The sequence below is a fragment of the Bos indicus genome, chromosome 10, assembly GCF_029378745.1.
Source record: "Bos indicus isolate NIAB-ARS_2022 breed Sahiwal x Tharparkar chromosome 10, NIAB-ARS_B.indTharparkar_mat_pri_1.0, whole genome shotgun sequence".
Taxonomy (NCBI): domain Eukaryota; kingdom Metazoa; phylum Chordata; class Mammalia; order Artiodactyla; family Bovidae; genus Bos; species Bos indicus.
Genome location: NC_091769.1, coordinates 22131407 through 22275585, shown reverse-complemented (window position 1 = coordinate 22275585; position 144179 = coordinate 22131407). Strand labels below are relative to the sequence as shown.

General features: G+C 43.9%; 2 long non-coding RNA genes and 2 gene segments (V, D, J or C); 2 read left to right on the top strand and 2 right to left on the bottom strand.

Annotated features, from left to right (window-relative positions):
- LOC109564835 (T cell receptor delta constant-like) overlaps positions 1–47553 on the top strand; it is a gene marked incomplete in the record, with an annotated part of 620053 nt that extends 572500 nt beyond the window's left edge. The window contains 5 exon segments of the C gene segment in view: positions 37361–37409; positions 43762–44040; positions 44630–44704; positions 45112–45225; positions 46619–47553. Of these exon segments, the coding sequence occupies positions 37361–37409; positions 43762–44040; positions 44630–44704; positions 45112–45224 (516 nt within the window).
- On the bottom strand, positions 37472–50568 carry LOC139185217 (uncharacterized). The gene is made up of 3 exons (XR_011568769.1): positions 50453–50568; positions 44813–50215; positions 37472–38952 (listed from the first exon to the last, which is right to left on the bottom strand). It is a non-coding gene; the product is annotated as an uncharacterized lncRNA (long non-coding RNA).
- An 8414-nt stretch (positions 50569–58982) lies between these two features.
- Positions 58983–135342, top strand: LOC109564828 (T cell receptor alpha chain constant-like). The segment is given in 5 exon segments: positions 58983–59274; positions 130359–130631; positions 132651–132695; positions 134012–134119; positions 134777–135342. Coding segments are annotated over 4 exon segments (702 nt in total).
- LOC139185218 (uncharacterized) lies at positions 82086–105085 on the bottom strand. Its single transcript, XR_011568770.1, has 2 exons — positions 97434–105085; positions 82086–95368 (listed from the first exon to the last, which is right to left on the bottom strand). It is a non-coding gene; the product is annotated as an uncharacterized lncRNA (long non-coding RNA).
- Positions 135343–144179: the final 8837 nt, after the last annotated feature.

Here is a 144179-nt window from a genome sequence, read left to right as displayed (position 1 = left end):
CCATCCAGCCATCTCATCCTCTGTCATCCCCTTCTCCTCCTGCCCCCAATCCCTCCCAGCATCAGAGTCTTTTCCAATGAGTCAACTCTTCGCATGAGGTGGCCAAAGTACTGGACTTTCAGCTTTAGCATCATTCCTTCCAAAGAACATCCAGGGCTGATCTCCTTCAAAATGGACTGGTTGGATCTCCTTGCAGTCCAAGTGACTTTCAAGAGTCTTCTCCAACACCACAGTTCAAAAGCATCAATTCTTTGGCGCTCAGCCTTCTTCACAGTCCAACTCTCACATTCATGCATGACCACAGGAAAAACCATAGCCTTGATTAGACAAACCTTTGTTGGCAAAGTAATGTCTCTGCTTTTGAATATGCTCTCTATTTAGCATCTGTGTTAAATAGCTATTTATACTATAAATATTCATTTGAAGGACTCATGCTAAGGCGGAAGTTCCAATACTTTGGCCACCTGATGGGAAGAGCTGACTTACTAGAAAAGACTCTGATGCTGGAAAAGATTGAAGGCAGGAGGAGAAGGGGATGACAGAGAATGAGATGGTTGGATGGTATCACTGACTCACTGGACATGATTTGAGTAAACTCCAGAAGATAGTGAAGGACAGGGGAGCCTGGTGTGCTGCAGTCCATGGGGTCACAAAGAGTCAGACACGAATTAGCAAAATGACAACAACTGTCTATTATCAGTTCAGTTCAGTTCAGTCACTGAGTCATCTCTGACTCTGCAACATCATGGACTGCAGCACACCAGGCCTCCCTGTTCATCACCAACACCAGGAGTTTACTCAAACTCATGTCCATTGAGTCAGTGATGCCATCCAACCATCTCATCCTCCGTCATTCCCTTCTCCTCCCACCTTCAGTCTTTCCCAGCATGAGGGTCTTTTCTAATGAGTCAGCTCTTCACATCAGATGGCCAAAGTATTAGAGTTTCAGCTTCAACATCAGTCCTTCCAATGAACACCCAGGACTGATCTCCTTTAGGATGGACTGGTTGAATCTCCTTGCAGTCCAAGGGACTCTCAAGAGTCTTCTCCAACACCACAGTTCAAAAGCATCAATTCTTCGGCACTCAGCTTCCTTTATAGTCCAACTCTCACATCCATACATGATTCTTGGAAAAACCATAACCTTAACTAGACGGACCTTTGTTGGCAAAGTAATGTCTCTGCTTTTGAATATGCTGTCCAGGTTGGTCATGACTTTTCTTCCAAGGAGTGAGCATCTTTTAATTTCATGACTGCAGTCACCATCTGCAGTGATTTTGGAGCCCAAAAAAATAAAGTCTGCCACTGTTTCCACTGTTTCCCCATCTATTTGCCATGAAGTGATGGGACCGGATGTCATGCTCTTAGTTTTCTGAATGTTGAGCTTTAAACCAACTTTTTCACTCTCCTCTTTCACTTTCATCAAGAGGCTTTTTAGTTTCTCTTCACTTTCTGCCATAAGGGTAGTGTCATCTGCATATCTGAGGTTATTGATATTTCTCCCGGCAATCTTGATTCCAGCTTGTGCTTCTTCCAGCCCAGCGTTTCTCATGATGTACTCTGCATAGAAGTTAAATAAGCAGGGTAACAGTAGACAGCCTTGACAGCACTGGAGTGGCCATGAGGAGATACACCACATCCAGGGTGCTGGAGCGGTGAGTTGCTGAGAGGGTATACCCCATGTCCAATGTCAGAGAAACCCCAGTAAGACTGTAGGCACTGGAGCAACTGTGAGGAGATACCCAACATCCAAGGACAAAGGAGAAGCCCCAGCAAGATGGTAGGAGGAGTGAATTCGCATTTAGAATTAAACCCCACTCCCGCCAGAGACGCATTTGCTCATTGGTCTGCAGACCATCTGGACTTGCCCTCAGATTGTGGGCTGCATTCAGGGCTGTGTCTTTGTTCTGGGACCCAGGCTAAAGCAACACCCCTGAGCACACCCTTCTCATTTTAGAGGACAAAGGCTCAGGAATGCTGGCTCAAATCCATGATATCATGCCACATGGAACCTCAGCCTGGAATAGGCACTGTCACCTCCACCCACAACTGTGGCCATGTCCCAAAGTCAATGGAGTGGGATGCACACCCATCTGGAGAGGGGATCCTGCAAATACCCACAGCAAAGACCCTGGAAGACCCTTCTGGTACAATGAAGAGTGAAGCACTGGGTCACAACAGCTGCATTCCCCTCAGGATTCAAATCCCAGACCTTTCTGCCATGGCCACAGGATTGCAAGATTCACAGCCCCATAACCACAGAGTTGCAGAATTTTAGTATACCTGAGATTGTAATTGCTTTACATCTCCTACTTTTTGTTTCTTAAAGCTAATTCCATGCAAACCAGTTTCTGATGGCTGCTTGGGAAAGCCTATGCACCAGCACTCGGAGAGACTCAGTGAGCCTCACAGGGGTTTGTGAGAAGCCAAATTTACTGTTCAGCATACCAACAATATACCTCTTGCCACTTCAAAGACTAGCAACTAAACCAGGTATACTTAACAGTCCAAATTCAATGCTTTCTTCCCTACTGGCCTCCCTCTATGAGGTTCACAATCTCCATTCTCTGCCCAAGCCAACCCCTGCTACATTATCTGTTACTAAGAAAATAACATTTGTTCTCTTTTCTTGTTTTTTGAGTTAAAAAACAAGTTGCCATCACTTCATAGCAAATAGATGGGGAAGCATTGGAAACAGTGTCAGACTTTATTTTTTGGGGCTCCAAAATCACTGCAGATGGTGATTGCAGCCATGAAATTAAAAGACATTTACTCCTTGGAAGGAAAGTTATGTCCAACCTAGACAGCATATTAAAAAGCATAGATATTACTTTGCCAACAAAGGTCCGTTTAGTCAAGGCTATGGTTTTCCCAAGAATCATGTATGAATGTGATAGTCGGACTATAAAGAAAGCTGAGGGGCGAAGAACTGATGCTTTTGAACTGAGGTGTTGGACAAGACTCTCAAGAGTCCCTTGGACTGCAAGGAGATTCAACCAGTCCATCCTAAAGGAGATCAGTTCTGGGTGTTCATGGACAGACTGATGTTGAAGCTGATACTCCAATACTTTGGCCACCTGATGTGAAGAGCTGACTCACTAGAAAAGACCCTGATGCTGGGTAAGATTGAGGGCAGGAGGAGAAGGGGACGACAGAAGATGAGATGGCTGGATGGCATCACTGGCTCAAGGGACATGGGTTTGGGTGGACTCCGGGAGTTGGTGATGGACAGGGAGGCCTGGCGTGCTGCACTTCATGGGGTCGCAAAGAGTCGGACACGACTGAGCGACTGAACTGAACTGAATCAGCAAAAGGGTGTCAGGTTTTGCTTGGAGGTGCTTGGAGTTCATGGGGCAGGGATGCAGTTATATGAAGGGTGGGAAGAAGTCACAAGTTTATACCTAAATTGAAATTCAAATTAATTATTTAACTTGAATTTGGGTAAGATCTTCCAGTGAAAGTGAGAAGGTCAACCTTTTTCAATCCTGTTCCCTCTTGATAGCAACAGCAATAAAATTCAGTCTTCTTTGATGGCTAATATTTAATGAGGTCTCTTTTGATGACCCAGTATATCCCTTTATTTTCACAGTGATGGACACAAATATCAAAGTAAACCAAAACCAGGGTCTTGAGAGCACCAGAAAAAAGATTTCAAAAGGAGTATGATGATGAAGTTCAACAAGAATATAAATAAAAAGCACGGGCTGAATTTGGTTAGAGCCAAGGCATCCAGGTACACAGGTTGTGTCTGGCACAAGCACTCTCAGCCAAGGGGCTAAGTGGGGCTAAAATTCAACTTGAGGTATGCTGGCTGAGCCAAGGCCTTGGTGTGGAGTTTCATCAGCTGGAGAAAGGGACGCCTTTCAGAAAAGCTCACAAAGTTGCCCTCTGTTTGCATAAACATAAACCCTAGGAGCTGCCTCTGCATTTACCGGCAGGTCCCTTTTTTCAAGTCACACACAGTAGCATTCCTGGTCCTGAATTTAGCCAGAATATAATCAATGAAGAGGATAACATTCTAAGTTTATATGGAAGCCCTTTCTACTGTATAATACCCTTCAAGTATAAAATGGGGCAGACAGAGGTGATTGGGAAGCTTAGTGAGTTAAAGGAGAAAATATATTGATGACAAATATTTTCTGCCTACCTACAGCTTGTAAAACCCAGTTGAGACATTCAGGTCTGACAGACTCTTCTATGGAAAACCATCTGAGAGTAGACTGGCCAGAAAACACAGATGGGAGAAGATGTCATGATTTCTGAAGTCCATTCTAGTCGCAGACTCCTGGGCAGATCTCGGCAGCAGGGCAGAAAGGTCTGAGAAAGAAGCACCCGGGAGAGGCTGCCCCGGACCTATACCAAGACCCTTTGATCTTACTATAGCTCAATTAGAAAAAAAATGCTGGGATGCAGGTTCTCAGAGGCCAGATAGGTCAAAACCAAGGGAGGTTTTTGTAAAGCTCTGTGGTACTGTGGGTGGGGTACTACCACCGCAATACAAACATCACACAGACCTGTACAGGAACTGTAGGGCTAAAAGAGGAATTTCCGTGTGAATTCTTCAACCTGGCTACCTTGATATCAGAGTAATTTTCCCATGACTCCCTGAATGAATTCCCACAAAATATCAGCTGTCATTTTTTTTTTTTACTTTCTTTCTTTTTTTCTTTTTTTTTTAAATTTTATTTTATTTTTAAACTTTACATAATTGTATTAGTTTTGCCAAATATCAAAATGAATCCACCACAGGTATACATGTGTTCCCCATCCTGAACCCTCCTTCCTCCTCCCTCCCCATACCATCCCTCTGGGTCATCCCAGTATCCAGTATCGTGCATCGAACCTGGACTGGCATCTCGTTTCATACATGATATTTTACATGTTTCAATGCCATTCTCCCAAATCTTCCCACCCTCTCCCTCTCCCACAGAGTCCCTAAGACTGTTCTATACATCAGTGTCTCTTTTGCTATCTCGTACAAAGGGTTATTGTTACCATCTTTCTAAATTCCATATATATGCGTTAGTATACTGTAATGTGTTTTTCCTTCTGGCTTACTTCACTCTGTATAATAGGCTCCAGTTTCATCCACCTCATTAGAACTGATTCAAATGTATTCTTTTTAATGGCTGAGTAATACTCCATTGTGTATATGTACCACAGCTTTCTTATCCATTCATCTGCTGATGGACATCTAGGTTGCTTCCATGTCCTGGCTACTATAAACAGTGCTGTGATGAACATTGGGGTACACGTGTCTCTTTCCCTTCTGGTTTCCTCAGTCTGTATGCCCAGCAGTGGGATTGCTGGATCATAAGGCAGTTCTATTTCCAGTTTTTTAAGGAATCTCCACACTGTTCTCCATAGTGGCTGTACTAGTTTGCATTCCCACCAACAGTGTAAGAGGGTTCCCTTTTCTCCACACCCTCTCCAGCATTTATTATTTGTAGACTTTTGGATCACAGCCATTCTGACTGGTGTGAAATGGTACCTCATAGTGGTTTTGATTTGCATTTCTCTGATAATGAGTGATGTTTAGCATCTTTTCATGTGTTTGTTAGCCATCTATATGTCTTCTTTGGAGAAATGTCTGTTTAGTTCTTTGGCCCATTTTTTGATTGGGTCATTTATTTTTCTGGAGTTGAGCTGTAGGAGTTGCTTGTATATTTTTGAGATTAGTTGTTAACAAGTGGTGCTGGAAAATCTGGTCAACCACTTGTAAAAGAATGAAACTAGAACACTTTCTAACACCATACACAAAAATAAACTCAAAGTGGATTAAAGATCTCAACATAAGACCAGAAACTATAAAACTCCTAGAGGAGAACATAGGCAAAACACTCTCTGACATACATCACAGCTGTCATTTTTAATTTATACAAGGCACTCAGATCCAAATTCATTAAAAAGTTGTTCAAGGTTCTGATGGAAAATTACATGTTACAAACTGTGTTAAATCTGCCCATTCACTAAGCATGGAATTTTCTCATTTCCTGTAAATGCTCTATCCTGTTTGTGTTTTCCAGTATTTCCTTCCTAAAGCTAACTCCCATAGGGCTTTGCTACACTTGCTCATTTTATTACAAAATCAATGTGCGAGTTAAATTTTTTAATTTCTTCAGACATCTCTATGGAGAGATTTCCTCCTCCACTTCTCTGTTATCCCAGGCATCTATTGGGAGCAAAAAGCTCAAGCTTGGGACATACAGCAACCATTAACACGCCCTCTGTGTCAACTGGCCGTGTTCACTTAGTGTTTCCTGCTGAATTTATTCCTCAATATCTTTATCTAACCCTGCATCTCTACTTTATAAATTCTTACTTTCTTCTTTGACATCTACTCACAGAGTAGATGGATTTCCCTGGTGGCTCAATGGTAGCAAATCAGCCTGCTAATGCAGGAGACATGGGTTCAACCCCTGGATAGTCAAGTCCCCTGGAGAAGGAAATGGCAACCCACTCCAGTATTCTCACCTAGGAAATCCCATGGACAGAGGAGCTTAGTGGGCTGTAATTCATGGGATCCCAAAAGAGTCAGACACAGCTGAGGAACTAAACAATAAAAACACAGGGTTGATAATCCAGAAACGTTCCACCTCTCAGTTCTTATTCCCTGCCTCCCTCACCCTGAGCTTGACATTTTCCAACAATGAACTTTTCCAGAACATTTGTATCTCAACTTAAAAATGGTACAAAACAGATCCCTTACTATTCCTGCTTTTGCTTCTCAATCCTACCTCTGCCCATGTAGGACTGGAAAATAAGGACCACCTTGCAGCATTTGAGGACTTTTTTTTTAATTTTTTATTTTTTAATTGAAGGATAATTGCTTTAAGGAATTTTTCTGTCAATTGAGGACATTTTTCTCAGAGATCTGTCCCCAGAGCAGCATTTTTTGGCTGAGTCTGAACTCCGTGATATTCCCTGAACATGCCTGACTCAGAAACACAGGACACAAGTTTCTACCTAAATCCAGGTTCAGCTACTACATAACTGGAATTTGCCACTGGATAAAGGTGGGCTATCTACATATTATTTCTCTAAAGTCTCAAAAAAGAATCTCAGGTTCTACAGGATAATGAATATATGAAGCTCCAAGACAAAGGCTGGGATACATGAGTTCTGTGGACTGTGATGGGAACTGTCCAGGTCATAGGTCTTCAGTGGTGGAAGGAAGCATTGTCTCCTGAGAAACTTCAACTCTCTTATCTACTTGTGTTCTCTGATACCACAACTCATTCTACCATCTGTTTATGATCGAATCTACCCAAAAATAGCCTGCACCAAGTCGACAGTCTTCATTACTCTTCAGACTCAAAGTGAAGTAAATGAATCTGACTGCAGAGTAAAATCTTTCCCTCTCTGCAATGCAGACTCAAGAGCTAAGTATAAGGCAGGTCTCTAATCATCCCATTTTTACATTTGGATATATTTCTCCTGCTTCCTGTACATAGTTTCTGCATACAGATAATTCTGTGATGAAAATTGAGACTCCATCCTACATACACTAATTAACTCAATTATCAGTGCAGATCGAGTGTATGGAGGGAGGACAATATTCTACTGAAATTATTTAACCTGTATTTACAGAATAAAAATCATACACACCTTCTTCTTACAATGACTTTCTCTCTGATAGAGGTTTTGCCATACGGGGTTAAGATGGTTCTCCCATTGTTTTTTGGCTCCACACCCCAAACCATCTGGTCTCCACCACATCTGGAGGAAGATCTCCTTGTTCAGCATTTTTGATGCCATCACAATGATCCCAGAAGTCAGACTATACACACTGGCTAATAATCCTGGAAAAACCTATATTCTAAGAGAGATGTGGAAAGTGATGGGATGCATGGGACCTGGATGCTGAGAAATTCCTCGAGTCCCCTGATGACTCAGGCTTCTAACCACCCACCTAACCCAACAGATGTCTTCCTTATGAGGCACCAGAGACCCAGACTGTCCGCATTCTGCGGTTCTTGTACCCCTTAACACTCCACATTTGACTTCCTTTCCTATTCAAAGAAGAAAAGCTGCTGGATTTCAGCCAGTTCACAGCAGATGTGGGGCACAACTGCCAACTACCCAGGAAGCATCCCCTAGGGCAGGGCATGAGAATCTACTTCTCAGAAATTCCCATACTTCTGATCCCATCCGTCATCTGACACCTGCCCAAAGAGAGAGCATGGGAAACTTGCTGCTGAGCATCTTCAGGGATTTAATGCTTCTTGTTGGGAACTGAGACATCTGAGTTATGGCTAAGTTTTTAAGAGAATGGGAGTTAAAGGAATTATTAAAAAGCAAGTGTTACAACTTCACATGTACTTCAGGCATGCCTGCAAATCTATCCAAAACTTGGACAGAATGCCTTCCTAAATCACTGACCTTGCCCATCTCACTCTCTAAATCTAAGTAGTCATCACACACTGGACAGGCTTTCAAAGCCATGAGCAGCAGGACCTTTTCTTTCTCCACATGGAGGACAGTGGGGCTGGGGATTCTGCTCATCAGAATGTTACTACTAGTTTGTGTCAGATCTTGCAAGGCTGTCCTTGAACCCCAACTGTCTGTGATAGATTGTTCACTGGATCTCCCTAAGTCTACAGATTCCTTTTGCTACCTTTGTGACCTAAGAAAGTGGTCCCTTCTGTGCACTGCCTACTTGGTAGAGCTAAGGAAAATAGGAAGCACAGGGACAAATTACAAGGCAGGACACAAAGACATTAGTACCAAGGAAAATTTTGATGTGAACTCAGAGTGCTCATCACTTGAATTGATATTAACCTGAGCTTCCTAGAAAATATTGTCAATATTACAATGCATATTTTCTTAGTGTCTCTGAAAGAAAGTATGAGAATTCAAGGAATCCTTGAATCCTCAAATCCTGCAGATATTACAAAAGAAGTGCTTAGCTATGGCTGGAATAATTCAAAGTCTTGGCAGTAGCTAAGGGAGGTTGCCAGTTGCTGTCCCTGCGGACTGTAAAGTAGGTCATCCATGGCTCTTCATTCTCATCTTTCTGGGCCCTTTGGACCCTCCCTACCACATCCTTCATATGATTTTATTCTGTTCCCATCAAAACCTGGTATCGTGAAATTACCAGTTCACACTAATTTAATGAACAATGGAAACAGCTGGAGGCTTTAGGTTTTCTGGGGTTGGGATGAGAGAGAGGGAGCATTGTATTTAATAGAGATAAGAGCCATGAAAGTGAAAGTCGCATCCAACTCTTTGCAACCCCATGAACTATACAGTCCATAGAATTCTCCAGGCCAGAATACTGGAGTGGGTAGCCTTTCCCTTCTCCTGGGCATCTTCCCAATCCAGGGATCGAACCCTGGTCTCCCACATTGCAGGCAGATTCTCTACTGGCTGAGCCACTGGCAAAGCCCAGGAATACTGGAGTGGGTAGCCTATCCCTTCTCCAGTGGATCTTCTCTATTCTCTATCTCAGGAGTCGAATTGGGGTCTCTGCACTGCAGATGGATTCTTTACCAGCTGAGCCCTAAGAGCCATGAGCTAAAGACTAAAGCAACCATGGCAGAATTTTCAAAGCTTTGATGCCCAAAATGAAAGATTGAAGTTTGTTCCCTCTTATTTGGAGACAGCATGGATCAGACAAAGAGGGTCTAAAGTCTTCAAGCAGGCACTTCTCTTCTTACGTTCAGGATGAAGCCCGGAATTGAGACCAGTTAAAAAAAATAAAATTTAAATGTGTGTTATTTAGTTTAATAACAGGAATATGTTTGCATAGTTGCCATTTTTCAGCTGTGAAAGAAACATCCATTTCAGAAAGCGAGTTCAGGTGGGCAGATTGTCTGTGTGGTTGGGAGCTAGAACTCAATGACCTGAGTTCTTCCTTTCCTAAAATTCATTACAGTGTCCCTATTGAAAAAAAGCTCAACTGACACCAAAAAACAACTACAGTTACTGTTTGGGTATATTCCTTCCCAGTTTTCTTTTTTGATGTATAGATTATTACGTACTGTGTATATGAAATCATACTTCATATACACATTTCATCATTTTTTACATTATAAAACCAACTCCATGTTATTAGATACTTATACTGATCATTATCTTTAATGATCTACATTAATACTATACTTAGAAACTTGCTATGTATCAATCAGTTCCTGTTTGATGGAAAATTTGGGCAACTCCTACATTTCTCCTATAGTAAAAATTGTTTTAAGGAATATATCCATATGTAACATTTCCATTACTTAAAATTGTGATATGTAATATGAGGTAAAATTTATATATATGTAACTACATACACATAACTATATTATTTACATAAGCATACATATACTGCACAATTGCACTCATCTCACACGCTAGTAAAGTAGTGCTCAAAATTCTCCAAGCCAGGCTTCAGCAATACCTGAACCGTGAATTTCCTGATGTTCAAGCTGGTTTTAGAAAAGACAGAGGAACCAGAGATCAAATTGCCAACATCCGTTGGATCATGGAAAAAGCAAGAGAATTCCAAAAAAACATTTATTTCTGCTTTATTGACTATGCCAAAGCCTTTGACTGTGTGGATCACAATAAACTGTGGAAAATTCTTCAAGAGATGGGAATACCAGACCACCTGACCTGCCTCTTGAGAAACCTGTATGCAGGTCAGGAAGCAACAGTTAGAACTGGACATGGAACAACAGACTAGTTCCAAATAGGAAAAGGAGTATGTCAAGGCTGTATATTTTCACCCTGCTTATTTTACTTATATGCAGAGTACATCATGAGAAACACTGGACTGGAAGAAGCACCAGCTGGAATCAAGATTGCCGGGAGAAATATCAATAACCTCAAATATGCAGATGACACCACCCTTATGGCAGAAAGTGAAGAGGAACTCAAAAGCCTCTTGATGAAAGTGAAAGTGGAGAGTGAAAAAGTTGGCTTAAAGCTCAACATTCAGAAAACGAAGATCATGGCATCTGGTCCCATCACTTCATGGGAAATAGATGGGGAAACAGTGGAAACAGTGTCAGACTTTATTTTTTGGGGCTCCAAAATCACTGCAGATGGTGACTGCAGCCATGAAATAAAAGACACTTACTCCTTGGAAGGAAAGTTATGACCAACCTAGATAGCATATTCAAAAGCAGAGACATTACTTTGCCAACAAAGGTCCGTCTAGTCAAGGCTATGGTTTTTCCTGTGGTCATGTATGGATGTCAGAGTTGGACTGTGAAGAAGGCTGAGCACCGAAGAATTGATGTTTCTGAACTGTGGTGTTGGAGAAGACTCTTGAGAGTCCCTTGGACTGCAAGGAGATCCAACCAGTACATTCTGAAGGAGATCAGCCCTGGGATTTCTTTGGAAGGACTGATGCTAAAGCTGAAAGTCCAGTACTTTGGCCACCTCATGCGAAGAGTTGACTCATTGGAAAAGACTCTGATGCTGGGAGGGATTGGGGGCAGGAGGAGAAGGGGATGACAGAGGATGAGATGGCTGGATGGCATCACTGACTCGATGGACATGAGTCTGAGTGAACTCCGGGAGTTTGTGATAGACAGGGAGGCTTGGCGTGCTGCCATTCATGGGGTCACAAAGAGTCGGACACGACTGAGCGACTGAACTGACTGAACTGAACTGACATATATAGTATATATATATCTATATCTATATAGATATAGATATGAAGTAAGTTCCCACTTTTCCTCCATTAAAAGATTTAAATAAAATTTAAAATAAACCTGAATATATAAATATATTAAGGTTGTAAATAAAATTGTGAAATTTTACTTTAAATGTTTAATATGTCAATTCAGTTACACATACTTAATTTAAATCACATATTACATAGTTTATTGATTTTGAAATAAACTTTTTTCCATTCTTAGTTCATAAAATTTATTTTAATTTCTTTAGTAGCAACTTAAGCTGATGTATTTATCATCACTAGAACTGTTTTTTATCTTCAAACATTTTCCAAGCATATCATGTGTCTACATGTGTCTACAATGTGCCTACATTATTTAAATTAAGTACATTGGGAATCCATGTATGAAGTCATCACTAAAACATTTCTAAACCACCGAGCTAATTCACAAAATATTACAACTATTGCTTTTCCACTTAGCCTGTAATTGAGTATTCATGATCTCAGCAACAAAACATTCATTTTAAAAGATTTGTTTAAACAATATTGAACACATAATTTTAAAAGCATAATCCCAAGAAAAGCAGTTAAGTTTTGCTAAATTATACCTATCTTTTTCACTAATCTCTTCAGCTGACTTCCAGAGTATTGTAGAACCTGACTTGATGAAGATCGTTCCTGGTAAAAGGATCTTCACTAAATTATACTTAACTGTGCAAAATCAAACAATTGTGTGAAAGCATTATAATATTGCTTTTTGTAATTTATGCAAAGAATCAAATATAAGGGGACTCTCCCTTCTCTGAGAATAATGAGTTTGACTTTTCATTTAAACATATATGGTATTTTCTCACAAGGAATTTCCCAAAGTGAAGATATTTGTTCAAACTAGTATTAGTATCTTCACCCTTTTAATATTAACTAATTGGCTTCCAATAAATATATAGCAATTTCTAGTGTTACCAACATCTTACCAGCATTGGGAACATAACTTTTTCCAACAAAAAATTGCTTAAATTAAAATTTTAATTGTTTTTAAAAATTGTTCAATTGATACTTTATTTACCCAATGAGTAATTTTCTTCATTTGTTCTTTGCCAATTTATCTTTTAGGTCCATACTGTACTACTTATGAATTTGTATGATTATAATAGTTTTTACATAAGTTTCATAGCATTCAACACAATAACAGCACTGAAGAAAGGATATTTCTGAGATATTCTAGATGGCAGAGGGTGGTGATGGCAAGATGCCAAGGAAAAGATAAAAGGAAGAGGAGGGTTATTGTAAAGCTGTGCTTCACTGTGACAACGTACCACGGAGGTTGAAGTGAATTAAATCCTTGTTCAAAAACCACAGTTATGCTCCGCTACATATGTCTCAGCATCAGGAACCAATATCCAAGTGTCAGGGGAAAATAATATAGGAGCTTAATACCCACTTGCCCCCTGACTCCTTTCTTTAGAGATTTACCCCACATGTCTACTTGCAATAGCTCAGAATGTGAACGAGTATCACCAAAGTCATCAAAATAAACAATTTCCCCACATTTTAGCAAAATGTATTAAACACATACTCATGGCCATGTAAAAGAGAACATCATGGAGGAAGTAGAGAAAGTGGAATTAATAAAGACTGTGAGTCTGTGTGGGCTCCCCAGGTGGCACGAGTGGTAAGGAGCCAGCCTCCCAGTGCAGGAGACATAAGAGCCGCAGGTTCGATCCCTGGGTCAGGAAGATCTCCTGGAGGATATGACAACCAACTGCAATATTCTTGCCTGGAGAATCCCATGGACAGAAGAGCCTGGAGGGCTACCGTCCATAGGGTCTCAAAAAGTCAGACATGACTGAAGCGACTGAGTAGCATGCATGCACACACATTAGCCTGAGTACTGGGTCATTCAGGAGTATATGATGAGGCAGGAAGTTGAACTCATGTCTGTCTGATTTACATAATTCCTCTTTTCATAAGCTCAGTATGAAACAAAACGAGTTTTTGGAAAGTGGTTGTTGTGAACTGAATTCTACTGATTGAAGTAGACAGCTTTTGTAACACATTTCTAAAGTCCATAACTAAAAGCATATTTGCAAGGTGAAAATATAACACTAAATCCTCAAACCCTGACAGTTCATGTGTCTTGTTCTATGAGAAAACTGTCAAATGAGGGAGTAGAGATAGCAAGAAGGTAGTTATTATATAACATTAGACAAATAAAGAGTACAGACCCTTCAAAGGAAAACCTGAGTTACCACAAGGTAAGTAAAGAGATGTGGCAGGTACATTCTTATTTTGGGTAGAGTTAGCTGGGAAGAGATCTTGGAGATGAGACTTAAGTGGGTCCTTGAAGATTCCACAAGACCTACCCCGACTGGGAATGTTATTTCAGAGTGAAGGAATCTTCTTTCTTCTCATCCCAGAACAAATGCATTACTTATCCCCACCCACTTACGCTATGTGTTTTTGAAAGATATTTCTTGGGAACTCAGAAAAATTTCTGATCAATCAATGTGAATACCACAGGTCTAAGAGCTGACTAGTCCTGGCCTGTCCATCACTCTTCTGACCCTGCTAGTGTTTGATCCTAGAGCACAGGGATTAACCCCTTCATCCTGGGATTATAATACCTGTTACCATACCACATTGCTCTTTGTGAGTTTATAACAGAAAAATATATTCATGGAGGAAGAAAATTATACCTAGGCTTCCTCCTAGGTTGTTCAAAATGACTGAGCTCATGGCTTGCAGGGGTCCCCATCTTCCAGGATCTAATGCCTGATGATCTGAGGTAGAGCTGATATAATAATAACAGAAATTAAGCATGCAATAAATATAATGTGCTTTAATCATCCCTTAAACCATCTGCTCTTGTCCATAGAATGAAACCAATCTCAGGTGCCAAAAAGGCTGGGGACCCCTGCCTCAAAAAATATAATACATCAGCTCAATAAAATTTTTTAAAAAGAACTCATTTGCAGTTCACAGATATCACACTTTTAATTAAATTCTCATTTATAAAGCAGATATGGAACATTTCATCCTTGGGTTACAATTTCTGAAAGAGCGAACTCTTTTAGATATTAATGTTTCAGCATTTAGTGATGAGTGTATAACATCTCTTTCTGGTGTTATAGGGATTCACAGTTGTAGGAAGAAAAAATGTGAACTAACACCCTGCTTCAGGCAAACAATCATGCAGGAAATTTTATTTCAAGCCCAATAAAGAAAAAGCTTTAAAACCTTGAGATGTCTCAAATTATTTGCTGGTTGCAATAGGAATATAAAATTTTACAAAAGAGATTTTTCTGCCACCATCTTATCCTAGTGATGGCTCTTAGCCTCGTCAAGTCATTATGTCTATCCTGACATGATATCATACTCAGGACATGACCTCCCTAACACAGTATTCCTGCCAAAATAAGAAAATAAACAAAGCCTAATCCAGCCTTTAGTTCTATCAGGAGGCAAGGGAGCCAGGAGAACAACAAGTCAGATTCCAAAAAACAACTAGACAAGTCCAGGAAGTGAGATATTCTTCAGGACAAAAGGCCCAGTTCCTTCAAAAATCAATATGATGGAACAAAACACAAGTACATTGGAGGGAAAGCAATGGAAGGAGAATTATTACATATTGAAGAAGCTTACTTTGGCCACCTCATGCAAAGAGTTGACTCATTGGAAAAGACCCTGATGCTGGGAGGGATTGGGGGCAGGAGGAGAAGGGGACAACAGAGGATGAGATGGCTGGATGGCATCACTGACTCGATGGACATGAGTCTGAGTGAACTCTGGGAGTTGGTGATGGACAGGGAGGCCTGGCGTGCTGCAATTCATGGGGTCGCAAAGAGTCAGACACGACTGAGTGACTGAACTGAACTGAACTGAAGAAACTTAAGTTAGTAACCTAATTACATGCATAGTATTTGACTGAACTCTTGTTTCTAAAAACCATCTATAAAAGACAGAATCTGCCTTCCAATGCAGGGGTTGCAGTTTTGATCCTTGGTCTGGCTAAGATACCACATAGCTGTTTTCGCAACTCCATGGTCTGTATAGCCCGCCAGGTTCCTCTGTCCATAGGATTTCTCAGGCAAGAATACAAGAATTCCACCTTGCAAATAAGTTCATTTGTACCCTTTTTTTTTAGCATCCACAAATGAAGTTTTATTGAAACACATGTGTATGTATTTATTATTCATTGCTAATTTTATTTTACACATACTTCACCAAGGCAGAGCTGAACAGTTGTGAAAGAGAACATAAGGAACACAAAACCTAAAATATTTCCATTTTTTAAAAAGAAAACTCATGCCTTCAGTTAATATCTTAGCCTCTTTGGTCAAATTACTAATAAATTACAAAACTCCTATGAGGAAAATAATTAACTTGTAATGCAAATAATTCGGAGAAGGCAACGACAACCCACTCCAGTAAAGCATGCTTTCTTAAAGAATACTGCTTGGCTCAATGAAACCCTGAATCCAATGATGTTTCAAGAAACTGAAACTGTATGTTCATGTGACAACAAGGACTCTGTCAGTGAATACACGGGTAAAATTAATGAGAAAACTGCCAGGGATGATGTTGCAGATCTTGAATTATTCTAATTCAAGAAATAGGCATAAATGGTATGTCTTAAAATCACTGTCTTTCAAGATCTGAGATAATGACTATAGCTCAAATCCAGTCTTCCACTTGCGTGCGGGTGGGGCAGTGCCAGGCCTCTACAGATGCCCCAAGAACGCCAAGCAGTGGACTCTCAAGCCTACTTCTCTGCACAAGGTGGGCGTCACAGAGAAGGTAGGCGAAGGTTTTAACAAAAGATAAAGTGTGTTGGGGGCTCCCTGACTGAGGAGAACTTGACCAGGTTTATCCATTCTTCAGACTTCCTATGGGTCTCAGTTCAAAACCCTGGTCCTTTTTATTTCCTGTCCAGCTGCTAAGTGTATTGCTTGATCCATTAACCATGAAAGCCAATTCAGTCTATTCCTCCCCTTTAAGGTTTTGCCAAAAATTCAAGTTGCCATCCCAACTACCTGTCATTTAAAGATATAAATAACATTTTTAATTGAAAGCTTGAAATATTGCTGCAGAAATATAGTGTGGGTACTAAAAACATATATTACAGTTGATAGGCTAATTGCCAGTAAACAAGTTAGAGAGCGGTGAAGTAGTAGAGAAAGCCTGGGTTGACTGCAGCCATTGCAGCTTTGGCAGCACAAACCACATTGACTAGGACAGTGGTTCTCAAAGGATATTCCGTGAACCACAAAGAACCCAAAGACCTTTTCAGGGATTCCATGAGATCAGACCAAGTTTCATAGTAATATCAAAACAATATTTGCCTTTTTTCTCTGTGTTGACATTTGCCCTAATGGTGCAAAAGCAGTAGTGGATAAAACTCCTGGTCCCTCAACATGAACAAGACAGAAGTCTTAATTCTATATTAGAGGTCATTGTATCCTTCATTTCTATATTTGCAAGAGGGTAAAAAGCCAGTTTCACTTTAAAATGTTATTGACTGTATTAATTGACTAGGCTGCCATAACAAAATTCCACAGACTTGGTGGTTTAAACAATAGAAACTCATTTTCTTACAGTTCTGAGGCTAGAAATCCAGAATCAAGGTGCCCACATAGTTGGTTTCTCCTGAATCTTCCTTTCTTAACTTGGAGATGGCCACCTTCTCCCTGTGTCCCCATATGGACTTTCCTCTGTGCATGCAAATCCCTCGTGTCTCTTTGTTTGCTCAAATTTCCTCATTGTACACCAGTCAGACTGGTTTAGGGTCCACTCTAATCCAGTGTAAATGGCCCATTTTTCCTTATCTTTAAAGGCCTTATCTCCAAAGAAGGATACATTCTGAGGTACGAGGGATAAGGACTTCAATATGTGAATTTGGGAAGGATACAGTTCAGGCTGTAACATTGAAAAAGCAGTAAAACTATTTTATTAAATCTCCACTATTGAGTATATGTCTTTTTATTTTTTTAATATAAATTTATTTATTTTAATTGGAGGCTAATTACTTTACAATATTGTAGTGATTTTGCCATACATTGACATGAATCTGCCACAGGTGTACATGTGTTCCCCATCCTGAACCCCCCTCCCACCACCCTCCCCCTCCCATCCCTCTGGGTCATCCCAGTGCACCAGCCCCAAGCACCCTATCTCAAGCATTGAACCTGGACTGGTGATTCATTTCACATATGATAATATACATGTTTCAATGCCATTCTCCCAAATCATCCCACCCTCGCCCTCTCCCAGAGTCCAAAAGACTGTTCTATACATCTGTGTCTCTTTTGCTGTCTCGCATACAGGGTTATCGTTACCATCTTTCTAAATTCCATATATATGTGTTCGTACACAGTAGTGGTGTTTTTCTTTCTGACTTACTTCACTCTGTATAATAGGCTCCAGTTTCATCCACCTCATTAGAACTGATTCAAATGTATTCTTTTTAATGGCTGAGTAATATTCTATTGTGTTTATGTACCACAGCTTTCTTCTCCATTCGTCTGCTGGTGGACATCTAGGTTGCTTCCATGTCCTGGCTATTATAAACAGTGCTGTGATGAACACTGGGGTACATGTGTCTTTCAATTCTGGTTTCCTCGGTGTGTATGCCCAACAGTGGGATTGCTGGGTCATATGGCAGTTCTATTTCCAGTTTTTTAAGGAATCTCCACACTGTTCTCCATAGTGGCTGTACTAGTTTGCATTCCCACCAACAGTGTAAGAGGATTCCCTTTTCTCCACACCCTCTCCAGCATTTATTGCTTGTAGATTTTTGGATAGCAGCCATTCTGACTGGCGTGAAATGGTACCTCACTGTGGTTTTGATTTGCATTTCTCTGATAATGAGTGATGTTGAGCATCTTTTCATGTGTTTGTTAGCCATCTGTATGTCTTCTTTGGAGAAATGTCTGTTTAGTTCTTTGGCCCATTTTTTGATTGGGTCATTTATTTTTCTGGAATTGAGCTGTAGGAGTTGCTTGCATATTTTGAGATTAATTCTTTGTTTCTTTGTAATTCTTAGTTGCTTCATTTGCTATTATTTTCTCCCATTCTGAAGGCTGTCTTTTCACCTTGTTTATAGTTTCCTTTGTTGTGCAAAAGCTTTTAAGTTTAATTAGGTCCCATTTGTTTATTTTTGCTTTTATTTCCGTTACTCTGGAAGGTGGGTCATAGAGGATCCAGCTGTAATTTATGTCGGAGAGAGTTTTGTCTATGTTTTCCTCTAGGAGTTTTATAGTTTCGGGTCTTACGTTGAGATCTTTAATCCATTTTGAGTTTATTTTTGTGTATGGTGTTAGAAAGTGTTCTAGTTTCATTCTTTTACAAGTCGTTGACCAGTTTTCCCAGCACCACTTGTTAAACAGATTGTCTTTTCTCCACTGTATATTCTTGCCTCCTTTGTCAAAGATAAGGTGCCCATAGGTGTGTGGATTTATCTCTGGGCTTTCTATTTTGTTCCATTGATCTATATTTCTGTGTTTGTGCCAGTACCATACAGTCTTGATGACTGTGGCTTTGTAGTAGAGCCTGAAGTCAGGCAGATTGATTCCTCCAGTTCCATTCTTCTTTCTCAAGATTGCTTTGGCTATTCAAGGTTTTTTGTATTTCCATACAAACTGTGAAATTATTTGTTTTAGTTCTGTGAAAAATACCATTGGTAGCTTGATAGGGATTGCATTGAATCTATAGATTGCTTTGGGTAGTATACTCATTTTCACTATATTGATTCTTCCAATCCATGAACATGGTATGTTTCTCCATCTTTTAGTGTCCTCTTTGATTTCTTTCACCAGTGTTTTATAGTTTTCTATATGAAATTAAAAGACACTTACTCCTTGGAAGGAAAGCTATGACCAATCTAGATAGCATATTGAAAAGCAGAGACATTACTTTGCCAACAAAAGTCCATCCAGTCAAGGCTATGGTTTTTCCAGTGGTCATGTATGGATGTGAGAGTTGGAAGGTGAAGAAAGCTGAGCACTGAAGAATTGATGCTTTTGAAGTATGGTGTGGGAGAAGACTCTTGAGAGTCCCTTAGACTGCAAGAAGATCCAACCAGTCCATTCTAAAGGAGATCAGTCCTGGGTGTTCATTGGAAGGACTGATGTTGAAGCTGAAACTCCAACACTTTGGCCACCTCATGCAAAGAGTTGGCTCATTGGAAAAGACCCTAATGCTGGGAAGGATTAGGGGCAGGAGGAGAAGGGGATGACAGAAGATGAGATGGATGGATGGCATCACCGACTCGATGGACATGGGTTTGGGTAGACTCCGGGAATTGGTGATGGACAGGGGGGCCTGGTGTGCTGTAATTCATGGGGTCACAGAGTCAGACACGACTGAGCGACTGAAATGAACTGAACTGAACTGATATATAGGCCTTTTGTTTCTTTAGGTAGATATATTCCTAAGTATTTTATTCTTTTCATTGCAATGGTGAATGGAATTGTTTCCTTAATTTCTCCTGTTTTCTCATTATTAGTGTATAGGAATGCAAGGGATTTCTGCACATTAATTTTATATCCTGCAACTTTACTATATTCATTGATTAGCTTTAGTAATTTTTTGGTGGAAATTTAGTAAATTTCTATGTAGAGGATCACATCATCTGCAAACAGTGACAGTTCTAATTCTTCTTTTCCAATTTGGATTCCTTTTATTTCTTTTTCTGCTCTGATTGCTGTGGCCAAAACTATGTTGAATGGTAGTGGTGAGAGTGGCACCCTTGTCTTGTTCCTGACTTTAGGGGAAATGTTTTCAATTTTTCACCATTGAGGATGATGTTTGCTGTGGGTTTGTCATATATAGTTTTTTTTTCCTGCTTTCTGGAGGGTTTTTATCATAAATGGATGTTGAATTTTGTCAAAGGCTTTCTCTGCATCTATTGAGATAATCATATGGTTTTTATCTTGCAATTTGTTAATGTAGTGTAGTACGTTGATTGATTTGCGGATATTGAAGAATCCTTGCATCCCTGGGATAAAGCCCACTTGGTCATGATGTAGGATCTTTTTAATATGTTGTTGGATTCTGTTTGCTAGAATTTTGTTAAGGATTTTTGCATCTATGTTCATCAGTGATATTGGCCTGTAGTTTTCTTTTTTTGTGGCATCTTTGTCTGATTTTGGTATTAGGGTGATGGTGGCCTCATAGAATGAGTTTGGAAATTTACCTTCCTCTGCCATATTCTGGAAGAGTTTAAGTAGGATAGGTGTTAGCTCTTCTCTAAATTTTTGGTAGAATTCAACTGTGAAGCCATCTAGTCCTGGACCTTTGTTTGCTGGAAGATTTCTGATTATAGTTTCAATTTCCGTGCTTGTGATGGCTCTGTTAAGATTTTCTATTTCTTCCTGGTTCAGTTTTGGAAAGTTTTACTTTTCTAAGAATTTGTCCATTTCTTCCAAGTTGTCCATTTTATTGGCATATAGTTGCTGATAGTAGTAGTCTCTTACGATCCTTTGTATTTCTGTGTTGTCTGTTGTGATTTCTCCATTTTCATTTCTAATTTTGTTGATTTGATTCCTCTCCCTTTGTTTCTTGATGAGTCTAGCTAATATTTTGTCAATTTTATTTATCCTTTCAAAGAACCATCTTTTGGCTTTGTTAATTTTTGCTATGGTCTCTTTTGTTTCTTTTGCATTTATTTCTGCCCTAATTTTAAAGATTTATTTTCTTCTACTAACCCTAGAGTTCTTCATCTCTTCCTTTTCTAGTTGCTTTAGGTGTAGAGTTAGGTTATTTATTTGATTTTTTTCTTGTTTCGTGAGGTAAGCCTGGATTGCTATGAACCTTCCCCTTAGCACTGCTTTTACAGTGTCCCACAGGTTTTGGGTTGTTGTGTTTTCATTTTCATTCATTTCTATGCATATTTTGATTTCTTTTTTGACTTCTCCTGTGATTTGTTGGTTATTCAGCAGAGTGTTGTTCAGCCTCCATATGTTGAAATTTTTAATAGTTTTTCTCCTGTAATTGACATCTGATCATACTGCATTGTGGTCAGAAAAGATGCTTGGAATGATTTCAATTTTTTTGAATTTACCAAGGCTAGATTTATGGCCCAGGATGTGATCTATCCTGGAGAGGATTCCTTGTACACTTGAGAAAAAGGTGAAATTCATTGTTTTGGGGTGAAATGTCCTATAGATATCAATTAGGTCTAACTAGTCTATTGTATCATTTAAAGTTTGTGTTTCCTTGTTAATTTTCTGTAGTTGATCTACATCGGTGTGAGTGGAATATTAAAGTCTCCCACTATTATTGTGTTATTGTTAATTTCCCCTTTCATACTTGTTAGCGTTTGTCTTACATATTGTGGTGCTCCTATGTTGGGTGCACATATATTTATAATTGTTATATCTTCTTCTTGGATTGATCTTTTGATCATTATATAGTGTCCTTCTTTGTCTCTTTTCACAGCCTTTGTTTTAAAGTCTATTTTATCTGATATGAGTATTGCTACTCCTGCTTTCTTTTGGTCTCTATATGTGTGGAATATCTATTTCCAGCCTTTCACTTTCAGTCTGTATGTGTCCCTTGTTTTGAGGTGGGTCTCTTGTAGACAATATATATAGGGGTCTTGTTTTTGTATCCATTGAGCCAGTCTTTGTCTTTTGGTTGGGGCATTCAACCCATTTACATTTAAGGTAATTATTGATAAGTATGATCCCGTTACCATTTACTTTATTATTTGGGGTTTGAGTTTATACACCCTTTCTGTGTTTCCTGTCTAGAGAAGATCCTTTAGCATTTGTTGGAGAGCTGGTTTGGTGGTGCTGAATTCTCTCAGCTTTTGCTTGTCTGTAAAACTTTTGATTTCTCCTTCATATTTGTTTTATTTTATTTTATTTTATTTTTAAACTTTACAATATTGTATTGGTTTTGCCAAATATCGAAATGAATCCACCACAGGTATACCTGTGTTCCCCATCCTGAACCCTCCTCCCTCCTCCCTCCCTATACCCTCCCTCTGGGTCGTCCCAGTGCACCAGCTCCAAGCATCCAGTATCGTGCATCGAACCTAGACTGGCAACTCATTTCATACATGATATTATACATGTTTCAATGCCATTCTCCCAAATCTCCCCACCCTCTCCCTCTCCCACAGAGTCCATAAGACTGATCTATACATCAGTGTCTCTTTTGCTGTCTCGTACACAGGGTTATCGTTACCATCCTTCTAAATTCCATATATATGCATTAGTATACTGTATTGGTGTTTTTCTTTCTGGCTTACTTCACTCTGTATAATAGGCTCCAATTTCATCCATCTCATTAGAACTGATTCAAATGTATTCTTTTTAATGGCTGAGTAATACTCCATTGTGTATATGTACCACTGCTTTCTTATCCATTCATCTGCTGATGGGCATCTAGGTTGCTTCCATGTCCTGGCTATTATAAACAGTGCTGTGATGAACACTGGGGTACATGTGTCTCTTTCCCTTCTGGTTTCCTCAGTGTGTATGCCCAGCAGTGGGATTGCTGGATCATAAGGCAGTTCTATTTCCAGTTTTTTAAGGAATCTCCACACTGTTCTCCATAGTGGCTGTACTAGTTTGCATTCCTACCAACAGTGTAAGAGGATTCCCTTTTCTCCACACCCTCTCCAGCATTTATTGCTTGTAGACTTTTGGATCACAGCCATTCTGACTGGCATGAAATGGTACCTCATAGTGGTTTTGATTTGCATTTCTCTGATAATGAGTGATGTTGAGCATCTTTTCATGTGTTTGTTAGCCCTCTGTATGTCTTCTTTGGAGAAACGTCTATTTAGTCTTTTGGCCCATTTTTTGATTGGGTCATTTATTTTTCTGGAGTTGAGCTGTAGGAGTTGCTTGTATATTTTTGAGATTAGTTGTTTGTCCATTGCTTCATTTGCTATTATTTTCTCCCATTCTGAAGGCTGCCTTTTCACCTTGCTAATAGTTTCCTTTGTTGTGCAGAAGCTTTTAAGTTTAATTAGGCCCCATTTGTTTATTTTTGCTTTTATTTCCAATATTCTGGGAGGTGGGTCATAGAGCATCCTGCTGTGATGTATGTCGGAGAGTGTTTTGCCTATGTTCTCCTCTAGGAGTTTTATAGTTTCTGGTCTTACGTTTAGATCTTTAATCCATTTTGAGTTTATTTTTATGTATGGTGTTAGAAAGTGTTCTAGTTTCATTCTTTTACAAGTGGTTGACCAGTTTTCCCAGCACCACTTGTTAAAGAGATGGTCTTTAATCCATTGTATATTCTTGCCTCCTTTGTCAAAGATAAGGTGTCCATATGTGTGTGGGTTTATCTCTGGGCTTTCTATTTTGTTCCATTGATCAATATTTCTGTCTTTGTGCCAGTACCATACTGTCTTGATAACTGTGGCTTTGTAATAGAGCCTGAAGTCAGGTAGGTTGATTCCTCCAGTTCCATTCTTCTTTCTCCAGATAGCTTTGGCTATTCGAGGTTTTTTGTATTTCCATACAAATGATTTCTCCTTCATATGTGAATGAGATCCTCGCTGGGTACAGTAATCTGGGCTGTAGGTTTTTCTGTTTCATCACTTTAAGTATGTCCTGACATTCCCTCCTAGCCTGAAGAGTTTCTATTGAAGATCAGCTGCTATCCTTATGGAAATCCCCTCGTGTGTTTTTTGTTGTTTTTCCCTTGCTGCCTTTAATATTTGTTCTTTGTGTTTGATCTTTGTTTTGATTAATATGTGTCTTGGGATGTTTTGCCTTGGGTTTATCCTGTTTGGGACTTTCTGGGTTTCTTGGACTTGGGTGACTATTTCCTTCCCCATTTTAGGGAAGTTTTCAACTATTATCTCCTCAAGTATTTTCTCATGGTCTTTATTTTTGTCTTATTCTTCTGGGACTCCTATGATTTGAATGTTGGGGCATTTAACATTGTCCCAGAGGTCTCAGGTTGTCCTCATTTAATTCTTTTTTTCTTTTTTCCTCTCTGCTTCATTTATTTCTACAATTCTATCTTCTACCTCACTTATCCTATCTTCTGCCTCCATTATTCTACTGTTGGTTCCCTCCAGAGTGTTTTTGATCTCATTTATTGCATTATTCATTATATATTGACTTTTTTTTTGGCTTTATCTACTTTTTTTATTTTATTTTTAACTTTACAATATTGTATTGGTTTTGCTATATATCAACATGAATCCGCCACAGGTATACATGTGTTCCCCATCCTGAACCCTCCTCCCATGTCCCTCCCCATACCATCCCTCTGGGTCGTCCCAGTACACCAGCCCCAAGCATCCAATATCGTGCATCAAACCTGGACTGGCGACTCGTTTCATATATGATATTATACATGTTTCAATGCCATTCTCCCAAATCATCCCACCCTCGCCCTCTCCCACAGAGTCCAAAAGACTGTTCTATACATCAGTGTCTCTTTTGCTGTCTTGTATACAGGGTTATTGTTACCATCTTTCTAAATTCCATATATATGTGTTAGTATACTGTATTGGTGTTTTTTCTTTCTGGCTTACTTCACTCTGTATAATAGGCTCCAGTTTCATCCACCTCATTAGAACTGATTCAAATGTATTCTTTTTAATGCCTGAGTAATACTCCATTGTGTATATGTACCACAGCTTTCTTCTCCATTCATCTGCTGATGGACATCTAGGTTGCTTCCATGTCCTGGCTATTATAAACAGTAACTAGGTCCTTGTTAAACCTTTCTTGCATCTTCTCGATCCTTGCCTCCAGGCTATTTATCTGTAACTCCATTTTGTTTTCAAGATTTTGGATCATTTTCACTATCATTATTTGGGATTTTTTTATCAGGTAGATTCCCTATCTCTTCCTCTTTTGTTTGGTTTGATGGGCATATATTTTGTTCCTTTACCTGCTGGGTATTTCTCTGCCTTTTCATCTTGTTTATATTGTTGTGTTTGGGGTGGCCTTTCTGTATTCTGGCAGTTTGTGGTTCCTCTTTATTGTGGAGGTTCCTCACTGTGGGTGGGGTTGGATGGGTGACTTGTCGAGGTTTCCTGGTTAGGGAAGCTTGTGTCGGTGTTCTGGTGGGTGGAGCTGGATTTCTTCTCTCTGGAGTGCAATGAAGTGTCTGGTAGTGAGTTTTGAGATGTCAGCGGGTTTGTGTGACTTTGGGCAGCCTGTATATTGAAGCTCAGGGTTATATTCCTGTGTTGCTGGAGAATTTGTGTGGTATGTCTTGCTCTGGAGCTTGTTTGCCCTTGGGTGGTGCTTGGTTTCAGTGTAGGTATGGAGGCTTTTAATGAGCTCCTATCTATTAATGTTCCCTGGAGTCAGGAGTTCTCTGGTGTTCTCAGGATTTGCACTGAAGCCTCCTGCCTCTGTTATTCAGTCTTATTCTTACAGTAGCCTCAAGACTTCTCCATTTCCTTTTGAAGACCATGGGCTGTCTTTCTGGGTGCCTGATGTCCTCTGTTAGCATTCAGAAGTTGTTTTGTGGAATTTGCTCAGCGTTCAAATGTTCTTTAAATGAATTTGTGGGGGAGAAAGTGGTCTCCCCATCCTATTCCTCTGCCATCTTAGGATCGCCCCCCGAGTATATGTCTTTTTAGTGTTACGTGGGACAAAAGTGGAAGTACACACAGAGCACTTACGCTGCATTCCAAATTATTAGATTATCTCAAGGGAAAACATGTGAGCAATTGTTTTAGTCAGAAGCCGAACTAGCCACTTTTTCATGGCTGAACAAGCTATTTTGTTTGACAGAATAACTGGCAGAGAAACCATGGTTAATCAGATCTTGGTAGTTGTCAGGTATTTTCTTGGAAATGAATTGAGCCTGCACATCAAGAAAAACAATGGACCATTGTTTCTGATGATAAAAATCTAAGTGTTCAGGCAAAACTTAGAATTTGGGGGCTTCCCTGGTGGCTCAGTGGTAAAGAATCTGCTTGCCAATGCAGGAGACACAGGTTCTATCCCTGATCTGGGAGCTCCCACATGCTGCAGAGCAACTAAGCCCAGAGTGCTACAACTATTGAGCCTGTGCTCAAGAGCAGGAGCCGCAACTACTGTAGCTGGAGCACCTAGAACCCATGCTTTGCAACAAAAGAAGCCACTGAAATGAGAAGTCCATGCACCACAACTAGACGCTAACCCCCACTCTCCACAACTAACAGAAAGTTGGTGCAATAACAAAGATCCAGCACAGCCAAAACAAATAAATAAATAAAAATTTTTAAATATATATATGAAAAACAGAATTTGGGAAACTTGTATCTGCCATATGAGCTGTATGGTTCCCTAGTGCTAAACACTGTTCTGATTTTAAAATATTGGTGGTCATATTAACTACTGTGATACATTTGATATTGTATAATGAAATATGCCAACATACAGAAATCGCCTAACTCAGTGAACCAATTATTTTGCAAAAAGACAAATGGATAATATTACAAAACCATGCATGGGTGAAAGTTCCAACCAAAATGCAGGCTAGACCAGAGGATTTCAATGGAAAAGAATAAGAAAAGTTCATTAGCACATTTTCAGATTTCAAATTGCAACTAACCTACTTTTTTGGACTATAGGTTTGTCTGTATAAGGTCAAATTTTGCTCATATATTTCAACCATACTGAAATATTGCAATAGATAGAAGGCATACATTTATGAGTAAACCCAGCTGTCTTCTAATAAGCCAGCTCTACCCTGATGGTTATCTGAAGACTATGATCAAACAAACACCTCCAGTATCTCCCAAGCTGTTCCTGCCTGTATGTGGTTGAAAGTCTTTTCAATAGCCTAGTATTCAGCTTTGAATACACTGCAGTTTGTCTATAACCTTCAAAGAGTACATGTCAATATCAGGAGCAGGGGGTGGAGACAAATAAAGCAAGTTCAGAGTCCACAATTACAAAATTAAAAGCTCTAGGATGCCCCAGTTTAATCCCCATTTCTTTTCTTGACCTGGCACCTCATAAATTTTTTCCAAGTGCTCTGAGTCTCCAGTAGGAAACCTGATCCCACCCAGGACTGAAGAAACCATGATAAACTCAGTACCCTCAGTCCATCCCTGATCTTTGATCCCCTCTGAGAATGCACTTCTCTGACAGTGAAAATGACCCAGCCTCCTATCAGGAAGAGATGAACTTCAGGATGAACCCACCCTGGGCCTCCCCCTCCCCTTTCCCACAAAAGAGCATCTCCTACAACAGTGAAAAGCTGCATAAAGAAAGAAAATGCCAGGCTGCCCAGGCCATTCTAAGGGCACTCCTGGGGAAAAGATCAGCTGGAAGACTGAGCAGATCTAAGACACTTTCAAATAACAAATGTCAGAATAAAAGACCAAAGTTTAAGTGTACCAAAAACTATCACTGGACTAGGAATTGGGATACTTCATTTCTTGTATGTTCTTTTCAAGTTGAGTGCCTTGGCCAGTTGTGAAACCTCTCTGGATCTTTCTAGATTCTTTCCTCTGAACACATAGGGAAGTGAACATATGATCCTTGAAGACTGTCTTATCTATGACATTCTAGGATGCTTCTCCAGGGGCACAGTTCATCCTTGATTACTCATGTTAGTGGAAAGAAAGCAATTTGAACACTCTAAATATGTAGACAACACAGAACTCGTTTCTCTTTGGCTTTGGAATATATTTCATGACATGGAACGCACAACAAATTTATCTTCTCAGTGATGCCTGTGCTGTGCTGTGCTGTGCTTAGTCACTCAGTTGTGTCTGACTTATTGCAACCCCATGGACTGTAGCCTGCCAGGCTCTTCTGTCCATGGAATTCTCCAGGCAACAAAACTGGAGTGGGTTGCCGTGCCCTCCTCTAGAGCATCTTCCCAGCCCAGGGATTGAATCCAGGTCTCCTGCATTGCAAGTGGATTCTTTACTGTCTGAGCCACCAGAGAAGCCAATGATGCTTAACTCAGGCTAATGTTAAAAACCCAGTTATTTACAACTAATGGTCAAATAACTGGGCACAGTTATTTTCAGATAACTGTGCTCAGATAGACAAATGTACGATAGTATTTCATTGGGCACCAAGGGTCAGAGAGAGCAGGGGACCAGGAATGGGTGCTGGACCAGGATAAACCTAAAGTTTATCCTTTCTCAATACGAGATACCACATCTCTAAAATAGTTTCTGAAGGCAGTGTCAGAGCACTCAATCAGTGAGGCACTGTGCTGGAACAGAGGACACAGAGATGAGCAAGAGAAATCTCTTCTCTCAAGGGTCTTTGCCTAATGAAGACTAAAGGAATGGGGTTTTGAGAGCAATGATAAGGATCAGCACTGGATGCAAGAAGATTCAGGGAAAGGGGTACATCTAACACAGTCCAGTCTTAAGCAGTCATTTAGGACTTCCCAGGCACATCCACAGCTAAGCTCAGACCAGCAACTCAATAGAATCTAAGGAAGTGAGTAAGGGGCCAAACTGAAGAACTAAAAAAAGAAAGTGCATTTCAGACAAAAGCAATCACAGGGCAAAACAAGGAAGAATGAAAGAACATGGCCCTTTCAGGAAGCAAGTAGTCTGAGGCAGTTGAGTTTAAGGGAGCATGTGGTGAGGTATAAGATATAGGACTAGAAAGGCAAGCAAAAGCCTGTGTTCCAAACTATCTTATTCTGAACTAAGTGGGGAGCTACCATAAATTCTGGAAGGTAATTTCAGAGTTGGGGTCCCTCCAAGGCTTAGCATCTATATTAATCAGCTCTTGGCCTAAGGGACAAGTAGGGTTAAAATTCAGCTTGAGTTCTTCTGGCTGAGCCAAGATCCTGATGTGGAGCTGCATCAGCTGGAGAAAAGGAAGCCTTTAAGAAAGCTCATAAAGCAGCCCCTCTGTTCACCACATTGAACCCAAGGGGCTACCTCTGCATTCGCCCAGCAGGTCACCTTTTCCAAGTCACACTAAGTAGTATATGGGCTACTGGCCCTGAATTTAGAACCAGAGAGTCAATGGAGAAAATGAAATTCTAAGTTTATGTGAAAGTCCTTTGTCGGTTGTATGATCCTCCCCATGTGCAAAGTGGAGTAAAGAGAATTAATTTGAGAGCTGAGCAAGATAAATAAGAAATTCTATTAGCCACAGACATTTTTTGCCTACTTACATCTTGTAATATCAAGTTGAGACATTCAGGTCTGGCAAACTCTTCTGGGGAAACCATCTAGAGTAGACTAGCCAGAAGGCATAGTATGAGTAGACATCATGATTTGGTCTGTTCTAGTCACAAACTCCAAGACAGATCTAGCCAGGGGTTCAGAAGAGCTTCAGACAGAAACAACTGGGGAGCCGGCCCTGACCTAAGCCAAATCCTTTTGATCTTGCTGGAGCATGACTTGGAGAAAACACCTGGCCCTGTAGTTCTAAGAGGCCACGTTGGGCAAAACCATAGGGGAGGTTTTTGTAAAGGACTGTAGCATTGTGGGTGGGATACGCACGGTGATACAAAACCCACAGAGACCTGTACAAAAACTTCAGGAGCCCAAAAGACATTTCCCTGGGAAATCCATAGCCTGGCTACCCTGCCCTAGGGAACTAACACAGCAAATAGCTATCCTTCCTTCCTCTGTGACCCAGAAGGGATGCCAGAAAACTGTCCAAACCAGGAGAGGTGACACCCTAACTCTCACCCCCACCCCCCAACTGCCCCTGCCAGCTGCTACTGCTAGCCTCTCTCTCACTGCTGTTTTCTCTTGGATTTTCTCTTGGTATTTCACCCATATTTGAGGAATACAAAAAAGGTGATCCTTGAAAACTATCCTTGTCTTGGTTTCTACTGCAAAAGAGTCATATGGAATTTCTGAACCCAAATTCCTAGAGACATTTGCCTATGTGCTTTGCTATGCAGTTTGGGAAGATGAATTTAAAGACAGGGATTTGGTTTTAGGTCATCACCAGTAGTAGCTGCTCATTCTAACACTGAATATACTATAAATCCCCAGTACAGGACTGGTGTTTCATGCTGTCACTGTGGATATGCCACATGTTATCGGACTTAAAGCAGCTCTGGTGTCTGTGAAGCCCTTGACTCTGGAATAGCTGTGGATCCAAGACCCATCCCCTGGGCAACACTCATCTTCTAAGACTGAGAGTTAAGTGTGTATCTAGGAAATGAGAAAAAATTTAAATAACAGAAAGCAACCATTCCAAGAACTTCACAAAATGTCCAGTACAGGAAATGTCCACCATAAGGAGTGTGTGCTCTTACCTTTTCTTCAGACAGCAACTTTCCAAAAGCAAACCCAAAAGCAATTGCGATTCTGCAATTGACTAAATGAGCATGAACCAGTTGAATGAGCATCAAGTGCCATCTTTCAAAGAGCCAAACCCTTAAGATCCTCCCATCCTCAAGTTGATAGGAAGAAGAAAGGTGGGAGCACTGCTGAGGTTTTTGGAAAGCCCTCAAGCTCTGTGATGAGACTGACAAGCTCATCTTTGGAAAAGGGACCCGCCTCATCGTGGAACCAAGTAAGTAATTCATTTATCTGTTCTTTGAAAAGTAATCCTCCATCTCAGGGGGTGGAAATATCAGGGAATGTGAAACGGGTAGTAATAGCACCAATATTGTGTCAAGGAGAGGTTTGGGGAAGATATGAACTACCGTTAAGCTCCTCCATAGGAACTGGGAGAGGGTTGTTTTTTTAAAAAGTAGATTTGGGGGTTGTAAAAGACCCCCACACAGCTCAGGGAGACTGAAAAAGCTTCTGTCCAATGCCTGAGCTTTGGGTCAGGCTGTAGAAACCACACAATCACTGGCTCAACTCCTCCAGGAGAGTCGTAACTGACCAGATGCAAGGTTAGGCTGAGTCTGGGTGACTCTATCAAGCTGGCTCCAGATAACTCGCTCTTAGGAGAGCCCAGAACTGTATCAGCTTCCTGGGCACAGAGGCTTAGGCCAGGGTAAGTGGGCTGGTGCAGCTCCATTTTTCTTCAGAAAAAGGGAACCAGTTCCAGAAATCTGTTTCTAATTGTTTGCAAATGGAAGTTAGGTGACTAGTGAGGAAGAAAATGGATGTGCTATGCTTTCTTTAAAGCCTATAGGACATAGCCAGGTGTAGCTACCTAAGGGCTTATGGCGTCCATCTTCCCCACTAAGGGTACGCAGTGCCACTCACTAATTAACTGTTATAAAGGAATCGATGCTAATGTTGTCAAAGGTCTGTGCTCAACTCAGAAGGCATCTTCTCGTGTCATTTAAGTGACATTTTAATTCAATTGTGTCTTGTTTAGAAAAAAAAAAGACTGTAATCTCCAGTGGGCAGCAGCTTCCAATTAGAACGTGAAGATTAATATTAATCTAGAAAATGTAATAAACAACACAAACCCCCATTTCAGAGATCCTAGGGGAGTCTGGCAAGGGGATCTTAAATTTGTTGGGGCCCCCTTGTCTGCTGGAGCTGTCTGCTGGGAAAGTAACAGCACAACCTGGCCTGACGCCCTGGTGTTCAGATTGTGTTTTCTAAGGTAAAAGAAAACTATAGAGAAGTGGGGTGAAAGTGTGATGGAGTGGGCTCCTCTCATAGAATGGCTGGGGACAGGACTGTCCTGGATGTATGAATTGAAGGAGGCATAGAATTGAGATCAGATGAAGGGAAGGGGAGAAGTGCAGGCTGGGCACCCGCACCCTCACACACAAAAGGGAGAAGTGGGGCAGGGGCTTTGTATCCAGAAAAAGATGGAGAGCCAAAGTCGGCTAGCAGAATCAGAGCAAAGAAAATCATATATCTATTTTTTTTAATCATAGTAAGATTTGAAAATTCAACTAATTAAGGTTCTTCCCTTTAGAGCTTGTTGGCTCTAAATTTTCTCACTAAAATAAGTTTATCCACCTTCCTGACAAACCTAGTGACTGAGTTCCTTTATCTCCCTTTGTTCACTGAGTTCTTCCTAATGAATTAAGTTCTTCTGTTTACTGACGTACTTGAGCCAATGTTGCCCTAAGTGTAGAATGCATAAAATGTGGTTTTCGGTGGTACATAGACAGACGTTCTTTTCATTTGAATTGCACTATCTTTTAATGGTATCAGCATAGTACAACTAGGTTGTCAAACCTATGTGATTTAGTTTCCTCTTAATTGTATTTTAAGTTCAAATGTGAGTAAATTTCAAGAAAATTATTAAGCAAATCTTATGACTAATGGAAATGACCCAAAATAAAAGCCCCAAAAGAGATGTGATTAATTGAAGTTTAGGAAACACTGAGCTGGTGCCTTCCATTGTCCTTTGAGATGAAAAGATAGCAGGCATCCAGAGAAGGCATATCTTTCAGTGTAGCCCAGATCCAGAATATCTTTGCACAGTGACTTCTTTTTAGCCAACACATATTGGATAAAAAAGGATCACTGCAAATCCAGATCCTTTATCTTCTCAGAAGCCTACTTGCTTTTCATGCTCTCTTTCCTCAGGAGCTTCTATCAAGTTCTTACTTGCAGGGCTCCCCAACTGCACCAAACTAACAGGTCTACACAGACCCACCATCACAGGCCCACCATAGCTTTTAACCCTCCAGATGGAAAAAACCTAGGGTTGCCACTTAACTTCATAAAACAGAACCAGAGTAAGGACCAAATGGCAAGGAATGAAGTACCACAATGTAAATAGGTGCTACTGACCATGACAATGACAGGAGCTTAGAAAGGGTAGTCAGGAGCATTTCATGCCAGTGGGCCACTGGATGGACTTAGAATTATATATACTGTTATGTGATATTCATATATCCTCCTCATATCAACTTGTGCTTTTTGAGAGCCTACTATGTATTGGGCCTCTGGACCAGGCACTTTATTCATGAATGTCATTCTACTTGGTTCTCACATGAATATGTAAAAATTAAGTACTACTACTTGCATTTTTATAGATCAGGAGAGGTTCCGCAAGATCACACAGATTAGCAAAGTTAAAATTGGTATCAACTGTCAATTCCAAACCCTGCGCACTTAAAACACTCTGCTCTTCTAGGGACTTCAGTTGGACTGGGGCATCTGTGGAGGTTTTTCCTGCCTGGCTTTCCCACTCAGGCTCCTAGTGAGCTTCTTTCCAAGCTGCCTACCAAGTTGGAAGCAACAGTTAAGCTATTTCCCTTCCAGCTGCCACCCCCACCACAGTCCTTCACCAAGGCAGAACTCCTGCCCCCAACCAAAACCAATTACCCAAAGAGGCATTCTCCAGGCAAGGCCCATCCCCCACATTACACCCCTCAGGCTCGAGGGTCCCTAAACTCAGAAAGGTTCAGACAATGATCAGAGCATCACCCTTTCCTTCAAGAAAGAGAAGTCCACAAAATCCTGGGCTCATCAGCAGGTTTCTAAAATGCCAAGAGACAGCTTTCCCACTCCCGTCTTTGGCATTCGTCCCCTCTCACTCAGGAGGAGCATCTCCCAGAACAGAGCCTTGACCTGCTGTACTTTCTGCCGGGACCCATTTTCTCTCATGAACTCACCCTAGCTTTCTCGCTCACCTTCTCCAGGTCTTACTCAAACGTCACATCTAGTGAGGCCTTCCTCAACCACCCCCTGTCTGCTGCAGTCCTTGCTTTATTTTTTTTTATTATTATTATTTAATTTTTGGTTGCACTGGGTCTCCATTGCTGTTTGCAGGCTTTCTTGAGTTGTGGCAATCAGGGATGCTCTCTAGTTGTGGTGTGTGGGCTCCTCATTGCAATTGCTTCTCATTTCAGAGCATGGGCTCTACACACCTGGGCTCAGTACTTGCCGTGCACAGGCTTAGTTGCCCTGTGGCAGTTGGAATCTTCCTGGACCAGGGATTGTACCCATGCCCCCTGCATTTTCAGGCTGAGTCTTAACCACTGGACCACCAGGGAAGTCCACTTTGCTTTTTTTTTTTTAAGTGGCATTATTCATGTTTTACGGGAGACCTTAACTGTCTATGTTAGAGACTCTAGGATAACCATTATTTAAGGTAAATGTTCCATGGGGTCACAAAGTCAGACACAACTGAGCGACTGAACACATACATGCATAGCTTCACAGGGCTGTCCAAACAAAGGCCCACAGCCTGGGCGGCTTAAGCCAGAAGCTCATCCTCTTGCAGTCTGGAGTCCAGCTTGCTTTATTTCGTATAGCCTTCATCTTCACCCAAAACTTTGAATGCTTATTTATCAGCTATCTCCCTTGTTCCATGAGGACAAGGGCTACATTGAAAGCAGTAAATAAATATTTGTTGAATGAATGAATAGACAAATGAAGGAATGGATGAGAGGACAAGTCAGCAGTGGTATAAGGCAAAAGGAAACAGAAATGTAAGCAAGCTAGTCACTTTCAGAACCAAGCCCGATCCCAGCTCACAACCTGTGACAAGTCACTGGTACTATACACAGGGCACTCTTCTAGGTGCCAGGGAATCAGCATGAACAAAAAGACAGAAATCCATGCCTTGTTGGAGCTTACAATGTACTGTAAAAGACAGATGATAAACTCACCAAATAAAATATATAATGTTTTAGGTGGTGATAAGCCCTGTGAAGGAAAATAAACCACAGAAGAGAAATAAAGTGTATCAATAGAAGGGGGCAATGTGCAGTTTTAAACAAAGAAGTTATAGAAGGCCTCATTGGAAAATTGACATTTGGGCAGAGATGCGAGGGGGTGACGGAGTGAGTTGTGCAGATTTCTGAAGGATGAACACTTCTGGGCAGAGGGAACACAAGCCCTGCCCAGGGTACGTTAAGGACAGCAAGGAAGCCTGGGTGGCTGGAGGAGAATGAGTGACCGGGAGAGAGTTTACAAATGAAGTCAGGTTGATAATGTAGAAAAGATGGCTTGTAAGTCACTGTAAGGACCTGTACTTTTGTTTTTTTGTTTTTTGTTTTTTTGTTTTGTTTTGTTTTTCATGAATTTTTATTTTTTTATTTTTTTAATTTATTTTATTTTCTAACTTTACAATATTGTATTGGTTTTGACATATATCAACATGAATCCACCATAGGTATACACATGTTCCCCATCCTGAACCCTCCTCCCTCCCCCCTCCCCATACCATCCCTCTGGGTCGTCCCAGTGCACCAGCCTAGAGCATCCAGTATCGTGCATCAAACCTGGACTGGCGACTCGTTTCATATATGATATTATACATGTTTCAATGCCGTTCTCCCAAATCATCCCACCCTCTCTCTCTCCCACAGAGTCTAAAAGACTGTTCTACACATCTGTGTCTCGTTTGCTGTCTCGTGTACAGGATTATTGTTACCATCTTTCTAAATTCTATATATATGCGTTAGTATACTGTATTGGTGTTTTTCTTTCTGGCTTTCTTCACTCTGTATAATAGGCTCCAGTTTCATCCACCTCATTAGAACTGATTCAAATGTATTCTTTTTAATGGCTGAGTAATACTCCATTGTGTATATGTACCACAGCTTTCTGGACCTGTGCTTTTGGATTTAAGAGGGAAGGTTAGAGAAGGAAATGGTGGTCACACCTGACCCTGGTAAGAGACCAGAGGAGACAGAAACCTGGATTCCAGTCCTCACTTTTATCCCAAACACCAAAGAAACAGGATCCTCTCCTGTCTCAGCAACCTCTCCCTACACCTTGCCCTGGGGAGCTCTGAGCTTAGTGTAATTACCTTCTCCTGCTTCAAGTAAAATTTTTACTCTGAGTCTGACCCTAATAAACATTCTAATACTTACACTGAACATTTACAGAATGCTTTATATATACACTCTTTCGCTTAATCTTATAACCTCTCAATACAGAAGACAGTATCCTCATTTTATAAAAGAGGCAAATGAAGCTCAGTGACCTTAAGGAACTTGGCCAAGATTACACACTTAGTAAGAAACTGAGTGGAATTTGATTTCAGGTTCTCTGATTCCTTTCTACTTCACACAACTGAGAACCACTCTCCATTTTAGTGATTCTCAGAGTATGATATGCAATCCTGTATGGGCTGTAAACTGATCTGAAAAATCTGCATATTTTCTCCCTGGATTTTTTGTAACATACAGCAATTTTATAGACTCTGGTTTTTACATATGACAGAAGCTATTTTAACTGTCATATCTAAGTGTAAGTACGCCATTAAAGTTTGCTCAAATTTGAAACTCATGAATATATTATTAAAATGTTATTAAAATAAACTTTAGTTCTATTTTATACCAAGTCTGGCTGATGCACAATGCTTGTCAATGATACAAAGCTCTGATTGGATAGGAAATGGAATTCTCCTGAAAGGTTCTGAGTGGGGCTCATAACTTACTAGATCTTGCCCCATGTAAGTATACCCCAAGGGTTGAGAATTACCATTCTATGACCAACAGGATTCCCCGGTGGCTCAGTGGTAAAGAATCCACCTGCAATGCAGGAGCCACTGAGATGCTGGTTCATTCTCAGGGTCAGGAAGATCCCCTGGAGGAGGGCATAGCAACCCACTCCAGTATTCTTGCCGGGAGAATCCCATGGACAGAGGAACTTAGCGGGCTACAGTTCATGGGGTCGCAAAGAGTTGGACACGACTGAAGCAACTTAGCATACCCTCATGCACTCTAAGGCCAATAGCCCACCTTTTTTGCTTCAGACTGGAAATTGCTTTTCAATATCTCTTATTCAGACTGCAAATCAGACTATAACATGGCAAAAGTGTAGATTTCTATTTGACACAGGAATCACTTCCTGCTTTGTCCTGAAGGGTAGCTCCCAAGACAGAAGAAGAAAGAGGTTAAGCAGATGAGACAGAAAATCTCATCCAATGACTGTCACATGACTTGGGGCCAGGGTTGCGGTAAGGAAAAGGCAAGGCAGTTTTTAGACTGGGTTTATCAGCTGTGCATTATCCACTAATATTTGGCAAAGGAACCTATCTGAACGTGGAACCAGGTAAGTGACTCGGTTTTATTCTTCTTCTTCTTCTTCTTCTTCTTCTTTTGACCACTGTATCTGTCAATTATCTTTGTTAAATATTTTCCCAATTCATCAGTTTAGGAAACACTTCTCAGGTTGTTGAAAGTCCCTCCAGCAAGTGATTTAGCAAGGGATGGTGGAGGAGCAGGGACTGAGTTTCTGACAAAATCCAGGGTGGGAATGCATTGTAGTAGTCTTCTTGGTCCACTCTCCATCCCGGAGTGTCTGTAAATGGCATTTGCCATTTACAGATCTGGGCCATGACCAGACTTGTGTTACAGCACATCTAATAAATGTGAGGAGCACTGGCAAGCATGTTAGGCCAAGAATTGAAAGACTGAGTTCTAATCCTCCTTTTTGACCAGCTCTGTGACTTAACTTCACAGTACTTGAGTTTCCCTCTAGCTGATTCAAATGATTTCCAAAGTGTCTTCCAGCTTAGCACACTATGATCCTGAGTGTCAGCCAGACCAATTCTAAGGGACAATGTATTAGGAAAAAAAAGAAAGCCCAGTGATGTGAATGTCTTATGATCCAGTGGGAATTCTGAGATTTAATGAAAAATGATGCTGAAAATGGAGTCCAAACTCTGTCTATATGCCCATTACTTAGGCTTTGTGTGGCCAAGGAATTTTGACAAGTGGCAGCTGAAGCTCCTCTCAGTCCTGTCATCTATTACTCTGGTTCAATGGATGGGAACTGGGGTCTGGAGACCTAAGAGTCAGACACAGCTCAGTCACTATCTTAACTGCTCTTTAGCTCCAGTGACTTCATCTGTAAGACGGATCTAATAATATCAGCTCGTGGAGCTTGTTATGATGGTGTCTGTTGAGGTAGTGTAAGCACAAGCCATCTGGAAGTAGTAAAATACTTATAGAAATGGCAGACTTCTGAGAGTATTGGGATCTTTTTAAAAGACTCCCAGTCTTTTGCAGAAATGACTTTTGGTCCAGCCATCATGTCCTTCCAACTCTAACTGAGGCATAGTCCTTTCTGATTGACTTGAACCGTACAGCTGTGTTTCTGCTGAAAATAGCCATTTGACATTCTCAGCAAAACCAAATTAATTCCTTTCTCTCTGTGAAAATATGACTGTGAAGCAAGATCTTGGGGTAAGAGATGACAGGTTGAGGAGATAATAGCAGTAAACCCTGGGACTTCCCTAAATGCCAACACTCAGAAGATAACACACATCAAAGAAGCTGCCAAAATGAAAGGCTTAGATCTCAGAAACCCTTGTAGAGCTCTGTGTATCCAGGTAGCCCATCCACTTCCAAACAGATGGACTAGGCAGGGAGAAGACAGGTAGTGAGGTTTTGGGTCATGATGTCTGAAATGGTGTGCTGATAACAAAACTTGTCTTTGGAAATGAGACTCAACTCATCATGGAACCGAGTGAGTTATGCATTTTATTTAGTGTGTATATTCCCTTGGACTCATGGTACAGTCCTGAATAAGCAGAGCTTCTTGAGAAGTTAGAAGGTTCTAAACGGGAAATCCGTTGTCATTGCTGTTGTTGCTGTAGAGTCAACATAAAATTAGAGAATAAAATCATTAGATCTCTCTTAAGAAAATATTCTATGCATACTTAGAAACTCTCTTCTGAGGATTAGTATTGATAAGTCTTCTGCAACTGCTTAAATAAAGCCCTGGTCAGGGACTGGGACTAGGGAAAAGGCAAGCTCTGGATCTTTAGAGTCTTTCCACTGTTTATGAGGGAAAAGAGTCATGGTCACAGCATGGGGAGAGGGAAGGTTAGAAAAAGAAAAATATTATTAAAGAAGGAGTTACTGCAAAAGCACCTTCTCTGCCTCAGATGTCAATAACCAATCTGCCCTTGTCTCTTTTCTTGCTGAGAACTTGCATTAAATCATCATGCCTGGCTCACACTAAATTATTTCCAAGGTCCCATCCTTGTTTGGGTCTGCTGAGAACTGTTTTATGCTCACCTCCCTTGTTGGCCCTGAATCTGAGGATTCTGTAAAAGGTCAGGAGTCTACACCAAAAGTACAAACACAGCCCCCAACTTCAGGACAATAGGGAAGTAGTGGGCTCTCCCAGGGATACTATCCACGGGCAGCCTGTTCCAATGTTTGGAAATCCAGGGGCCTTATTCAGGTAGTTTGGCTAGCTGCCAACCATCAGTCACTGGAACCAGTCCAGAAAACAACAGTCTCTCAGAAGCTTTCCAAAATGCCAAGGCCAATGGGGCATTGGTTAGATTCTGCTTTTACTTATTTCAGAGGCAATAAAAAAGTGGAGAAATGTACATGAATGTGAGGAGGCAATCTGACAGTCCTGAAAGGGACTGGTAGTGTCAACGTGGTCTCTGCCTCTCAGAGGGTAATATAAACTTACAGGTGTTCTTGATTGCCTCGGGCTTCCAGGGAAATAGTGGAATTTGGTGAGTTTTCTTATCTTTGAGGAGAGGGAGACTAGAGCAATGAAAAGGAGGGAAAACAGAATCACATTGTAACTGATTGCAGTCTGATTGATGCTGGGCAAATTGCATCTGAGCAAAAAGTATTGTGTTTCATTTTCCCTTTAAATCATTTCCACTTGAAATTCAGAGTTATCTGCAGTGTTAGAATCAAATCTCTGAGGCTATGCCTTTGGGACTCCTAAGGAAGAAGGAAAGAGATGAAACCAAGGCTTAGACCCTCTGTCGAGATGCTGACCTGCGCTCTTCAATGATATCCCAATTGCTTCTCCAGTTTTCTCTTCCTGCAGCGATTGAGTATAATATGATGATATGAGGCTCAGGTAGGGGGTTTAAGAATTTCAAATCAAGCCCCCAATCCTTAAAGTTTTGACAGCAAAGAATGGTCCTTCCCTTTCGCCTTGCTCTAACCCTGGACTCTTGATTTTTTTGGTGATAAGACAAAGTAATCTATAGGGTTTTAAGTTCTATTTCACATGATTACTCCGTCCTCTTGAGGCTTGTATCTGGATCCAGAGTCAAGAGAAATTATAAAATAAAAATAAGCAATCCAAAGCAAGCTCTGCTTTCCCTGACCTGTGTCCATGACACGCAGCACCACTGGGTTCCTTTGTCAGCTACCAATTTCTTGTTCAACCCTCGGGTCCTTAGAAAGTCTTTCCACGGGCTCAGGGAATTAGAAAGTAGATTTGTTGTTACTGTGAGACTCGTCTGAGTGATGGGGGAGAAATTAGTTTCTAATCAAAAAGCAGGATTGTGACCCAAGAGAAGGGAAATAGAATATGAGAAAAAGAGCTGGGCCTAAAACTCTCCTCAGCCTAACATTCATTACAAGAAATATCAATGTCCAGTCCCCCATTCCTACTCCCAAGCTGGTGTGTGCTTAGCGAGTCCTTCCAATGGATGGGTGTTAAAGCTTCCATCTTGGAGGCAGCTACTGGCCTGCTGACACCCTCTTCTGTGCTCTGTCTCAGCCCTGTCCCCTGTCCCAGTGCTCCTGGGCTGGGGATTTCATGCTCACCTCCTTACCCAGCAGTTACACTATTCTTAGCTTCAAAGGGAACTGGGACTCTGTGTGCTCAGCCCCCTGATACCATCAAGTACAGCTTTGTAGCTCTCTGAGCCATGGGCTCTCTGGGCTGGAACCCGAGCTGCAGAGGCAGGACACAGATGCTCCAGCCCAGGCCCCAGAGCCAGCCCCAGGCTGGTTACTTGTCAGGTAGTGTCGCAATGTGCTCCTGGGACACCCGACAGATATTTTTTGGAGCTGGCACCAAACTCTTCGTGGAGCCCCGTAAGTTGATTTTTTTTCCATACATTTCTAGGGATAAGTTGACTCCTGGGACTAGGCTTGCCATCCAGTTTGTGGTACATGAGAAAGTATAACTAGGAGATGGAGTGGTACAGATGTGGACCGGGCACAGTAAAGACACTAGGCTGAGTAGAGAAGTAGCTCTGTAACTATTATTACTAAAAAAAAAAAAAATTATTTCTGAAAAAAGAGCAGCCCAGAAAACCCAGAGAAATCTAGCAGAAGAATTATACAGATATGTTGGAATATCAGATGCAGGAGGGGCAGAGGCCCAAATTCTCCAGGTGGTTGCTTCATCCTTGCACATCGCTTTGGCTAAGCTGACTACTGTGTATGTCTTTGTGCCACCCAAAAAATGTCCTGCTGGAAGACTTAGGAGAGAGATGGTTAACCTGGTGAGAATAATCAAGTAAAGCAAACTTATTTTCAGTGTTCAAGTTAAAGGCCATCTTGGCAGAGATCTTTGAAATTGTGACTGACATCTGTTGTCAATGCTTCAATGCTTAGGGAACCTGTAAGGTGCTCTATAAGAATCTAGAACATAGATGATTCTAAGTTTATAAATTAAGGAAGACTGTCAGGGAAGGTATACACTTCTTTTTGTATGTTTACCAGCACATAGCCTTAGCATTAAATAGTACTCATAAAAAAAGAAAGTGCCAAAATGTAGTTAGTTATATTTGTGGACCAAGAAGAAAGATTGGAAATTCTCAAAAGACAAGCAATTACATCTTTAAATTTTAGACTACAATTTAGTGCAAATTTTACACAACTTCAAATTTTGGTTTAGGTCTAATATAAAATAGACTGGGTTACATGTAAGAACTATATTGAATGCATTCTATTTTTTAAAATGGTTCGGTTCAGTCATATAGCCTTTTATTTTAGTTACCATGATACTAAAGAATAAGTTAAACCCTTTACCTTCAAACAACTGTTTTGAACAGATAGACATTAATTTAGAAAGAGGATCTGAGAAAAATGTTTTTTCAAACCAATGCATCATGCTCTATCTGAAATACTAACAGCTTCAGAGCTCAATATCCTGAGTGTATGACCTTCTTCAGACATCTGTCTTGTTGGTTATATCAAATTGTTCAAATTATTCAAGCCAGGTCTCTCCATCCCAGAGTGATTATTAACAACTGCCTTTGAATTTAAATTTTTAAATCCCAAGAAAGGCTTAATTTTCCAACTAAATCAGACTAGGATTGGATCATATTTTTAAGTAATGAAGAAAATAGGAATGTTTGGGCTTTGGTTTTTAATGGACTAGTTTCCTTTCTCTATAACTCATAGCTCCCTTGAAAATCAACCGGATTCATCTCACCAAATCAGTATTGTGAGCGAGAAATGCCACAGTTCTGAAGGGAGATGACTGAGCACAATGTGCGGTTTCCAAGCCGTTACTGCTGGGCTTATCAGTGTCGGTTATCAGCGGCTTCAGCTATGCCGGGAAACAAAACAATGAAGCTTTTCTCCTTTTAGTTTCCAGAAGAGCTCTTTGAAAAATCCCGAACACCCCCCGCCCACACACACACACACACACACACACCTCTGATTTTAAGGAAAGAAAAAGATGCAAACAGAGAGTAGCAGATAAATGATTGTCCAAGGTGAGGCATGAAAGGAAAGAAGGCCAGGAGGAGACCCAACTATTGTAACCCATTTTCCACAGCTCCGCTTAGAACAAAACAAGAAGAAATGGGCTTAAACTGGTTTCATGTTCGTAAGGACTTCTGAGAATGATAGTTATTATTCTCTGATTAAAGACTCAAAAGAAACTATAGGGTAGTCCTTTACAAGAGAACAAGAGTTCACCTGAAGACAGAGAGATGGACCACTTAACTTTAGCAGATCCCTTCCAGTCCGAAAAACAGGAATGACACCCTGAAGTGATGTCAACACTGATATCTGCAGAGTGTTGAACCACTATGGAGCCCTTTTCAGACTCTGCTTTGATCTCACTCCAAGGGTTCATGCATTTAAAATAAACCAACTACAGCACAACTTAAGCTTGGTGCTCTGTGATGACCTGGAGGGGTGGGATGGTGGGCGGGTGGGGGTAGGGGGGTTGAGAGGGAAGCTAAGAGGGAAGGGGATATATGTATACTTATAGCTAGTTCAAATTGTTGTACAGTAGAGACTAACACAAATTTGCAAAGCGATTATACTCCAATTTTTTAAAATAAATGAAAATGGTGGATATTCAGAAATTAAATAAATGTACTGATTCAGATAGATATTCAGCCTAACTCAACTGTCCAGAGGATCGACTAATAAAACATAGATAATTGAAACTCAGTTGACCAAGACACTTCTTTGTATTTGTCATTGTCTATCTCTACTCCCAGTCATATCTCTTCGCATCTCCTAACTAGGAGTCAAACTGCCTGCCTTTCATTTCTGCTTCCCTTGGTCATCCTTTCATGGAGATGCTAACAGGTCAGGTCACTAACAGGATGCAGGAAAGTCTGGATTGCGGTGTTTGGCCCCAGGGAAACTGAGGAAATCAGCATTGTTCAACTCCTACACGTGGATAATCATCTCACAAAATAAACTGATTATATTTGCAGAAAGTCAACCTGCTGCCAGCCCATCTGTTTTTGTCATGAAAAATGGGACAAACGTCGCTTGTTTGGTGAAGGAGTTCTACCCCAAAGATGTAACTATAAGTCTGCAATCATCCAAGAAAATAATAGAATATGACCCGGCTATTGCCATCTCACCTGGGGGGAAGTACAGTGCTGTCAAGCTTGGTCAATATGGAGACCCCGATTCAGTGACATGTTCGGTTGAACACAACAAGCAAACCTGGCACTCTACTGACTTTGAACCAAAGAAAACTATTCCAGGTAGGTCCTATCTGGCCTCAAGGGGCTAGTGTTGTGGGGAAGAAAAACTGAGGGCAAGAGAAGTTGGAGATGTAAACTCTTGACAGGTCACATTCAATATGGCATCATGCTGGAAATAAGACTTAGGTTCAGATTTAAGGATTAGGCTTAATTCCTATCCCTAAACAGGAATTAAACTTGTTGCATCTCTGAGCTGGAATCTAGGGTAAAATCCATCTTATTTCATCCCCATCTCTCCTCTTCACCAAACTCTGTTTCCTTCATACTAAAGACTCTAGGATTGAACATTCATGTGGGATCTGATCTAGTGTGAGTGCCCCAACCAAAGGCAGCCCAGCTTATCTTGGTGTTCATTATCTCAATTCTTCCTACAAATTAGAGGCATACCTGGATGTTGGTTTCATGGCCTAATGGGAAAAAAACCTCAAGACAGGAAGCATGTTGACTGTGTCAATAGCTGTAGGACCTTAACCAAGTCATTCCTCTGGTCCTTAGTTTACTTACTTAAAGTCACCTCCAGTTCTAAAACCTGAAAGCCCTTGAGCCTCTCAGTTGTCATTGTAACCCTGACCATTGCTGTTTGTTCCAGAAACAACTCCAAAACCGATGGCATATGAAAACAGCACAAAAGCTGAAGCTCCAGTGACCTGCCAAGAGCCCCAAGGTTAGTTGAAGCCAAAGGGCCAGCTTCAGAATTGAGGTTAAAGCAAACTCTGTCATTGTCAGATGGGGCCCCAAATCATTCTATTTCAAAAGAAAACAAAAACCATACTTGAGTCCAGTTGGCTCCCTCTAACTCTTCAAGCAGAGTCTTCCTGACTATCAGATCAGATCAGATCAGTCGCTCAGTCGTGTCCAACTATAGGAATGGGTTTTTCCAAAGCTTGCTTTGCTGACTGTGAACAGCAGCTTCAGGTCTGTGAAGGCTGTCTGGCACCACGCAGGGCTTCAGGCCAGGAAGAATGATGATGATGCGGGGCAGGCTGGTGTCGGTGCTGTAAGCCAATATCTGGCAGGAAATTTAGTCTCTTGCTAAGTGAATGAACCATCTTCACTCTCATTCATCCACAGTGGAACCCGGGAAGGTGAACATGATGTCCCTCTCGGTGCTGGGGCTCCGAATGCTGTTTGCCAAGAGTGTCGCCGTCAATTTTCTCTTGACTGCCAAGTTATTTTTCTTTTAAGGTAAGAACTAGCTGCTTCTTATTCCTAACTCCACCCAAACTATGCTACACGTGAAAGAAAGGCGTTTAGGACTGATAAGAAGCATTGGGAAAGGAAAAAACACATAGAAACCTATTACGATTCAATAAGGTGGGCCTTTCTAGATACTTAGCATTACACTCTGCCTCCTGTTGGCCTTTTATTTCAAGCCAGATTCAAAATTCAGGTAATATAATGTAATACCAGTCAATAATCCTCACTTCCAACTGAGGAGCTAGAAAAACTGGACCTAAACAGGAAAAATCTTTTTCTTTATTGTTAGTTTTGTGTATATGGCCAAAGGACCATGGGCTTTTTGAGAGACCATCAGTAAAGGCTCACTTGAAGAATATTCAGGGAAGCAGAACTTGTCTTTGCCAGACAAAGGTGATGCCAGTTCTTGATCCTTAGTCATAGGATTCGATGTGTCGACCAGCCTATCTCTGGGATGAACCTACACTCCTATTCTTAGTGAACAGCTCACTAGTAACCTCTCAGGATGCATACAAATTGAGGATGAGATGTGAATTATTTGCCTGTCACTTGCATTCCCTCTTCTGGTTATCTTGTTATTGTTCAGTCGCTAAGTCATGTCCGATTCTTTGAGACTCCAAGGACTGCAGCACCCCCCGCTTCCCTGTCCTTCACTATCTCCCAGAGTTTGCTCAAACTTATGTCCATTGAGTCAATAATGTTATCTAACCATCTCATCCTCTGCCGCCACTTTCTTCTCTTGCCCTCAATCTTTCCCAACATCAGGGTCTTTTCCAGTGAATTGGCTCTTCGCATCAGGTGGCCTAAGTATCTTAGACATGAAATTTGAACCAGAACTTAGGTTTGCCTATAAAGCTCCTTCTCCAGTGCCCCCAGACACCCCTCAGTCCCAGCTCCTGATCTAAGGACAATCCTAGACTTAGTGTGTTGGACTTACCCAACCTGGCCTGCAAGCATCCTCAGTCATTCCCCAACAGGTGAGTGTTTTACCAGCCGTCCCCAGGACACAGGCCAAATGGCTACATGAAAAGGACCTTCTGACCTCAGTTGGAATCAGAAGCACTAGATTTTCGTTCCAACTTTGTCACTAACTCACTGCAATACCTGAGCCAGTTTTCTTCACCCTGTTGGACCTGGGTTATCACATCTGTAACGCAAAGGAGTGAAAAATAACTAAAGGAGAGCAGATAGGTTTTGTGACTGGTGTCAACACTGATAAACTGATAGTGACTAGCTGAACTATCACCATGTGTAGAAGGGAAATGTGCCAGGATAGGTTAGCGATGTCTGCAATGGTACAACCATAGCAAGTACTGACCATCCCCATGACTACTACGATTCCTTCCAGCACCGAAGGTCTATGATTCTATAGCTCTGACAGTTTTCCTTCATTTGCAGGCTGACTGGCATGAGAAGGCTGCATTCCCTGACAGAAACCAAAAGCCTACAGAGAAGCTATCGCCTAGGCTTTCAACTTTTTCGTGATTCAAGTTGACCCGTCCCAGCCTTGCTTAAATGGCTGCTCCCCAAACAGTTTTCCTTTAAAGGCAACAAACCCAGCTTATCCTTCAGCCTGATGAAAGACAGAAGTCCTGGGGAGTGGGGGCCCAACTGTTTTATATGCTGCTTTATAAAGGGATAAGAGATATGAAGATATATAGGACTCATTTTTTTCCCTATGACTGACATACTTTGAAAGTGGTGTTTTGTTCCTTTGACTTTCTTTGCCTCCAGAACTAGAAAGTGGGATCCATCCGGTTCCCAGCTCCATCCTTCAAGAGGAAAAATAGATCCTGGTGAAAGGACAGGGGGTGTCCTTCTACCTAAATGTAAAAGCCTCTGCTCAACCCAGCACTAGATTTGCCCAAACTAGCGTTCTCATCCACAAAAGCACTTTCTGCTTTCCCTAGTACTTGAGAAACAAAGCAACACTTGACTCCCTAATACTCTCTGTGTAGGCAATGGGGTCTCATCTAAATACTCTCAGAGCTATTAGCAGAGATCAGAGTAAAATGCAGAGGAGATGTGCTTTCCTCAACTTAACAAACGTGAATTATTGCAAGTTCCAGGCACTGTGCTGAGAGTGCAAAAATAAGTAAGACATGGGTCTTGCTTTCAAGCAACTCACTGTGCAAGTATTTTTAGAGGGAGGGATAGGAATGAGTTCCCAATATTTCCCTATAAAACCAGAGTCTTTCTGAACCCTTGCCTGCCCATCTGTATATGGGGAATTTGAGGGCATTGGATCTTTGGTGTTGATGGTTTTCTGCCATTTTTCTTTGTCTCTGTTGCATTTATTAAAGTGCATTTTATGTACCTTGCTTCTGGCTTTATTTATTGCAGACTACTGCAGGGGGAAAGATGGGGGGCTGTGAATTCACTAGTAGTCAGACAAAAACCAAACTGAGCTCATAGGTCACACCACAGCTTCCGGGGCCCCTAGCCCAGCCCCTGGGTTTCCTGCTGTTGTTGCCGCGGCTGCTACAACAGCAACGCCCCTCCCCTGACCTCTGCTCCTCTCACCTCAGCAAGGCCAGCTTTATCCCTTTGCAGGAACACGGGTAGCAGAGGCCTAGAAACCCAGCACTGTGGGTGCCTCAGCACCTATGTGGGGTGTCAGCTGGGGACTCATGAGGTGACAAGTGAAAGAACAAGGCTCACCCACAACTCCCCCGCCTTTGCCATCTGCAGACTGCCGCATCAGGTCCTCACACCCCAAACCAAAGAAAACAGGCAGCTGCATTCTGAGTCAGTGAGTTTAGGACAATCCAGATGGATAAGCCAGGTCTATCCTGGGAAAAACCACTAGAAGATTCCACACATCTTCACCTCATGGGCATCTAGAATGCCAATTTCCAAAACATGTACATCTGTTACCTTGGGCCATTCTTAGAACATTTCTCTGAAGTTGCTAAAAACTAAAAGATCATAGACTCATTTTGCAGATGAAAAAAAATGCCCCCCAAAAAGTTGTGTACCTTGTCCAAAGTCATTCAGTGAGGCAGGGATATTTCTGGAAGCAGAACCAAGTTGTCAGGGGTGCCAACTCCAAGTTCAAACAGTCCTGCACTTAGCATATGAATGAGCCACCCACTGGCCCACTTTGATCATCAGCAAAATGCAACCAGCATTTTATAGGACTATGAATTTCTTCCACAAAAGGGACCCTCCAGAAAAGATTTAAGGCTGGGGCCAGAGGGACTGTGGCTGCCTTCAGGTGTGGAGATCTTGCTACCATGGATTATAGGTTTCCAGAGCTTTCACATGAAGAATCTCAAGTCCTACAAGGACCCAAAAAAAGTTTACAGAAGAGTATTACACACACTCAGTAGGTGGCAGAACAGAAGCCCCAGAAGCTGAGTCATTTGCCTGAAACTTTGGCTCCCTTACCCATATTCTTTCCTTCCCTCTCTATAGTGACTACTCTCCACTTGCCTGTGCTCAAGCCCAGACAAATTGCTGCCCAAGCTACTTACTGCTACAGCCTCCTAGGGCACAGCTGCATGGGAGCACCCAGATATGCTCCCTTGGCTCAGTCATTAACCAGCTCAGTGATCTTCTGATTGTTCCTCACTTCTCTGGGCTTTTCCTATAAAATAACGTCTAACGCTTCTACTAGGGCTTCCCTAGTGGCTCAGCCATAAACAATCCGCCTGCAATGCAGGAGACTGTTTCAATCCCTGGGTCAGGAAGATCCCCTGGAGAAGAAATGGCAACCCACTCCAGTATTCTTGCCTAGAGAATTCCAAGGATGAAGGAGTCTGGTAGGCCACAGTCCATGGGGTCACAAAAGAGTCCAACATGACTTAGCAACACAACCACCACCATCAAGACTTCTATTTCTAAGATTACACATAATAACTCCAATAGTTGTATTAAGGCAGAAACATCAGTAGTAGAGGAAGGAGGGGTGCAATCCCAGGGCTGAGGGTGTATCTATTTTTGACATCACATCTTGGTTTTGCCTGGAGGTAATTCTCTCCCCTGGGGATACCACTGGGCTCCAAACTCAGGAACTTTGAAGCTGGGATTCTGGTTTTCACAGACAGCTTTCTGGGAATAGCTCAATGCTCTTTGGTGAAAGGAAAATATTCTCCAGACAAAGTAAAAAGGAGGTACCAAAGAACATCCCAGAGAAATAAGATGACTGCTCAAGAAGATGTGCATGAAAGGTAAACTGCAGAAATTTTTTAAAGTAAATAACTTTGTGTCCAATTTGAATCTTAAAAGGGAAACAGGCCAATTCCAACAATGGGTAAATGATGGAGATAAAATAAACACACTTCCAATGGGCTCTCTTTAGATTGGTCCCCCACCCACCCCATCTGGCTGTCTGCCCAGGGCACACAGCACATCCCTGTCAAGCCCTTCTCTGTATCAGGCACAACCCAGGAACCAGGGTCCCTCAGACAGGCACCAGGGCATCAAGGGCCCTCTATGAAGTGGAGCAACATCTCCTCCATTGGAAGTTGGGGTGCTCCCTTGCAAGTGACCAGGCTTTTTCGTATTTGGCAGGCATGTTAGGGCACCTCCCAAGGCCAGACTGGACCACAGAATGATGGGGAAGAAGGATGCCATGTTCAAGGACATGAGCTGCCCAGAGAAGCAGCTCTGCCAGGCTGTGCCCAGGGGGTTGTGTGCAGACTTCCTGGGTGCCTGCATCACCGTGGGAGCCTCAAAGCACAGTAGTAAGTGGCAGTGTCTTCAGGCCTCACGGAGGAGATCACCAAGTGGAAGGTTTTTTGGCTCATGCTATGCAGCACGGTAAATCTACCCCGAGCAAAATCTGCATCATAGGATCTAGTGTTGTCCCTGTACAGGACAAACTGGAAGACACCATCTGGCCTTTTTCGGTACCAGTATAAGTCTGGATCTGAATATGTGGTTTGGAAGGTGCAGAGCAGTGTCACCTCACTGCCACTCGCCACTCTCTGCTCCGGGGAACTCTGGGTCACTTGGTTACACAGCACGCCCTTGTCTGTGAAGAGAAAAATAAGGAAACAGTGAAGTGCTACGTTCTGCAGGTCCTGGGTCCAGCACAGCCCCACCCAGGGGAACTCAATGGGCAGAGGCAGGGGAAGGACACAGAGAGGAAAATTAAAGGCAGAAAATAACTAGAAAAGCTAGTGTGGATGGGAAAGAGCCCAAGCCTTGGAAAATCAGAAACAGCGAAACGGACGATAGAATAAGTGGGACAAACAGTGAGTACACTTACAGAAAAGCAAAAGGCTGAAGCCCACAGGGAGAAACATCTTCTTTTTATATCAGGGAGGAGGATACATAGAAACCCAGGCTCCTTAAACCTCTGAGACCGTCTCTGGGGCTTCTGAAGAGAAGGAGATGGGAGGGACGTGAAGGGAGTGGAACAGCCCTGACGGTCACGTGCCTGAATTAGCTGTAACTCTCTGAGGCACGTGCTTCCAACCCAGGAAACGTCGTTGTTGTTGTTTTTGTAGTCCTCAACCCTCTTGAACTAATCCTTTTGTAAAACACAATGAAAATGAATTAGTTTTTGAAAAAGGAAAAAAATAGAAATTACAAGCCCAATGATCACATACTTCCATACCAAATAGCCCTGCATGCTGCATGCTCAGTTGCTTCAGTCATGTCCAACTCTCTGCGACCCTATGGACTGTAGTCCCCCAGGCTCCCCTGTCGGTGGGATTCTCCAGGAAAGAATACTGGAGTGGGTTGCTATGCCTTCCTCCAAGGGATCTTCCTGACCCAGGATTCGAACCCGCATCTCCTATCTGCCTACATTGCAGGCAGATTCTTTACCCACTGAGCCATCGAGGAAGCCCTAAAACTGGCTTATGGTCCATTTCCACATCCTCTGGTCACAGACTGGGTACCAGTCACACAGCACGAGCACAGCTGACCATACCTGTGGCACTCGGTCCACAGAATAAATGAACGGGGACCTAGTATTACATCTTTGTGTAATGAGAAAAGGAAGAGGGTTGGATAAGGTCATTTCTAAAATCTGCTCTAGGGACTTCCCCGGTGGTCCAGTGCCTAAGACTCCATGCTCCCAAAAGAGGAGGGGCTTGGGTTTGACCGCTGGTTCAGGGAACTAGACCCCACATGCCACAACTAGAGAACCTGCATGCTGCAATGAAGACAGAAGATTCCGCATGCTGCAACTAAGACCCAATGCAGCCAAAGAAATAAATATTTTTTAATAAATAGAATCTGCTCTAGCCCTGAATTCTAGAACTCTTATTTCTTTTGTTGTTGTTATTTATTTTTATACAAGTTTTTAATGTTACACTCTGTTCACGATTATTACAAAATATTTGAACTCCTCTATTTCTTTTTTCCCCCAGCTTTATTTATTTTTTCTTTCTTTTTAACTTTTTAAATTCTGAAAGTATAATAAAGTTACCAGAGACTTGGAAAATACAGAACAAAATAGCATATAGTTCCACTCTACATTACAATTATTTTCTTAAGTAGCTAAATTAAGATTTTTAGTTTGAGTTTCAGTATCAAACTCTCAAAAAATGAATAGAATGAATATACAGAAAAGCAGAAGGGTCGATTTCTGATGGATCAGGAGGGCTGCGATTCTGAGATCATTCTTTCATTTCCCACAGTCTAATTTCCATCTCTCCTGCAGCGCACACTTGGCCCCAGCTGGAAAATTCTCCCCTGAAGCAACGCTTCCCAGAGGGTGAGCTGCAGTGAGTAGGTTACAAGGCTGCTGAGACAGTGCTCACAGTGGACAATGGGACCTGGGGTAGCTGGAGCCTCCTGGGTCAGCCCTTCCTGGCCACACTCAAGTACAAATATTATCTTCTGTATAAGCCAAGACATGACAACAGCTGGGAGGCACTGCCCTAAAAGAACAGATGACCAACTTGCTCCCCAAACCTGGGAGTGTTTCTAGGAGTACTCTGGAGTCCCTCTGTTTCCCTGTGCCCCACCTTCAATTCATCAGGAAGGCCCATCAGCTCCACCCAGAAGTGTGTCTCCAACTGCCTCCACTTCTCTCCACCCCCACCCCCTCCTGCCAATACCACCCTCACTTGTCAGGCCCAAGGCAGTAACCCCCCAACTGGTCCCCTTGCCTCTGCTCTTCCCCTGGGCAATCACTCTCCAGGTCTTCATAAACTGTAAATCTAATGATGTCAGGGAGGCCTCCTATCCTGGCCTGTGACCCACTGCACATGGTGGGACCACTGCTGTCTGCCAGCCTCCTCACGTGCCCTCTCCTACACCCATCACTGCCCTTCAGCTGCTGTGGCTTTCCTTCTGCTCCCTCCCTGCCTCCCTCTTCTAGCTGCCTGAAACTCTGCTTCCAGTTTTTTACCAGTCTCAGCTCTGAGAGTCTCTCCCTGGCAAATAAATTAGTCACTCACTTGGGTACCCAGTTCAATTCAGTTCAGTTCAGTCACTCAGTCATATCCGACTCTTTGCAATCCCATGAACCGCAGCACGCCAGACCTCCCTGTCCATCACCAACTCCCAGAGTCCACCCAAACCCATGTCCATTGAGCTGGTGATGCCATCCAACCATCTCATCCTCTGTCATCCCCTTCTCCTCCTGCCCTCAATCTTTTCCAGCATCAGGGTCTTTTCAAATGAGTCAGCTCTTTGCATCAGCTGGCCAAAGTATTGGAGTTTCAGCTTCAACATTAGTCCTTCCAATGAACACCTAGGACTGATCTCCTTTAGAATGGACTAGTTGGATCTCCTTGCAGTCCAAGAGACTCTCAAGAGTCTTTTCCAACATCACACTTCAAAAGCATCAATTCTTAGGCACTCAGCCTTCTTTATAGTCCAACTCTCACATCCATACATGATGACTGGAAAAACCATAGCCTTGACTAGACGGACCTTTGTTGGCAAAGTAATGTCTCTGCTTTTTAATATGCTGTCCAGGTTGGTCATAACTTTCCTTCCAAGGAGTAAGCGTCTTTTAATTTCATGGCTGCAGTCACCATCTACAGTGATTTTGGAGCCCGGGAAAATAAAGTCAGCGACTATTTCCACTGTTTCCCCATCTATTTGCCATGTGATGGGACCGGATGCCATGATCTTAGTTTTCAGAATGTTGAGCTTTAAGCCAACTTTTTCACTCTCCTCTTTCCCAGAGTCACCCTCCTCTTTCCCAGAGTCACCCTCTATTTCATCTCTGTCTTATTTTCACATCTCATCAATCATTGACATCACTGGGCTTATACATGCTTATTATTTGTTTTTCCCTTCTCACCCTGTATGGGCTTCCCTGATAGCTCAGTTGGTAAAGAATCCACCTGCAAAGCAGGAGACCCCAGTTTTATTCCTGGGTCAGGAAGATCCTCTGGAGAAGGGATAGGCTACCCACTCCAGGATTCTTGGGCTTTCCTGGTGACTCAGCTGGTGACGAATCTGCCTACAATGCAGGAGACCAGGCTTTGATCCCTGGATTGGGAAGATCCCCTAGAGAAGGGAAATGCTACCCACTCCATTACTCAGGCCTGAAAAATTCCATGGATTGTATAGATGGGGTCACAAAGAGTCAGACACGACTGAGCGACTTTCACTTTCACTTTGTCCCGCTGTGTATATAGGACATGGTGAGTCCTAGCCCCTGGGACTGTGTCTGCCGTGTATCTGGCAATCAACAAATATTTGCGAACAACAGAATATAACTTTCTCCACTTAAAAACTCACCATTGGGATGGATAAGTTTGCCAGATTCTTTTTATTGAAGTATAGTTGATTTACAGTGTTGTATTCATTTCTGGTATACAATATAGTGATTGTTATTTATATGTATATAAATATATTCTTACCATATTTTTTCCATCATGGATTATTACAGGATATTGAACATAGTTCCCTGTGGTATACAGTAAGACCTTGTTGTTTATCTATTTTATATGTAGTACTTTACATAGTATTTGTCTTTCTCTTTCTAACTTACTTCACTCAGTATGATAATCCATAGATCCATCTATGTTGCTGAAAATGGTACTATTTCATTCTTTTTTCTGGCTGAGTAGTATTCTATTGTGTATATATACCACATTTTCACTATCCATTTATCTGTTGATGAACATTTAGGTTACCTCCATATCTTGACTATTTTACATAGTAAAGGTGCCAGGTTTAACAAATAAAAATACAGGACACTCAGTTAAGTTTACATTTCAAATGAACAACAACAAAAAATGTTTAGTAACAATTGGGGCTTCTGTGGTAGCTCAGCTGGTAAAGAATCCACCTGCAATGCAGGAGATCCCAGTTCAATTCCTGGGTCGGGAAGATCCACTGGAGAAGGGATAAGCTACCCATTCCAGTATTCTTAGGCTTCCCTGGTGGCTCAGCTGGTAAAGAATCCACCTGCAATGTGGGAGACCTGGGTTTGATCCCTGAGTTGGGATGATCTCCTGGAGAAGGAAAAGGCTACCCACTCCAGTATTCTGGCCTGGGGAATTCCATGGACTGGGGTTGCAAAGAGTAGGACACGACTGAGCAACTTTCACTAGTAATAACTGGGACATTCCATATTTGGGATGTATTTATTCTAAAAAGATAGTCATTGTTTTTCTGAAATTCAAATTTCACTGGACATTTTGCATTTTATCTGGCAATCCTAGTCATGAAGACCACCAAAAGCATATCCCAGAAAGTCTGAAACCCCAGTGTGAGCATCCCCAGGCCTCTGGATGTGGAAGAGGGAGGTTCAGCGACCGGGTTGCTTTGTTTGATCAGCTGACACCAGGCCTGCACTGCCCCCTGCAGGTAGGGGTCCCCTCTCAAAGGCACCAGCCCCTCTGAGAGGGAAGGTCACTTCCAGCTTCTGGCTCTGAGATATTCACAGGCTCTGGCGGCCCCCACTCAATTTTTGGGAGTCTGTCCCAGTTCTAAAGGTGGTGCCAAGCATGATATTTGTGAGAACTGAGTGTTCCCTTCCTGACCTAGGCCTGTTTACAAATTAAACTGCTGCTCCTCTTCTGACAGCCCAACCTCAGTTACATCTGCCCACACACGAGAACAGAGGAGAGGGCTTCAGAGACCCTCAGTCAAAGGCACCTGCCCTCTCTCTAAGCCTTCACATTGAGACCTTCTCAGGGTGGCACAATCATAAAACAACCCCTTCCCCACCATGGTGTCCTTCCATCACTCCTTAAAAGGCATCGCTTCAACCAGGGCACTTCTCAGAACAGCAGTGCAGTATCATGGTTAAGGAGTGGGGCTCTGGATCCATACTACTTGGGTTCCTATCAACTCCAGCATCTACTTGCTGTGAGACCTTAAACACAACCTAACTCCTCCTCAAGCCTCAGTTTCTCCATCTATAAAATGGAGATGAAAATAATAATAGCTTTTTCACAGGACTGATAGTAAATTAAATGAAATAACACAGCAATACACCCAGCAAGTGATTTAAGAATGCTAGTCATTGCTGTTGCTATTGTCGTTTTTGTGAAATAGACTGATGAATAAACTCCTGAGAGCTTGAGTCTCATCAAAGACGTTCAGAGATAAGATGCTGAGTAAATCTAAAAAATAAAGTTGTGAAATCATGCCAAAAAAAATTTAAAAACCATGTTGTACCAATCGATGGCAAATAAAAAAGAGACTCTCATCTTTCATTTCTGTCACTGCTGTAAGTATGTCATAGAGCTCTGTGCTCCCCTGAGACCTGAGCCAGCTATGCTTATCCCAAACCCCTAAGAGCACTGGAAGTATGAAATGAATCTCCTAGCTCACTGTCCTATGTCTTCCGAAGGTTTCAAGAGGCTTGTTCATAGGAGATCACAATGTACACAAGAGAGTGACCCCCAAAGTTTAGAGCTAAGAGAGACTCAAGATTTAATGACCTACTATGGACACATTGCCCTTGAACTTTCCTGCCCCATTTCCCTTAAACCTGCGGGTGTCTGCATCTGAGTCCAGGGAGGGAGCGCCCTGGACTGCCTTTCTTTAACCCAAAAGCACCACTCAACAGAGGCCTTCGGACCTGACGGGGCCCCAGGGATTTGATAAACAAGCCACTCTTGTCCCAAGCTTGGATTTGATCACAGCTGCTGCTACTGCTGCTAAGTCACTTCAGTCGTGTCCGACTCTGTGCAACCCCATAGATGGCAGCCCACCAGGCTCCCCCGTCCCTGGGATTCTCTAGGCAAGAACACTGGAGTGGGTTGCCATTTCCTTCTCCAATGCATGAAAGTGACAAGTGAAAGTGAAGTCGCTCAGTCGTGTCTGACTCTTAGCAACCCCACGGACTGCAGCCCACCAGGCTCCTCCGTCCATGGGATTTTCCAGGCAAGAGTACTGGAGTGGGGTACCATCGCCACACTAGCTCAAAAAAAGGGGGAGATTTTCCTCCCAGCTTCCTCCGAGGAGGGCAGCTTTGTTTTTGACCTTATAGCGCCCTCTGCTGTTCTAATTAGCCCATCTCCATAAGTAGGTCACACTGGAGGTTGGCAGAAAAGAGGTCAGGGGAGGAAAATATTCTTTGTTCAGAACTTAGTCAAAGTTGCAACTTCTGTTCCCCTTGATCCCCTTTCAACCCTGACACTGGCAGCTGCTTCTCTGTTGGGCCAAAGGGCCCATCCTCCCCCAGTCACTCAGAGCACTGTCTTCAAGGACATGAGACAGCACCCCACAAGGGTACATGGGACATTTCCCTACCAAACAAAAGCCTAGTGCAACAGCAAGGACACAGGGAAATGTCTTTGGATGGACATGGACAAACACATCGCTTTCTTAATGAAAGAACAGAAATGTGATTGAAAGGAAAAGCTTAGAAACATCTGACTCTGTGATGATGGGAGTGAGTGGTCTAGCGGAAGGGTTTCTGCATCACTTTCTTCCTGTGGCCCATTCCATTCCAGGACCCCCAGGACAGACCTGGGTGGATGGATAAGAGGAAGCATGCCAGGAAGGGATTGAAGTCCAGCAGACGTCCTCTACCCCCAGGACCTCTGTTTGGGGGGAAGATCTTGCTGAAAGCTCTTTGGGCCAGAGCAAGCACGAAGAATGCTACCATGGTTTGCTGCCCAAGGCCTGTGTTTGAAGGAAAGCTGTGAGGGGTAAGCGATACTCCATGGTATTACTGTCGTCCCCTCTGCCGCAGCCTATGGAAGGAACAGTCTTGGTCCAACCAGGTCAGTGATATCTTTTGTGATGGGGCTGTGTGGGACCTGGCCTGACCCTGACCCAAGCACATCTCCCAAGCCATTTGTAGGATCTTCTCTCCAATTATCCCCCAGGCATGGAGGGCAAGTGGGTGATATCTCAATTACCAAGGGTTAGCAATTGGTAATAGTTATCTGGAGCACAGTTTTAAGAAGGATTGTGAACTATACGTAAAATAGATAAGCAACAAGGATTTATTGTATAGCAGAGGGGAATATATTCAATATCTTAGAATAACCTATGATGAAAAATCACAAATACCTCATATATATATTTGTATATTAATATGTATATATATAACTGAATCACTTTGTCATACACCTGAAACTAACATAAAATTTTGAATCAACTACACTTGAATTTTTTTTAAAAAAGGACTGAGGCTACATCTAGACCCCGAGGAGCAGAGTGATGTGTCTATTAGCAATACCTGCCACGGGAGCAAGAACAGGAGGTAACACCACGTGGCTTTGTGTTTGCCACCATCTCTGCTTAGATGTCAGTCCTGGTAATGAGTCCCGCAGAGAAAGACTAATCAGAGGCAACTCTCTGTTGGATTATCCTTTTGGTAAAGGGCAAATTTCTAAATCTCTGTCTTTCCCTTGGCTTCCCTGAGACCTCACGGGCCATTTCCCCCACTATCAACTGCTGTTGCCTGCAGCCTAAGAAATAAAATTTTAAAAATGAATTAAGATGCTGTATATCTCTCTTTAAAATTTTAAACCCTGTGCCAAAGCCAACATCTCCCTTGAATCACTTATCCACTGTTTAGCAGAGATAATCATACCCAGGCTAGCCAGGAAAGCCCCAGGGATGGGGACTGCCAAGGGAAGGTCCCTGTTCTCTTGAGTCACAGGAAGGAAGAAGGCAAGAATGGGACTTAGGTGTTCTGATTTCTAGCCCCATCTCTGTCTCTATCTACTGATGTGGCCTTAAGCAACTTTATCCCTCAGGGCTTGGGCTTCTTCATCCTCTGCTTGGCTCCAGCAGCTGCTAAGTTCCCTTCCAGGTCTGGCATTTTGGGATGCTAATGTATGAAGCTGAGAGCTGAACTAAGAGAATTATCGGTTTATATTCTCCTGTGTGTGTGCTTAAACTCTGCCATGCCCAGCAAGGGAGGAAAGCAAAGCATGCTTCTTCACTGAGGGGTAGCATCATTTCTTGATCAGTATGTGTGTGACTCATCAGAACCTGGAGGTTTGTGCCCTTATGCCAACTTGAAATCCAGTTATTATTGCATCTGGGAGAAAGAAAGTGCTGAAAACAGCCTTTGCCGGAGGGGGGAAGGGGGAAGCATTAATTTGGCAAGAAAAAAGAAGTCTCTGCATCGTGTGATAACATTTTGATATCTTATTTATCATCTTCATCCCTGAAATCTACTCAGCCACCTACTATCTCTGTCCTAACAGAGGGAAGAGGGCAGACCTTTCCCAGGAAAGAGGGGGCCCCTGGGGAGGACAGACAGCTCTCTCTGTCTAGTGAGGAAGGGGAACAGAGGCGATGCCACATCCCTTTCAACCACGCTGACGCTTCTAGTTTTTGTAAAGGTGTTCACTCCTGTGGGAATGGGGTTAATAGGAAACTGACATTTTGGAACCAAGACTAGAGGAATCTTGAAACTCAGTATGTACTATCTGTCTGGCAGGATTAATTTTTTTTCATCTGAAAATTGTCAGAGAGATATTCAAGTGTTCTTTGAGGAAGAGGAACAAAAGATGAATGATTACTACAATTCAATTTACCAAATATTTATTAAGTGCCCACAGTTTTCCCCAGGGATCACCTGGGCCAGTTTTGGAGGAAGCAGTTTCATTGCTCTAAGGGAGGAAGGGTTTTGTCAGAGGATGAACAATGACAACGGATTTGCCTTTGAGACCCAGATACGGTTAACTGTGGCCCTGGGTAAGTAGCTTATCTTCAGTGGGGATAAAATATGTACACAAGAGCATGGGTAATCTAAAACACAAGATATCAAAAATGGCATTTTATAATTGGCTTTTAGCACACATTTCATCATTTTGTAGGGCCAGTTTCTCCCCAACTGTAGGTTTTCTTGATCTATTAAATATATGGGGGGAAAGCTTTCCAAGAATAATAGGTTTCTGAAATTAGGCTCACAGTCAACATAGGAAGAAGTGGTACCTTTTGTCTTTCCAACAATGAAAAAGGGGACCTGACATCCCGCATATACTTGATGCCCACAGGGGTCTCCTTTCCTGTTGTAGGTCAGAACCAATGGTGAACCACCAGGCAGTTATGATTTTTATAGATCTGTACAAGATGGGAATAAGAAATAGCCTACAAGACGTTCAGGATACAGGAGTCTCAGCTGCCCAGGAGGCCAGAGAATTCTGGACCCCAACATGACTGGTCCTGGTGTCCTCCTGGCCTGAGTCCTGGGCTGCAGGACAACCCTAAGTGACCTTGCTCACCAAGGGGGCCCCCTAATCACCCCAGAGACAGGCTACATCTGAGAAGAGGAAGTCACAGCCCGGCACTAAGAGGAACTTTTGGTAAAGGGCCCAGGCACTGTGTAAAGAGCACTGAGAAATTCACCTTTGGGAAAGGGACTCAGTTAATTGTAAGCCTGGGTGAGTACCTTTAGTGTTAGCAAAACCCCCCTCAGCATCTAACACCTAGCAACCAGAGAGCTGGCACTGGTGGCTAGATGATGAACTTCCTTATCCATTGGGAAAAGACTATAAATATCGAATCACCTTTCCTGTGGATAAGCAAGAGCCTGTAGTTTATGTAAAGGTGTCTGCTCCTGTGGGAAGCAAGGCAATTTACATTCGGAACCGGGACTCAAGTGAGAGTGAAACTTAGTAAGTAGTAGCTTTAAACCAAAGGTGTCAGTTTATTTGGTTTGGTTTTTGAATTATCTGAAAGCTCCAAAGAAAGAACAGTTTTCCCTGAGGATTTGGTTCCAAAATTCTGACTTCAAACTTCTAAAGAGATCTAATGTTAAGGCAGATGGTAGGCTCGAAAAACTCTATTTCCCTGTGTGATAAGTAGAGACCTACTTTTCTTTTCTCTGCTTATTTGTTTTATTTTGTTTAGGAAATGGGGAGGAGGACTAGACACTCTGGGAGGTTGGGGGGAATAGATTTGCACAGTATTTTGGGATAGATTAGGTCCAGAGAATCAAATCAAAGAGTAACAGCTCAGAAAGTCCTGAAAGACTACCTAACTCACTTCTTTAATTTTGCAAATGAGGACAGTGAAACTCAGAGAGGTTTGTGAACTTGCTCAAGGTCACACAGCTGAGCCTGGCCTGGGACTAAGCCAAGATACCTCACAGCTGTGACCAGGCCAGACCCAAGAAAAAGAAAACATCATGGTTCTTGACTAAGCAAGTTTATTTGCACCCCAAACATTCTTTTTCCAAGATTTAGTGAGCTCAGAACAGAACCCCAGGGTTCTAAGAAGAGATAAAATCATCACATGCCTGTTTTGTGGGGGAAAGTTGACTAAAGTTGAAACAGCTAAACTTGATCTTAGGGGAAATGTTCAGCCATCTGCAAATGGAGGCAGGGATGCAAAAAAGTGCAAATGAAAACGCTGGTCTTGTCTTCAGACAATTGACTGTGACCATCAAACACTATCTATAAATTCTGCAGCACTAATTTCTCTCCCAGTGGGATTTTATATTCTATGATAAATTGCATCAGCTATGCAATTACTCTGGACCACAGATGTGTATAGAGAATCGGCTTGCTGAGCCTTCCTGTGTCTTAAAGTAGCAATCATATCTCTGGACATATCTCTCAGCCCTGAAGCTCTGGCCTACCACCAAGAAAGATACCATCACTTATCCTGTCTGAAAAGCTTGGAGGTTGAAGGAAAATTTTAATTCTTGGGAAGCTCAGCAAAGTTGGGCTCCCTGAGTTGACCCCTCTGGTTTTTGCAAAGCCTCGAAGCATTGTGTTCAACAAACCAGTGGCTCTAAGATGATATTTGGGAAAGGGACTCAGCTCACAGTGCAACTTGGTAAGTGGAGAAAGCACTGAACCCTCTTCTTGAAAATGGTATGAGACCCTTTTACAGCAATTCATGGGTATGTGACTTCTTGGCCAATCTCTGCTCATATGCAAGTTCTGCCTGGCTAAATGATAGCCTCGCCATATCCTCCAAGATGGTCCAGTTATGAAGGTGCACCCATGCAGCTAAATACAGCTTTTGCTAAATTCTCACAAAATCCCTTACCCTCCTCATCAAACTGCTGAGTAGTTCTTCTGTTACCCTTATAGCCCTGCTGGTTTACAAATTAGAAGAAGAGAAGTACTCAAGGACTTGGAGATTTTTAGGGCATTGTGAAAAGAGCATCACTGCCGGTGTGTTTGGCTTCTGGGGAGGAAAATAATGATGATTTTTAATTGCTTACTATGTGCTAGGCAATGGGCTGCATGTTTTCTATCCATTATCATAGCCAATCTTTATACCGGCTATGTGGGTTAAGTGTTATTATTATCATCATTTCATAGAAGAGAACTTCTTTCATTTTTATATTTTATATTCTTTTTTTTTTTTTTTTTTTTCTATTTTTATTTTTTTTTTTTTCCTTCCGTTACACTTCGTTTTGCCTTTTTTTTTTTTTTTGGTTTTAATTTTATTTTATTTTTAAACTTTACATAATTGTATTAGTTTTGCCAAACATCAAAATGAATCCACCACAGGTATACATGTGTTCCCCATCCTGAACCCTCCTCCCTCCTCCCTCCCCATACCATCCCTCTGGGTCGTCCCAGTGCACCAGCCCCAAGCATCCAATATCGTGCATCGAACCTGGACTGGCAACTCGTTTCTTACATGATATTTTACATGTTACAATGTCATTCTCCCAAATCTTCCCACCCTCTCCCTCTCCCACAGAGTCCATAAGACTGTTCTATACATCAGTGTCTCTTTTGCTGTCTCATACACAGGGTTATTGTTACCATCTTTCTAAATTCCATATATATGCGTTAGAATACTGTATTTACAATGGAGTATTACTCAGCCATTAAAAAGAATACATTTGAATCAGTTCTAATGAGGTGGATGAAACTGGAGCCTATTATACAGAGTGAAGTATATTTTATATTCTTTTGGAAGCTCAGAGAGAGGTTGAATAACGTGTTCAAATTGATTGAGTGAGAAAGAGGGCCTAGAGTTTAATTCTTGGAACTCAGATTTCAGAATTTAGTGTTTACTAGTGGGGGAGTGGATTATGTTTTGGGGGAAAATCACTGATGCTTTGGTCTCTAAAGTTGCTAAAACAATCCCTAGAGAATTGTGCTCTCAGCTAAGCAAGCCAGAGATTGAGCAGCAGGGCCAGTGCAACCCACATACAGATCCTAGTCCTTATAACAACATCACCATGCTGCACCATTCTCCCCACTTTTCTCCCCACTTTACAGACAGGGAAAGTGGGGTGCAGCAGGTTAAGGAACTTGCCCTTGATTCCAAACCCAAGTCTCTCTGACCCCAAAACTGAGCTATTTCAAAATCATTACAACTGCTAACCAGCTAGGTTAATTAATTCATTAATGGCAACAATCTAATGTTAGGTAAAGATGGATTAAAGTGTTTCCTTAGCTCCTCCCCCTTCTCAGGAACAACTATACAGTTTCGTGGTCACACAACATTGTATTTCCACCTTTGTGCTTCCTTTGGGAGAGACGGAGGAGCCCCGGCCCCCAGCACCTGGTGGAAGGGTCTTGGCGGTATTTGTAAAGCAGTCTATGGGGGTGTAACTCAGGGCGGATCTGAAAGACTCCTCTTTGGAAAGGGAACGAAACTGACAGTAAACCCACGTAAGTTTGAGTAACTAATGCTTCCAGATTTCTCTCTGGAACCCTGATTCTTAAATTTCCCACTCTGTTTTATACTCAAGTCCAAATCATGGCAGCCCCATTGATGGATTCCAATTGAAACAACCAATGATATATACCTACCTTATGCGATACTCTGCTGTTTACCCTCACTTGCTATTTTATCTAATAGACCAGAGTGAGACTGCTAGTGGAGCATTTAAACTAAGGATTCAGACTGTTAGAAAGTTTAATTTCGTATTATAACTGGTGGAATTTTCCATGAGACTAAGAGAAAATCAGTTAACTCGCAGGGCCTCTATTCTCTCCCTCTGTAAAATGTGGGAGGCAGTTCCTACTCCTGTTTTACCAGAGCAGGCAGGCTGTGGGGGGATGTTGGCACATTTCCAACTAAGTGACAATAACGCAAGGAAAAAGAAGGGCCCAGACAGTCCATAAACTCTACCACCAGGCCCTCATCATAAAGCTGGTTTTATCAAGAGAATTCTTGGGTGATAAGTGAACATTTAAATAGGTAGTAAAGGGAGTTTTTGTAGAGTCTCGTGTCATTGTGTGATACTCCAGTAATAAGCTGACATTTGGAAAAGGAACAATCCTGAATGTTAGACCAGGTATGTTTAAAAGATGATTTGTTTCTAAACATAAGCCTTCACTCTTAGAAATTCTGTGAAAGATCACGGAGTTACTCACTGAGCTATTAGCATCTTTGGGGACCTGGTGTCACCAGTCTTTCTGGCGAGATGCTAATGAGGGCAGCCTCATATGGAGACTCTTTAGGGCTGTTTCTTCTATACCTTTAAGCCCTTGGACATGTTATGCTGGTTTTGGTTGTTATTGGAGATGTGTCTCTGACAAATGAAATCTGAACTAAAGTTGTAGTGTGTAGGGCAGAAAGCAGTTAGGAAGAAAGGATCTATTAGACGAAAGCAGTGTAGGGTGTGCAATGCAACCTGACTCAAAAGAAGACAGTGAGATGCGCCTGTTGATATAAATGGCTGAATGACCACTCTCATTCTCATATCTCAGGTGCGATACTTGCCTTCCTAAGGCCTCCATGTTGGAGAAATTAGGAAAGAAATTGCTTAATCCCGATTATTCTCAAATTCTTGGAGCCACACCAGTTGGGTAAAACCATGTAGGATTTTCTGGTGCTGACATTAATCTCAAGCTGATATTTAGGGAAGTGCTAAGATTGAAAGCAAATACTCAAAACAGATCACGAACTTCTGAAAACATGCCCCAGGATGCTGTTAACCACGATGCTTCTAACTGGAACTTTTTCATTCTCGCCTTGGCTGAGCTCAGCAGAGAAGCCCCTTTGAATACCCACTCATTTCTGTGCCCTTCGAAGTGTGAGGGAAGGAGTTCCTAACCCAACATAACAACTCCCTTGCAATATTCAGAGGGAGATTTTTGAGTGCTACTTACCACTCTCAAAACAAATCTAATTAATTAACTTGACTGTAGCTGAAATTTTGCTCCATGAGGGAATTTCTATCTACTGCAATAGAAGCTCATTCCAGACAATTGTTTGGGTTTTAACTTTTGCTTACAATTCATAAGAGATGCCAACTACCCAATGGATATCTCAAAGTAAAACTTCCACTTTCATGACCAAATTAGTGTCCACATTAGAAAGGCTAGAATCAGGAGGTCCTAGTGAGCATTATGTTAGTTCCAGATGACCTTCCTGAAGTCCCTTATGCCTAAAACAGCATAAGAATAAAAAATATTTCCATGCTGACCTGTGTGTCCAACTGCTAACTAGAGCTCAAAACGTGGACCAGTTGGCTGCCATGTTTCCAAATTGGGTTGGATATTTAGAGTCCCCCAGACACTGGAAATGATAATCAGAAAAAGCACATGCTAGTCCATTTTTATTTATAATTCTCATCTCTCCCAGAGAACTGTCATAAATTTTCTCCCAGAGGTGTTATATTCATCCTTCTTTTGGTTCTTTATTTGTAATATGTACAGAGATGAAATATTGGTTGAGATTCAGAAAACATCTATGAGATTTACCTTAAGCTTTGCCTGTCAGAGAGATTCTAAGAGCTAAAAAGATGGGAAGCTGACATTTGGGAACTAGATTAAGAAGAAAACTCAAATTAATCCCAAGGAGCAACGTTCAGTAGATGGTTATTTAGACATCAGCCCCACAAGCTGAGTTGCTCAGATGGCTGCACTGCCCCTATCTTGGGCTTGCCTAGAAGAGTAATAATAACGTGTTCACCCCCAGACCTGTTTTCAGAAGAGAGAAATGTCAGCCTCCGGCCCTAAAAACTCCTGAATTGGTTCATTTCAATAGAGTTTATCATTGCACATGGTGTTCTGGAAGTAATAGAAAAAGTGCATTAGAAGATTCAGCAAATGGAAATGAAATGCAAATTTAGATTGTAAATATAGGACTGCAGTAAATAGATAGCAAGAAGAAAAGATGATGAGACTAGAAACTTACCACATTTCTCTAACCCTAAAGGGGTTGTATCTATGAATAGTTTAAAACTGCTGAAGAGGAGGGGGGTGGAGAAAGAAAACAGAAGCAAACAGATTTTCTCCTAATCCTTTTCACTTTGCAAAATCAGAAATTGTTTTTCAATCAAATTTCCCCAAGCAGAAGAAAGAAATGATGTCTGTTTTCAGAGTTCAGGGTGTGTGGGTGGGAGCCTTCTAGAACTGATGCTGAGCAGGGCTCCCTGTTGGTGACAAAAGATAGCAATGTCCCAGTTGGAGAGGAGAAGAGAATAAGTCCAAAAATAAGTGCAAATAAGGGTGTGAAGACAAGAAGGGCTCACAGGCCAGGATTTCCCTTGGATTTTTCTACCTTGACTTCTAACCTTTCCTGTCTTAGCCTATGGATCAGGTCCCAGACGAGCAGACCCTAGGATTCAAACTACCAGTTTCAATGGAGAAGCCAGCTTAACTTCACTCAGGAGACCTTGTTTATTCTGACTTGAAAGATTCTTTTAATCCAGCTGATTTTAGGGAGAGCTCTGTAAAGCCTGAAGGATTTTTTTTTTTTTTTAAGTTAAAATTCTATGAAGTGGAAATAAAGATGTTAAATATTTGACTGACAGGGAGAACAAAACTCTGGTACATGCCTATAACCGCTAAAGGGGACATTGACAAGGAGGCAAAGGACAGCAAAGAGACACTGTCCTAAAGCTCTCTGGTTTGTGAGACTCAGGGCCCAGCAGGCTGAGGCACTGAGGGCCCAGCAGGCTCCTCTTCAGGGGAGAGAGAGGGCTCTTGTGGGGAGACAGGGGCCTTGCATACAGTTTGTGTAAAGCTCTTTGCTGGGGTGTGACTCAGAGGTGCAGGCCAGAAGCTGGTATTCGGGCGAGGAACCAGGCTGACCATCAACCCCAGTGAGTATGGAAGGATGAAGCCACATGGGGCCCCTGACAGTTTTGTCCTCTCTAGACCACATTCCGCAGGCTCTCCTGGACAGGCACTGGTCCATTATAAGGAAGCAGATCAGGAAAGACCAAAAAGCCCTCAAACTCGTACCTTTGAACACGTCCCTGTAAAATTCCTTCACTCTCTTCCCCTTCTGCCATGTGTTTCCAGTAAACCAGAATCTGGGGCTCTGATGTGAACAATTTCCAAAAAACAGAGAAACAGTTAGCCTTGAAGTATAATAAAATAGAGACTGTGTGAGTGCCAACCGGGGTAGACAATGGGGGAAGAAGAAAAAAAGATTGGTTTATCCAAACTAAGGTGGCAGCTCAGACAAAAAATGAAAAAAAATTTTAATTTTTAATAAATAACATATATATTTATCAAGCCTCCATTGCCTTCTGGAAGCCCAGCTCCCACCTGCAGCAACCAATTTGGGGGCATGTTGTTAAATAACCCACAAGTCATGTTGTAGGATCGAGACTACATTGACCCCCAGGGCCCTGCTGCAAAGAGCTGGTCCTGTTAGTGTTTTTGTAAAGCCTCCCCTGACTGTGAGACTAGTGGAACTAGCAACTATAAACAGACATTTGGAAAAGGCACTCTCTTAATTGTGAATCCAAGTAAGTCTGAAGGGCCCGGTGGGGAGTGGGAGAGTTTCAAAACATGTCTTTCTTCTGATTTAAATTACTTGTCCCCCCCCCCGCCCCGCCCAAAACATTCCAGGTTAATTTCTAAATCTGATGCTTGTGTTGGGAAGATATGGGCCCCATCAGAGAGATTAAAACTCCGTTGTACAAAGACTAAATTACCTTCGGCCAAAAACATTCCTATCATCCATCTTCAATGAGATTGCTGGTACAGGGAGAAAAATTGAATACAGGATCCTGAGGGATTCAGCTAAAGCCAGGAAATGTTTGCCAAAAAGATAGAGAGGAAATTGGCATATTGTGACTATGCAAATTCAGTAGACCAAATATAAATCTTCCTGATGTAGATACTAAAACTCCCCTAAATTTATCTCCTGAAATAATGAGACCCAGAGATTTCATTAATGAATACTGGAAATTCTACAGACAGATTTCTTTTCTTCTTTTATCTTCATTTTCTCTCTCTTAAAGAACTATACTCCATCTCCAGTCCAGTAACTGAGGTCTCTGTGAGTGGAACTGTCAGATTAACTCAGCTTTTAACCCATCTTTTCCCTCTGTTACCAAAATTATTGATTAAATCACCATTTGACTTAGCTCAACCCACGAGGGGGGCAAAAATTCATTTGTCCTCTGAATCATGAGAATACAGCAGTACATTCTCTCCTTCATATATGCACCCACATGTTCATAAGGGTAATAACATGTGTTAAATACTTGGGAAAGTTTTAAATGCTATATATATAAAATACTAAGCAACTGCGGTAGCTCTTGGTATTCCTTGAGAATCTATGTTTCTGGTGGCTTCAGCGAGTGGTGCTTATAAACTAATGCCGGGAAGACTAACTTGTTATAAAATTTGGGTAAATAGGAAAAACATGTTGAAAGCACTCCCAGTCTCCTTTTGACATAAGCTAAGCTCCCTGATTGCTGAGTTTTGTTTATTCAATTCTGCTTTCTATGATTAGGAGAGGATACAGCACTGGGAGAGGCATACTACAAAATACAGCCCAGGTGAAGCTCTTGCAAAACTGGCTGGGGAGGGTGGGGGGGGGTAAATGCCTAAGTGATGCAGTGCATGCAGTGCTAAAGGAGTTATTGCGGCCCTGATAACAGCCAGCTTGGAATGTTCTGGGCTAGGTCCTGCCTGAAAAACAGTCAGTGTGGTTAGCTCAGTGGTGAAGCTGTCACAGGCAGAAGTGCCTTGCTCAGCAGGGGCAAAACCAGCACACGTCTGCAACAACAGAAACAGTGAATAAGGTAGAATCCCATGCACTCAGTAGTCTCTGAGATCCTAGCTAATTAAAGCTTCAAGGGGATTCACTGGGAGATTCAAGGACATCACTTTTCAGAGGGTGGGCAGCCAAAACTGGGGACCAGACTGGTTTCATCTTTGGGGTCTCACTGGAAACACTAGGGAGAGCTCTATGGTGGGTGTTCTAGAATGCACAGAGAAGCTGAGAGTTCCTCTCAGTACTTGGTGGGCCACTTCAGGAAAATGAGAGCCGTAACCCCTACACAGTAAAATGTAGAAGCAGACAGCCTCACCTTGCAAAGAAAATACCTGTGCAGGGCGAGCATTTTTCCAGAGCTCCAGACAGTAATTGTAGGCCAAATTTTCCATACAATGGACTCGTCTTCTACAAGGGCTACCAAGGCAAGGCTGGAGTCCAAGGGACCTTAAATACTATTTTCCTTCAATCAGCAGAGGACAGAGATTATTGCTATAGCGACACTTTGGCACCGTCTGCTGGAGAACTTTCACTGAGAGTAGGCATCTAGTTTTGCTTAGGTTCTGAAATTTCAGCGGCTGAAGTATTGGTGTGGGGAGCTCTGTAAACTGTGATGCTAGGAAGCAGGAAGAGATGAGAGGGTCATTTGAATCCCTGACTGCTGTCCTTAAAGCAGATGTCACTTCTTCTTTGCTAAATAATAGCCTTTTTTTCCTCTCTCCCACTTCATGCTTCATGTTGACACTTTGTTAATAAGTGGTTGCTTGAAGAGATGACTAGAGAGAGTAGCACAAATTCAGTCAAACAGTTGAAGAGTTTAAAAGTTGAATGCAGATAAGGAGCTAAAATATTTGTGTTTCATCTTCGTTGGGGACAGGGCTTGATCACAATGTGCCAAATAATGAGGTTGCCTGAATTTGGCTCCTCACATGGTCTGTGGCATCCACCAGACACAGCCAAGGAGACCCCAGGGCTTCCTATGGTTGTGACTGTCAGCAGTGGAAGCTGTGTTTGATCAAAGGATGCAATTTACAGCAACTCCAAGTAAACACAGAGTAACTCCAAGTAAACTCCGAGCAACCCTAAGAGAGGCCTCAACTAATTCTCCCATTATGGCTACTGGGCTGCTCAGAGGTCAGGACACCGCAGATGAGCCTACAGGGTGACCAGTTGTCCCGGTTTGTCTCTGATTGTGGATTTCCCAAGACAAAGGTCTTTCTTTTCTAAATTCAAAAGAGCCCCCGGGATGCTTGATCACATAACAAAGCTCAGATGTAAACTTCCTGTGAGATATTGCTCTCAGTAATGAGTAATTCAGGTTCAAGACCAACTGAAGTTCAGTCAAATGTGCCCATTATTTTCATTCCTTATGCTGGGGCATGAAGGGAAGCTCAGGAGATGGTGTTTCCTGAGGCTGGAGCCTAAACCTCATCAAATTCTAGTCAGCCTCCAGAAAGCTGAACACTCTCCTCCTGTCTCCTTGCAATCAATTCATTGTCATCAGAAATGTGTGACACCTCGAAGGGAGGGGAGGACATGTCTTGAAAACTGATCAGAGGAATTGTCCTGAAAATGATGCTGTAAAATGGAAATGAGACCTTTAGAAAGAGAAATGCTGAACATGAGAAATCAGTAAGCCTCAGGATGGAAACCAGAGGAAATGGACAGAGACAAAACACAGCCCCACCGGGGGGTGGGAGGGATACAGGAGGTCAGCGTCCCAGGACCAGACGTGCAAATGGTTCTCTGAGCTTAGGTGGGAAGAATCTCAGCCTCACAGGTTCGGACCCCTTTGGGTGAGTCTCTTCTAACCCAAAGGAGTTAAAGAGGAAGTTGTCTGTGAGCCGTGGGGGTGCCCCCAGGGTTCTTGTAAAGGCTTCCATTGCAGTGTAAATACTGGTGGTAGTGCCTATGGGAAGCTGATGTTCGGACAAGGAACCACTTTGACTGTCCATCCAAGTAAGTGTAACAGGACACAGAAACATACTGGGAATTCTGGGATTTCAGCCCTGGTGTTAGTTTTGAGAGAAATGTGTGTTGCCTGGAAACCAGATCTTGCTTGACATTGACCAGTAGCCTCCAGGGTCCTGTCTCTTCTTTAATCTCAGCATTCATAGATTCCATTTTGGACCCTGAGTCTTTGGGTCTAACCCTTTGAGACTCTGGGTCTATCCCACTGCTGTGGAATAAAGCTGACCTTGACCTTGGAAAGATAGAAAATAGTCTGCTGCTGTCAGAGCCTTCTCTAGACATGATGCCCAACTTTGGGGGTGAGGGTGTCCCTTTTCCAATCGATTCCCCTGAGTAACCCATTCTAACCGTTAGTACCATTCCTCATCAGAAAGTTCTTCCTTATATCAACCTTAAATTCTTCTTGATGCAGCCGAGGCCATTTTCGCTGGTATCATCTACAGTGGAGAGGGATAATTGAGAGCAGAGGTTGAATAAGTCTGAGGCATTCAGTTCAGAATGAGTTTCAAATGAAAGCAGAGAGGGAAAAAATGAAAACTGAATGGGAATCTAGGGTCTTATTTCAAATCCCTCTATGTTCCCTGCATGTCTCCTATGGCTTCTCTAGATGCAAAACTACAAAAAGAGAGGAGAGGGGGGAAAGGGGTGGGAAAACACACATATCCACTGTTCCTATCACTGAAACCACCAGGCAAGGGATTACAATTAATTCCAAAGAGTTTCAGATACCAGGCTTAATACCTTTCTCCTCGTGGTGACTTGTATCCTTGCTGATAATTAGAGCAGATAGGAAGATTTGGCTTTGGTGTGTTTGCTGCTGTTCCCCGCTGGGAAGAGTGAGAAACTCTGTTTTTTTAAGATTCATAAAGTTCCTTCTGTCAGTCGTTGTAAAACTCTCCACTGCAGGGAGTAGCACGGCAGCTCTGAGTTAGAAAAAGAAAGAACTTGACTAACCGTGAAGCCAAGAAGCCAGAAAGACCCAAACTCACAGTGTCCCCCAGGTAGTCTTGCATTTTAGGACTTTTGTTCCTTTCTTGCAAGGATGCTAATGGAGTCCAGTGGAAACAGATCACGGAGGCTGGAGTCCCGTGGGTGCTCAGAAACATAAATGGAAGGAATGAGCTATAGGAAGGGGGAAATGTTAAAATATTAAAATGTAGGAATATGTCTTTAACAGCAGCATGATAAGACTGAGATGGGGAGGAGGGTGTCACAGAGAAGGGTGGCATCACTCTGTGTTGCAGGCACTGTTTTCCCAGGCTTTCCACTGAGGGCAAAGTCTTCTGATGCTAAAGGGATGAGAATCCAGATCTGTGTCTTTATGCAGGCATAGTCGACCAGGCAGACAGCATGGTCCCTACTCTGTGTGATGGAGACAGGAGTGGGGATGGAGGGTTGGGGTTTTCTGATATCATGGTCTCTATCTGCTCTACTGAGGGGCAGCGTCAATTCACACCAGGTGGATGTGGCACTAGAAGTGCCACTCTAAAACTGAATCTTGGATTGTTATGACCATCTTGAATGTGCAAGATGCCTCCAAGAAGAGCCTAGGTCTACTGAACAGGGGGCAGGTTGGACCAATATTCCCCAATTTTTGTTGAATTTCTCCAAGCCTAGTATTGTGGGAGCTGAAACTGAGAGGATGACATTTGAGCCTGGGAACCCTTTGACTGAAATATGCCAAAGGGGTCTGAAAGGGCAACACCGCCTTCGGAGCTCTGCTTTTGTTGTTAGCTCTTTGGCAGTTGTCATTTCAGCAAAAAAAGCATCCACTTAGAAAGGTCAGCTCTTCATTAGCCAGACAAATGAGGACAACATATTGACCAGTGATCAAGAGCGAGGCGCCCAGGTCTCAGCTTCTGAGAGGCTGGCATTTCCAGTCCTTTAATCATGGCAGCCTATGAATATATGCTATCTTGGGGAAGGCAGATCAGTGGTGCCTGAGGACCTGGTGTCACCAAACCAGGGCTTAGAGATGGAAATGAGATGCAGATGGGGACATGGTGTGATGTGTGAGGACAGAGAAGGGAGAAGACGACAAGAGAACTCACTGATGTTTTTAAAATCATCAGCATGTCAGAAGTTGCAATGACCCCAAGGTGAAGAAGCACATGTTCCTAGCAAGTTTTCTACCATCCCCCAAAGAATCTGACCTAACTGTGGCCCCATATCTCATCTGAAGTTACCTGAGATGCCTTTTGAAGTGGCGTCAAGAAAGACTGGGGTCTGAGATCACAGAGTCACCTGTCAGTTATTGCAAAGTGTTCGATGGCTGTGTGACAACTCCTACAAGTTGATGTTTGGGCAAGGGACGAGCTTATCAGTCATTCCAAGTAAGTTTGCCTGTGACTCTGCCTGTGGAGGGTGGCGGGGATAATTACCACAGGCATGGGGCTCAGATGACTGTGCTGGTGGCATGGTTGTTGAAAACACAAAGCTAAGGGAATCCAGATGTATTCACTGTGATCAGAAAAGGAGGTCAAAGAATGGCAGATATGGGTTTAGTGCCTAAAAGGTATCGTAGAGACCTTGGACCTGAACATGGCAATTTGAAAAACAAGTCACTAACCTGTGTTCTCCTCACTCTACCCTCTCCTTGCTCATGGGGTACAAGATCAGGTGGGTGAACAATGGACACTGTAATAGGCTGTTAGGGAAGTGAGGTAGGTTGGAAAAAAGCAAGTGGTCAGAGCTTCATCTGGGTTAATTCCAAGAAAAGAAATTGTTCCAAAAATTTCCCAAAGAAATAAAATCCTTCCCAGAGTTAAAAGATGTAATAAAGAGACCTAATGAGAATGAGCTTCAGAATCATGTGATCATCAGGAGAGAAATTAAATCTTCAAAGAAAAAGAATGTTTTAAATGTCCATGCATAAAACAAATGGGCCCACAACTTTAACTAGACAGCGAGCAGCCCACAAAGCACTTGAACCTTCCCTTTAACCCCCACTCAGAAGGACTCGGTCCCTCCAACCACTCCTCATGGTCACAGCTGCTCTAAGCCCTGAAGCTCCTTTCCATTAATGCCCTGGTCCCTGAGCCTGCACAGGACAAGAGATTGTCTGTCTGTCTGTCTGTCTGTCTTTCTGTCGGGTGGGCCTCCAGGTGTCTGCACCAGCTCTGTGTTCTGCCTGGTTTTTGTTGAGCTTCCTATCACAGTGGAACAGCTACGGCCAGAACTATTTTGGGAGAGGGACAAGTTTGACAGTCATTCCAAGTAAGTCAAAGAAAAATTTCCATCCCTATTGTGTTGAGCAAACCCTTTAATTTCCAGAAAGAAATCATCAAGTTCTGCTACTCTGTTTCTCTAAACTCAGTTCAGTTCAGTCGCTCAGTCGTGTCCAACTCTTTGGGACCCCGTGGACTGCAGCAAGCCAGGCTTCCCTGTCCTAATTCTCTAAACTAGATAGAATTTTATCTGGAACAGAGCAGAGTCCCTCCCCCTCCACCCCCAAGAGTGAGTCATGCTTGGGAACATAAACCCTCACCTGGACACCCCTGGGAGGAGGGGGACAGTGTCCCCTGCAGCCGGGCCACCCCCACCAGCTGGCCCCTCACACCTGCACTGACCAGAGAAGCATGGCCAGTCACGGCACAGGCCACAGGAGCAGAGACTGGGGGACAAGTTTCAACTGAAAGAAAATGGCCCAGAGGCTAAAGGAGGGGAAAGAGGCGACTTCAGAGAAAACTGAAATATGGAATGGTATGAAAGGATGAGAAAGATGGCAGGCTGTCCAGACTCATCCTATGTTTAGACCTGAGGGATTCACTGATGGCACCTGGAGAGAGAAAGGGGATGTCTAGTCCTCTCTCTGAAGAAAATTTGGCAGAAAAATCAAAACAATTCTCACATGTCAAGCCTCTCCTAATTATAGCCTTTTTTCCACTTTCTCTCAGCTGGTCCAGCAGGAAATGGTATGGAGGGGTCACTGACAGCTTTGATGGTGAAGTATTGGGAGAAGGGGGTTCAGAAGAAATGGGGGCTGCACAGTAGGGTTTGGAGAGCTCGGAGCCTTGGTTTTTGTAATGACTTAGAACACTGTGTGTCTAACTACCAAGGCGGTCAATTAAACTTTGGAACAGGAACTAGACTCACCATCACAGCCAGTAAGTACTTCATTCTTGGTCAGGAAATCAGCTATTCTTTAATTTTTAGGTCACCTATGTGAGATTCTGGAGGTCACACTCGATAGAGCAGGCTTAGAAGAATTTCTACCTGTCCTTTCTCACAAATGGTAGGGATGGGTGTCAGCCAAATATGTGATTTTCTGGGGGGAACTCCAGTCTTGAATATTTAATTCAAAGCTGAAAATATGATTCACAATTCTGTTTTGGCTGCTGCCATCATGTGCTAATGTGACATGTGAAGAGAATTCAGACAGAATAACTGCATCTCCACTTTTATCTTGTATGATAATTTGAACTTTGAGTACTGCAGTCATTTGGAAGAAATGGTTGAAACGTAGGCTATCAAAATGACAAGCAAACCATGAGACCCAGAGAAGCAGGCAGACAGAACATTGGAGAGTATAATTTTACAAAGCTAGTCCAATGTGTTTCTCTTTGCAGATGGTGAAGGTATTTGGGAAGGTGCTAAGAACTGATGCCTTAGGTAGGGCAGAACAATGAGCTCTGATCCCAAGTGGAAGGTTAAACTTGGAAAATGTGGAGGAGGGCGGTCCCTCAGTGGAGTTTATCAGTGTGACGGCACATCTCAGTTTAATACAGTTCAGTCGCTCAGTCATGTCTGATTCTTTGCCACCCCACGGACTGCAGCAGGCCAGGCTTTCCTGTCCATCACCAATTCTTGAGCATTTAGTAAGTTACAGCGTGGATAAGGCACAGAATTAACTGCAAAAAAAAAAACAAAAAACTATGTCTGAGATGGTAGATAGTTGATAGTTGATAAATGAGAGAGAGAGAGAAAGAATGAGATAAATCCTGGATATATACACCAGAGTACAGTAATGTGAAAAGCATGGGTCAAATAAATTTCTTACATCTAAAATTTAAAGTGGTGGAAAATCTGAACATGTAGACTTTGTTACAAAAGACAACCTTGCAAATACTGGAAGGGCAAGAACTGGATAGATGGAACCTGCCGAAGTCTGGATTTCTCAACTGTCTTAACCACTCAGTTACCTAGAGGAATATTTTTCTCTTTTTCCTGCATTAGAAGTTAAAGGCAAGAGTACTGAGGACTTGGATGGCTCAGACTATTGTAGTGAAAATTACATTATAAAGCACCTCCCAGCTAGGCTGGATAAAGCACCTTTAGGCTTCAAAGCCTTTTTCTTCTCTGTCTGGAGAAGGTAGAGGAGTGGTACTCTCTCTGCTCTGTATCTAGGGAAAGGGAGCTCTGAGAGATACAAAGCAAGACAGTGAGAGAGCTGAGCTGGGGGGACGCAGTGATGGTCAGTAGCCAGAAGTGTTGAGGGGACTGTCCCCAGGTGAAAACATAACTCACTCAGTGAAAATGTCACTCTCCTCTGTGCCACCAAGAGCAACTCAGTAAAAGTGCTTTCCCCAGCAGGGGACAGTCAGAGTGGTTCTAAATCAACTCAGAGCCCCAAATACTCAAAAACTGTATGTGGAAGCCAGCTGCAAAGAGTTTGTTTCCAATCAATGCATCCAGAAATTTTTACTGATTGGTGGTTGCTATGGGTTTTGAAGTTGGAGGACATCACAACAGAGTAGAAATATTTGTAACAGGGGAGTCTGATTAGGATTAATGAGATGAAAGAAAATTCTGCTAGAGGGTTAGAAAAGCACTGGAAGAAAAGAAATACTGAATCTTTGGAGCATTCGTTCTTTCTAGAGAAGAGTCAAGTCATAGCATTTATCCTACTCCAAGAAGCAAAGAGCAAACACAAGGGAAACTCCATACACAATCGAACTTGTCAAATTTGGAAGTTTCTGTGATAAGTCCAATATCTTTGGCTTCTTGGCCAAAACCCAGCACATCCTACACGCAGAGAGAAAGAGTTCTGTTTCCAAGACCAAGTCATTCACTCCCACGCCACCCCACACGCTAAGACCCACAAGCTGTTTTTGTAGAGGAGTTTGATGCTGTGTGAATTCTGGAAACACACTGATCTTTGGCTCAGGAACCACTTTGACAGTCAAGCCTCGTGAGTATAAAACGCGCTCTGGCCCACCTTAATCCCAACCTGTGTTTCCTAACAAATCAAATAGACTCGAGTTTAGAAGTTTTTGTTTCTAAGGAAGATAAAGTGAAATCTCAGTGCAACACAAACACTTTATTAATGTGATTCACTTAAGAATTCCCATGCAGTTATAAGAAATGCAAGAGTACACACTTGGTTCTTTCCTTGTAGTTACTAGTTTGGGAATGTTGAATGGTTTCCTAGTTTCCTCCAAAGGTAACCATGGGGTTTTATATAAACTTAATATTATTATAAACTGTAGAATTTTTTGATTTTTCAAAGAATTCCCGTGCATTGCTTTTGAGAGAGTTAAACACACCAATTAACTGATGTTAAAAGAGAACTTAAATTTTTTAAGGTTTGAAATAGAACTTAAATTTTTTTTTAAATGTCAGCATCTCTGCAGGACCGCACTGCTTGCTGTTTGGGTGTCTAGACTTGTCAGATAGAAACCTTAGCCTGTTGTTTTGAGCTGAGAAATTCATCCTGAGCCTGTGACTTGGAGAGGTGTGAGGGAAGATGCACACTGCTTGGTTTGTAGGGCACTTTGGGATCGGTGTCAGGAGAAAGCCAGCCAGACAAGTTGGTGAGGTGACACTCGTGACAGATGTCTGCCCCGTTTCTGTAAAGCTGCTGACAACAGTGAGAAGAGTGGCAGCGGAGACAGGCTGACTTTTGGGACCGGGACGCGTTTAGCAGTGAGGCCCAGTAAGTCTGAGAGGAAAGTGGAACATTTATGTCTCTTCCTATCATTTGTTCTAGCATAATTTTTGCATTGTCCTGTTTTACATGCCAGATGTACAAACCATAGCCCCTTTAAATGTCTGTGGCTGAGGGCCTCTGTCCTCCCCATCTTCTCCTACGTGACAGGGGCGTGTTTTGTGACCTTGTCTCTCTCATGAAGAAATCGACAGCAGTGCAGTTGGTAGCCATGTGCTGGCAGTCCCTGCCCTCATCTCCAGTCCCCTTATCTCGTTATGTGTTTTTTGAGTTTTTACAACAGCAACAGGGAGGGGAAGAAATGACCAGCAGCTTCAGCAGGGCTGTGAGCTGTTCCTGATGTTTGAGGGCTTTGGAGCAGCTGTAGCTAGAAGTTCTGGAGGTTCAGGGCATGGGTCTCTGGCAGAGAGATTTATGTAAAGGGTTGACATGAGGTGTGAATACAGGAGGAAGTAACAGACTCATCTTTGGAAAAGGGACTCAGCTCATCATCCAGCCCCGTAAGTGCTTGTGCCTGAGAGCTGGGGACCTTAATGCAGACCGCATGGAAATATTCCCAGACCTTGCTGATGAGCCTCTGGTCCCATGGGCATATCAGCAAGGTCCTAAGCCCACAGGCACTTTTGAGATGTGTAGATGTGGAAGGGGATAGTCTGGGGGGGTGGGGGTCCTGGTTGCTTATTGTGAGTGTACCCCCATTACTGGGGATTCTGGATTCTGGCAGACAAAGGATACCTTTTGGGACTGAAGCATGAATATACAGCGACCGTTTTGTTATCAGCACCTTTGCAATGAAAATGACTCTCATGGGTGTTGTGGACAAGGCTGTGTGGATAGAAGTTTGATCGTTTCTTCTTTTCTGTCTTCATGCCCTCTTCTCCGCCTGACTTAGGGACCTTAAGTTAGAACAGTTATTAATCATTTGCTTTCTGAGTCCCATCTCTCATCAAATTCTGACAAGAGAGATTCATTAACATAAAACCCAGAAAGGGAAAGGACAAGGAGTTAATTCCCAGCATCTGGGGAGTTGAACTTGACAACTTCTCAGTCTTCATCAGCTAGCCAGCACTCCATGATGAATTGAGGTCAAAGAGGGCCACAGCAGGTAGTATCTGGCCAGAGCCCCACCGCCCTCCTAGGGTTAACGCTGCAGAGTTTGGGAGATGGATGAAAAGGGATCCCCAAGAGCTTGCCTGGGCAGCCTGTCCATGGGGAGAGCTCTGAGTAACAGAGTGTAGGATGGAGACCAGCAGCAGGTTTCTGTCATGGAGCATCTCACAGTGTAACACGGGCAGTGGCGGGAAAGTCATATTTGGGACTGGAACGAGACTTCAGGTCACCCTTGGTAGGTAACAGGAACCTTAAGGTAACAACTGTGTGTGTGTGTACAGTCGCTCAGTCACGTCCGACTCTGGGACCCTGTGGACTATAGGCTGCCAGGCTCCACTCTCCATGGGATTTCCCAGACAAGAATACTAGAGTGGGTCGCTGTTTCCTTCTCCAGGAGATCTGCCTGACCCAGGGATCGAACCCGTGTCTTCCCCATCTCCTGCATTGGCCAGCATATTCTTTACTGCTGACCTACCAGGGAAACCTCTGAAACAGGAGTGCTCTGGAGGGGATATCCTAGCTGGATACAGTCCTGCCTTTGTTGCAGTGGGAGGTGGTCTCACTGAAGGCACCAGCCTCCCATCAGTATTTGTGCTAGTTTTTATTTCTACTGCTGAGGCTTTCCTATCCACCTGGGAAAACAGACTTCTCCCTACTTGAAGCTCTTTCAGTCTTTGTTACTCTGTGTGTTTTCTTTGGAGCAGCAGGTTTGGGAATTTATCACCAGGATTATGTCACTCTGAGCAACAGAATGAAAAGGGTTCTCAAATAGAGAGTAGAGAGCCCTGCTCTTCCAGATGACTTTTCAAGGGTGACATGTGCAAACTGGAGGAAGTGGGCTAAAGTGACCTTCTAATGACTGTTTTTGAGTGACTCTCAGGAAATTTGCTTAATGTCCTACACACTCAACTTCTGAGAGTAATTGTTGGGCTAGACGCTTGGTGGAGTAAGACACTCGATCCTCTGAAAACCTGATGAAATACCAACCCTCTCTCTCCCCCAACACACTGCCGTGTTTCATTATTTACCAATTATGAAATAACTACATGATAATTAACGTGAAATTATATAGATGAGCAGTTTGAGTATTTTGAACCCATAATTAAGATGCAAATTATCAACAATCTGGAGCATGCCACCAGGCAGTAACTCATATACAGTGGTCCCTGAAGACACATCATGTGTTTGGGCATGATTTGTTTGTGGCATGGGTTTATACCTAATTTGGAAACCTGTTAGAGAGCTGATGCTATGTCTCAGAGTGCCAATTTGGGTTCTGGATTAGCTGTGCTCAGTGCGCTGAGAAGTGCCCACTTGCACAGCCTAGTAGCATGACAAATGGCCCCATTCCTGTGAGAGAGGAGAATGGGACAGTTGTGTTGTGGTCTTAGTTGGTGCCTCTGCCCCCTGCCCCTGCCACACTGGGAGCCTGGCTGCAAGCTTTCTGTGGGAGGTTTTTGTTAGAGGGTGTACTGCTGTGGCAATAATAACAACAACCTACGCTTTGGAGCAGGGACCAGACTGACGGTAAAACCAAGTAAGTGAGGGAAGCGGGTCAGTCTGAAAGGCAGTGCTGTTCTGTGCAATTTAGCAGGATTGGGACCCTGCTGCTCCCAAGGGGGTAGATGCACCTAGTTTCTTTGTACCTGAGCTGGTTGGAGTCTGTTTCTTGATGAGTTCTAGCAATCCTAAGAATTAGGTCACGAAGAAGTAGAAATTTTCGTTGGTTTCTTCCTTGGCTCTGGATATATAAAAATGCTAATGATAACATGCAAAACCCAAATTTAAAAAACCAAACAACTCAGAAATCAGGTTTTCCTCAAGAAGACCCCTCCTTCTCTTCAAGAGGAGCACAGTCAGCTCCTTTGTTGGGTTTTTATTGGATTTTATGGTTGTTGTTATTCTTTGTAAGAACTATGAAAGTGGCATGGTCCCTAGTCCCCAAAATAGCCACTCTCTGACCCCCGTGCTAGATGGCATATCTCTGCCTGACCTTGAGATTGTTCCACGTGTCTCAGGCATGAGTCAGCCATCAGAACTCAGTGTTCTGGGAGCAAAACTGGGGGTTTAAGATCAAGCTCAGATCTATCTGCACAGCCAGCTGTTATTTTTAGAGACATGTCCTATCCCTGCCAAGGTACTAGGAGTTGAGGCTGCAAAGCAGTGAGACTTTCACTAGAGGGCAAGTGGTCTCCCATATTCTGTCTTCCCCTGAATCCTTCCCATCTACTGGTAATTGTAAGGTCCCATATGACTGTGTGAATGTTGGCAGCGGCCAAGGACAGCTCATCTTTGGAAAAGGCACTATGGTCTCTGTTAAACCAAGTAAGTGTTGGGGGATTTCAGAGACTAATCAATGAGTGCAACTAAAGTGCAATCCAGAGAGAATGAGAAGAAATGTAGCCGCCCTTCAGCCATGAGCCCACAGAGCTGCCCTGGTCCAGGCCCCTGGCTGTCCTCAGTTCAGACAGGCCTGGCCTCTGCTGGACACAGGGTTTCACAATGTGTAACAGGGCCCCCTCCCCAGGTTGGCGCTTCTCAGGAGCGATCGCCCACCTCACTGTGGTGAGTGAGCGACCTTCTCAGCAATGGTCTCCTGGAAGAGGGCCCAGGGAGACCCACAATCTGTGTGACTGCAGGGTGATGGGTGTTTAGACATTGGGTTTAATGGAGGAGAAGAGGCGAGGTCCCATGAGGAAGAGAGGGGTTTTTGTTTAGGGAAGGTGCACTGTGGAACTCAATGCCGGCTACGCGCTCCACTTTGGCCAAGGCACCTCAGTGCTGGTCACACCCGGTGAGTTCTTGTGGTTAATTCCTTATCCTTTCTGGAGAGCCATCCAAAGGGACCTGTTGAAACGCAGCTGAATTTAATTGCTTCGTTTAGCATGCGGTTGTTAACTATGTCGGATGTGTGAGTAAGATATGAATACATGTTTCCCTGGAGGCTGAATTTAGTTATCAGTCCTATGGACAGTTTGATAAATTGTATTAATACCATAGTCAGTGTTTCTTGAAGGTCCACAAAGCACGTTGAGGCTTTGGGGAAAAAGCAGAGATAAGAGGCAGAAAAGCTTGGGATAGAAACAGAAACAAACCAGTGAAAAGGGAGGCTACCAAGAGCAGCGTGTGGCCACAGAAGCGTGTCTTTAACAGATAAGCACTGAGGGGCTGGTTGCACTTATGCTGTGTCACCTGGTGGGATTGGAAAATCCGGCAGGTGGACTGAGGGCTTGTGTGAGGGGTGGGCAGCAGGAATTACAAGCTTCTAGTGGCTTTCCTCTGCTGAGAGAACAGTGGAACAATCCAACTTTCTCTGGTGTGAGGACGGCCCTCAATGGGTCATGTCAGTGGACAGCCCCCTCCTTCACTCCGGGGACAAAGGAGTTCCCCACACAGATTTCTCCCATCATCCAGCCTGGCTGAGTCCACTCTGCGGGAGGGACAGAGGACCCCTGTACCCTGGAAGCCTCCCTGTGGCCACTGGATTGCCTGTGATAAAGCAGGGTGTTTATCTGAGTTGTGAAGCTGTCAGGGAGAAGGGAGGAGAGATGTATTACAACAAACAGTGTTGAAAATGTATACGCTATCTCCACCCTTGCAGAGTTCAGCGCTCTGGGATTTGGGTTTGGGCTTTTTCTGTTAGAATTATAGAAACCGAGGTGCTTTCCATGCAGGCACACTCTTTGCAGAAATGCCTGCCATCTCACACTTCACTGGTATTTTGTCAGCTACCCTCTGTGCCTGAACCGGGTGTGACAATAAGTAACCAGGTTGATTTGTTAACAAATAAGAGTTTGTACATTTAAATGAGTGGCCCAGTCAAGCCACTGACATACACTTCAGTCCCCCCACATACCCTACTGTGCTTTGCTCACCTCCTCCTTTGAATCTGCCCTCAAAGGGCCTGGAACATTCTTCCTGTAGCAGCCTTGATGGCTTTATCTTTTGAAGGCGAATTTTATTTTTATTAATAAGCAAAAAGCTTTTGGAGCCATGACTTATAAATAAAGGAGGGACTCAAAATAATTGCTGGTACTATCATGGTTCCAAAAAATGAGGTATGACTGTAAAATAAGGTCATTGTTATGACCTGTGGCCCATAAACTGATCCTAAAGGGAGTACTTTAAAGGGTTCAACCATCATTTAGATCTTTAAATCTTGACATGTTTGTTAAAACAGCCTCTTTACTTAATAAACACGCTTAAGATAAACATAGCCTGAGACTGAGGAAGTTTTGCAAGCCCAGACCTAACCAAAGCAAGAAGACTTCAATATGAACTGAGGTGTTATCCCAAGTAAATCCCTTTTAGAAAAACATGAGGGCAAAACCTTTCCATGGAAAAAGTGCATACGACATCTTGCTAATTGACTCCAAAGCTACTGTAAGGAAAGGGGAACCCTGTGTTGGTTTATGTAGAGCCACATAGCACTGTGACTCAGGAAACTACAAATACGTCTTTGGAGCGGGCACTAGGCTGCAGGTTTTAACAAGTGAGTATTACAGGGAAGACATTATTTTAAATGTTGTTGGTATCTGAGAGGCAAAGGTAACATAAGGGAAATACTTGCTGTAAACTATGGAAGCAAAAATAGCAGCTGCCTGAAGTGGCCATTCTGGGTCCCTCCACTCTGGACAGGAGGGATGAAGGAGAGCTTGGGGCTCACCAACATGAACTTACCACCAATTTCATAAGAATTATATTAATTACTAGAAAATATTTATTGGCTTAAGACTTTGAGAGATTCCTCTAAACACGGGAATTCTTTTCAAAATTGTACTCTCATTCCACATTTTTCACTTGCTTTTCCTACCCCTCTTTATGCCTTTCCCCCTCATCCAGTTCAATGCTTTATCTGGGCATTTGTGTTTTGAGAAACCATCATGTCCACTTCTTAGCCTGTGACTTAAGTAATTAAGTGAAAGATATTTCTCAGTCGTGTCCGACTCATGCGACCCCAAAGGCTGTAGCCCACCAGGCTCTTCTATGCATGGAATTCCCCAGGCAAGAATACTGGAGTGGGTAGCCATTCCCTTCTCCAGGGGATCTTCCTGACCCAGGGATCAAACCCAAGTCTCCTACATTACAGGCAGATTCTTTACTGTCTGAGTCATCAGGAAAGCAGGCTCTCTAAAACCTGGACCCTTTCTGTTCTCCAAATCTCTTTCCAGCTGTTCCCTTTCTCAAATGCTCTGCTCCAGGCAAACTGGACACCTGCTTCCCCTGAATGCTTACAATTGCCCACACCTGAACCTGGTGTCCATAAATCAGACTCCACGGACCCACCAATGAAAGCAGACTTGCAGACATGAAACAAATTGTTTCTCAGCCAGAAGACCCAGCACAAGTGTCACTAGACTTCATTTCACAGGACAACTTGAGAAACTATATCCCTTCTTCAAAATGACGGAGGCTTGGGTAAGCGATCCAACAGGCAAATAGCAAAGTAGGAAGGAAGGAGATGCTTCTGTAACAGGTGTGGAGAGGAGGGAAGACATTCTCTGGAGGAGAACAACACTGACTTAACCCAAGTAGGAATATATGGGCTGCAATATTTCCTGTATATTTCTTGTTTTCCCTCTGGAGGGGTCCATTCCGGCTTGTTTGTTGTTAAGCCCCTGGTCCCCACCGCGGTGCCCAGAGGTGGGGAAGGGTGAGGGGGACACTTTGCCCTATACTCAACAGTGGAAGTAAAAGGTAAAATCATTCTCAGATTTTCCTTCAAGCTACCTCAAAATTAAGAGAGGTTCAAAAGGATCACCTTGACAAAACAGGAGAAGCTACCTGTAAAAGAATGATTTTAGGTTAGTCCTTGGCGTGTGTTATCTCCCAGGAAAGGGACAGTAAGAAAGGAAAAGTCTTCACTAGGACAAAGATAGAAAGTAGTGAAAGTCCTTTTCCTGCTGATTGTCCAAGCTGGGGATGAAAGGTCTGGAGCTGGAGTCAAGGGTGAGCTCCAGCACTGACCAGTGCCTGCAACTGTCTCTAGTTTTTTGGAATGAGAACAAGGCAGGAATCCCCTTACACGTTCGAGAGCCTGGACATCAGAGCCAGGCTCCAGCATCCTGAAAGGGTGGACCAACGTGCCCACCCCTCTTGCTGGGTGGGCAGTGGCAGCTGCCCTCAGTCTCTACCATTGCGATGACAGCATCTCTGACTGCTTTTGCTTTGGTGCCATGGATAGGAACTGTTCCTACTTTGTCCAAATGAGTTATATGATCTTCAGAACCTCAGGAGAATTATTATCTAAAGCACCAGAGGATAGCTAGGATTTTGGCAGTCTGGGCTTTTGTGGGAAAGTATTCTGGGCTTTTGTGGGAAAATTCCTTCTTTAGAATAGTTAGAAAGAATAGCTTCCATTCATCCAATGTGGAAACAGTTCTGAACTCCAAGCTGGAGCTAGGATTCTGTGCCAGGTTATTACTGTGACAATTACTTAATATTCTCCATGCTCATGGTATCGCTTCTTCCAGAAGATCTTTAGGGAAAACTTAGTTCAGTTTCCAGGAGGTTTTTGCTGAGCTGAAGATCACTGTGTGAATAATAATGCAGGCAACATATTCACATTTGGAGGGGGAACAAGGTTAATGGTCAAACCTCGTGAGTATCTCTGCTGAATCCATAATGAATGTTCTGATTTCTAAAGGAAGCCATAGCACTGAACTTCATTTGAGGACTTTCTCCACCCAGTGTTTTTAAAGTTACTTCTAACCATTAATCCTAAGGATGATACAGCATACATATATGCCATATGTACTTGTGAAAACGGGCACATAGGTAATTCTCTGGAACAGAAACAAATAAGCTGGAGGATAACAGATTCTTTGTCCTTTTTGTCTTAACCATTTGCATCAGAGAGCCTGGGTTGAACTCAGGGACGGTTGAGCACTGGAGTGGGAGAACCTTCTCCAGCAACTTTGTGAGGATTTTGCCGTGTCTTGCTGGGCTGGTGAGAGGACAGCTTGGTCTGGAGGTTGGGGGATGAAATATGTAACCTCAGAACAGCCTTTGTGTCCCAACCATGCTGTAAACTGGCCACGATTATGAGCAGTCTTCCCCACTGCTTCTTTGGCCAGGATCCCAGCTGGAGGAGCACGCTGGCTAGATTTGGGGATTGAAAGGGATTTCCTGGTACACACTGGCCTGGTTGGTTTCTGTAAAGCTTTCCATGACTGTGTAATACTGGCAACAACCGTAAGCTGATTTGGGGACTGGGGACAAGTCTGGCAGTAAATCCAAGTGAGTCTTCAAATTAACTCTCTCAAACCTGTCTCTGTAGTTTGAAGTATCTGAGAAACTGTCTCCTCTTTAGAGAGACAGTTTTAAATGTGCAGTAATGAGTAGTGTTCTTCTCTTGTCCACCCAAGCTGAGTCCTCGCCTACCTCTCAATCAAAATAACTAGATAGAACAGTTCAGATGTGCCTGGTGGGAAAGCAATTGGAGTGTTTGACTGTTGTCTTACAGAGCAAATAGGTGGCCCATTTCAAAATAGCCATCAGGAAGCATCAAAAGTTAGATGAGGTGAAACTACACGTCATGTATCACAGCCTCCTTAGTCTACACTATACCAACATCATCTCAGGCCATCAGTGAATTCTGTTAGCCTCCAGCCAAAGGTAACTCCAGTGCTGCTGGGAACTCTCAGAACTCAGGGCCTTCCCAGTGGCCTCCCTGGAGAGCATCTCCCTAGTATGGATTATCCAGCATGACTCAAACCTACCATGTGATTTCTGCATCTCTCAGTTCTCTTTGGCTCACAGTCTTATGGTAGATTTACTAGAAGCAACAGGGAAAGAAGTTGGTTTCATCCTAATTCTGGTCTCTTGAGGAGTTCTTCTCTCCAAGACTCTTCAGAAACATCTTAGGGACCACCCACCCTGCTCAGAATTGTGCCTTGTACAACCAGACTGGTTCCCAGCAGTGTTTGCTGTGGCTTTGGCTAGCTCCCAGGGAATTTCTGGAGCTCCAGGCTGGAGCTGTGGGGAGAGGAGCGGGGGTGATACAGTGAGCTCAGAGGATTTGGGAAAGACATCTTTGATAGAGGCGTTAATGAATTTCTAAATGAGCTTCTGTGTGTAAACTTGATAAGACTCTCCAGGGAGAAGGTCATCCTTACCTTTGCAACTCTAAATGTAAGTCATGGGTTGCAAGAAAAAATGGGAAATGTCAATTGCCATGCCAAAATGAAGGGAGAGGATATACGTATTGAACCAGTTTTAATGCTAAGTTTATGAAATGTAAGACTTTCAGGAGAACCTTCTCAGGGTACCTTTATTAAGATCGATGAGCTAACTATTTAGTCAGTGTTACGGGGATGCACACTTTAAAGGGGAACCCAGAATTTTTTTAAGGCCAATGAAAGGTTTAGCCACTATAGGTGAGTTTTGGAATCAAACTGCCTGGGTAAACCCTAACTCTGCTACTTGTTAGATGTGTGACTTCGGGCAGATAACCTAATCTCTTTATGCCTCATTTTTTCATCTGTTAAGTGGAAATAAGAACAGTACCTATATCACTGCATTGTTATGAGATTAAGAGAGTTAATACTGACCAAGGGCCTTGCATGCAGTGACACATAGTAAGTCTCCAATAAATATTAGTTATTATTACTAGATCAGGTTGCTGGAGGGAGGAAAGGATCTCCTTTTACAGTTTTTGTAAAGTAGAGCATTACAGTGTGACTCAGGAAACACAGGAAGACTCACCTTTGGGCAGGGGACAATGTTACAAGTAAAACCAGGTAGGTCTGATGTTCCGAACAGTCCAGAGTTACCCATTAAGCTCATTCTTTGGTTAATCTTCTCTGCCTTTTCAACTTATCAAAGACTCTTATTTTTTAGATTTCATCTTTCGTTAACACTAGTAAGGAGAATGTGGGTAAAGCTTGGCTGGTATGGTCTTTTCTAACTCACTTGGTTTCAGTTAGTGGTGAAAAAAGGAGCAAGACTTGAGGTAAGTTAGGTCTGGAATTTCTAGGCAAGACCAAGAGAATATAATTTGATGGGAGACATAAAAACATCAAATGTAAGAAGTGTACCAAAACTAAAGTTGATTTTACGCAATAATATACTGTAGTGAGAACCACCCCAGTAGCCATGAAAATTCTCTTAAGAATTGCCTTTCAAGGGGAAGATGGGTAACATGAAAATGATAAGTTTTTGTGTGAAAAAATGGGAAGGAAAAATGGGAGACTGTTGATAAATTGGATTTTTTTGCTAAGAAACATGGAAAAGAACATTTTTTCCATAGGATGGTTGGTAAAAGGCTATGATCAAGTAGGAGTCAAAAGAGTCAAAATGTGTATGGTATCCCCCGGGTGAACCTCACAGAGAAAGAGGAGGAAGAAAATGGCCCAGAGTAAAGTGTTTTTGTACTGGGCAGAAACACTGTGTTAACTTCTGGAGCAAACCAGCTTGTCTTTGGGACAGGAACAAGCCTCACCATCCTCCCCCGTAAGTTCTTTGCCACTTGAGAAAAAGCCCTTAATCTATAATGACCAGCTCTCACATCCCAGACACCTAATGAATTTCTAAATGAGCTTCCGTGTATTAACCTGATAAGACTCTCCAGGGAGAAGGTCACCCTTACTTTTGCAGCTCTAAATGTAAGACATGTTGTAAGAAAAAATGGGAAATGTCAATTGCAGTGCCAAAATGAAGGGAGTGGGTGTAAATATTGGGCCAGTTTTAATGTAAGTTTATAAAATGTAACCCTTTCGGGAGAACCATCACAGGGCACATTTATTAGTTTGTGTCTGCACAGCACAATCATCCAGTTAATTTGATTAATGTCAGTAGCTGATCCAAATATTTAGGTATTTCCTTGAGAAACCTTTTTTGGGCTCAAAATGGCCTGAATTGACTGTCACATTACCTAAATAATTGCCAGATCTGTTTTACTTTGTGCTGTAGAGACTCAGCCTAATAAAAACAAATGCTGCTGTGTTTTTTCCCTCGTCTGTCTCGTCTCCACACAGCAAGTTTTCCTTCTATTCAACAGCAACTCTGCACACAAAGACACCCAGCAAGCCATTTGACTTACGGCTGCTGCTGTTTTGCATTTATATGACTCCTTTCCTTGGAAGAGATTAAGACACTTCATAGGAATTATTAGCTAAACAGATTGACAGCCTAATTAGAAAGAAAGAAACAGATTCAGAGGATCTTTTGTGGCTGCCTTTCCTGCCCCTTCGTGTAGAACATTTGGTCAGATGGTTCTGCGAAACAGAGTGAGAAGCCGGGGGCAGGGGGGCGGGGGGTGTGCGGGTGTCTCTGCAGCACACCCCTTCTTAGCTGCATACGAGAGGTTGTTACGAGAGGGAAAATAGCACTAAATATGTCAGGGTGACTGACAGAGCTGGGAACATGTTTTTCCTCTAGAACTCCTGTGTTCTCACAAAGCAGAGCAGGACGAATTTTGACATCAGCTGTTGCTCTGTGGGCTACCCTTCTGTTTTCAGCCCCTTCCTTCTCCCACTCCTCTATCTAACTCCTTTCCCTCTCACACCTGAGTCTCATCCGCACCCCAGCACCAGCTCTACCACATACTAAAGAGGCTGCCAGCCTCTCTGGCCATCAGTGGTGTTGTCCTCAGCTCCATGAGTGACCCTCCAAAAGCTCAGGCATCTGAGGGAATCCTCCCAGCCGCCCCGGGTACCGAATGCCTGTATCTAGGCTGCAGCTGGGCCCGGGATGAGGGAGAGTCTCTGGAGGAAGGTCGGTCACAGAATCAGGACCACCATGGCCTTCGTGATGCGTGTGTCTGAGCCCCCTCCTCCCTGGAAAACTGTAGCTTCCACCTTGATTCCACGTACGTGGCTCTGAAGGGTGGCAGGTTTTTGTAGTGGAGTCAGTCATGGTGGAACTTTGGGAATGTGCTGCATTTGGGGTCTGGCACTCAAGTGATTGTTATGCCTCGTAAGTATAAGCATCTCTTCTCATTTCTGTGGGTTAGTATGTCAATCAAATAAAGGAGTTATCCCCCCACCCCCATTTCCCAGCTAGTCTCTGATGGGATACGATTTCTGGATCTAGCCACACTGCTGGATTCAGGCGATCAAATTCATTTTCAGATATAACTTCAACTGATTTCCGTTAATGCTGCCAACAGCCAAGGGAAATTAGAACGTGGTGGGAACCTAATCTATGCTCATCACTGCTGTGGGAGGGCAATCATTTCTTCTTATCCCCCGGCAGTCAGACTTAGAATTCAGCAGACCTTTTCCAGGCCTGTCTTCTCTGGCAGATTAAGTGACTGTGTCCGTTAACTTTCTTGAGGGAAAACATACAAGATAGATACATTCCCCTTCAGCTTTTCCTCAGAAAGCTTTTTGTTCGTTTTTTAGGCAGTACACTTTAGCTAAGATATTCCCTCCTATTCGTGTTAATAATATCTTGGCTTAAACAAGCAATTTCCCCCCACATTATTCAAAATGCATTGCTGCGTGTAACCCACTGCCCTCTCACCAGCCCTTTTGCCTTCACAACATTCTCTGAGAAAGTAAACAGGATCACACATCATCACACATAATTTCACAGAGAGAGAAGCTGAAGCGCAGACAAGTTAAATAATTTAAGTCAAACCCAAAAAGTCAGAACTGGGATTACAGCCTGAGATTCTTTGTTTTCTTACGGTGAATTATCTTGAGCTGTCATCTCTGTGAATTGAAAACATAATAAGCACAGGCCGTAGGAATTCGCTGGGGATGGAACTTAACCAAAACAAAAACTGATTGTTTGATGATTGCATGGGTGTTTGAAATGTATGCCCAGATCTTCTTTGCCACTGGTGATTGTTTGGTGTCAGAGATAGGGAGAAAGCAGAGGGGCCAGATGAGGGCAGAGCGCCTTGCTAAGCTCAGGGGTTTTTGTAGGCCTTGGTATCACTGTGTCTCCAACAGCGACAAACTCATCTTTGGGGCTGGAACCAGATTACAAGTTTTTCCAAGTAAGTCGTAGAAACCAAGCAGAGATTTTGCAAAAATGTTTTGTATAAACAGTCAACTGGCTTTGGTTCATCCTCACGGTACTGTGGGCCACCCTTCCCAACGCTGTGCTCTGTAGGGCTTTCCCCACTTCTGGCTGTCTGCTCCTCACTCCCCCGGGATACCATTTCTCACAGAGAAAGGGTTCTGTAAACCAAATCAGCTCAATCTGTGTGTGAATACCATGGTACTGACTAGAATCTTATCAGCAGTGAAAACAAGACAGTAGAAAATCAGATGCATCATGACTCCAGACAAATGATCTGTTTTTCTCGTTTGCATTTTTATTTAAAGTATCGGGGAAGGTGAAGCAAGTTCAGCTTCTCCCATTTAAAAACTGTTTATGAATTACTCTTCCCTTGTGTGCAGAGAGATCGAGATTGACTTTAGATGTTGAGTCATTTGATTTCATCATATGTGTCTGGAATCTATAATGGGCAAAGGAATCAAATGTAATTAAATGAGCAAATAATCTTCAATAGTCAATATTCCTACATTGCTTTATGTGCTTGGCTCTGGACTTTTATCTGGGACTTATCTCTAATAGGCTCCCCAGAAGGACAGTGAAGGTTTTTGTTAAGGTTTTTGTCTCTGTGTGGATGGCAACTATCAGTGGATCTGGGGCTCTGGGACCAAACTAATTATAAAGCCAGGTAAGTCTCAGAGATGTGACTGTAAGGGAGAAGAGACATGTTGAATAATACACGAGGCATAGCATGCAAATTACATTTTTAAGAACAATCCAACCTGCTGGAGAAAAGGCACTCGACCCAAAAGGGGTTTTCACTCCCAGCGAGAAGCAGTGTCAGCCACCAACTCTCTTGTTTGATCTGCTAGCTTCCAGAGTGAACAGTGCTTAACTCGCCCTCCAAGAGAGCAGAGTTGGGTTGTTACAAAGGTTGATTCCCTCTAAGATGGTTGGAATGCTTTCCCAAGGATATAACCAGTCTCACTTTGTCAAAAGAGAAGGCCAGAGAAAAGGCCAAGAGCCACAGTCAAAGGCCAAGAGATGAAAGCCGTGTTTGCCACTTCCCCAACATCCTTGTCTCTGGCTGCTATCTTGCATGGGGAAGCAGATGCTTGCAAAGCTTCTGGCCATTTGCTGGAGAACCCCCTGAGGTTCTGGACCTCAGCACAAGCCCCACAAGGATGTAGTGTAAAAGGTCATTTCAGGGCACCTGAAGTGTGTAAGGAGCCTAAAGGGACACCTGGCAAGTCAGTTCTCAAAGCAGTGGGACTCAGGAGTTCTTAGCCTGGGAAGACTAAGCCCATTCGCCTCCATCCTGCCATGCCCCTTCCTGTGGGTTGTTGTAAGGCACTGAAAGGCTGTGTGAATTATGGGGGTGCTGCCAACCAGCTCATCTTTGGGACTGGCACGCTGCTTTCTGTCAAGCCAAGTACGTGAGTAGTGGGATTCTGTGTCCCTGGGAAGCAAGTGGGAAGGAACAGCCACTCTTTGATGAAAGGGAAGGATGAAGGTAGATTTATTACCCCCTCCATCATTCCTTATCTAGTCAGGCTCTCAAATGTCCTAATCTCCTCATAGCACCACAAAGTCAGAGAAGGGAAAATGGGCTAGTGTTAAGATAAATCCCAGAAAGAAAAACCCCTGAAAAATTCTCATCTAAATGTTACAGGCTTTCTGCTCAGTGAACTTGATTTCCAGGCCATTTATCAGCTCTGGTCCTACCTTTATCTAGATAGATACAACCTCTCCTAGCCTGTTTGTGCAGTTGTGTGTGAGCCGGTCCAAGCATCTTATTTTTCTTCCCAAAGAGACCTGAGAGCTATGGTTGGTGAGATTGCTAACAAGGCAGACAAAACTGACCCATGGTAGGGGAGGCCAAAGACGAGGCTTAGGGTGGGCTGTGGTTGTCATTTAGACACTAAGTCATATCCAACTCTTTTGCAACCCCATGGACTGCAGCCCAGAAGGCTCCTCTGTCCATGGGATTGCCCAGGCAAGAATGCTGAAGTGGGTTACCATTTCCTCCTCCTGGGGATCTTCCCAACCCAGGGATCAAACCCACGTCTCCTGCACTAGCAGGCAAATTCTTTACCAGTGAGCCCCCAGGAAAGCCCTAGGATAGATTAGGTCAGTATCAAAATGGTGATCCATGGAACACCTTCCCCATATGTCCTGCATCTGTTTCCCTTTTCGTTTTCCCTAGAATACATCCTTTTGGCTTGTTCTGGACACTCACTGCTCCCAAGCTAAGAGGAGAGAAAATTAGTCCTTAATTCGCTCTTCAAATCTGAAGAAGCAACAAGTCACAGTTATGTTGAGGATGAGATCTAGTCTCGTCTCTCCAAGTTCAAAATCCTGTCACCAAGGCCCTGATCTGGTGTCACCGTCTTAGATGCTCACTCCTCTCTGTTCTCTTCAAGTCTCAGTGTATGTGTTAATATGTGTGTTAAAACTCAGCCAGTGCTCAGCTTAGTGATAAAAGGGCTCTTGTGTGCCCTTATCCTTGTCTTTAGGATACAATCTTTCTTGTAACAGAAAATGTTCCCTTCTTTCATTTATTTCAGAACTGGACTTTCTTAAAGTGTAGTAGATGGTGTGTTATAACTCCCTTGCTCATCTGAAACATCATAAGAGTCCATGGTGGCACTTCTTTAGGAAAAGATAAGATGGTTTGTCACTTGTTACTCTTCCCTGGTGAAATATCTTCTTAGGCTGCCACATAGACCCTATCGCATAGTGAGAAAGCTTGGAAATACCCTGATCAGTGAGTAGGGAACAGGACCATGGCATCTGGGTGAAGTCTGGACAAGAATTCAGACAGCTCTGAAGCTGGAAAACATTCCTGTGGGTATAGGAAGGCATCATCGTTCCAGACCTGTCTGTCTAGGGCTAGGCTCACACGTATGAGAAGAAGAGTTGTTAACAGATTAGTTGATTTGGCCATGGCAGATTGAAGCCTAACAATGAAAAAGGTCTTAAAAGCTCCTACATTTGGTCTTTTTTAAATAAAAATTATTTGCTTTTTGTAGCAGAACCAGTATTTTCTTCTTATCATAAAAGACCGTCTTCCAGAAACACAGGGAAAAAAACATGGGGAATCCAATGCCCCTTCACTCCCGAGCCATGTGTGCGGCGGGGTTTCACTAGGGGTTTCAGTAAAAGCAGGAAATGCTGTGGGGACTGACAATTCCAGAATCTTCTTTGGAACTGGAACCCAGGTGGTGGTAAAGCCCAGTAAGTGGCCCTGTTCTATTTATACTTGACCAAACAAATAAATCCTGTGAAGTTAGTAGAGATTTAATTTAATATGTAGACAAATGTACCCTTTGAAAAATGACTTTCGCAAATGCATGAAACATTCATGGTTGTTGAGAATAGAGCAATAATGATAAATGGATACAGAATGAGACCAGCCCAAATTGCCTTTAATATGGTAGCTCAGCTCCTCTTTTTAAAGAGATACTGGAGTCATGAGTTATTTACAGCCACAGTATCTCTGAAACTATGCTCTGCAATGATTTGTGTGTTTACTGTAACGTTGCCCACAGAACTTGTCTTCCATTCTACTGAAAATGAGCATCTATCTCATTTTAAATGCTCCTCATGTGGATAAGGTAACTTCTTTGTTGCTCATGCCTGCATATGTATTTATTTCTAAAAGATGCAATATAAAACCCAAACATTACCCCAGTTTGACAAAGGTCCACATCTAGTCCTATACATGTCAAATTTCACTAAAAGCATAGCTTTACTGTTCAAATGCAATGGGAGAAAGAAACAACTGAGATAAATTGACGATCCCAGATGGCTTATTAACACCTGAAAGGGAATTCAGAGTGAAATAAAATGGCAGGCATGATGACAGCATTTTTATTTAATGATCAGTTCCTCCATGGGGAGTAAAAACTTTTTAAACATGCCTCACTGGGGAGGAGGGAGATAATGAATTCAGGAGCCTGGCATTCCTGGGGTGTACCTGGGATGTCAGTTTCTCCACAATACTTTTTGGAAACAAAGCGACTCATCCAAATGTCAAGTCAAAAAAGTAATAGTAAGAGGCAGGTGTTGTCAAGTTGACTGACTGAGTTATGAAACTCTACATTAGTTTATAATTGAAACTATGGACTGACCAACTGACCACAGAGCTTTGAAATAGAATGGCCTGATCTTTGAATGGTTTAACTGTGGGGAATGACCAAAGACAAAGAAACGAGCTAGAGGACTCCATAAGTTTGGTTTGCGCTGTGTGCTCTGCTACACTAAGTCACTTCAATCATGTCTGACTCTGCCACCCTGTGGACTGTAGCCTGCCAGGGTCCTCTGTCCATGGGATTTCCCAGGCAAGACTACCGGAGTGGGTTGCCGTGCCCATCTCCAGGGGATCTTCCTGACCCAGGGATCAAACTCACATCTCTCATGTCTCTTGTACTGGCAAGTGGGTTCTTTACCACCAGCACCACCTGGGAAGCTCAGGTTTGCTTTAGAGCTAGCAAATATGACCAATCCATGCGAATCCTTTTTAATAACTGTGATAAAGACACTTTGGGGGTCAGGTAGTCAATGAGGAGGAAACAGTGGGGTTTGTTTTTTTATGGGTCAAACAAGGATTCAATCAGGACTGGGGGTAATGCCATCCAGTGTCCATCTCTTAGTGGTAAGGAAACCATGGACTGTGAAAGAACAGCATTCCCTGAAAGGCTAGAGTCCTTCTGGGCCAAGGGATGACCCGCACTACCACTCATAGGGCAGGTCTATAATCAGTGTAGCAAACATATGCTTGACCTCAGGTAAGGTGTCTTCAGGGTGAGGTGGTACGGCCTCTCCAGAACAGAGCCCAGGATGAGGCGAGGGCTCTGTGAAACAGTTCTGTCTCAGGTGAAATTCAGATGTGTGTCTTGCGTAGCCCCTTCCTGCCCCCATCTTTCTTCAGACTCTGAGGAGTGGGCGTCTAGCTGGGTAGCTGTCTGCTCAGTCGTTTTTCACCTGCTGCCACAGAATTGTGTTAGATATCACAAAGGAATTCATTGAATTGTTGCTTTTATCATTCACTCTCAGTGTCAAATGAGGTCGTCCAATTTCCTCTCTGCATATTTGCAGCAAGCAGCATAAAATTGAAGCAAAACAACCAGGAGACACAGAGAAAGATACCTGAAGCGATAACAAGGCCTGTTTATTATAGTAGAAAGGAAAGTGTCCTGTGAAGGTGAGATAGCCATCAAGCTTTCCTAAAGAGTCACTGGGAGTTTTTGTTGTGGCCCCAATCACAGTGTGAACAAACCGCTGGCAAAATTGTCTTTGGAAGAGGGACTCAGCTTCATGTTCTCCCCAGTAAGTGCTGTTCATGTGATTTTCTGATATTGACTCCCATTGACTGAAAGTGGTTTGGTGTTGGGTGGGAAAAGCTTTGGCTCTAAGATATGTGGGTAGCCTCTAGTTCCTGAGTCCTTCTGCTCTACAGAGAGGCCCAGTCCTTGACCCTTCCACAGCCTAGTCAGATATCAAATTCTTTCCCTTCTAGAGCTTGAAAAGTTGCTGCCAGTGCTTTTGGTGCTTAAATATTAATTATCCTTTCCATGGTTTATACATGCAAAGATTCAAAAATTGTGAAACTTTGTCAAGGGTCATTTTCAAGTTTCCCCTCCCCCACCCAGGCTGCTTCCCACCCCCTCATGGACTTTGGACACATCATTAAATCCAGGATGATTTCTGACTTCAACAAAGTGGCTTTGGAAATGACCCCAGCCTATCTATGACCCCTCCTCTTCCATTCTTCATAAAAGACCCACTTTCTCTGTTCAGCCTCTGCTAAAATTCCTGGCTCTGGTGCCCCACGCCTTCGCATTTCCTTTGTTCCAGGGATGAGTAGGAGATAACTTTTTTAAGAGCTACTTTAATGCCAGAGGCAACAAAGATGGTGTGTCAGCCAAGAACAACATCTTGTGTTGAGCCTTCTCACCCTGTGCCGTTTTCCAAATCCTTTTCTTCATTTAGGTAAAGCAGCCACTCCTATTTATTCCTAGCACAGCAAAGAGTTCATTATGAGGCCAGAGACAAGGGTTTCCTTTGGAATATATTTCACAGGCTAACAATAAGCTGGAAGTTTGCAGATAGTTCACAAATGCATTCTCAGGCCACAACTCCATGTATGGAAGCCAGTATGGGCTTCCAGGGAGAAGGAAGCAAAGATGTGCTAAGGGAAAACAAAAGCTATGGTTTAGTGGGGGAGATTTCTGGATGATTCCACCCAGGGAAAAAAATTAACATGAAGAAACACTCAGAAAATCCCCAAGGCCAGGCATTCAGAGTTTTTGTGATGAAGGCAATCACTGTGGGGATTCAGGAAACAGGCAGCTTGTCTTTGGAAAAGGCACAAGACTTGCTGTGACTCCAAGTAAGTGTCCCTGGCCATCCCTGATTTTGATCAGCAATAGCATCTACGCTTACATGATTATTTTCGGTGAACCTATGAATGCTTTTTTTCCCCAGGAAAGGTCTAGTAGGAGCTGGGAAGTTAGTACTTGGCAGGAAGATGAACAGGTTACTCTGACATAATTCAAAAGCCAACCAGACAATCAGGGGCAAGCCTCATACCTCACCGTGGCCTCAGCCTGTCCAACTGGCTCTGGCCACATATCCTGCCCAGTTCTCTCCCCTGATATCAGGAGCCCAAAACTCTAGGAGCTTTTCTGAGATCTAAGAGCCACTTTTAAATATATTGTGGGTTTCTGTCTAATGTTGTTATTCATTTTAATTTGTCTAAATAATATATGAAATTTTCTCATTATAAAAGCAATCCAAATCACAGATAAAGCCAATATTCACCCTGACCTCCTATTCCTTCAGTATCAGTTTCCTCCCCAAAGGTGACCCTTGGGACTGATTAGGTGAGTTGTGATGAGTTTCTCCTTGGAGAATGACATGAAATCTCCTGTCTTCAGTGAAGGCAACTCAAGACATAAAGAACTCAGACTGCAGTTTGCAGATTTCAATTAGATATAAGGAACGGTTATATCCTTGAATGCAAAGGCTATTGGCAAAGGAGAGTTACCTTCCTAGGAGCTCTTGAAGAATACATTGGTCTTTGGTCCTTGGCTGAAGACAGGAAGATGGACCAGGTGACCTCTGAAATCCAGCCAGGTCTCTGTAGGACTCAGGGATGGTCCACCTGGCGGCAAGGGTCTATAACAGCCCTTCTCTTCGGCCTGTCCTCTGGTTGGTGTTTCAGCCTGAGCTTTTGTCAGCAGTGCTCCTATACTGTGCATGGTTTGGTTTTTCTCAGCATCTGTGGGGTTTTTGCAAAGAAAGGAAACTCTGTGCCTACTCTGGGACTGGGAGTTACCAACTCACCTTCGGGAAGGGCACCAAACTCTTGGTCACACCAAGTAAGTTCTTCTTTCTGGCTAATTATTCTTCCCAAGATGCCTGCCTTCCATCATGCAGAAGCTGTCAAAACACAGGTGGTGTTTTCTTTGCTTGGTTTGTGTTGGGTGGTTCATGATACCAGTTGGAAAACAAGGTTATTAATGCACATATCCTCTGGGGCATTGTACTTGGCTTTTAAGATCCATGTAGTTTCTCCCAGAGAAAATATGTGAACCTTCACAAAGAGGAAGGCCCAGGGAAAGCCGAGGGGGACGGGGGAGGCAGGAATTGGATGAAAACAGATAAAGGGCTTGCAGAAACAACAAACAAGAGGCGATCCCAGGAGGCCACGCAGTAGCCACCTTGAGCAAACTTCCCAGGAGTTGCTCCTGCCAAGGCCCTTTCTCTCAAGGAAAATTACAGCAAATAGAATTGGACTGGGAAGTTGCTAGTTATTAGTATTCATCCCACATTCTAACCTAATTACAAGGAGATTGTTTTGGCCATGGGCAGTCATTTCAGGTTTTGTTTTCCTGCTTGCCTCCTCCACCTCCACCTGTCTTCCTAGAGGCCCAAGTCAAGGTTATTGCAATAGCACTGAACACTGTGTAACACCGGTACAGGCAAATTAACCTTTGGGGACGGGACTGCGCTCACTGTGAAGCCAAGTAAGTTGTGTTCTTCTTTGTCTGTGCCTTCAGGGGCAATCAATCAAATCGTTAGTTTGAAAAATACTTTAATCCTGTGCATCTGCTTGGGCTCTTTATTAATGTTCTTTCCCCAGGCCAAAGAGAGTTGGTTTCTTTCTCTGCTTTAAAATGAGATGTGCATGTACACATGTGCTCATGCACACACACACACACACACACACACGCTCTGGCTCATGGTGAGGGGCTTTCAGGAGCATAGACTGCATTTTCAAAGAAATCGAGATATAAACAATAACTGAGCCAATGAGAAAGTCAGGAAGAACATCCAGAGAAAATGCCCCACCCCGGTCTGGCTTCTCTGCACGTTCTCAGCCAAATAGGGGGCTTTGGCTCTGTCTGATGGTCTAGGGCAGGGAATTCCTCAGCTTCTCTCTGTAATGAATTCTAAAATGTAGCAGCCTTTGCTGCCAGAAATAAAGTACAACTGACTTTGATTACCCATGGGTGCACTGCGATTTAAATCTCTGAAAAGAACCCCTAGAACTTTAGACATCTAGTTTGAGAATAAAATGCCTACAGTTAAATATGAAATTCAGCACTGAATCTCTTTCTGCAGCATCTCTGAGATGCCATGTGTCCCTCAGGACACGAATCAAATGATTAGGAATTAGGCGTTATAGTCTGAGCTTTGGAGACAGAAAAACCTAAATTCAAGTTCTGGCTCCATTACTTTACCAGCTGTGTGATCCTGGACAAATTAATGAACCTCTCTGAGCCTCAGTTTCCTCATCCATAAGATAAGGATAAAAATATCTCTACCTTATTATGCTATTGAAAGGATCAAATAAAATAACAGCTAAAATATTTAGCATAGTGCCAAAATATGGAAAGAGCTCATTAAACCCTAGCTATTAATAATAATGATAAACACCATCTCCAACACACAGTAACACTTTTGTTTCACCCCTCAGGCTCTTCTGTCAAGGCTCTGTCATGCATCAGGAGAAGAGCTGGCAGGAGGGGAGGGTGGAGAATGTCAGCCTGCTCTATGAAATTCTTCACCTGGGATTGGAAAGTGTCTAAAGGGAAATAGAAAGAACCCTGGCTAATTTAAATACAAAATCATCCAAATGTCAGAGGCAGGGGAGAGATTTCTGCAGAGAGCTGCATGGCCCGAGCTCCCGAGGCTACACAATAGCCCCTTAGAGCAGGGATGCGGCTCACAGTGTCCTAAGGTGATGGCTGTAGCAGCTGAACCTAGCACCATCCTCTCAGCAAGCTGACCCCAGCACAGCTCCCTCCCAGACATGAGCTCCCCATGCGGAGGGCCAGGGACAGAGGATGGCAGCTTCACAGGGAAGAGCTACTTGCCCCCAGATTGCATCTCTGCTCCTCTAGGTAGTAATGCTCATGAGAGATATGATGCCTGAAGATAGCCTCTAAATGAAACTCTCAGACCCAGGGATGGAGAATCGGGAGTCTATAGAGGCAAACTGGGCCAGTTAGTATTGAAGAAAAGGGATGGAGGGTAAAGTGGGAACCTAGTCATAGCTAAACCTGGGAGAGGACGCATTAAACAAAAGCTGGAGGTGCTGTGTTGCCCAGCTCCCTGCCTGACCCCGCCCTGGGACTCAAACTCAGGACATGGCTAATACTGCAAGAGGAAGGGAGTTAGGTTAGTGGTAAAACCGTCCTAATAGGTTTGTGAACAGTGAAAATGAGCTGTCAGGAGTAGTTGCCAGGGCACTTTCTCTGGAGGGTTTTTGAAAAGGGATAGACACCCTCCTCTCAGGGCTGACTGAAGCGCAGCCCTGCCTGGAGGCAGGAGGAGAAAGAGACACTCTCTAAGCCTCTTCCCAGCCCTGGAGCTGCTCTGTGAAAAAAATTCTGGCTCATTAACACAGAGCTGCCTCCTTCAGGGCACCAGGGTTGCTGGGTTAAGTTTGGGAACCCTTGCTTGTTGTGTCCCAAACTCCCTTTGTACTCAGACTGAACAGGATAAGCATCCTAAAGCTACAAACACAGAGTCTGGGTCACGGGTCATTGGAGGTGTTGAGATATGTGAGTTGGGGGTGGGGAGTGGGCTCTGGGGGGCTCTGAGGGCTTTTTGTAAAGCCCAGGGGCACTGTGGGAATAACTATGGCCAGGGTTTGATCTTCAGTGGAGGAACCAGACTGTCTGTGCAGCCCCGTAAGTATGGAGAGGTGGGAGCAGAAACCAGCCTGTGCTTGAGGCCTGGGTCCATTGTGACGTTGGAGCCAGGATGGAAAAGAGAGTAAGGAATGAGAGGGATGTTTATTCAGGGAGGAAGATCGCAGGACTGTGTGAATAATACTGGGGAAATTACACGGGAGGTTTCCCTTCTCAGGAAGGCTTTGTCAGGGGAGAGCTGAGTTGGCAGGTTTTTGATGCTGAGATAATCACTGTGGGGAAGGACAAGGCTTCTCCCTCATCTTTGGGAAGGGGACAAGGCTGCTTGTCAAGCCGAGTAAGTGGCATCCAATTTGACTTGTGCTCTGAATATGATAATCTCCAAGAGAAGACCTGCTCTCTTTCCCACAGGGTCTCCTTGGGCCAGAAAGACATTCTAGAGGCTGAGCAGACCAAGGCCCGGAGCCTGGTCATCTTCCTTGTCTTTAAAGGAGCTCTGGGAGGTGCAGGGGGGAGGAACTCACCAGGACCCCACCGACAGCCCAGACTTGGGGTCCGTCCACGCTGTCAACCTTCCAATAAGTAAAAGCGTCTGATGGCAAGTCTTCCTCAGGAGGAGATGCCAGTAGAGTTATGCCCATTTCATACACTTAAAAACTGAGGCCTCTCAGAGACTGACATATTCTAACAGGAACGGAACTCAGGGAGAACAGTTTTTCTGGTAGACGGTTGGATTTGAAACAGAAGGTTATTTAAATGAGAGGGTAGCTGTGGTAACCAGCTTTCACCTGAGCTCCAGGTGCTGAGCACTGGGTAGGGTTTTAGGTAAACTCCTACCTAGACCATGGGGTTTTATCACTGCAGAGCCCAGTCTTCCCTAAGCCTGGTCTTCATTAACCCAAGCAGCGCTACTCCCTGGCCCTGCAGCCTTGGAAGTGCAGCTCCTGGCAACATCATTCTTGGTGTCTTATAATAAGAGAAATTAGAAGAGAAGCAAGGGAAAAGCTTATATCTCGGATCATGCAGTTCCCTCATTTTGTAGCAAGATTGTTTCCCCATGAGCCATTTGTCTTCATTTAGCGGCTGTCTTCTCTGGGGAAGCCATTTTGTAGAGGTGTTTGTCACAGTGTGACAACTGACGGCTGGGGGAAATTGAATTTTGGAGCGGGGACCCGGGTTGTGGTCACCCCAGGTAAGCCTGATTCCCTGGAGCCTCAGCTGTCCTTAATTCTAACCCGTGTGCCAAGTATTTCTAGCTGAGATCATGAGAGACATATTTGAAAGGAAGCCATTTTGCTGAACAGCAGTACCCAGAGCCATTAAGCAAAAGTGAGAGACCAGTTTGGTGTTAAACAGTAACATTTTTGGAAAAACAGGAATCCTCATTATTCCCTATCAGTCCCCTGTGTAGGTACCTGATTTCCCTTATAAGGAAAGAACTTACAGGAGAATGTAGAGCCGTGATTCACACCATGGTGTGGGAGAGATGGGCTGTGGATTCTGGAGGGTTAGGATTAGAAATGTGTTCAGGAAGATTGGATGTGTTTTTGACAGGCTGTATAACACTGTGTGAATTATAACCAGGGAGGAAAGCTTATCTTCGGACAGGGAACCGAGTTATCTGTGAAGCCCAGTAAGTATAAATGTGTATCCCTGGATTAAGCAATGTCTATGGATTAAAGGCTGATTTAGACCCAATTATACACTATCGGAAGAATGTTTAGAAAGTGTGAATGAGCGTCAGATAGAAGGACAAAAGTCCCCTGGCTAGGATCTAACATCTGTGTGCAAAATGGGCCATGTAGGGGAGTGTCTGGGAATTGTTCCCAGAATATATTTGGTGAGACAGTGATATGTGACTGATTACTTGAGGTGCTGACTAGGATCTGTGGCCCTAGATTTGTACCATCATCAGTGACAAGACTTCTTCCTTTCCAAGCCTCTAAGGCACTATTCTTTTTGGCTAAGATTATGTCAATTTATAGAAGGAACCTTGTAAATACTGATCATTGACCAAAATAACTGTGATTCGCCTCTCCCAAGGTCTAAAAATCACTTTTAAAACAAAGTTTATTCATGAGTACTGTTGGGACAATTTCTGTTTCTGAGAATTTAGGCCAAAAATGTGTATAGCATAGCCTCGTGGAGCGGAGAGAACCCTTAAAAATCATCTTTTCTGACTGTCCACATATAAGGAAACTGAGGCCCAGGGAAGAGACAGATCATGGCCCCACAACCACTCTATGGTTGAGCTCAGGCTAGAACTTAAGTCCCTATCATTAATTCTCCTGGATAGGGCAATCTCCTGGTGGTGTAACCCAGAGATACTCAGAGCAGTGGAGAAATATTCTCTGTCCTGGCTTTGTGAGTCTTCTTGGATGAAAAGATGTAAATACTGGTTTGACCTATGAAATCAGAGAGCGCTTATCCTCTCTATATATTAAAAGCGTATGTTTGATGCCTAGAACTCTGTAGTAGAAAGTGAGAAGCAAAGGTTCCCTAAAAGAAGGTGAGATTTTTAAAGACAAAAAAGGCTTTCTTTATGATTTGTAGATAGGCAGTTTGGTTACTCCAGATCAAACCTAGTTTGACAGTCCTAATTTTCAAAGTAATCGCCAGCCCTTCACTCTGTGCTCCGGCCAACCTGGCCCGTTGGCTCCTGGTTTTTGTTGTTGGGCTTATCACAGTGCTTCCTCTAGTTCAGGCTGGCAACTGACCTTTGGATCTGGGACCCAACTGACTGTTGTACCTGGTAGGCCATCACATTTAAGTAATATTTTCATGAATGTATTAATCTATAAATGTATAGTGTATATTTATGTAACATAATAGGCCTGCAGGTGGGGTGGGGAGAGAAACTAACAACACATACTTTAACAGGTAAATAAGAAGAGACTTATTTATCAAAGACCAAAGAGAAAGAAGCCTTTCTGCCAAGTTTGGAATAAGAGTTGGTGAAAATGAGTAGAAAAGAAGCTGCCCTAACCTAGAAGAGCAACAGATTTCATAATGGGAACCTCTGTTTCTCATAATATTTTCACTAGAACAGGTGAAATGCTACAAGATGGTTTTAACAGAAATTATCTTAAACCAAGTCTAGTTGGCCAGCTATGTTGCTAGCCCATCCTGGCTTATTTCTACATAAGTCCTTAAACACAAAAGTGTCTATTTAAGATATTTAAATGAAGCTCTATTTCTATAGCTTTCTCATGCCCTTCCAGCGAAGCATTCTTGTAACACACTGCTTATCATTTCTACAAGTAAGAACAAGTAAGCCCTTTGCCCTCCCAAACTGTATAAGTATTATAATTACTTGCCTTAGACTGAAGTCACCTCTATTTTATTTCTCATAACTGTGTTCATTTGTTGAGATTTGTTTAAATCCAAACAGTGTGGGCGTCTAACTGTTGGCACTGAGGTTTCCTTTCTCTTGAAAGTGTCAGCAAAATATTTTGCCCATAAATAATGTTTCATCTAGACTTGCAAATGACAGCCAAGTCTGCGGCCTCTTTTTTTCCTCCCCCTTCCTAAAGGGAATATGCAGGCAGAGAGCAGGAAAAAAAAAAAAGCCAAAACCTACAGTTTCATTGTGGGGGCTGGGCGGGGGCTGTTAAAGTACATTTGGTTATATAATGGAGGTACTTTGACCGATAGGACGCAGTGATCTTGTTTGATCATATACACAGACACTGCTAGCTTGCGGGTGTGGTTCAGGGTGTCCTTGAAAAGAAGCTCAGGTCAGGTTGCCAAGCATGACACAGACCCAGGTCCAACTCAGGGAGAGAAGCTCCTGGATAGCCCTGGAACTAAAGGCAGAATCAGGATTCTCCTTACAATCTAGTCTATCTGAGGAGAACTTCCATTTATAATTAGGAAGAGAGAAGGGTAAAGAGCATTTATTTGCAGAGTCCTTATTTCAAATATTGTGTGTATGGAGCACAGAAGACGCAAGAATGAGCCCAAGCAGGAAACGAAAGAAAAGAAATCAATAAAACCACTGAAGAAAATCAGATGCCCTTAACTTGCCTGTCTTTGATAATGAATGTGCCTTCTTCATTCATTCCTCACTTGGGTTTGTGAATTTTCTAGGAAAGTAGCAAAAGAAAAAGAAAACTGGTGGCATTGGGTTAGTCTTGGCCTAGCTTGGTTAGTTATCTCTGGATAGCACACCTTCCTTTTAGAACGTCCAGGAGACTTTTTGTAATGGTAGTAAACATGGTGTATAACACCAACAGATTTTACTTCGGATCTGGGACAAAACTCAGAGTAAAGCCAAGTAAGTGACAGTTGTCTATAAGAAAAAGTCACCAGCATATTATCCTAAATTCCTCTTACCAGTCTGTATTGATTTTGAGTTCTTTTATTTTGTTTTTTGGCCCTTGTTCATACATCCCTTAAACAGATATAAAATGTAGTAAACAAATCCTATGATTCAGCAAACATTTTGAAACTGCCAACCATACTCTTGGGATGATATCCCATATAAGGAAAATTCTCAGATTTTAACTGTAGTTGCTTTTATTATTAGTTGGCTCAAAAAAAAAAAAAAAAAAAAAACTATTTGGACATAATTTAAAAAGACTATGAATATCCAGGACCTCAGAAAGGAGATATTACAAATTAAAATTTTATTAAATTAAAATTATATAATTATATTAATAATAAATAATCTAATAGCTATATTTACTGAGCACTTGCTATGGTGCAAATGCCTCTCATGCTTTAACTCACTTAATCTTCCTCACAATCCTGTGAAATAGTTGTTGCCATCCCCATTTCACAGATGAGGAAACTGTGAAAGTGAAAAATAAAACAAGAGGTTAAAATAGTTACCAGAGGGCTCTACACAGGGGAGGCCTCAGGGCAGCCTGCCCGTCCCCGCAGCCCACTCTCTTATCCAAGGCAGGGTTTGCGTAGGAAGACGTAGCACTGTGACTCTAAATAACTACAAGCTCACCTTTGGATCAGGAACCACAGTAACTGTGAGAGCAAGTAAGTAAAAAGGAAGAAACAAGAATAACTTTAAAACAAAATGGTGGGCACAATTACAAGCAATCCCACCTGGGGAGCACAGTGGTCAGTAATGAAATTCGAAAAAGCTTTCCGGGTTTGCATTAGGACAAAACCTGCCTGCCTCAGGGTCGCCCTCACATCCTCCTCCATCCCAAATGGCTCTCCTCCTCAGGAGCACCTTCACAAGGATAAATGTGTCAAGAGCATTGGCTTTAACGTCAGATGAAAACCAAGCTAGCTATCTGGAATTCTCTCAGATTCCTAAAAACAGTAAGAGAGGATGTCAGTGGGCTATACTAAGATGAGATATAACACTTTTCAAATATTTGAAGGACTGCCATTTAGACAAGGGAAGGGGTGAGGACAGGAGGCAAAATCAAAACCAGTGGATGAAAGGAGATGTGTCTCGGCCTTCTGTGGGACCTTTCTGAACAAGGCCTGCGGTGGAAAGGCTGCTTTGTGAAGTGTGCGACCCTTCTTCCTTGGAGACCTTCACACTGGGTCCTGTAGCTGACTATCTGATGTTGTAGAAGGGGTTTCTGTGCCATTTTAGATATTGGACTGAATCATCTCTGGGCTCCCTTTCAACTCTAAGTGCTAAGATCTCATGACTCCAGCCTAGAGGATGAAAAGGTGAGCTCAGACGTGTTTCTTCTATTTTTATTATTTTGATAGTCAAAGAAATATGTCATTGAATTATTCATGAGCTAAAGCCTATTTGGGCTTTTTATACCTAAGAGATGGTGGGATATGATTCCCCAGTGCCGTAAATGGGAAAATAAAGAGTGGTATTAGGAAGGAAAAAAGAGGAAAAGAAAATGCCTGGAGGGACAACCAGAGGTCGAAGGAGGGGAATGGGGTGATTCTGCAAAGGACTGCAAAGGACAGTCTATCAGAGTTTTCGCAAGTTCACCTTTGGAAAAGGATCCAAACACAATGACAATCCAACTAAGTGAACTGTCTTTTATACGGGGAAATAGGGCCCGGGAAGCCAAGTTCCTTCCAATTTAAACACTCTCAAAAGGACGTGTAATTGCTTTCTGATGGGAGGGTGCCTCTGCAGGTGGGAATGCTATTGTTAGCACAGACCATTTGTCCCTTGAGAGATAGCCTCTGAGATCTGACTGTCCCACTCAGACTGTCAACTGCACAAGGAAAGACTTAAAGCCACTTAAAGAGGATGAAGGTGGATTTTCAACCCTGGCCCCCAGGGCAGGAGAGAGAGGGATGGGGAACATTAGGAGCAGGTTCATGTACAGGGGGCCGGCACTGTGTCGATAGAGGCTCAAGTCTGGGGAGGTTCTACTTTGGAAGAGGAACCCGGCTAACTGTACAGCCTGGTGAGTGGGTTGTTATCTAGTCCAGGGAAACATTTCTATGAAGAAACTGAAAAGCGAGATGAATGAATGCCCTTAGTTCTAAAACTAAGGGAATATGTGTATTGCTGTTCCTGGAGGACACTCCTTCCTAGGTAGACTGGGATGGGGAGGTAGAAGAAAGATCAGGATCACCTAGGATCCCTTTCAGGAGCCCGAGACTCTGAGAGGAGGCTGTGCTTGTCCCCACTGAAGGCAAAGGAGAAGGGCGTTCCCACTGGAGTGTGTGAGGCACCCCAAAACCCCCACTCCAGTCTACACCCAACACTTGGTTGGATGTGCCAGACTGAGGTACAGGGTTGCCAGGGTTATTTTTCTGGAGTCCAGAGGCCCTATCAACTTCTTTCTTATCATGAATGACCTCTCCATAGTATTCTGTCAACTTTCCCCAGGAAGCCGCCTCCCTCTTCCTTAGTAGAAGCCTCCCCATTGAATGGGCTCTAGAATAACTGGAGGGAGTTAGGATCTGCAACTTGGACCAAGGAAAGAAAAGCTGATCACAGTGTACAGCAGCTCAGAGGGCCTGAGTAGACCCAAAACAATATCCTTCTTCTCTTCGGGGTCTTCCCAGGGCACTAAATTGAATATAAAGAGACTCAGTGTACATGCCTATGTATGGGTGGGTTCATTAAGCTGTATGTATGAACAGCCTGATCCCAGAAGTCTTACAGAGCTTATAGGACTTCCTGTTCTCAGGTTCCTTTGTGGGTTACAAATGGTCAAATGGGCCCCTGAGTGAGGCTTTGTTGACAGCTATTATTCTCACTCACAGATCCAGGTCCAAACAGCCAAAGCAGAGAAGTAAGTTAATATATGAAAGAATGAGACCCAAGTATGTGCCACAGACAAGCATTCCAGCTCTACAAAATGGGCACAGTGCTGGGAGCCAGGATTACCCTAACCATCACAAGCCCTCCACTTTGCCCCAGCCACAGGACAGGGGTCAGGCATCTGAAGAGTGTGATTTCTTTGGTCCCTGTGGTTTTTGCTGGGCCTTGAATCACTGTGTGACCACCACTGCAGGGACCAAGCTAACCTTTGGAGAAGGAACCAGGCTGATAGTCAAGCTGAGTGAGTACCGGTACCTGAGCCAAAATTCTGTTTCCAACATTGAAGCAGGAACCTAGTCATCAATTTTAGACTGAGTGTGTTATGCGGGCCCACATAAATCTGTCTCAAACTTGCCTTAAAATTGTGTAGTGTTGCTCTTATGCATAAGCATATAGGGATGCACAAATTCAGTGTGGAGAAAAATAGCACTATATTGATATTTTCTTGGATCTGTCTTCTTAAGAAAAGGAAAATAGTTAAGGCCCTTTCCTTATTTCTTCACATCTTTGTCCCACAACGTAGAAGAAAAAGGAAAGCACTGATTCTCTCAATTCAGAGTGGTTAAAGGATTCGAACGTGCTCACAATAGCAGGGCCAGCACCTACATGTTCTAAGGTGCAATATATTGCTGTCTGTACCAGGCTGCACCCCCTATAACCATCACTCTGATTTATCTCCTCTGGCCCTCATTTTTCCCAATTAATGCAACTGAAATATTTGTAACTCTTATCTCCTGGCTCACAGAAAGCATGTGAGGATTAAAAGGACATTACTCTGAAAAAGTTGAGCTGGAGGTTTATTTAGAGAGGTCCTGTTTTGTTTTGTTTTTTTCTAAGGGAGGAAATGGATATTGTTTTTGTTGTTGATGATATTGCCTTTTTCATTAGGGAAGAGAAAAAGGAAGGAAGAGATCCTTGAAAGCCATGGTGATATGATCAATACATGAACATGTACAAAAAATCATTAAGGCATTCAGTGAAGTGAGTGAAGTCGCTCAGTCATGTCTGACTCTTTGTGACCCCATGGACAGTAGCCTACCAGGCTCCGGGTCCATGGGATTTTCCAGGCAAGAATACTGGAGTGGGTTGCCATTTCCTTCTCCAGGGGATCTTCCCAACCCAGGGATTGAACCCGGGTCTCCTGCATTGCAGGCAGATTCTTTACCAACTGAGCCACTAGGTATTCAACTCGGGGCCAAAAGACAGTGGATCTGGCTCAGTCACTCACCAGCCACGTGCCCATGGGAAGCCTTGTAAGCCTCAGTTCATCTACAACATGGAGATTATGATTCTAGCTCTGCCTAGCTCAAAGGATTTTGTAAGAATCAAGAGAGATAATGTATGTGAAATCTCTTTGAAAAGTATGGGCAGTCAGATGATTCATGAATTTTTTGAGAGTCAGATTTTATGAAAAATTCCATTTGAGGATAAACTTGGAAATCAAAAAGCTTCATGGATCTTGGCTATGGCAGAGAAAGGGTTGAACGTGAATATAAGGTGAACCTTTCCAGCCCTGAGAAACCAGAACATGAGAATTGGGAACTGAGACAGTCCCTGGAGACCATCAAGACCTGAGATCACTTGGGAGAGAAATGAGTGAGGTTGTGAGCGTGTAGGAAATGGTTTCGGAGGTTTCCTACCATGCCGAAGAATGTATGACTTTAAGACTTTTCTTGAGTTTACCTAAATATGTGTTTAGTGTTGGACTGGGTGTCAACCAAGTGAGGGATCCTGGGAGAATTCCTGTGCTTGTAAATGAAGCTCACTTTGGTTTTTGTGGTGAAATAGATCACTGTGGGGTTTTCAAGTGGCCAGAAGTTGGTTTTTGGAAGTGGGACCATGTTAAAGGTGAATCTTAGTAAGTATTGAATTTTGAAATCTATTAGTTACTGAGACATGTAACAGACTTTTTTGTAAATCTAAGGGGACTGCCAAATGTTTCCAGTTTATTCAGATTTAGTGGAGAACAGAGTTCTTCCCACGTCCTCTCCATCCTAAGTGTAAAAGCTCATTTTGTTAGGTAATGGTTTGCATTGTTGGACAGTTTAATAGAGAACCAGAATGGCAGAAGTCTCCCCATCTCAGTGGTCAGCTCCATCAGAGAAGTCATCTGAGAAACACTCTGAGAGGCTAATATCTTCTCTTCCAGCGGTCCTCCTCTTACAACCTTAATGCACTCAACAACCATTGCCACAGTTCCCAATTCCTGTAATGTCCCAAAGTCACTTTGGAAGAACCTCAGTCTCATTTTATCTTTCCTAAGCAGGAATGAGGTATGAGGTGGAACTGTATCTAGTATTTCAAGAGAGAGAAGGCATGATCTAGGCATCCATGGCCATCCTTGACACTGTGTGATTTGGAACCAGGCTTTGATCTTTCAGGCCCTCAAATTGCTGATCTATAAATGGAGGTGACGATTCATTCTTCCAAGCTTGGATCTCATCATCACCTTCTCAGAGAGACCTTTCCTGCCTAATCCATCCAACAAGCCACCAAACACAGACAGTGCCTGGCTCTCCATCCCATTATCCAGCCTGATCTGTTCCTGCACTTCATCACCTGACATTGTATTATCTATGGATTGGTTCCTGTGTGCCTCCTTCTAGACTGTAAGTGCCATGGGGACAGGGACAGTGTCCCAGCGGCTTTCAGCTGTATCCTAGCACCTAGCACTGGGCCTCACACATGGAGATGTTGTGTGAAGTTTGTTAAGTGAGCACAGGACCCACCACATCTACCTTCCTTCTCACAAAGTAACAAAGCTTTACTGTTGCATTCCCAAACCCTGGGAGCTCACTGAATTCCTTGCCGAAGGCAAGGACAGAATACAAGTGTCCCTTGTCAGGTGAGTGAGCAGGTACTCAAGGTATTTGCAGGACCTTGTTTCACTGTGCCTACCAGGGAGGAAATGCATTGGTCTTTGGGAAAGGAACCACAGTATCAGTGCATCCCAGTAAGTACCTGGTTATTATTGATCATAACACCTGAACTTATCCTGCAGACTTAATCTGCAGGGGACTAAACGTTTCATTCTTTTTTCTAAATGTGTCCTGTGTTTCTGTGTATCTTCTTTTTAAATATGTATTTATATGACTGTTCCAGGTCTTAGTAGTGGTATGGAAAGTCTTAGTTGCAGCATGTGGGATCTAGTTGCCTGACCGGGGATCACAGCACCCTACCTTGGCAGTGTAGAGCCTTAGCCACTGGACCACCAGGGAAGCCCCTATCTCCTTATTTTTTAACTCAAGGAGTACTGGGGTTTGATGATGAGAGGCATTAAGACAAAATGAAAAACATGTGTACTATCCCCCATGTCTAATACTCCAACCATACCTACTACATGCTCACAAATGTTTTTTAAAATAAACTAAAGTGAGTGATAAAAGAAAGATAGATTACCTACAGGGATGGGAGCAATTCACTAAGCACTGGTAAAGGGAGCTTGTGTACAGGGGTTGATGCCTAAGTAAACATGGGGACCAGAGCTGATATCCTTTGGCAGGTAAAACAATATGACTTGGTGAAATTTTGCAAATCTTTCTGAAGGAAATACGTCAGAGTTGTCTAGAGACTATCACTTGGACTCTTCTCAGGCTTTCCCCTCCATCAGTTCTATTGTGCTCTGAAAAAGAAGCTTTCAGAGGCTTAACTCCATGGCTTAGTCTTTATTTCAATAATAAAAAAGGAGGAAATCCCAGCCAGAGTTCCCAGGAAGGAGGACAGATACACGCTAATCACACTAATCTATTATCAAGGTAGCTCAGGAATTATTTTCAGGCAGCACGGTGCTGTGATTTATAACACATTCATCTTTGCGAGTGGGACAAGATTATCAGTAAAACCCAGTAAGTAGACAATATGTCACTAAAGTAGGAGGCTTAATGTGGCCGTTGAACTTACTGCAGTATTTGTAGGGCCTGAGCGTCAAGAAATGAATGGTTTATGTGGACTAACATTCATTCTGATGTAGAAAGAAATGTTAAAGTAACGGCACGGAGGCTAGGCTAAACGTGGAGCAAAAGTACTCATGTGGATGAACCAAAAGCAACAGACTGAAACAGTTCAGTCCGAGAGTAGATCATAAAGAAAAAAGCAAAGTTTGGCTAAACACTGCTAGTCCTTCTAAACCTGGCTAGATCAGTGCATCTGAGCCATAATTTCTTCACCTGTAAAATGAAAATACGTCATCTCACCTCAAAAGTTTTTTTAAAAATAAAATAAGTTAATGGATATGAAACTACTTTTATAAACTAGCAAATGCTATGTACATGTAAAATATTATGATTGTTTTCAGAAAAAAAGGCTAGGATGGCTAGTATACTTCTCCATAGAGAATATGTAGGTTCTTAGTAAAAGAGCTATTTTCATGTTGATCTGTAGCCATAGACATTGGTGAAAACCGCTTTCTCTTCTACTGAAGTAGAAGAGACACTTAAACGTCACCCACATGAGAATGGCAGAAAGGAAGCCATCCTGTATAGGCCTGCATTGTAGCGTGAATCCTAGGGGTGACCGAAAGGTTGCCTTTGGAACTGGAACGACACTTCAGGTCACCCCAAGTAAGACTAAATTCCTAAGCATTTCTCCTTCCTTGTGTTGTCATCTCATAGATTGTAACATTTGGAGCGCATGATGGGGATGTAATAAGCCTTTTCTGGCCATTTTTTGAAAGATTTAAATAAAGCTATTTAGAAAGATCCCTCATCCAACCCTTAATGTTCTAATAGTTTTGTCTCATCCAAGTTGTGTTCTTTCTTAATAGAATAGAAAGCCAAGACATTGCCCATGAGGCCAACTGAAACAGTAAATTCGCAGAGAATAAGAACCAAAGAGAAGGCAAGTGATTTTTTTTTTAATTATATCTAAACCAGAATGGATGCCCTTTAGTCAGAGGCATGCCTGACTTTGGGGACAGAACAGAACTCAAGTAGGTAACCAAGGTGCCACGGGGCCACTAAGTCTGCAAGATAAGGAGGTAGGATCAGTAAGTTGTCACTCTGTGATCTGGATGTTATTCCCTGAAGTTTCAGATTGATTGAAGTTAAAATTGGGAGAGACACTATGGCAGGAATTTAAAGTTTGATAAGTGTAATGAAGACAAAAGAGCTAGATACATCTGCTGGATAAACAGAGTTGAAAATCACAAGTTGGATGGTGATAGACCCAGGGCTGTGAGTAGATCAAGGCTTCATTTTAAGTGTTGCACAATAAATGCTCATAATTGAGTCGAATGGCCTGTGTTATGCAGAATGTAAAAAGAAAGTTAAGACGAAGGGGCTGTATCTCTCAGTCTTGGGTATGAGAAGATGTGTGGGCTTGCAGGGGTTTTTGACTGACTAAGAAACACTGTGGGAAGGGTGGAGGCTATACATGGACCTTCGGAAGCGGGACTAGACTGCTGGTCAGGCCTGGTGAGTAGAGTATCAGAGGAACAGCGGGAAGGTTGGTGAACATGTTTTCATGTCTCAGGAAATGACGGCATGATAGAGGATGAGCTGGAGTTTGGGGGTCACTGATACTAGTGTTTTAACATCTGGTTCTGGCAAGAGGATTAACTGCAACACATTTGCAGTCTCATTCTCTTAGAAACAAAAAGGAGAGTCCTTCTCCCATAGCTCCTCCTAACATGTATCTGTCCTGCCCTAAAAAGTCTCACGCTTCCAGGATACTTGTATATCAGGACTGGTTCCACATGCTCAGCCCATCATCTGTTCTTCCTTGGTAAAGTAAGGATAGTAGTATCAGAGTTCATGGCATAGTTATGGCCCGAATAAGGCAAGGTTATACAGAGGTTGTTAACCCACTTGGCACATAATAGATTCTAGTGCAGGTCTTCTTTCCCTTCCTAAGTAGGTCAGAGGTTGGAGGGCCCAACACCACCGGCTATTTTTGTATGGGGGTTTGCTACAGTGTGAATTCAGGATACAACACACCTACTTTTGGAAAGGGCACTGTGCTTCTTGTCTTTCCAGGTAAATGTTGACCTAATCCCACTCCTCTTTTCTCGTTCTCTGGTTTAAGGCTTCTACACGTAATTACTGTGTTTTACCCTTGTGACATCATCCTTGTTTTATCAGTTGACCTATGATTTTAAGGTTGAGCCCTCATGGAAGACTTTGAAAAAGGAAAGTAACCAACAGAAGAGTTGGATTAGTAGAATTAGTTGAATTAGTAGAACTAATTCACTAGATCAGGATGGAATAGAGACTAATACCCTAGGTGATTAAGACAAACCTGGGTTTCCCTAGAAATAGCTTGGCTTCTTGCTTGAAGACTAGCCTGTGGTGTCTCCCCTGGTATCCCTTCCTTTCCTCTTCCCTCAGTATCCCGTATCTAGCCGTGGAATACTGGACAGTCTGTGACACATACAGCTACAGAATTCTTTCATTAGTGAGATCTGCCTATTAAAACTGAAAGATTCTTAAGAGCAGAGGCTCCTGTTATATACCATGAAGTATCTAATACGGTCCTTTTACAAAGTAAGTGCTTGAAAAGTGCTTGTTTAATTGAAATCGAATACCCAGAGAGATCAAGTTTCCAGGCCACAGAGAAGAAGAGAATACAGTAAGTGACACAGTACGTATCAGTATGTGGTAGAGAGGGGAAAATACTAGATTGAGAGTCAAGCAACTCATGTTTTGGTCTCTGCTACCAGCTAGCAGTGAAACCTGGAGCACATCTCTTGCCTCTGGGCCTCAGTTCTCTCATCCAAAAATGGGAGAGTAGGTCTGCATGGCCTCTCTGGCCCCTTGGCACCAGCAGCCCGTGAATTTATTCTTCTTGGGCTGCAGGGAGTTTTTTTCTCATATGAGTAAGTCAAATAGCTATATTAAGTCTAAAACATTTTCTAACTCATCAGGTAAATCAAGAAAAGGGGTGACGTGACAGAGGGAGTTTATTGTGAGGCATCAAACACTGTGGGAATTGGGGAGGAGGAAACAAACTCATCTTTGGGAAAGGCACCCACCTACAAGTGAAGCTGAGTAAGTGTGCAATTCCATGGTAAATGCAAAATGTATTCCAATGACAGTGACTGGAAGTTTGTCAAGGAGATTTTGTCATTTGTATCTTATTTATAAGTAACCACAATCTAGTGTTGAAGTAAGAATTGTGGCACTCAGATAAATTAGTGAAAATATTCAAACATTGTATGAGCATCCTTTCCTTATGGTGAAATTTAGCAAACTATTAAGACTTTTCCCAAGATGTGAGGCTGACAAACCTGGGTTTCTCCAGAAATAGCTTGGCTTCCTGCTTAAAGACTAGCCTGTTTTCAAGAACAGCCTGGTGTCTAGCCTGTCCTAGGCCCTGCTATAGGGCTCCATTTGTATAGAGTTGGCCCAGTCATGGGGTACCATTTTGTACAGAGTTATGTCAGAGTGTGAACACGGGTTATCAGAAACTCACATTTGGAACTGGCACCCAACTTTTAATCAACCCAAGTAAGTCAGATCTCCAGAAACGTGTGACCCCACTTCCAGTGTTGGGTTTACATGTATCTATGTAGTGTTTGCTCTGGTCAAAATATAATATGATGGTGATGATAATAATATCATTATTTTGTCATGTCATTATTATTAGCACTACTGTTTTGTTATTATTAATCATAACAATGCTGCTAACTTTGAATTTACTTTTCTGCCACGTTATTCATCTTACCCTTTAAGGAGAATCAGTGTGAAGGTAACAGGAGGAAAATGGACAGGACAAAAAGCTCTGTCCAGTATTAGAGTTTTTAGCACTAAAATTGAGCTAAATGCCAGAAAGAGGAAAAAAGATAAAAAGCAGGAAATTGCATGGCCGTAATCTAATAGAATTTTTCTACCTCCACTGCCATTGACTCTGAGACTTACCATAGGAGGCTATTCAAGGTCACTTTACCTATGCCCCAGGGCTTCCCTGGTGGCTCAGAGGTTAAAGCATCTGCCTCCAATGCGGGAGACCTGGGTTCCATCCCTGGGTTGGGAAGATCCCCTGGAGAAGGCAATGGCACCCCACTCCAGTACTCTTGCCTGGAGAATCCCATGGACGGAGGAGCCTGGTGGGCTACAGTCCACAGGGTCGCAAAGTCGGACACAACTGAGCGACTTCACTTTCACTTTCACTTTACCTTATGCCCCAGCTCATTTCAGAGGCTATGTCCCTTTGCACTAAACATTATTCAAGAAGAGTCAGTGAAGTGCAGAGAAAGGAACCCAGGGTTTCTAGTTTCAGTCTAGAGTTCTAGATTTGATTGCACCCCAATGACTGTGTCATTGCCCCTCTGTGTGCCTCAGACTCCTCCAGTGTGAGATGAGAGGGTTGAAGCACTCAAAATCTATGGTTCTAGGATCTTACTCCGATAGCACCCTAGAGTTTATATCACTACAATCCAAGGATATTGACTCTTATGGCTATTTAACAAATTCTCTAACACTAAAAAAAGCCTTATTGATTAATAATTTAACAACATAGAAATCATAACCACCATCTCAGTTTCTATGATGGGTAGATATCATGTTAGGCGCATGACATATAGTATTGTGTATCTTCAAACAACTCTACGATCAAGGAACAATATTCCTATTTTACAGAAGAGAAAACTGAAATTCAGAGAAAGAAGTATTGCCCAAGATCCCAGGGTTAGTGAGTAGAAGGGTCTACATTCAAACCAGGATCTGCCTGCCTGATCTCAAAGACTTACTCTTTCTACTACTTTATGTCACAGACCCTGTGCCGGTGCTTACTTAGAAATGAGAGAGGATGCCAATCAGAATTACTAAGGAAATATATGAAATTTATCTTTTCTATTCTTAGATACTGCCATGACTGAGAGATAGAGCCTTGAGCAATCTTGACTTGGGTGCTGCAAATCTAAAGGATTCTCTGCCCTTTTTAATGAGAAATAAGTAGTACAGGGGGGCTGCTGAGAGCATTTACCCCAGTGGAGACAGCAGAGAGAAGAGCTGGCAGCAGCCACTTCCTCAACACGGACTGTCCTTTCCTCTCAGTACCTGTTGTATTTTCCCCAGGCAGACGGCCCCCAGGGTAATCCATCTACAAGTGCCTCACTCATTTGTGAATTATAGAAATATGCAATGGTGAGGACACTTTGGGCACTGCTGGATCATAGAACTTTAGCTCTGAAAGGGAAATTTTTTTTTTTCTATAAGGAAATTAAGATCCAGAGAAGTTCACTGAACTGTCCATTATCATAAATTCAGTGAGAACTAGGGCTGGGACTGAAACGTGGGGATCTTGGTCTCTGGGCCATATTCCATGACTACTGTTTGGTGAACTAACACTTCTGACAGGAAAGATGTATGAGATCGTTCAAGAGCAGGAAAAAAACTGGGTTTTACTGAGAGACTATAAAAAAAAAAAAAAAGCTCCTTGCTTAAGAGTCTGTGCTTCTACTTCAGGGGGCACGGGTTTGATCCCTGGTCGGGGAAGTTCCACTTGGCCAAAAAAGGAAAAAACAAAAAAGTGCTCCTTACTTTGAATACCTTCCCCAAAACAAGGCTCCCTGAGCCAAATCCCCAGCTGTGGCATAAAAATGGAAGAAGGAAGTGGCCCATTTTGTCACAGCACAAATCACTGTGGGATATACTGGAGGCTTCAAATTTGTTTTTGGGACAGGAACAAAGCTATTTATTGAAACAAGTAAGTTCCATGAAATAACCTGATTTTTATTATAGTTGAAAGATATGGATATCTGTTTTCATTGACTTTTTCCCCAGAGTTTTGTCCGCTATTTAAATAAGATAGGTTGGCAATGGTAAAGTTGCATTATATATATCCACGAGCATTATTCATGTAGAAATATGTAGTGAACCTTAGTAAGTGTGGATGGACATAGCTACCCTATGTCCTGTCTAGAACTAAAACTCTGTAATTATATGAATGACTTTTTAAACCTGAATATTCACGCATTTTTTAATATAATCTACTGTATACAGAGCAGGATTTTCTATTGAATTGTGACTTATTTCTTGTCATCTTCCAATGTTCTTAGAAATGAAGGTTAAACAGTAAAATTATACACCTCTTCCCACTTTGATGACCACACACACTTAATAACTAACTTGTGTGTGATTGAGGAATCCCAGGCTATGGCCCAGCTACAGGGCTCCATGTATATAGACTTGGCCCAGTCATGGGGTGCCATTTTGTATAGAGTTATGTCAGAGTGTGAGCACAGGTTATCAGAAATTCGTATTTGGAACTGGCACCCAACTTTTGATCAACCCAAGTAAGTCAGATCTCTATAAATGTGTAACCTCACTTCGAATATTGGGTTTACATGTATCTATGTAGCATTTGCTCTGGTCTAAACATAATATGATGATGACAATAATCATTGTCATCTCATTATTATTATTAGCACTACTGTTTTGTTATTATTAATCATAACAATGCTGCTAACTTTGAATTTACTTTTCTGCCACGTTATTCATTTTACCCTTTAAGGAGAATCAGTGTGAAGGTAAAACAGGAGAAAAACATCTGTTTCCTTTGGAATCAAGTACTTGTTCATCCCATTGCCCCCTCTCTACTGAGGGTCCATATTAACCTCACATTATTTTGGTTTCTATGCTGCCTCCCGATTACCTCTCTGAGAAATGTTTCCTTAGCTTTTCCCTGCCTAAGCACTTAGATTTTACAGCTCATATTTACCCAGAGTATATTTAGCTTTTAACCTCTCCCTAAACTGGCCTTCTTGTCCCAATAATTATACACAGTAAAACTCAGTTCACCTCAGTAGATGATGACTGAGTATCATCAACAAGCCAGGGGCCATATGTGATTTAAAAAGAAACAAACCAAGAAAAGAAGAAGTGTAAGATGTGGTTCTTGCTCTCGAGAACTTCCAGTCTTGTCAGAAAAACAATACACCCATCTATTAAAAGTCTATTAACAATTTATATGTGGGTGCGCCAAGCAGCATGCTGCGTGCGGTCATGCACAGGACCTGGGGCCCTACTGGCTGGAAACAGGACAGTGGATAGTCCACATTCCCTGGCAGAGAGCAAGCAGGATTCCACCCCTGCATTTCTGGAAAAGGACCTAAGACTGTTATCTGCTGAGATGCTTGACTTTCTTGACAACCCTTGACAGAAAGCAGCCTGACTGAGGTGAGGATAGCAACAGTAGAAGCAGGAATGAGTCAGGCATTAGAAACCAGGAGTCTTGCTCAGCCCCAAGGAGGATGCGGTGACTCTGAGTCTCACCGAAGCATGTTTTTAGCGTGTGCCCCAGCATGGCTTAATGAAAATGTTCTTGCTCCCACTCTTTCTGGCAAAGTGAAACATTGCAAACATTTTCGCAAATGTCCCCAAGACGATGGTGCCTTCCTCTCAGGAGGGGCAGCTGAGGTGGGAAATGCCCGCTGCTGCCAGTACCTTCAGAAACATGCACACCCACCCGGCCAAGGTAGGAGACAAGTTTTTCACCAAGTGTTGTCAAGGCTCTGCTTCCCCCCTACCCTGTGCAGGAGAAGTAGCCAGAGGCTGTTTGTTGATGGCTGTGATGAGGAAAATGGAGGTGCTGGGTAGCAGTGGGGCTGAAGCTGCTACAGCCATTAGGGAATCTCTCTCCAGCTGTCAGATCACCCATCCCAGGAAAAAGGTTAGGGTCAGCCCTCCCAGGTTCCCAGCATTTAGAGCTCCTGGGAAGTATGTGTGTCCTCTATGAGAGGGTGGGCAAAGCCAAGACGTTTTTGTAATGCACTTACCCAGAGTGTGATTATGGGAACAGAGTCACTTTTGGAAATGGGACTCGAGTGCTGGTCACACCAAGTAAGTGAGCTGGGATCCTTCTGGGCACATGACCCTCTCCCCCACCCATCGATGTTCCTACCCCATAGGTGCTGGACAACTTATGTTCATGGGAGTAGGAAGGGCATGTCCTCCACCGATGCCACACCTAACATTCTTAGAAGGTCACTTCTAAGAACCTTTGTGTCTAACCTTTATGTGCCCCTTGTTGCTTTCTCTCAGCATCTCCACTGACAATATAATATGAAATCTCCTTTGCCTCCATCCTGGGAGCACTTGTGTTTGACGAAAGAGTAACAGAGTCAGACTCTGCTGTGGCCCCAGGCAAGCAGGCAGCGCTGGTGGTGCTGCTGCTCCAAGGGAGCTGCTGCCTTGCTTCCCCACTGACAGGAGCATGTGCATTCTCCTGAGTAAAGGAAGTGTGGGGCTCTTCCAGTCCCATCACCGCCTCTAGGTTCAGGGGCCCTGGACAACTGTGGGAGATTCCTGCAATAGGAAAGTCATGTGAGATGGGTTTTAGCAAGGGCTTTCCTTGCTGTGTGTATCAAGACTAAAAGTATGGATTTATATTTGGAACAGGGACCAAGCTTGTTGTTCACCCACGTGAGTATTATAGAAACAGTCAAGGGATATTCTGTAGACAGAGGACACATGATGGAAGGATACTGCAATAATGAGGGAGTCTGTGATTGGTCTGCTCCGTCGTTAGAGAGCCCATTGTTGCCTGGGAGTAACCTACCATTGTGTCAGGTCTAATGAAATGATTGAGGTTGTGCTGGACAAGGGTTTTGCATGGTGGGTGCAGAGGACAAATCCCTGAGGGTTGAGAAAAAAGGCTTCACTCTTGGTTAGGTTTCTGAAGCAGAACTATCTTCTTGGCAGCCAAGGGGTCCATCTTACCCCTCAATTCTGTGGCTGAGAATCTCTTACCATGTTGTCTTGGATCCATGAGATATCTGTCCCAGGCAAGAGCATCCCAGTCAGGGTGCTGAGGCACCCTGCAGTGTTGGAAAGGGCGATGGAACAGGGACAGGTCTCTTCTGGCTGCAAAAAGCCTCATCCCTCCCTCAGTGGAAATCATTGCTGGGAACCATTGGATTATTAGCTACTATTTACGGAATGTCTGACATGTGCCAGTGACTACATCCTCTCCTCCACAGAATTTCTCAATGCTCACACCCATCCTAATGCTAGGTAGCTAGTATTAGGCCCATTTTACAGATAAAGAAACAGAGGCTTAAGCCAAATAACTTGCCCAACCCAACATCATACAGCTAGGAATGACAAGCTAGAATTTAACTCTGATCTATTTGACTCCAGGGCCTTACTGTTAACCATGCCACCACACTGCTACCACTGTCCGTCCTGTATTCTGTGAAGGAAGATCACAGACCTCAAAGGCTACTGGTCTGGTCCCTGGTTTGCCCAACCCAAGCCTTGTTGCCATGGCAACCATGGCAGCCTTGGTCCAGGACTCATCATTTCTGAAGAGATGAGTAGAGTCATTGAACCTGGTTGGCAGAACTCAGGTATGGCAGGGAGAGGAGTAGAAACCTAAGGGGACTGGTTATTGGGCATAAAGTAACACCGAAAGAAATTTATCATCAAAACCTTGAAACAGGCTGTTTAAAAGCTCTGTTCCCAAGAGTGAAGGCTGTAAATATGGGGGAAGGAGGGGGTGAGGGCAGCCACCCTCAGAGAGCAGTATTTGTACTGCATTGTGGCAGGGTGTGAACACAGGCAGCAGAACACTCACTTTTGGGAGTGGAACAAGACTCCGAGTGCATCCAAGTAAGTGCCCAACCTTAGACTCCAGCCAAAAGCACAGAAAGTCCCTGTTCTGCTTTCTTGGATGTTGAGTCTGCACTTCCCGAACTAATTTCTCATGCTTCTTCATGAGGTTTGAATGTTTTGAAATTTGAATTCCCAGCTGCAAGCTCAACAGTGGTTTATTTTCTAAACGTAGTCATTGCCAGTGGGGCCTGGCCTTTTCATCATTACAGAGGTAGACTCTTTTGCTATTTCTAGATTCCTTTGAGACAAAAGACCTTTATTAGAAAAGAAATTATGACTGATTATGCCAAAAAACTTATTTTTGTTGCCATTTAATTTTCATGAAGGGTGATAAGTTAAATTTCCCAAAGACCATGGGCATGGGATACACTCTCACAAAGCTCCATGTCTAATCAAGAGATATGGGAAGGACTTAAGGCCTAAATAATGCAATAAAAATATTGAGTTTAGAAAATGGACCTATACAGAACTCAAAAGATAAATGAAACAGTCTTAATAAGAGAAGATAGCAGGATTGCATTTAAAATGAACTAAAATATTGAGAGGGCTTTCATTCAACAAATATTTAGCAAATAACTATTATTGGCTTGACCAAAAGGCTCATTCAATGCAGGAGACATAAGAGACATGGGTTCTATCCTGGGTTAGGAAGATCCCCTGGAGTAGAAAATGGCAACCTGCTCTAGTATTCTTGCTTGGAAAGTCCCATGGACAGAGGAGCCTGGCGGGCTACAGTCCACGGGGTCACAAAAGGGCTGGACACAACTGAGCAACTGAGCACACACAAAAGGCTCCTTCAGGTTTTTCCATAAAGATCTTACAGAAAAGCCTGAACAAACATTTTGGCCAAGCACCACAGAAGGAAGGAGGGAGGAAGGGAAGGATAGAAGGGAGAGAAGGAAGAAAGGAAAAGGCAGAGTCTCTGTCATCCAGTATCTCCCCATGGATAGACATCCGTACAAATAGACAGTTAAAGACAGTGTCACCACACTGCCGTGGAAGTACACACAAGTTGCGATGGAATGGCAGAAAGGAAGGCATCCTGACCTCCTATCCTAGCTGCTTGGTACTTTCATCCACCCTGCACTGCACTATTAGCTCTGTGAGGGTGAGACCCCCTCTCCTTCATCCTTTCACCGCCACACCCCAGCACCATTCCTGACACATAGGCATCACCAAACAAGTGACTTGAAAAACGCCTTCAGCTCGAGAGTTGGGGAAGACCTCAGTGCAGAGGCAGTAACTGCTTAGAACCTATTGGTTTAGATGGCAGCAAGTATTCCCCAACAGAGTTGCTAAATTTCAAAACCAAGAGATGACAGAATCCACCTGAACGTGCATGGGTGGGTGAGAGCCCATTTCTCGAGGGAAAACTTCCTCCGTAATTGTCCATTCATTTGTGCACTCACCGAAGTCTCTTCCCTGCCCTGGGTCAGATCAGGTTGCCTTTAGAAAGCCTGAAACCCCATCATATTTCTGAAGAACCAGAGTTCAGAGATATAAGAATTGCACCACCCTGCTAGGGAAGTTCACTTTCACTTTTCACTTTCATGCATTGGAGAAGGAAATGGCAACCCACTCCAGTGTTCTTGCCTGGAGAATCCCAGGAACAGGGGAGCCTGGTGGGCTGCCGTCTATGTGGTCGCACAGAGTCGGACACGACTGAAGCGACTTAGCAACAGCAGCAGCAGCAGCTAGGGAAGTAGCACAAGTGGAAAATCCTATGGTAGCAAAAAGGAAACTGGTCTAATGATAAATACTTGAAGTATATGTCTCTATTTGAGACACCACCCAGGATGGAAACTTTTCTCCATGAGGACCAGAATCTCCTTTGAAGCACATAGCTCTAAGGTCTGTAGGAAGGTGTGTGGGAAGAAAGCCAACAAATTCACATTTGGGCAAGGCTTTCAAGTTGCCATTGTTCCCAGTAGGTAAACCCTGCAAAGTACTGGGGTGATGTGGTCTTGCATGATGACTTCGTTCATATCTTCCCTCGAGCCATTCCTGACAGCAGCAAGAAAATTTGCTGCATAGCTGACTACTGTTCAGCATTTGCCCGAATAGAATGAAGCTGTTTCATAATGATTAGAAAGAAATAATCAGCATCAATAAGACCCCTAATTGTGTCCGTAGGAGTTGGTAGGAGAACAAACAGACTCAGAACACAAAAGCTTAAGGATAAAATTAGGCTGAAATTTAGGATGAATTTTAAATTCTTTAAACTAGAAAAGGGACTTCCGGGGAATGAATATCTAAACCTGTACATGTTCCACAGAGGTTAATGGATGTTTTAAGAAACGAAACATTCTTGGATCAAATAAGTTTAAGAAGCTCTAAATTTCTTTATTGTAAGATCTCTCAGAGCCTTTAGACTGCTAATATGTGTTGTCAGGCTTCAGGACTGAAAAAAGAGTATACAGCATTTTCCAAACTTCTTTGAGCTTAGAATCTTTTTTGCAGAGAAATTTAGGACTAGAGTTCTGTGAAATTCTCACTGAAAAGGACTTGTCTAAACCACTCTCAAACTGGAGATTTTTTGTTTTTGTTGTTCCCATATGAACGTTAATCCTAACCTTAGAACTTTCCAGAGAACTAGATTCTTGGGCCCCATCTGCAACTCACTCCTGATTCTCACAACCTTCACAATTAAGCAGTCCTTCTTGTGCACTTCATGAGGCTATTCCTATGGCAATATTAGTCTGTGTCTGCCCTCAAGGAGTAATGGAACCACTTTCTGATAGGAGAGCTCTCACAGGCCTCCCTTCCATGATTAAGTTGTACTCAAGGTTTTCCATCTATTGCCAGTGCTGTGAATGTTCCCTCAAGATTCATTTCCCAATTAATCTCTGGTTTTTCTCCAGACTCTTTCCGTTTTCTTTCCTCACTTTCACTATGGAATCTAGAATGAGCATCCACCCTCCAGAAAGAGCCTGACCTGCTGAAGGCTGGCTGGGATAGAAAGGTGTATGAGGTTGTTACACAGAAAGCTCAGGAATTAGGACCCGGACTTCTCTCTTGTGCTAGAGAAAGGGGGATTTTGAAGGAACCTGTAAAACAGACATAGGAGTCATTGCTAACCCTGCCAGGCACTAGAGTTCTTATAAAGCATCCTCCTAGTGGGTGTCTTCTGGTGTCTACAATAAGCTGACCTTTGGAACCGGAACCAGGCTGACTGTACACTCACGTGAGTATGACGGTGTGAATGACCAAGGCAAAGTGACTGACCATTTGTCTGTGAGAAAACCGGCAACGATTTATGGCAAACTTGAGGATATGTGAAACACTCGTTTCCATTTCTACAAACTCTCTGGTAACTTGAAATGCTCCCATTTCTCATGTTAAAGTAGAAGTGCCAAGAGCCAGCTGGGTAAATGAAAACCTGAGCAGAACAATTTACGGAAACATAAAAAGAGTTGCAGATACTTGGTGCTTTCAAGCGAAACGGATCATATCAGCACCAGATAATCTGAGCATTCAGGAAATTAGCTAAATGCTCTTGGGGGAAAGAGATGAGTTAATGGCAAACACAAATTCTCTTTTATTGCAGCAGGTAGCTAAATTCCCTGGATGGACTAACGAGCTTAGTGTGGGCATAGCTGCTCACAGAATCTTCCTCTCTGAGATTGAGTAGAATTTTGAACTGCTCCCAGGGTAAAAATGACCCAGACCCCTATGTGAATGGCAAATACAACAAGGTATGGAGGCAGGATGGTGTAGGGTTCACAGCATAGCTTAAAAGGCTAGCAGACCTTGGGGGGAGTCTGGATTTGTCCTCTCCAGCTAATTAAGTCTTCACTTTCTCAACAGAAAAATAAAAATTACCACATCATAATATGAGATAATGCTCGGCATATAGCAAGTAATCAATAATTGGCAGCTTTTCTAAATAATATTAATAATTATCATCATCATCATCATGAAGGCTTTGTTATTCTAAAGCTTCATTATTGTAAAGGGAAAGAGGAACAATTTCCATGGAAAATAGGAAACATAAGAAAAAAAGCCAGGGTCCCTTCTCAGATGGTGCCCTCAGAGCCTGGTAGATTCCAGCAGGTTAATGTCAGGACGGTTATTGCAAAGACCTTACCCTCAGTGGAGATTCGGCACTGATAAGTTAAACTTTGGAGCAGGGACCAGACTGAGTGTCCATCCAAGTAAGTAATGTGGGGCAAAGGTGGACATTGACAGCTAATTCTTCTTTGTCTGAGATGCCCAGTTGAGCCCAGGTGCCTTCTCCTGTCGAGCCCCAAAAGGTTCTTTCCACTCATCCCAGAACATCCTCTCATCCTGCACTCAATGCTCAGGAAACACCCTTGGGCCAGAACCTGAAAAATCATGAGTCAGATGATGGGCAAGGAGTCCTGGACCTTTCACGAGAGGATCCAAGACACTATTGTCCTGAGCAGGGTGGGTTGTCTACTAAATTCTGTGTTTATGGGAATCAGAACCTCCAATCCAGGGCACTATAGCAGGATGGGGCAGGAAGAAAAGGATAAGAGACAAAGATTCGACACAGAAGAGCAGAAGGTCTAACTCTAAAGAGTGTGATCCTCTGTCCCCTCTGAGAGACCAGTGTTTCTCAATGAAGTAGGAGCCAGGGCCAGTGAGTTTCTGTAATGGTGTCCCCAGCAGTGTGAATACAGGAGGAGCGATCGGTAAACTCACTTTTGGGAAAGGAACCCAAGTGTCCATAATATCTGGTGAGTCATTCCAGGCGGCACCATTTGCAACCTCATGAACTAGTATCTCTAACCTTTTCCCTGGAGATCTTGGTATTACTATGGCAAGGCTAACTGTGAGTGTTATAACTGTCTTACAGAGGCCTCTGTGAATGGAAAAGGCAACCCTCTTGATCTTGAAAATCTGTGTCTCTCTAGGTCAATCACATTAAAATTTGACTTTAATCATTCAGCAGATAACTTTAAATGCCTTCTCTGTGGCCATCATTCTATAAAATGTGAGGCTGAGTATGAATATCTAAGATAGATGCTTGAACTGTCTCCAAACAGTATAAAAACTAGTCAAAGAGACCAAGATATTGTAAATTTTGCAACCTGAAAACCATTTTTGTATCAACCAGCTGATGATGTTAACAGGCACGGTAGAGATTCAGAGAAATGGGGTTCTGGCTGAAAAGTTGGGCTACATGGAAAAGGTTTTATGAAGTAGAAAGAATTGTTGAGGCTAAAGGATAAATTAAGATCTATTTGGGCAAAGCAAGGAGATGAGGGGACTTCCAGGCATAAGAAACACCAAGACAGAGGGCATGATCTCAGGAATGAACAAGGCATGTGCATTTTGGCCAAGTAAACACTCTGATAATGAAGTTAGATGGAGAGAAAGCCAAAGATGCCTTCAGAGACAATGGAGAAAAGGAATGCTAGAGCCTTCAGGATAGTATAGACCATTAGGCCCAAGGCCAGCCACTGGGAAACAGGGAAACAATTCAGAAATGCAGACCAGAGGTGAAGGTGAGAGAGGCCAGTTCTTCCCATGGACAGTTCATGGCCTAGACCACCCCCCTTTGTTGCTCAGTGGGCTGTAAGAGCCCATCCGTCAGAGGAGGGGAAACCTAAGGCTTTCTGTAATGAAGACAGTGAGAGTGAGATGGAGGTGTTGGCTCCCAGATGCAGTTTGGCAAGGGAACCAGAGTCTCCATCACTCCAGGTATGTCTCTGAAGGTTCACTGCTTCCTGACGCTCACGAGGGCCTCAGTGGGACTCAACTCAGTCAGTACTGCTCACTCACATTTAGGGTTCCTGGTGCCCAACTTCCAAACACAGATTTGGTGGTATGGGAGCTTTCCATCATTGCTGTGCCCTGGGGATCTTAGAACCTAGAGCCTTGGAACGTGTGCTTCTGTGGCTAATTCTGAATTAAAATGAATGATGAGGATCTAGAAATAGCTGGACTTCCACACTGAAAAGTTGATCCAGTCTTGCTAAGCCTACCTTCTGAGATGTCATCAGTGGTAGGAGGCATTTATCTTACTAAAGTGGAACAGGATGTTTTTCTCCCGGGGCTCTGGCAGATGGACCCCTAAAGATCTCCAGATTAATAATGACTCATTCTTTGTTTTCAGACAAAAATGTTGCATTGAGGTACCTGGGGATAAAAGTAAAAGGGGCTTCATTTTTTAAGGACTTCTTCTTTAGTGTTTATTTTTATTGATTTGCTTGACTGAGCCGCATCTTGGCTGTAGTACGCAATATCTTTAGCTGTACCGCACTAACTCTCAGTTATGCCATGTGGGGTCTAGCTCCCGGATCAGGGATCGAACCTGGACTCCCAGCACTGGGAGCTCATTCTTAGCCATTGGACCACCACCTAAGTCCCTAAAAGAGGGCTTTAAAAAGCCAAGTTTAGGGATCAATATCCAGGTTTTTTGACCCAAAATCTAATTAATAGGAATTTTCCAAATCTGACGGTCACTAGGCTGCTTATTTATCCCACAATTATTTCTTAAGCACCTAGCATATGGCAAAGACTAGGGACACAGCAGTGATCTAGGGACAGGTCCTAGTTATCACAGAGCTTATATTCCAGGGAGCCAGGATGAAGAGTTTTGTCCAGCTGTACTCATACAAGGCATATAAAGGACTTGAGAGAGGAAATTCAAGCGCTCCAAATCGTGGCAACCACCAAATGCTGTGCCACGGAGTATGGGCATTATCCTATAGGCGATAGGAGTCTCTGGAGTATTTTGAACAGAAAGTGACTCGATCAGCTCCACATTATAGACAGCTCATTTGGATGATGAGCTCAAAGAAAAAACTGAAGTAGGGGGAGCAGGAGAGGGTGACTAAGAAGGAAACCAGGGGTAAGGAAGCTGGGCAGAGAAACGACAGCAAATATGCACATGGGGAAAGCCCAAGGGTATCAACTAGTAAAAACAAGAACTGAGAGAGGCTAAAAATCACCCCAATTCTCTGACTTCACTAACTGCTCTTTCATTTTGATCTCTCACTAGCAAAGTTGAGCAACAGTAAGCCTGCCCTGGTGTCACCCTGCACGGATCTCAGTTGGCTTTAAGTCTCACTCTCAGCCCCCTCAGCCTTTCCTTGCGGTCTGTGGCATTGCACCCTCCAGACCAATGCCATCCAATAGAACTTTCTGTGACAATGGAAATACTCTGTCAACCTGCACTGTCCTACACCGTAGGCATCAGCCACATGTGGCTACTGGGGTCTCAACATGAAGGTTTAATTGCTAACTGAATTTTTAATTTTACTTGACGTTTGTTGTTGTTCAGTCGTATCCGACTCTTTGTGACCCCATGGACTGCAGCGCACCAGGGTTCCCTGTCCTTCTCTATCCCCCAGAGTTTGCTTGATGTTGGTTAGTGTAGCTAAAGACTATCACACTGGACAGCATGGTCTAGACCCTCTCCAGACTGACAGCCACTGGCTCTAGGATCTAAGCGAGAGTTTAACCAGGACTCAAAGTCAGGTGTCTGGCCCCCATAACAAACCCCTTTCTCCCTCTGAGGTCAAACTGTGTCTGGTGGCACTTTAACCTCAGCTTTCTTGTGGCCACATTCTCTCAGCACTTCCACACCCTTCCACATCACCCTCTCTGGTCCCACCCATGACTCCCGCTAACGACTGACACATCCACTGGGGTGTGGTATTAGCTAATGGCTTCCCGTCTCTTCCCTCCCAGCAAAAGAATTCTGCCATAAATCCTTAACCCACAGTGATGTCGTCCTCTCAGGCACATGGAGATTGGAGGGGAGCAGGCAGAATCCTTTGAAGCCAGAGCTTTGGGTGTGGCTCACAGGTGACCATGGACAACCCTACCCATAGGCAGCTCTGCCTTGATTCAGCATCCCAAGGCCATGCCAAGGGCTGATTCCCCTGGTTTCCATCCAGCTGGATATCTGCGTTGCCAAGGCCACCCTGACTGGCTCGGCACACGGGGTGCGTCCTACATCACTGGTCTGCAAGACTTTGCCTGTGTGGTGAGAAAGCTAGGGGAGCAGAGAACCACGGGCCCCGGAAGCTGCCATCCCAGCTCTGCTGTAAACTTGCTGGGTGGCCCCAACGTGTTAATCCTCCTAGTAAACCTCTGCTTCCTCCTCCAAACGCAGGAGGTCTGAAAGAATAAACACTGGGGGTTGCTTTAAAAACACAGAATCCCATGAAAATACTGAGTCTTCTTCTCAGCACTAAAGAAAAGCCTCCTGCAGCTCCTGCTTTCCTGGGGCGGAAGAATAGAAACTGTGTATTACTGGGTAGCGCAGTTATCATGGCAATCTACTGGCAGTATCAAGAGCTGCAATTACTAAAATTATTTCAGTTTATTAAATATAACTTTATATGGAGAAACTCTCATAGCTTCTCAGGAGAGCCTGGTCAGGAAAAAAGATGAGGCAATATCCCCACTTGACAGATGAAATTCCTGAGACTCAAGGAGCTGGTATGAATTGCTCAAAGCCTTGTAGCTAGTAAATGGGAGAGCCAGGGCTTAGACACAAGGGTTCTGATTTAGAGCCTAAAGCTTTTATCAGTGAGAGAAATCTCCTGGTGATGTGGCCCATCTTCCAAGTTCATGCCAGCCTATTACAAACATCACACTCCTGTCAACACCAGCCCAAGACGGGGAGACCACCCTAGACTCTAAGACATGTGGCTTGCTTTGCTGGGTCTCTTTTCTGTGCTTGCTTTGTCCTGCCAGAACTATGTTGTTGCTTCCTAGGCCTTCTGAGCTTTTGCAAAAGTTCCTATTAAGTAGAAAAATGGGCAGCATCCCTAAGTAGCCCTGAATTGCTAGTTTCCTTGAATGGTAGGCAGGGCCTGGCAGAGTGTGTTCACTGAGAGCCTGGTCTCTTGGCCAGGACCCGTAGTTTGTGCCTGTCCCTGAGTCCTGTCCGTTGTGAGCAGAAGGTTTCTAGAATGTTCTTTCCCACCTCAAACCTGAGAATGTGACTTGCCAGCCCCATATAGCCCTATTCTTGCCCATCACTGGCATCTGGACTCAGGCCTTGGTTGGAGGGAGGAGGAAAACAACCATCTCCTAACCTGGGTCCTTTTGGTCCACAGAAGTCAAGGACCCCAACCCCACTGTGTACCAGCTGAGAAGCCCCCAATCCAGTGACACTTCTGTCTGCCTATTCACCGATTTTGATTCAAATCAAGTCAACATGGAAAAAATCATGGGGTCCGAGGGGAGCACGGTGCACAAAACAAACAGCACCGTGCTCAACATGGAGATCCTGGGATCCAAGAGCAACGGGATAGTGACTTGGGGAAACACCAGCGATGATGGATGCGAATACACCTTCAACGAGACCATTCCCTTCGCCTCCAGCTTGGGTGAGTGCAGCCTGGGTTCTGCTCTAAGTTGTCTCCTCCATCCAGAGGCTCATTTGTGCCCAGGGCTCAGGTTTGTGACATCTAAAAGCTGCTCTGATTGGTGGTCTCAACCTCATCAACTGTCAGCAAAGACCCCTCCCTTCTCATTCCTGAGCATCAGTGAGCCCCAGCCAGGCAGGTCACAGAACGTCCTAGACAAATAGCAGAGGGGGAAGAGGCCTGAGAGCACGAGGGCCCTGAAGCTCACCCTCTCTGAGTCCCCACCCCCTGCCTCTGCTCAGCCCCTCACTGCTCCTCCAGGCTCCGGTGTGCTTCTCCCAGATCCCTCCTTTTACTCCTCCCTCTTGGCCAAAGGACTTTCCCAGCTCCTAACCTCATTCATTCATTCACTCAGCAGTTGCTGATTGTGCCTGTATAATATGCCCGGTGCTGCCATGGAGGAAAAAATGCATACGATGAGGGGTCTGCTCTGAGCAAGCCCCATTCCAGTTGGGGGAGACCAACCATCAACAAGCAGAAATCTAAAGAACTCCAGATTATCATACTTGCTTTAACTTGGAGTTGGGGAAATAGCCACCCTACGGACAAAAGTCAGAGAAGGCCCTCTGGGGAAATGCTATCTGAGCTGAGATTTCAAGGCTAAGGAGGTACCAACCATAAGAAGAGAAAGGAACTTACAGAGTCAGGAGCACAGTGAGAAAGGCAAAGGGCAGGAGGAGATGAGATGGAAGAGATAGGCCGGAGCCAGATCACAGAGCCTTGCCCGTCATGAGCGGGAGACACTGTTTGGTACAGTGAGGAGATATTGGTTGCCTATAAGCAGTCGAATGACACCCAATTTACTTTATAAAAAAAAAATCATTCTGGGGACTTCCCCAGTGGCTCAGTGGTAAAGGATCTGCCTGCACTGCCGATGAACCCACTGGCAGGCAGATCCCTGTTCAGGAAGTCCCACATGCCATGGAGCAACTAAGCCCCGTGTGCCACAAATACTGAGCCTGTGCTCTAGAGCCCAGGAGCCAAAACTACTGAGCCCATGTGTTGCAACTATTAAAGCCTGTGCACCCTACAGCCCGTGCTCCTCAACAAGAAGCCACCACAGTGAGAAGCTTTGACACCAAAACTAGAGAGTAGCTCCCGCTCGCTGCAACTAGAGAAAGACTGAGCAGCAAGGAACGTCTGGCACAGCCAAAATAAATAAATAATTTTTTTTTTTAACCACCCTGACTAGAGTGGAAAATGGATTGTAGGAGCCAAGAGTGCAAACGGAAAAGAAGCTCCTGCAGCAGAGAGATGATGGGGGCCAGGATGGGGTTGTGGCAGGGGAGTTATTCATTTGATATTTTGTTTTTTATTTCTTTAACTAAGGCACTGGGCCTTAGTTAGGACATTTGAACTCTTGTGGGATCTAGTTCCCCAACCAGGGATAGAACCCAGGCCCCCTGCATTGGGAGCACAGAGTCTTGGTCACTGGACCATCAGGGAAGTCCCTGTGGCAGGGGAGTTAAAAGCTCAACACTATTTGGGATTCAAAGCTAGAACCATGCAGGACTGAAAAGGAAAAGAGGGAATTGAGGAATGTGGCTGGATTTTCTTTCTGAGCAGCTGGGTCAATGATAATGCCATGTACTGAGTCAGAAAAAACAAGCAAACAGATTTGGGGTTCAGGGGTCAAAACCCTGTGGGACAGATGAAAGCACCTGTACCCCTTATGGCACTTCTCACTGTGTCTGCCTTACTTCCTCTATGAGACTCCAGATTGGAACTCACCCAAGGGTGGGCTCTGATGGCTCCTTGTGTCATGTAACATGCGCTTAGCACAACCAGTATTAAGTAAATGAAATGGTGCCTAGAAGCCAGGGGGCTGGCCTTTCGAGGGTCAGTGGTGGCCTCAACAGGTGGTCCCATGTGGGACAAATTCCTTCCAGATCTCTCCACAAGGAGGCATGGAAAGGCTTCTGGGGTGGGAAGTCAGAATGCTCAGGACTCTAAGAAAAATGTCTTTATTTCTCTTTTTAGAAATCTCCTGTAATGCCAAGCTGGTAGAGAAAAGCTTTGAAACAGGTAAGGAAGGGGTCCATCCTGGCTTCACACAGGTCTGGGGAAACGATGAACCCACAATCACCCAGACGGGATAGAGGCAGTGTGAAGGAACATGTGGATCTAGGAATGAAGTTCTAAGGAAAAGAATAGCAGTTCAAGCCCCGTTCAAAGCTGCCTGGGGACATTCTTGAATCCCTAGACTCCTCTCACCATCTCTAATTTTCTTTTCCACTCTAAGAACTTCGAGGATAAGTCTAGTTTTGCTAGCCCAATGACTCATTCCCAGGCCTCTGTATTCCTTTCAGTGGCTCCACTGTCCACAGAGATCAAGAGAGCTTCTGGGTGGCCCAGCTGGGAAATCTCAGACCAGCTCACATAAAGCCCTAGACTAACCAGGTCTTCCCAAGGATGTTCTCCCTCCATAGCCTGGGGGTTTTGCCTTCTTTCAAGAAGAGCAGCAAAACTCATGTGGGCAGTGACCTTGGCTCTCAAAGATCCCCACCATTCCTCACCACCTACTCTGGGCCCACGTTCATTTCCATTTGAGTCATTTGTACTGAGTCATCCCTCTTGGGCTTCCCTTGTGGCTCAGCCGGTAAAGAATCCACCTGCAATGTGGGAGACTTGGGTTCAATCCCTGGGTTGAGAAGATCCCCTGGAGAAGGAAAAGGTAACCCACTCCAGCATTCTGGCCTGGAGAATTCCCTGGACTGCATAGTCCATGGGGTCGCAAAGAGTCAGACACGACTGAGCGACTTTCACTTTCACTTTCATCCCTCTTATGGTTCCACCACTAGATTCTCACTAAGGGGCACTGACCCAGGGTGTTGCGTGTGCCAAGTTCTGAGCATTCACCATCCCCATCCACTGAGAGGCTCAGCCCTAAATCAGAGAGTAAGCGCTGTTAGTGTTTCCCTTTGGAAATGAAATGCTGTTGACACTGGTGCGTGCGTGCTCAGTCACTAAGTGGTGTCCGACTCTTTGCAACCCCATGGACTGCAGCCCACCAGGCTTTTCTGTCCATGGAATTTTCCGGCAAGAATACTGGAATGGGTTGCCATTTCTTACTCTAGGAGATCTTCCCAACCCAGGAATCAAACCTGCATCTCTTGCGTCCCCTGCATTGGCAGACAGAATCTTTACCACTGTGCCCCCTGGGAAGCCCATGTTGACCCTAGAGGGATGTACAGATATGTTTATGAGGGGATGGTGCACCAAAGCTCAAAGGGAGAGGCAGATCCAGGCACTGAAGCTCACCATACTCCCCACCCTGCTTTCGGTGTCACGGGGGCTGTGCAGACCTGTGCCATGACTGCTGTGGCTCCTTGTTTTTGCAGATATAAACCTAAACTCCCAAAACCTGTCAGTGATAGTGTTCCGCATCCTCCTCCTGAAGGTGGTCGGGTTTAATCTGCTCATGACGCTGCGGCTCTGGTCCAGTTGAGGTGAGCTGACATCTCAGCCAGACGGTGGGGCCCTGGGGGCGGGTCCCCAAGCTCTGAAAAGGAACTTCCCCCAGGCTCTTGCTTTTAGGGCCTAAGTCTGGACCCACCAGACTCCTCTTTTCCTGTTCATGGTTCCTCTTGTTAATAGCAATGGCCCCAGATACTTAAGAAACACAATACACTCCTCAGGTGACATTGGTCACTGCCTTTAAGCCACGTCTCACCTAAAAAGTATGAGGAACAGTTGCTATTATCCTCATTTTGGGAATAAAGAAACTGAGGCCAAGGAACATCAAGGCCACACAGCTAATGAGTGGAACTTAGGAGACACTTAGGGCCCAGACTCACTCATACCTATGCCTTCCATTGTACCCCATTCATTGCAAATTTTATGGGGCCCCCCATTCCTTTCCTCAGGTCCTCTAACCCCAATGTGGTGAGGCAGTATTGTATTTGTTATCCACCCTAAATCTGACTAGAATCTCCAGACCCTTTCCCCCAGTGTCCCAGGTCATCCCACTGACAAGACCATCTCATCAAAAAGAACTCTGGGTCCATTTGCCCCTAGAACTCTACAAACAGAAGCATCCTCATCACATCCCTGACTGTCCTGAATGTCATCACTATGCAGCCTGACCCTGTTCTTCCTCATCCCAGGTCACCGACAACCTGAGAGCCCCGTGCTCCCTCGCCCCTTGCTCCTCGTCGCCCTTCCTCTCCCTCTTCAAGCAGAGAGGCGCACTCTCTGCCCCCATGGATGAGAAGGCTCCCTCCTCCTCTCTGGCCTGGCTGGCCATAACACCAACTGGATCCTCCAGATACTGGTGATCAAGATGCTGACAAGCTGCCCAGCACGGCTGCCACCCACTCTCTTCCTCACTGCTGCTTGTCACTGCCTGGCATTCTTGGCAAAGTCGGGGGGCTGCTGCAGCCTCTCCTGGCTGTGGGGACACTCCCTCCCCACCCCCACCCCCCAGAGACTGCCTCTGATGTCCCACTGGATGGTGGATCCCCAGTGGGTTCTCCTGGGCTCTAGCTCCTGGAGAATGTTGTGTGTTGTTTATATTTTTTTACATAGTGTTCATAAAAAAATATACATCACCCTTTTCCCCAACATGTGGGGAAAAATTATCTTTTCACGATCTAGGCCCTGCTCTTCTGTGTATCCGAGCCACATTGTATATTCTGCTGCCACGGCTTCAATAAAAGCGATTTGGAAGAGACTGTGCTTCTGTTTGACTGAGTTTGGTCCAGGTCATTTTCAGCTTGCTGTGGATCACTAGCTGGGCAGAAAGAAACCAAGCCATCTATCCATGAGGACTTTCGGTGGGCCTAACTCAACAAGCTGCTTAAGTCCACCTTTTCCTGGAAAAACCTCCAAAAAATTCCACTGAGAAGGCTGTGCTGGGGGCCAGGAAAACCCACTTAAAAGCCTGGATCCCTGCTCTTCCACTGGGCAGCTCATAGCAAGAGGCCCATGTACATGGGTGGTAATGACCTGTAGCTGAAATCTGGCAGACAGGGACCACACAGCAAGTGTCCCCAAAAGGCCACCCACTGTCTCTTGTCCTGAAGAAACATTTCCTTTGCCTTTCCTTTCAGACTGGATTCCCACTGAAACTGTGCATTGCTCTACAAGCTCATGGCTGGGGACCACCTACCACTCCACTGCCTGGATGCCCACCAGAGGCTCAGCCCCTTGGAGTGTCAGTCTAGGAGTGGGGAAAAGGGGGAGAAGAGGGTGACCCTAGCCAGACTTTGTGCTCCCACAACCCTGAATGTGAGAACAAGGAAAGCAGAGATGAGCTCTCTCCTCTCAAGCCCAGGGAGTTGGCCAAGGAGAGTAGGCGTCTCAAGCCCTCACCTAGAAGACAGGAGACGGGGTCCCCTTGGATTCTCCTGAGCCTCCTGCTGTCTTAGCACCTTTCCTGGGGTGCTTAGGAAAGGGGGGCACCCCTCAGACACCACTCAGCCATCCACCTCACAATTACCACTCTCAAGACTGGAGCCCAGTGCTTACCAATTCCTGGTGCAGGAGTGGGAGGGGGTTCTAGCCCCAAATACATCTACAGTTCACCTTTGTGTCTCTGACCACACAGCCAGAAACAAGCAAATCCTTCCGGCTACAATTCAGGTCTGTGGTTTTTTACAAGGATGGAGCCACCAGCTCAATAGGTAACATCAGCATGTCCCTCCCGTCCGCGAGTTCCAGGATCACCACCTGTAAAACCTATGCCACTTAGGACTGGAGGCTGCCTCCAGCTCCCCTCATCTCTGATTCTATGGCTTCTATAGAGGTTAAGAACCATGTTCAATACTGGCAGCCCTACCAAGGATAGTCACAGAAACCCCAGTGGTCTCTGAGCAGCCTCATGTGCAGCCTAAATACAAGTGCCTTTAAAGATCACTAAAGGGAAAGATCTCAGAGGAAATCCCATCATAGCAGGTCACTCTCACGCCCAGAAGAAGAGTTACCACCTGCAGGGAACTCAAAACTGCCTCCTCATCAGTCGAACACAATGCCAGAGACTCCACCATTGGAAATTTCTTTTAATTAAAGCATTCTCTTCCCCATATTAAATGAAAATGCCCCTGGGAGGGTTAACAGAGCAAGCCTTTATCAACTGTTAAAAACTTTAGGCAAATTAGGTCTTTTTTTTTTTTCCTCCTAAAATAGTAATCCACTTTGGTCTGTATACATAAGATCCAGGCAAAAGACTGTGTGGGTGGCTGGGGAGGCAGGTCTGCTCCTGAGACTTGGCTGCGAAGATGCTGAGGATGAAGGGGAAATGGGGCTTGTGGCAGAGGACATGGGCAGGGACTCTGAAAGGCAGTAAAGGGGCCAAAGACAGACCCCTCCAAGAACTGCAGAGGAGGCCCAGGTGGAAGGAGACCAAGGGAGCCTGTGGAGTCATGCCAGCTCAGGGTCCTCAGACGTTGGGCCCTGCAGTCACTGGACCCCTGAAGCCACCTGAGGAGCTAGGAAGGGATGCGGCAACAGTGCCCAGGGATCCTCCCAGACCCACGGAGGGAGGAAGGCCTGCTGCTTCCAGGCCCAGCCCAAGCTGAGAGTGACAAGGCCTCAGGTAGGTAAGAGGCCATCTGGAAAACAGGGTCAGCATCAGCTTGGGGAAGTTTCCCATCTCAAATCCAGATTCCTCTATCCCACCAAGAACATTCTCTCAGGTCTGAGGCTGTTAAGCCGACAGCCAACTAAGCAAGAGTGCTGAAGGGGTGATGCGGAGTCCTCGGCGGCTGTGTCCACTCTGTTCTCACGTCTGGCCCAGGCCCCACCAGGGTGTCAGAGGGGATTGAAGTGGCCTTGTGAGGAGGCCTGGGGAAGGGTGCCTATGCCCACTAGGAGGGCAGCGCTGGGCTGAGGGCCACTGCAGCAGATCCCTCCATGCAGTAAGGGACAAGACAGTGTTCAGTGTGGAGGGAAAAGGCTGCTGAGGAAACCTGAAGACATGGTCACCAAGTCCCTGAGAAGGCCCAGCCCTGAAGAGCCCCAGTCCTCAGCAGCAGGGGCCAGCCTCAGGGAGGGACAGCCATGCCATCCCAGGGTGGAATGTGCCCCCGAGGTCAGTTGCAGAGCAGAATTCTCTGGACAGACATCCTACTGCCCCCAAAAGACTTAAGCTCAGGCCAACCCTGGAGGCAGAAAAAGGGACCAAATGACTTCTCTGGACCCCAAGCCCAAGATTCTAGAGAATTCTCTGTCGCTTCACCCAGAAATCTGCCCCCTGAGTCCAAATGGAATCATGATCTGGTCAAGAAAAGGGCAGGCTAAGCCAGTATGTGCTTCAGGAACACTTGGGTGGGTTCTCAGCCCCAACAAAGCACCCCTCACCATGACCCACCATTGGAGGGGGAGCCATCTGAGTCTTAAAGAATTGTTTTCTTCTTGGTTTGCCCATAAAATCTAACCCCCAGGGGGTCACATGTAAAGCCTTTAACAGATATCACTTTAGTTATCAGGTAATACCTCAGCAAGAAAATCCATTCAACTATGAGCTCCTTGGAATGGGAAGTATATGGTGTTCATCCGTGTGTCTGTAACACCCAGCACAGTGCCTGGCACACAACTGATGTTTAATATACACTTAAGCAGCAAGTGAACAAATAAATGAGGCAGGGGGCTCATCAGGCACTGGGGAAGGAGCGAAGATGTATATGTGTATGGTGGGTGAGGGAGCATAAGAGAAAGGAAAACGGGGATTAATAGACAAGGTGGCCCAGCGAGCCACATTTTCACAATTTGTGTATGTGCGGTCGCTCAGTCTTGTCTGACTCTTTGCAACCTCATGGACTATAGCCTGCCACGCTGTCCTTGGAATTTTTCAAGCAAGAAAACTGGAGTGGGTTGCCATTTCCTACTCCAGGGGATTTTCTCGACCCAGAGACTGAACCGGAGTCTCCTGTGTCTCCTGCATTGGCAGGCAGATTCTTTACTGTTGAGCCTCCTGAGAAGGTATTTCATAATTTAGCCAAGAGCTAAGAGTAACCTGTCAAGAACTATCAGGATAAGCAGAACCTGAGTGATGGTCCCTTGGCCAGAGCAGCCTCGGGTGGGCACTCATCCAGTAGAGCCTGGGGGATGGGAAGGCACACAGGGCTTCTAGGAATCAGCCCTCCTGCTACTGAAGGACCACGCCCAGGTCCAGGGCTGCAGGTCACCTTACCATTCACCTCACTTTGTCCACATGTCCTGTCTTAAAACTCTCTCTCCATCTACCTCTGGGAGCAACCTGTGGGAAGTAGAGCTTCTGACTGATGGGTGGGTCTGGGGAGGTCTGCAAGCCCAGGCCACTGTCACTCTGTTAATGAATAGACTGAGAGGCCAGGAGGCTGGCGGGCCAGTGCCCTGCCACCTGGGACTCAGGCCTAGTTTCACCCAGACACACACATGAGTAAGGTTTCCTCTGAGTATCACACTGAGAGCTATATTTTGAAATTAATAAGCAGGTCAGACATTGAGTCAGTAGCCAGATGTAGGACAGGAAGTGGAAAAAGTCTCCCACTTCCGTGCAGGTGTTTGAGGGGGCTTGGGGCGGCCCCTCCCATTTCCATGACGTCATGGCTGCCGCGAGGGGCAAGTGGGGCACCCTTTGAAGCTCTCCCACAGAAGCCACATCCTCTGGAAAAACGAGTTAAAAATACCGAGTTAGAGATAGCATCACCCCAGGCCACGTGCCGGGGCTGGGAGGGCCGGGCCGTTACACCACCACGACCGCAGGTGCGACAGGAAGGCGGCGAGCTGGGAAGGGCCGGCGGGGCCCTAGCGGCGGCACCCACGCCCACGGTAGGCAGGGGGGCTGTGCACCCCATGGCGAGAAGTACCCCCGCCCCGCCTATCACCCCCTCCCCCCCCAGCCAAGTCCTAAGATCAAACCTTGATCTCACTCGATCACACCATTGCTTTATGCAGGACAGGCCCTCTAGGCTTCTGTCCAGCCCGCCCTCCCCGGGAGGAGTGGGGCCACATCTCCCCCTCCTACGCACAGCTGGAGCTGGTTCTCCAAGGAACCGCTCCAGGTCAGGGTTGAAGTGCAAGATGATGGTCTAGAAGGACATCTGGCTCTCAGAAGCCAAGGAGACCAGGATTCAGGATGCCGGTTGATGGAGAGCCACAGAAGGACCATGGGAATCTGAGACCTGAGTATCGCGGGGTTTGGACGTCCAGCTCTGTGGTAGTGTCCCAGCCACCCACGTGGGGGCAGCAGAGCTCCACCAAAGATGCTTCTTCTCCCTTAATCCGCTTCTTTTGAGGAAAGAAAAGCCCCAAACGCTTAAGAAAACGTCTTTTCAGAGGAAAATAAAAGGACAGGAGACTTCCTTCCAGGAGCCGAGCCCCTGCCCTTTGTCCATCACTGCCCTGGGCTCCTGCCCGGGTGATCCTGTCTCAGCCCTTGGAGGAGAGAGGGTGTAGGGTCTGGCCCGGTAGACAGCAGGGGGCGCTACCTGCCCAGGCTCACCAGGCTCCTTCATCCAGAGCATTAGATAGGAGCCCCCAGGGAGGGGTTGGGGGAGCCCCCTGGGAGCCTGGAGAGAGCTTTGGATTCAGAATCAGAGAGCCTGGGCTAGCCACCAGGATGCACCACTACCTCCTGCCCTGTGGGCATCTCACTAACCACCCACAGCTTCAGTTTCCCAATGGGATCAGTGCTCTCTCACAGGGTAGTTTAAGAACCAAGGCTCCTCTCACAGTGCATACCTGCCAAGTGCGGACACAGGCCAGGCCCCAGGGATCCAGGCTCTGTACAAACTCTAGGACTCCACACAGATGAAGCTCAAGAACAAGCAAAACTAATCACCAGCAACAGAAATGGGAACAGTAGATGCCTCTAGGGTACAAGGACTGGCTGGAAAGGGGCCCCAGGGAAGCTTCCAGGTGGTGAAAATATTCTGCATCTTGATTTGGGTGATTTACACAGGTGTATAGACACGTCAAAACAAGCCCAACTGTACACTAAGATTTGTGCATTTTAGCACAGGTAAATTATACAATAAAGTACTGTTCCTATTAACACATGCACAGATTCAGCATAGTAAACTGAATGCAAATTTTAAGGGAATGCCCAGAAAATTGAATGGAGACCCTGCCTGGGGGTCAATAGAGCTGGGTCAGGCTGGACCACCACGCTGAGATAAAAGTGGGGCTGCTGCTTCACTAGGCCAGCGCCCAAGTGAGCCTAGAGTTCTCAGCCCACCAGTGTGTCTCTGTTGCCCACAGGCATTTCTCCCCTCATTAGGGCCCCAGGAGCTTCTGGTTACACCATCTTATGCATTTTCTTTCCCCCTCCACGGCTTCCAGGAGAGCTTGAGGGAGGGGAAATTACAGCACTGGGAGGCCCTGGCAAGGCTGCAGCAGATTTTCAGAACAAAGCCAGCCCTCCCGGCCCCAGGCCACTCCAGGCTGCCCACTCTGCTCTTTGCAACATCCCTGAACACTCTTGCTTTTTATCTCCCCTCTCACCCTCTAGGGCCCTCTCTGCTTTCAAAAGGGCCCCCTTGGGGATGCCCTGGAAGTCCAGCAGTTAGGACTCTGCACTTCCACTGCAGCTGGCATGGGTTCAATTCCTGGTCGGGGAGCTAAGAATCCACATGCCACATGGTACAAGCCTCTCCCCCAAAATGGGCCCCCTTGAGTCCTGGCTAGATGTAAAGTCTGAAAGAAAGAAAGTAGACCACCCCACAATGGGTCGTTTCTCTGGGCAGCCATCGTCCCAAGCCAGAACACCATACATCATCCCAGAGGGGTCTCACCACCTTTGGGAAAAGGGCAGCCCATTCTCACTGTTTGTTTTGGAAATATGGGCACACTCCCACTCCAGAGGCAATAGGATCCAGGGGAGAGAGCCCTCCCATTGTCAGATTCTTTAAAAATCCCCCCGAGAAGCAGAAAGCATGCTTGTCTACCCTTTTCCTGAGCCACCCACACAGAATTCAGCCAAGGAGGAAAAAAAGGAACCATTAAGGAAAGAGCTTATAAATGTGAGACATGGTTGGCAGGACTTCAAAGAGTTTGAGTAGATGAAGGACTGTGGTTCAGAGAGTGGTCAGCAACTGGTCTCCATTTCATGCTTCTAGCCTTGATGGGAGGAAACTGGGCTAACATGAAACAGGACTTTTTTCCAGTGGAGACGGTGAGACACTATTTTTAGCAAACTCTAGGGAGGCCTTGCCTCTCCTTGCTGACCCAAGTTATTCCAGAGATTTACCGGGGGACGTGGGTGAGGTGACATCCTTATCTGGAATCTTTATGAAGAATAGCGTGTCTGTGCAACACCAAAGCAAATATGATCTGGCTTTGACCTTCACAGGAAAGCTAAGCAGTAGGCAGGGTATGGTCCCTCCCTTTCACAAACGGAGAAAGGCGAAGTGGCTCCCTTGCCGTCACAGTGAATGAGGCCCACATCAGCGCTAGTGGAAGCCCAAATCCCAGGTGGCTCCAGATACAGCCATCACAGAGAAAGGAGCAGGAAAAGATGGGGTCTCAGGACCAACTGATCGCCCACTCCCACCCCGCCCCAAGACTGCTGTCTTCTATTCTGTCTGGATTTCCCTTCCCTCTTCAGGACTCTTGATCGTCCTCTAGGATTAGAGTAGAGTTGCAAAACAGTTTGCTTTGGAGACACTCCTTCGGTAAATGTTGTTGATTAGTCATCTCCTGAGGCAATGCTTTCTGCAAAAGCAAACTCCAGGACTCAATCACAAGGCAACGAGAGTTAGTAAAGTAATACCTAGACACACTCCAGCTGCCAGTGCCATGACTGATGATAAACGTCTCCTTCTTAGAGAGGCTTTCCTGACCACTGTGTCTAGGTAGCTCCCACCTCACCCCATTGGTAATCACGTCATACCATTTGTGTCCTTCACTCCACTTACAGCAGTTATATTCATGTGCTAATTCGGCCCTCTTCCTGACTAGAATGTAAGGCTCAAAAAGGGAGTTACTATGTCTGTTCTGATCACCTCTGCATGTCTTGGAGAGTAGGCACACAAATATTTTTTAACTCAGTGATGAAGTCATAGAAAGAGCTTCCCCGTCAGACGTCTCTTATAGTATCTTGAAACTACACAGGGTAGTGAAAGTCACTCAGTCATGTCCAACTCTTTGCGACCCCATGGACTATACAGTCCATGGAATTCTCTATGCCAGAATACTGGAGTGGCTAGCCTTTCCCTTCTCCAGGGATCTTCCCAACCCAGAAATCGAACTCAGGTCTCTCACATTGCAGGCGGATTCTTTACCAGCTGAGCCACAAAGGAAGTCCTGATGGGGTAAAAAACATGGCTAATTTTTGAAGCCAAATGTTGGGTATCTGTAAGTTTATCTCTTGACATGCATGTGTGTGCATTGTGTGTCTGCGACATTTTCAGTAAGAAAAAGTTAAGAAACAAAGCTGTTCATCCCTGGATTTAAAAAGGCAGAGCAGTTTCAAATAGCAGAGCCCAGGGATGTCTCTAGGGACATCTAGGGACTCCCTGAGGATGTCTTTCTCCAGAAAAAGAGGAAGACCTGACCTTGGCCACCACAGTCCTTTAGCTGAAAGCCAGTAAAACTGGACGTGCAGCTGAGGGTGAAAAGCAGTACATGTGGACAGTTTCCCGCATTTCTGACGACTGCCCTCAGGGTACCAGTACGTTTGTACAGCAGTCGTATTAACAAGGTACTTTCACTTATATTTTGTTGGGACAACAGTGAGAAGTCCTATTAGCCCCATGTTAGCCTATCATTTTCTCATAAAGTCTAACCCAAGTGCTTTGAAATCAGATAGGAAAAGGATTCAAACCTTCACAGTCGTCTGAGTTTCCATTTCCTCATCTGAAAGAGAACACTACCTTCTCTTCATGGGACTATTGTTGTAGAGTCACTAAGTCATGTCCAACTCTTTGCAACCCCATGGACTGCAGCATACCAGGCTTCCCTGTCCTTTCCTATCTCCTAGTTTGCTCAAACTCATGTCCATGGTGTCAATTATGCCATCCAACCATCTCGCAGGGAAGCGTAAGTAACAGGACACTTAATACCATGCCAGACATACGGAGGGCACTCAGTGGTAGCCACTCCTGGACAGCAAGGCTGTTATCTTGTCTCTGGTGATCTCACGTGCTATGCAGCACCATGCCTGGGTGCCTAATTATTGGCTAAATTTGAGAGACAAAACAAAAGGTCTTCCGGTCAACAGACAGAAGTGGCAGAACATGTCCTTGAATCAACACCTTCAGGGCAAGCGCGGTACTTCCAGCACCAGCCGGCTGCCCAACTCGGGTCTTGAAAATGCCTCTCCTTTTCATCCCATGGACAGGTCTGCATAAGCTTGAACCCACCTATTAATTCAACCTAAGCAAGTATTTTTTTAAATTCCTCAGAAGTCTTTTTTTCTCCCTCATTTCCTTATCTAAAATCCTTGTTCTGTGAAGTATTGTTTCCTCGTGCAGGAAAAATCCATTTATTTATTTTTAATTGAAGGATAATTGCTTTACAGTATTGTGTTGGTTTCTACCAAAAGGAAAAAATCCATTTTTTATATTCGTTAAGTTTTTAAAAGTTAAA